The sequence below is a fragment of the Triticum aestivum genome, chromosome 6A (assembly GCF_018294505.1).
Source record: "Triticum aestivum cultivar Chinese Spring chromosome 6A, IWGSC CS RefSeq v2.1, whole genome shotgun sequence".
NCBI classification, from domain to species: Eukaryota; Viridiplantae; Streptophyta; class Magnoliopsida; order Poales; family Poaceae; genus Triticum; species Triticum aestivum.
The window spans coordinates 525,556,427-525,700,605 of NC_057809.1; positions in this window are offsets into that span (position 1 = coordinate 525,556,427).

Here is a 144,179-nt window from a genome sequence, read left to right on the forward strand (position 1 = left end):
GCAGGGACATCTGCAGTCAACAGCTAATAGAGCTGGCCTGTACATGATCAATAGACTTTCAATTAGTAGCGACAATACAACACCGTAATTTCCAGCCAGTTCCACTTTCCGATTTATATATCCTGGTTATGGTGTACCCCTTTTATGTAGACTACGACCTGCCTAGTTGTTGTGTGCTCTTGTTATCATGGTTTGGCAATAAACTCTTTATACAGTATATTATGAACCTGTCATCTGCCAACTATCCTTACTTCTGGAGCCTATTTTTTGTGTACTTGTGCTAGATTATATTAATGCACGCACCATATTACAAGACACATGGGCTCTCTCATCAGAATCCAGTGATAGCACACAAGGGTTTACAGGGGCACCCCTATATTAGAATATCCTCTACATTACAAAGATAATCTCACTACTATTTTATGTTTTCATGCTTCTCAGATATTATACGTAATCACAGTGAATATTAGAATCCGCGCATCAGAAGAATATTGTGGAACACTACAACGACTTACAAAATTGGCACCAAGGCATTGAGTGCTATTCTAGATGCAATGAAACTCATACGCTCCCCACCTGTAGATTCTTGTTCAGAATATGATCCTAGTGACTATTCTGACCTTGAGGAGTCAAAGGAAGATGGCCTGTCCTGTTCACCCATCAAGGTGCCTGTTCTAATTTGGCAAGGTTTTATTGATTGCGCGTATCTTGCATAAGTTGTCTTGCATTTCTTCTACTTTGTAGCACCGCCATTTTCTTAGTTTACTCATCATATATGTCAAGATGCCATGCCCATCCATTATCAATACATATTCCATCTGTCATCATACCATGTTTTTCCACTCAAATGTTGTTCTTGTGCATCAGACATCAGAAAGGAAGAGGGTGATTGCCGAACCTGAAGGAGCACCAGCAAAGTCCTTGAAAAATGTGGTGGTGCCGGAGAAATCATACATCACCCCACTTATATTGGCTCTACAACCAGTGACACAAAACGTAGGACCGACTCCGGCACACTATACCCATACTTCACTGGCCACACAACTAGCCCCACCACACAGGACCTGGACTCCAGCAAAAGGTATGCCGATTTCAGTTGCCATAGCACCAGTTGTACCATAGAAAAATCCCACTCCAGCAAAAAGTACAGCAAGTCCACCGGCCGAAGACCTATCCCAACTGCAGAGACGGCCAATTCCTGCAGATTGGAACCCCATTCCAGTTATTCCTAGTTTAAAAGACAATGCTTTCAATGTTGTTAGGGACTACGTGCATATATTCCCATCATGGAAAGATTATAGTGAAGACAAACACCATTTCACATCTTCCTGGCCCACTTACGTGTAAGTGCTATTATTCATGGTAATTATTTTCCTGTTTTCTGCTGATTGAACACATCAATGATTTACATTACATTGTTGTAAGTAGGTGAGGGTCAATCTGGATAGTCATGACGAGCAAAGCTTGCTTGCGCTTTTCAAGGAAGCATTGCAACAGTATCAATGTTACCTGAGGAAATCACACTTTGATGACAAGTCTATAAATGAATTTCCGGTGAAGTTTCCTGTGCTAAATTTAGAAGACATTGAATGGAAAAGCCTTGCTATGCACTGGTCTCGATCCCAGGATGAGGTACTGTCTATGATATCACATGACAATTTGAACTTCTACTTTTCCGCATGTGCCTTACGGATCTTTTTTGCAGGAAATCTGCTCAAAGAAGAATTCCGGTTTGAAAAGGACGACAGGATATCGCAAATATGTTGCCCGCTGCTTTGCTCTTGTTAGTACCTATTGTCATCTATAACTGTACTTGCATACATACCTGGCTCATTATGTGACAGCTTCTTATCAATTGTTCGCTCCAAATTATCCGATCTGTATGAATGGTTACATTAGTGTAGAATATATCCAATGCCAATGAATTTTTTTAGCTCTGCAAGTACACTTTGAATTCTTCAGTCCAGCACCCCTCTTGAGTTTCAAGTGCAAGGAGCAGGCGTGCTCCTGAGGTCGGGCCACATGCGAGAGCTCCTGAGGTTGGTGGTGGGGGGGAGCTCTTCCTGAGGCGGCATAGGCTCTGCAGCCGGAGGGGACGCTGAAGGTTTAAAGAGCCGCTCCTCGAACACGCTAGGTTCCTGCGGCTGTCACCTTGACGCCCTCTTGGCGATATCACCATCTTCCTTGTTTGTGCCGTGGGGCACATGCTGCAGTTCTAGGCTCAAGAATTGCTCCTCCATTTTGCATACCTCCCCGAGGTATGCCTCCATGTGCTCGTCCTTTGGCTCGTACACCTTGTTGGAGAAGTTGACGAGGAGCTGAGAGTCGCCCTTGATGGTGAGGCACTTCACTCCCAAGGCCGCCGCAGCCTTGAGGCCGGCGATCAAACCTTCGTACTCCGCGATGTTCTTGGAGACCTTCTCACCTCGCTGGAAGCAGAGCTGCACAGCATAGTAGAGCTTGTCCTGGGTGGGCGAGATGAGTACGGCTCCAGCCCCCACGCCCTGGCGTGCGAAGGCGCCACTGAAGTACATGACCCAGCCGTCCGGTGCTTCGCTTCCTAGCGAGAGAGACCGATCCTCGCATGCTTCGGGCCCTGGAGCGTTAGTCCATTCCGCCACGAAGTCACCGAGCGTGGCTCTCTTGATGACCCTGGTTGTGCTGAACTCCAGCTGGAAGGCTTGCAACTCAATGTTCCACTCGACGACCCTCCTCGTTGTGTTAGGGCTTCGGAGCACCCTTTCCAGTGGGTAAGCTGAGGCGACCTTGATGGGGTGGCCTTGGAAGTAGTGGTGCAGTTTGCGCGAGGCCACGAGCAGCATGACCAGAAGCTTCTGCGGCATGGGGTAGTGGGCCCGTGCGTCTTGCAACACCGTGCTGACGGAGTACACAGGGTGTTTGACGAGGACGAGAGTGTCGGTGGAGTCCGAGATCTCCTGAGGCATGGACAACTCTTGAGTCTGGGGGACCTCAGGAGCTTCATTACCCACCAGGACCGCCGCAGCCTTCGGAACGCCGTCTTGGTATCGTACCATTTAAGCCGAACATGCAGCGTCGTGTGGCAGGCTCTTGGCCTGGCACTCTTCTCGGACAGCCACCAGCGCTGCGCTAGCGGAATGAGGTGTGGCAGCCAGGTAAAGCACCAGGGGCTCGAGAGGGTGAGGCGTCACCATCACCGGTGGGCTGGTCGGGTATCTCTTGAGGTCTTGAAACGCCATGTCGGCCTCCGGAGTCCACTCAAACGGGCCCTTCTTCTTCATCAGTTTGAAGAACGGGAGGGCGCGCTCCCCCAGCTTGGAGATGAAGCTCCCTAGTGAGGTTACGCAGCCCGCGAGTTTTTGCATTTCCTTGAGAGTCTGTGGCGGGCTCATGTCTTCTATTGCTTTGACCTTCTCTGGGTCCGCCTCGATCCCCCTGTGTGACACGAGGAAACCCAACAGCTTGCCAGAGGGGACGCCAAACACGCATTTCTCCGGGTTGAGCCTCAGATCTACTTTGTGTAGGCTAGAAAAAGTCTCCTCCAAATCCCGAATGAGGGTCCTGGCCTCCTGAGATTTTACAACAATGTCGTCGACATATGCCTCAGCGTTCCTTCCGAGCTATCGGCCTAGGGCGATGTGCATAAGCCGCTGGAAGGTCTCCCCAGTGTTGCACAGTCTGAACGGCATGCAAGTGTAGCAATATACCCCGCACGGGATCAAGAAGGCCATCTTCTCTACATCCTCCACCGCCATCTTGATCTGGTGGTAACCTGAGAAGGCATCTAGGAAGAATAACAGGTCGCACTCAGCGATGGAGTCAACGATCTGATCAAAGTGCGGGAGCGGGAACGGGTCCTAAGGGCAGGCCTTGTTGAGGTTGGCGAAGTCGACGCACATGAATTCTTTCCCACCCTTCTTGGGCACGACGACGGGGTTCTCCAACCACTCCGGGTATCGAACTTCGTGGATGACACCAGCTTCTTGTAGCTTGCGGGTCTCTTGGACGATGAAGGACTGCTTCTCCATAGACCGCAGTCGCGCCTTCTGTTTTACTGGGTATACGTTGGGGCACACATTCAGGTGATGCTCGATCACCCCCCTTGGGACTCCAGCCAGGTCCTTGGGCTCCCATGCGAACACCTCCTTGTTCGCGCGCTGGAAATCGACCAGTGCCTTCTCTTGGTCCGGGGCGAGGTTGGCACCTATGGTAAAGGTAGTTCCTGATGCCCCATCTTGGTCGACCGGCACCTGCTTCGTCTTGGCCTGATCTTGCGAGAATAACTGCTTCTTCTTCACGGGTGCAGTCCCTTGGGTCTCGGGGGCTGCCTCGCCAGCAAGGCGCGCCGTCGCCGCGGCCCTGAAGATGAGCTTGAGGGTCGTCAGGGCCTCCTTGGTGTCTCCAACCACGGCGAGGACGCCGTTGCTCCCCGGCATCTTCATGAGGTTGTATGCAGGGTGTGTCTCTGCCATGAACTGAGCCAGGGCAGGGTACCCGAGGATGGCATTGTACGGGAGGCCGATGCGGGTGATGTCGAAGTTGATAAGCTCGGTGTGGTAATTGTCATGGGTGCCGAAGGTGACGGGGAGGCGGATCTGCCCCAGGGGGCTGATGGAACCGTCACCGACTCCGGAGAAAGGCCTGGTGTGGCGGAGCCAGCCGAGCGCCACATGGAGTAGGCTGAAGGCTTCCACGGAGAGCACGTTGAGATCGGCTCCTCCGTCGATGAGGGTCTTAGTGATTGGTACGTTGCAGATGGTGGGCGTGCAGAGCATCGTGAGCGCGCCCGAGCCCATGGTGATTGCTGGGTGGTCCTCCAAGCTGAAGGTGAGATCGGCTTGGGGCGCTGCCCATCCCGGGGAGCCCCCTGCTGCACGCGGACAGCGCCCATCTGGCGGACGAACTGCTTGACGTGGCGATCCTAGGGTGGCGCCCGCGAACTGCCAAGGAGGGCTACTATGGCGGGGGGCGCCTGTGTTGCAAAGCGCGTGACAAAGATACCGCGCTGCTCCTCCCAGGAGGCTACCGAGGACCCCGACAGGTTGAGCAGCCAGGCGCGGGGCACACCGACCAGGGCCATGGGGAACCAGTTGGCGTTGACTTGGTCATCGCCTCCGGCTTCAAGAGCGGCCTCCTCATACGCTAGCAGGAAGGCCACTGGATCTGCCGCACCGTCGTAGCGGGGAAACATCTCTGGCTTGAACGTGCGTGGCCACTGCACTAGCCGCAAGGCGGGGGTGAAGGCCCGGATGCCCGTGGCACCTCCGCGGGTGCCCGCTGACCCAATTAGAGGAGTGGCGTCTACCATGGGAGTAGGAGAAGCAGGCGGAGAGGCAAAGCTTCGGCGCACCCCTACATGGCGTGCCAAATGTCGGATCGTGGGTTCCGGCTAACCCTTGAGGTTCAAACTTTGGGGTACTGTCACAGCCCTAGCTTTGGCCTTTGCTTGTCATTGCAAATGCATCCATGCATCATCTTAAATTCAAGGAAATTGAATTGAGGGAATTCTCAAGCCTCAGAAATCTTTTAAAAATGATGAACACTAAAATATTTCAAATGAGCCCAACAAAATGTTCCTGCTAATCTCTAAAAATATTGGCAAGGGTTATAACTCAAACCAATATTTTTGGAATCACAGAAATAATTATTCTTGGGCCTTTGAATTAAATCACTAGCTATTTGATTTGGGTTTAGATTTACTATAAAATAGATATAAGCCCAATAATTTTGAAAATTTGCATGTGGCTCTGAACTAGTTTCCTAAGTCCACATAATAATTTTCAGAAGCATAAAAATTGGTTTGTTTGAAAACCAAACTCAAAACAAACTACAAAAAAATAGAAAACAGAAACAAACAGAAAATAGAAAAGACAGAGCACTTACCTGCACAGCCCACCACTATAGCAACCCAACTGGGCAAAGCCAGGTGGCCCATCCCACGTTGCCGGTCGTCTCCCACCTCGCGCTAGAAGGACGCGAGGCGTGTGTTCGCCGCTGATACGTCTCCAACGTATCTATAATTTTTTATTGCTCCATGCTATATTATCTACTATTTTGGACTATATTCGGATTTATTTTCCACTTTTATATTATTTTTGGGACTAACCTATTAACCAGAGGCCCAGCTCAGAATTCATATTTTTTGCCTATTTCAGTGTTTCAGATAAACGGAATATCAAACGGAGTCCAAACGGAATAAAATCTTCGGGAACGTGACTTTCTCACCGAACGTGATCCAGGAGACTTGGACCCTACTCCGAGGAACAAAAGAGGCGATCATGAGGGTGGGGGTGCGCCCCTTGCCTCATGGGCCCCTCGTTGCTCCTCCGGCGTACTTCTTCCTCCTATATATACACACGTACCCCCAAACAATCAGAACAGGAGCCAAAAACCTTATTCCACCGCCGCAACTTTTTGTATCCACGAGATCCCATCTTGGGGCCTGTTCCAGAGCTCCACCGGAAGAGGGCCGTCATCACGGAGGGCTTTTACATCATCATAGCCTCTCCGATGAAGTGTGAGTAGTTTACCTCAAACCTTCGGGTCCATAGTTAGTAGCTAGATGGCTTCTTCTCTCTCTTTGAATCTCAATACAAAGTTCTCCCCCTCTCTTCTGGAGATCTATTCGATGTAATCTTATTTTTGCGGTGTGTTTGTTGAGACCGATGAATTGTGGGTTTATGATCAAGTCTATCTATGAATAATATTTGAATCTTCTCTGAATTCTTTTATGTATGATTGGTTATCTTTGCAAGTCTCTTCGAATTATCCGTTTGGTTTGGCCAACTAGATTGGTAGTTCTTGCCATGGGAGAAGTGCTTAGCTTTGGGTTCCATCTTGCGGTGTCCTTACCCAGTGACAGAAGGGGCAGCAAGGCACGTATTGTATCGTTGCCATCGAGGATAACAAGATGGGGTTTATTTCATATTGCATGAATTTATCTCTCTACATCATGTCATCTTGCTTAAGGCGTTACTCTGTTTTTAACTTAATACTCTAGATGCATGCTAGATAGCGGTCGATGAGTGGAGTAATAGTAGTAGATGCAGAATCGGTTTGATCTACTTGTCACGGACGTGATGCCTATATACATGATCATGCCTAGATATTCTCATAACTATGCTCAATTCTATCAATTACTCAACAGTAATTTGTTCACCCACCGTAGAATACTTATGCTCTTGAGAGAAGCCACTAGTGAAACCTATGGCCCTCGGGTCTATTCTCATCATATCAATCTCCATTACTTTAATCTTTCTTTGCTTTTTTACTTTGCCTTTACTTTTTACTTTGCATCTTTATACCAAAAATACCAAAAATATTATATCTATCAGATCTCACTCTCGTAAGTGACCGTGAAGGGTTGACAATCCCTAATCGCGTTGGTTGCGAGTAGCTATCGCTTTGTGCAGGTACGAGGGACTTGAGCGTGGGCTCCTACTGGATTGATACCTTGGTTCTCAAAACTGAGGGAAATACTTACGCTACTCTGCTGCATCATCCCTTCCTCTTTAGGGAAAACCAACGCAAGCTCAAGATGTAGCAAGAAGGATTTCTGGTGCCGTGGCCGGGGAGCCTACGCAAAAAGTCAACATACCAAGTACCCATCACAATCCCTATCTCTCGCATTACATTATTTGCCATTTGCCTCTCATTTTCCTCTCCCCCCAATTCACCCTTGCTGTTTTATTTGCCCTCTCTCTTCCTATCCTCCCTCTCTATTTGCCTCTTTTTGCCTGTTTGCTTTGTTTGCTCGTGTGTTAGATTGCTTGTTTGTCGCGATGGCTCAAGATACTACTAAATTGTGTGACTTCACCAATACCAACAATAATGATTTCCTTGATACTCCAGTTTCTCCTCTTACCGACGCTGAATCTTGTGAAATTAATATTGCTTTGTTGAATCTTGTTATGAAAGATCAATTCGCCGGCCTTCCTAGTGAGGATTCCGCTACTCATCTGAATAGCTTCGTTGATTTATGTGATATGCAAAAGAAAAAAGATGTCAATAATGATGTCGTTAAATTGAAGCTATTTCCTTTTTCGCTTAGAGATCGTGCTAAAGCTTGGTTTTCGTCTTTGCCTAAGAATAGTATTGATTCATGGAACAAGTGCAAAGATGCTTTTATCTCTAAATATTTTCCTCCCGCTAAGATCATCTCTCTTAGAAACGATATTATGAACTTTAAACAACTTGATCATGAACATGTTGCACAAGCTTGGGAGAGAATGAAATTAATGATACATAATTGCCCTACTCATGGTTTGAATTTGTGGATGATTATACAAAAAATTTATGCCGGATTGAATTTTGCTTCTAGAAATCTTTTAGATTCGGCCGCGGGAGGCACTTTTATGGAAATCACTTTAGGAGATGCTACTAAACTCCTAAATAATATTATGGTTAATTATTCTCAATGGCATACTGAAAGATCTTCTAATAAAAAAGTGCATGTGATAGAAGAAATTAATGTGTTGAGTGGAAAGATGGATGAACTTATGCAATTATTTGCTACTAAGAGTGTTTCTTCTGATCCTAATGATATGACTTTGTATACTTTGATTGAGAATAACAATGAATCTATGGATGTGAATTTTGCTGGTAGGAATAATTTTGGTAACAACGCTTATAGAGGGAATTTTAATCCTAGGCCATATCCTAGTAATCCTTCTAATAATTATGGGAATTTCTACAATAACCCTTATGGAAATTATAATAAGATAGCCTCTGATTTTGAATCTAATATTAAAGAATTTATTTCTTCGCAAAAGAATTTTAATGCTATGATTGAAGAAAAATTGCTTAAGATTGATGATTTGGCTAGGAACGTTGATAGAATTGCTCTTGATGTTGATTATTTGACACTTAGATCTATTCCACCTAAGCATGATATCAATGAGTCTCTAAAAGCCATGAGAATTTCAATTGATGAGTGTAAGGAAAGAACCGCTAGGATGCATGCTTCCAAAGATGCCTTTATTAAAGCATGTTCTTCCAATACCTATGAAAATGAATATGAAGATCTAAAAGTTATTGATGTGTCTCCTATTAAATCTCTGTTTTGCAATATGAATCTTTATGAAACTGAATATGATCTTCCTTTACCTAGAAGGCGTTCTAAAAATTCGGAGTGTTTAGATCTTAATGATGAAATTGATGAAAGTGGGATTGAAAGAAATAAAAATCTAGATGTTGCTAAACCCACTATATTTGATTTCAAGGAATTTAATTATGAAAGTTGCTCTTTAATTGATTGTATTTCCTTGTTGCAATCCGTGCTAAATTCTCCACATGCTTATAGTCAAAATAAAGCCTTCACCGAATATATTGTTGATGCCTTGATGCAATCTTATGAAGAAAAACTTGAGTTGAAAGTTTCTATCCCTAGAAAACTCTATGATGAGTGGGAAACAACTATTAAAATTAAAATTAAAGATCATGAGTTTTATGCTTTGTGTGATCTGGGTGCTAGTGTCTCTACTATTCCCAAGACTTTGTGTGATTTACTAGATTTCCGTAATTTTGATGATTGCTCTCTAAACTTGCATCTTGCGGATTCCACTATTAAGAAACCTATGGGAAGTATTAATGATGTTCTTATTGTTGCAAATAGGAATTATGTGCCCGTAGATTTCATTGTTCCTGATATAGATTGCAATCCTTCTTGCCCTATTATTCTTGGTAGACCTTTCCTTAGAACGGTTGGTGCGATTATTGATATGAAGGAAGGGAATATTATATTTCAATTTCCATTAAAAAAGGCAATGGAACACTTTACAAGAAAGAAAATAAAATTACCATATGAAACTATCATGAGAGCCACTTATGGATTGCCTACCAAAGATGGCAATACCTAGATCTATCCTCGCTTTTATGCCTAGCTAGGGGCGTTAAACGATAGCGCTTGTTGGGAGGCAACCCAAATTTATTTTTATTACTTGCCTTTTGCTCCTGTTTAGTAATAAATAAATTATTTAGCCTATGTTTTGGTTTTTTTGTGTCTTTAATTAGTGTTTGTTCCAAGTAGAACCGTTGGGAAGACTTGGGGAAAGTCTCGTTGAACTTGCTGCAAAAAACAGAAACTTTAGCGCTCACGAGAACTGCTCTCAGTTTTATTTGAAGAGTGATATTTAGTTAATTCTTTTTGAAGATGATTAATAGATAAATTCCTCACGTCCAGAAATTTATTTTAGAATTTTTGGGGTTCCAGATCTTGCGCTAGCTACAGATTACTACAGACTGTTCTGTTTTTGACAGATTCTGTTTTTCGTGTGTTGTTTGCTTATTTTGATGAATCTATGGCTAGTAAAATAGTTTATAATCCATAGATAAGTTGGAATACAGTAGGTTTAACACCAATATAAATAAAGAATGAGTTCATTACAGTACCTTGAAGTGGTCTTTTGTTTTCTTTCGCTAACGGATCTCACGAGTTTTCTATTTTGAGTTTTGTGTTGTGAAGTTTTCAAGTTTTGGGTGAATTCTTTTAATGGATCATGGAACAAGGAGTGGCAAGAGCCTAAGCTTGGGTATGCCCATGGCACCCCCAAGATAATCAAAGGACACCAAGAAGTCAAAGCTTGGGGATGCCCCAGAAGGCATCCCCTCTTTCGTCCACTTCCATCGGTAATTTACTTGGAACTATATTTTTATTCACCAACATGATATGTGTTTTGCTTGGAGCGTCTTGTATTATTTGGGTCTTTGTGTCTTAGTATGCCACAATCATCCTTGCTGTACACACCTTTTGAGAGAGCCATACATGAATTAAAATTTGATAGAATACTCTATGTGCTTCACTTATATCTTTTGAGCTATGTAGTTTTGCTCTATGTGCTTCACTTATATCTTTTGAGCGTTATAATTTTGCTCTATGTGCTTCACTTAGATCTTTTAGAGCACGGTGGTAGATTCATTTTAAAGAAACTATTAATCTCTCATGCTTCACTTAAATTATTTTGAGTGTCTCTTACTAGCATGGTAATTTGCTTAATAATAATATGCTTGGTATTCAAGATTTGTGAAACTTTCTTTTGAGTGTGTTGAATACTAAGAAAAGATTGAAGCATGATAATTGTTTTGAGATATGGAGGTGATAATATTAAAGTTATGCTAGTTGAGTAGTTGTGAATTTAAAGAATACTTGTGTTAAAGTTTGTGATTCCCGTAGCATGCACGTATGGTGAACCGTTATGTGATGAAGTTGGAGCATGATTTATTTATTGATTGTCTTCCTTATGTGGCGGTCGGGGACGAGCGATGGTCTCTTCCTACCAAAGTATCCCCCTACGAGCATGCGCGTAATACTTTGCTTTGATAACTTCTAGATTTTTCCAATAAGTATATGAGTTCTTTATGACTAATGTTGAGTCCATGGATTATACGCACTCTCACCCTTCCACCTTTGCTAGCCTCTCTAATACCACGCACCTTTCGCCGGTATCATACACCTACCATATACCTTCCTCAAAACAGCCACCATACCTACCTATTATGGCATTTCCATAGCCATTCCGAGATATAATGCCATGCAACTTTCCACCGTTCCGTTCATGACACACTCCACCATTGTCATATTGCATATCCCGGTACACCGCCGGATGCATTCACATAGAGTCATATTTTGTTCTAAGTATCGAGTTGTAATTGTTGAGTTATAAGAAAAATAAAAGTGTGATGATCATCATTATTAGAGCATTGTCCCAGTGAGGAAAGAATGATGGACACTATGATTCCCCCATAAGTCAGGATGAGACTCCAGACAAAAAATAAATAAATAAAAGAGGCCAAAGAAGCCCAAATAAAAAGAGGCCATAAGAAAGAGAAAAGGCCCAAACAAAAAAAAGAGAAAAAGAGAGAAGGGACAATGTTACTATAATTTTACCACACTTGTGCTTCAAAGTAGCACCATGATCTTCATAGTAGAGAGTCTCTCATGTTATCACTTTCATATACTAGTGGGAATTTTTCATTATAAGAACTTGGCTTGTATATTCCAATGATGGGCTTCCTCAAAAATTGCCCTAGGTCTTCATGAGCAAGCAAGTTGGATGCACACCCACTTAGTTTCTTTTTGAGCTTTCATATACTTATAGCACTAGTGCATCCGTTGCATGGCAATCCCTACTCACTCACATTGATATCTATTGATGGGTATCTCCATAGCTCGTTGAAACGCCTAGTTGATGTGGGACCTTCTTCTCCTTTTTGTCTTCTCCACAACCACCATTCTATTCCACCTATAGTGCTATATCCATGGCTCACACTCATGTATTGCGTGAAAATTGAAAAAGTTTTGAAAAAGTTAGAGTATGAAACAATTGCTTGGCTTGTCATCGGGGTTGTGCATGATTTAAATACTCTGTGTGGTGAAGATGGAGCATAGCCAGACTATATGATTTTGTAGGGATAACTTTCTTTGGCCATGTTATTTTGAGAAGACATAATTTCTTTATTAGTATGCTTGAAGTATTACTTTTTATGTCAATATAAACTTTTGTCTTGAATCTTTCTAATCTGAATATTCATACCACAATTAAGAAGATTTACATTGAAACTATGCCAAGTAGCACTCCGCATAAAAAATTCTCTTTTTATCGTTTACCCACTCGAGGACGAGAATGAATTAAGCTTGGGGATGCCTGATACGTCTCCAACGTATCTATAATTTTTGATTGCTCCATGCTATATTATTTACTGTTTTGGACTATATTGGGCTTTATTTTCCACTTTTATATTATTTTTGGGACTGACCTATTAACCGGAGGCCCAGCCCAGAATTGCTATTTTTGCCTATTTCAGTGTTTTAGATAAACGGAATATCAAAAGGAGTCCAAACGGAATAAAATCTTCGGGAACGTGATTTTCTCACCGAACGTGATCCAGGAGACTTAGACCCTGCTCCAAGGAACAAAAGAGGCGGTCACGAGGGTGGGGGGCGCCCCCCCTAGGGCGTGCCCCTGCCTCGTGGGCCTCTCGTTGCTCCTTCGGCGTACTTCTTCCTCCTATATATACACGCGTACCCCCAAACGATCAGAACATGAGCCAAAAACCTAATTCCACCGCCGCAACTTTCTGTATCCACGAGATCCCATCTTGGGGCATGTTCTGGAGCTCCGCCGGAAGAGGGTCGTCATCATAGAGGGCTTCTACATCATCATAGCCTCTCCGATGAAGTGTGAGTAGTTTACCTCAGACCTTCGGGTCCATAGTTAGTAGCTAGATGGCTTCTTCTCTCTCTTTGAATCTCAATACAAAGTTCTCCCCCTCTCTTGTGGAGATCTATTCGATGTAATCTTCTTTTTGCGGTGTGTTTGTTGAGACCAATGAATTGTGGGTTTATGATCAAGTCTATCTATGAATAATATTTGAATCTTCTCTGAATTCTTTTATGTATGATTGGTTATCTTTGCAAGTCTCTTTGAATTACCCGTTTGGTTTGGCCAACTAGATTGGTAGTTCTTGCCATGGGAGAAGTGCTTAGCTTTGGATTCGATCTTGCGGTGTCTTTACCCAGTGACAGAAGGGGCAGCAAGGCACGTATTGTATCGTTTCCATCGAGGATAACAAGATGGGGTTTATTTCATATTGCATGAATTTATCTCTCTACATCATGTCATCTTGCTTAAGGCGTTACTCTGTTTTTAACTTAATACTCTAGATGCATGCTGGATAGCGGTTGATGAGTGGAGTAATAGTAGTAGATGCAGAATCGTTTTGATCTACTTGTCACGGATGTGATGCCTATATACATGATCATGCCTAGATATTCTCATAACTATGCTCAATTCTGTCAATTGCTCAATAGTAATTTGTTCACCCACCGTAGAATACTTATGCTCTTGAGAGAAGCCACTAGTGAAACATATGGCCCCCGGGTCTATTCTCATCATATCAATCTCCATTACTTTAATCTTGCTTTGCTTTTTTACTTTGCCTTTACTTTTTACTTGGCATCTTTATACCAAAAAATACCAAAAATATTATATCTATCAGATCTCACTCTCGTAAGTGACCGTGAAGGGCTTGACAACCCCTAATCGCGTTGGTTGCGAGTAGCTATCGCTTTGTGCAGGTACGAGGGACTTGAGCATGGGCTCCTAATGGATTGATACCTTGGTTCTCAAAAACTGAGGGAAATACTTACGCTACTATGTTGCATCACACCTTCCTCTTCGGGGGAAACCAACGCAAGCTCAAGACGTAGCAGCCGCACGCCGGCACATGCCTGTGCCACCTCCTGCCTGACTGCCTGCATCCCCGACGCCCTGGACGCCTCCAACGCTGCCACGCAGACCCCCTGGCCCCTCCCTCACTCTCCCTGTGTCCATCCCCCTCCTCTGCTCTCTCTGCGCAGCACCACCGAATGCCACCATCACCACCGCTCGCCGCTGCCGCGGCCACATCCATCTCCTCACCCCTCTGTCGTGTCCACCAGCACCGTCGTTGAGCTCCGCCTTCCCAAGCCGAAGGAATCGAGCCCGGACGCCCTGCATCGCCTCCACGCCATCGTCTTCAACGTCGGGTTGACCGAGATCGGCGTCACCCATACGTCGCCATTAGGCCGCCCTCGAGCTCACTATCTCCTTCATCCGAACCGCCGTGAGCCGCTGCCTCTTTCCCCTCTCTCCCGTGCTCTTTTCCTCAACATAGCCGCCGCTTCGCCGACAACCGAATCGCGCTGCCGCGCGCCTGAGCCCCTCGCCGCCGTGGCCACAGTCACCGTAGCCCCCAACCGAGCACACCCACGTGCTCACCGCACCACGCAGAGGCTGTAGGTGCTACGCCCGCATCGCCACGCCCATTGCAGCTTCGAACTCGAGCTCGCCCGAGCTCTGGCCACCGCTAAAGCTCGTCGCCGGCCACTTTCCGGCCACCCCAGCACCACCTGCCACCACCACTAGAAGCGCTGCAATGCCAGGAACCTGTAGAGCCCTTCTACGTGTTGTGTGGCCGCCCGTAGCTCAAACCCGAGTCGCGCCGCCGTCGTTTTGGTCGCCGCCGGCCGAACTCCGGCGATGTCGACGTGGCCCATCATTAGCACTAATGACCCCGCTAATCACCCCCACACTACTCACTTACATGTGGGCCCCTGTGCCTGTTTAGGTTAGTTTAATTCCTGTTTAGTTTAGTACTAATCTTGCGGACCCCACATGTCAGGTTTGACCTTCCCAGTCAGCATTGACCTGGCCCCATTGGTCAGCCTCTGTTCCAGCCCAGAGACACTGACGTGTGGGTCCCAGCCATCAGGTTTGACCTGGGCTGGCACCGTTAACCTGCTGACGTCAGAATGACGTCAGGCTGACGCAATAAATACTTTCTGGAATTTTGAAATAAATCAGAAATGATTTATTATTTTCAGAAAATACCCAAAACTTCTAAGATCATATTAATTCAACCGTAGCTCAGAATGAAATAATTTATATATGAAAAATGATCATAAAAATATGAAGAATCTGCGTATGGTACTTTCATGCATGTTTGAACTAGTTAACCTCACTAAATAGGATAAATCATGATTAGGGCAATTTATGAATTAGCATTTGGAGTTGGAGTTTAACCCTGTTTGAATTGCACTTCAATTAACTTGGCTTACTGCTGCATTAGGTTAATTCAGTTCCTTAACATGACATGTCATTCATTTGATTGTGCATTGCGGTGAATGTTGTTTCTTTTGTGTTTTCCGGTGGTTGTTCCCTCTTAGTAGACGATGTTTCCGACGATGTGATCGATGACACCGATGAAGAACTATACTATCTTTAGAAGTGCCAGGCAAGCAAAACCCCCTTGTTCATTCCGATACAATCCCACTCTCCCACTCCTGCTCTCTTTTATTGCATTAGGACAACAACGATTCAACTGTTACATGTTGCGGTAGTTGAACCCCTTTCCTCTGCATGACCTGTCATTGCCACAGTAAATAGATGAAACCCACTAGCATGAGTAGGAGTTGTTTGACCCCTGATTTGCCTACTCATTCATGCTTGTTTGTCAGGCCTGCTACTGCTTAGAGTTGGGTTAGGTCCGATTCATCGGGGATGAATTGGAATGTGGTGAACATGTCCTACTGTTGAGAGCTAAGTGTGTGAACACGATTTGGTAAAGGTAGCAGCGAGAGGCCATGTAGGAGTACATGGTGGGTTGTCTCATTGCAGCCATCCTCAGGAACTGAGTTTTGTGTTTGTGATCCATGAACAGTTACTACCACACATTGGGCTCAGGGCGCTCCAAGCTCTCTCGACTTATTAATCAACCTGATCTCTGTCCAGGAGTTGCAACTAGTTTCTGGTGTTTGTAGGTAGTGCTAGTAGTCTACTAAGTGGCACCCGGTATAGGTAGGCTTGGGACAGAATAGGCACAGTGGCACGGTGTACCAAGTGGCACCCGGATGGTGGGCTTGGGAACCCTGCTCACATCGTTTGGGGCCGTGAGCGACACCTCGGCTGGATCTCCTTGCGGATGGAACCCGAATAGGCGATAAACCTAGACTAGAGACTTGTTGGTTAGTCAGGTCGTGGCTGACTCCCTCACCAGGCCTCCGCTTGAAGGTTGCCGAGATACACGACGTGTACATGGTGGTAAGTGGCGAGAGTGTGTGGGAAGAAGTACACCCCTGTAGGGTTATCATTATCTATTCGAATAGCCGGATTCCTCGGATATGGAAACTTGGACCCCTTGCATAGTTCATAGACAAGTGAAAGTGGATACTCTAAAATGCGCAAGATAAGCGTGAGTGCTATGGTTGGCGTTCTCGTAGGGAGACGGGAGCGGATCCATAGTGGTGTATTGTTATGGTGAATATGTGGACTCGTGTGCGCCACCTCAAAAGAGTTGCTTGCAGTCGTAGTTCAGGATAGCCACCGAGTCAAAGCTGGCTTGCTGCAGTTAAACTCCACCACCCCTTTCTTGATACTGATGCACATGTAGCTAGTTCTGATGTAAGTCTTGTTGGGTACATTTGTACTCACGTTTGCTTAGTTTATGTTTTGCAGAGAGACGTCAGTCTCGCTAGTAGTTTCGTGTGGACTTCGACGTTTAGCTTGTTACCTCAGCTACGATCTTGTGCCCTCGGCAGGGTCTTGTAGATAGTCAGGCTTCTCAGCCTTCTTCATTTGTAGTTGTCTGTACTCAGACAAGTTAAGCTTCTGCATGTGCTTGTTGCTTGTATGCTATGTATGTTGGGTCATGAGACCCATGTTTGTAATATCTCGCTCCCCGGAGCCTAATGAATAAATACTTTGAGTGGTAGAGTTTTGTTGTGATGCCATGTTGTATTTACACATATTGAGCATATTGTGTGTATGATTGAAATGCTTGGTATGTGTGGGATCCGACAACCTAGTTGTTTATCCTAGGTAGCCTCTCTTATGGGGAAATGTAGTCTTGTGCTTCCATGAGCCATAGTAGTCCGCTACAGCCTGGTTCACCGGAGTCCTGCTAGCCCAGCACTACTGCTCCGGAGCACTTGACTGGTCGGCATGTGATTCACTTCATTCTGGTGTCTGTCCCTTTGGGGAAATGTCACGCGGTGACATCCGGAGTCCTACCTAGCCTGCTACAGCCCGGGTTCCCGGAGTCCTGATAGCCCAGTGCTACAGCCCGGATTCACACGCTGCTGACCGACATGCTCGATATTGATTCATGTATGCCTGTCCCCGTATGTTAGTGCCACTTTGGGTTCACGACTAGTCATGTCGGCCCGGGTTCTCTGTCATATGGATGCAAGTGACACTATCATATACGTGAGCCAAAAGGCGCAAACGGTCTCGGGCCATGGTAAGGCGACACCCATGGGAATACCGTGCGTGAGGCCGCAAAGTGATATGAGGTGTTACAGGCTAGATCGGTGTGACTTAGAATCGGGGTCCTGATAGGTACGCACGAAGAACACTCTCTCCCTAGCTCACTCGCTCGCTCAATGATCTCACGACCTAGCTCGACGAACCCAAGGAACAAGAGACACAAGGATTTATACTAGTTCGGGCCACCTTGCGGTGTAATACCCTACTCCAGTGTGATGTTGGTGGATTGCCTCACGGGCTAAGTATGAACTAGTACAAAGGGTGAACAGCCTCCAGAGGAGAGGTGTTCTTGAGCTCAGTGAGCTGGTGGGTGGAATGGATCCAGTCCAAGATGAGTCGATCCCAAGATGAGTCTCTGATCCGTCCCTTTTTTCCCCGGTGGTGGCTAGTCCTATTTATAGAGGCCCTGGTCCTCTTCCCAAATGTTAGGCAGGAATCCCACAACGGCCAAGTTTGAAGAGAGACAACTAGTACAAGCTGCCCTGACAAAGGTGGTGTTTGCCTACCAAACGCTCGGGTGGTGACGCTGCTGTGGGCTCCGTGGGTACCTATGTCCTGCCAATCTTGGTCTTGTTGCACCGATATGGAAACCTTTGCCTGATGCCTTGGACTCCTCACCTGCGACCGCCTCTTTAGCATGAAAGAGGAAACTAGTACACTATGCCTGCTGGCGCCCGCCTGGCCTTGGTCGTCATGGCTCATGTCACATGAACCTTGCAAGGTGCCCCTTGCATAGAGATCTCCACTCCTCGGGAGCCAGCCTAGCGAGGCTGCCCCTAGGGAGGTCTTGGAATCATCCCCCTCACGAGGCTTGGCCCCTCGCGAGGGTCTTGAGTGGTTGCTGCTGAAGATGGGTCGTACCAAGCCATTGGTGGAGCCACGCACAAGCCTGCAGGCAAGCAAGTCTGGGCACCCCCGAGCCCAGAATGCCGACAAAGATGAACTGTGCGAGCGATGTCAGAGACATCAAGCACGAATCTGATTAGAGTTGCGTCTATGATATGTGGCATACAGTTGATCCATCTGAGTTGTTTGTGATGGAATAAGCCGTGTGTGTTGTGGGCAAACGCTTGCTAGTAAATAACCTTAAATTTAAACAACAAAATGTTAATGCATGTTACAAAAATTATATAACTGGAAACTATGTTCCAATACGAATCCAACGATATAATCTTTGGCGACATGCATTCGTATTTTATTAGTTAAGTCCTACTTATAAACTAGGACGGGGGTATAGTAGGTAATTAAATAGCAAACGTTTTTTATTAAACCGTATGTTTACGTGTCCTTTCATGCTCCTCTTGCACGTCCTGTCACCCCGCTACCGCAGATGGCTTTGAGCGCAAGCTTGAGCAGCACGCAGGGGCGTTATTTTGTGAAGGAATATGCCCTAGAGGCAACAATAAAGTTTATATTTATATTTCCTTATATCATGATAAATGTTTATTAATCATGCTAGAATTGTATTAACTGGAAACTTAGTACATGTGTGAATACATACACAATCTGAATGTCCCTAGTGTGCCTCTACTAGACTAGCTCGTTAATCAAAGATGGTTAAGTTTCCTAACCATAGACATGTGTTGTCATTTGATCAACAGGATCACATCATTAGAGAATGATGTGATGGAAAAGACCCATCCGTTAGCTTAGCATTATGATCGTTTAGTTTAATTGTTATTGCTTTCTTCATAACTTTTACATGTTCCTCTAACTATGAGATTATGCAACTCCCAAATACCGGAGGAACACCTTGTGTGCTATCAAACGTCACAACATAAATGGGTGATTATAAAGATGCTCTACAGGTGTCTCCGAAGGTGTTTGTTGGATTGGCATAGATTGAGATTAGGATTTGTCACTCCGTGTATCGGAGAGTATCTCTGGGCCCTCTCGGTAATGCACATCACTATAAGCCTTGCAAGCAATGTGACTAATGAGTTTGTTATCGGATGATGCATTATAGAACGAGTAATTAAAGAGACTTTCCAGTAACGAGATTGAACTAGGCATGAAGATACGGACGATCGAATCTCGGGCAAGTAACATACTGATGACAAAGGGAATAACGTATGTTGTTATGCGGTTTGACTGATAAAGATCTTCGAAGAATACGTAGGAGCCAATATGAGAATCAGGTTCCGCTATTGGTTATTGACCGGAGATGTGCCTTGGTCATGTCTACATAGTTCTCGAACCCGTAGGGTCCGCACACTTAACATTCAATGACGATTTGTATTATGAGTTATGTGATTTGATGACTGAAGTTTGTTCCAATTCCTGGATGAGATCAGAAACATGACGAGGAGTCTCGAAATGGTCGAGAGATAAAGATTGATATATTGGACGAAGGTATTCGGACACCGGAAAGGTTTTGGGACATTTCAGATATTTATCGGGGAACCGAGGGGTTACCGGAACCCCCCAGGGAAGTTATGGACCCTAATGGGCCATAAGGGAGTAGGAGAGAGAAGGCCACAAGGTGGCGCCCCCAAGGGCAGTCCAAATTGGACTAGGGGGAGGGCGCGCGGCCCCCTACCTTTCCATCTCCCTCTCCTTCCCTCCTTCCCCTTCTTGAAGTAGGAAAGGGGGGCAAACCCTACTAGGAACGGAGTCCTAGTAGGACTCCCCCCATGGCGCGCCCCCATTGAAGGAAATATGCCCTAGAGGAAATAATAAAGTTATTATTTATTTCCATATATCATGATAAATATTTATTTTTCATGCTAGAATTGTATTAACCGGAAACATGATACATGTGTGAATACATAGACAAAACAGAGTGTCACTAGTATGCCTCTACTTGACTAGCTCATTGAATCAAAGATGGTTATGTTTCCTAACCATAGGCAAAGAGTTGTCATTTGATTAATGGGATCACATCATTAGGAGAATGATGTGATTGATTTGACCCATTCCGTTAGCTTAGCACTTGATCGTTTAGTTTGTTGCTATTGCTTTCTTCATGAATTATACATGTTCCTGTGACTATGAGATTATGCAACTCCCGTTTACCGGAGGAACACTTTGTGTGCTACCAAACGTCACAACGTAACTGGGTGATTATAAAGGTGCTCTACAGGTGTCTCCAAAGGTACTCGTTGGGTTAGCATATTTCAAGATTAGGATTTGTCACTCCGATTGTTGGAGAGGTATCTCTGGGCCCACTCGGTAATACACATCACTCAAGCCTTGCAAGCATAGTAACTAATGAGTTAGTTGCGGGATGATGTATTACACAACGAGTAAAGAGACCTGTCGGTAACGAGATTGAACTAGGTATTGAGATACCGACGATCGAATCTCGGGAAAGTAACATACCGATGACATAGGGAACAACGTATGTTGTTATGCGGTTTGACCGATAAAGATCTTCATAGAATATGTAGGAGCCAATATGATCATCCAGGTTCCGCTATTGGTTATTGACTGAAGACGTGTCTCGGTCATGTCTACATAGTTCTTGAACCCATAGGGTCTGCACGCTTAAAGTTTGATGACGGTTATATTATGAGTTTATGTGTTTTGATGTACCGAAGGTAGTTCGGAGTCCCGGGTGTGATCACGGACATGACGAGGAGTCTCGAAATGGTCAAGACATGAAGATTGATATATTGGGCGACTATATTCGGACACCGGAATGGTTCCGGGGGTTATCGGATATATACCGGAGTACCGGGGGGTTACCGGAACCCCCCCGGGGGTTATTGGGCCTCAATGGCCCAAGTAGTGGAAGAGGAGAGGCAGCAGGAGGTGGCGCGCGGCCCCCTTGCCTAATCCGAATTGGGAAAGGGATGGGGACGGCGGCCCCCCTTCTCCTTCCTTCTCTCCACCTCCTCCTCCCCCCATCTCCTAGTTGGAATAGGAAAGGGGGGCAAAACCTACTTGGAGTAGGATTGCCCCCCCTTGGGCGCGCCTCCTCCCCTTGGCCGGCCCCCTCCTCCTTCCACCCTTTATATACGAAGGAGGGGGCACCCCATAGACACAACAATTGATCTCTTGGTTCTTTTAGCCGTGTGCGGTGCCCCCCTCCACCATAATCCACCTCGGTCATATCGTAGCGGTGCTTAAGCGAAGCCCTGCGTCGGTAGAACATCAACATCGTTACCACGCCATCATGCTGATGGAACTCTCCATCAAAGCTCGACTGGATCGGAGTTCGAGGGACATCATCGAGTTGAACGTGTGCAGAACTCGGAGGTGTCGTGCGTTCAGTGCTTGATCGGTCGGATCGTGAAGACGTACGACTACATCAAACGCGTTGTGCTAATGCTTCCGCTTTTGGTCGATGAGGGTACACGGACACACTCTCCCCTCTCGTTGCTATGCATCACCATGATCTTGCATGTGCGTAGGATTTTTTTTGAAATTACTACATTCCGCAACAGTGGCATCTGAGCCAGGTTTTATGCGTTGATGTTATATGCACGAGTAGAACACAAGTGAGTTGTGGGCGGTACAAGTCATACTGCTTACCAGCATGTCATACTTTGGTTCGGCGGTATTGTTGGATGAAGCGGCCCGGACCGATATTACACGTACGCTTACGCGAGACTGGTTCTACCGACGTGCTTTGCACACATGTGGCTTGCGGGTGTCAGTTTCTCCAACTTTAGTTGAACCGAGTGTGGCTACGCCCGGTCCTTGAGAAGGTTAAAACAACACTAACTTGACAAACTATCGTTGTGGTTTTGATGCGTAGGTAAGAATGGTTCTTGCTCACCCCGTAGCAGCCACGTAAAACTTGCAACAACAAAGTAGAGGACATCTAAGTTGTTTTTTCAGGGCATGTTGTGATGTGATATGGTCAAGGCATGATGCTATATTTTATTGTATGAGATGATCATGTTTTGTAACCGAGTTATCGGCAACTGGCAGGAGCCATATGGTTGTCGCTTTATTGTATGCAATGCAATCGCCCTGTAATGCTTTACCTTATCACTAAGCCGTAGCGATAGTCGTAGAAGCATAAGTTGGCGAGACGACAACGTCGCTACGATGGAGATCAAAAGTGTCGTGCCGGTCACAATGGTGATCATGACGGTGCTTCGGAGATGAAGATCACAAGCACAAGATGATGGTGTCCATATCATATCACTTATATTGATTGCATGTGATGCTTATCTTTTATGCATCTTATCTTGCTTTCATTGATGGTAGCATTATAAGATGATCTCTCACTAAATTATCAAGGTATAAGTGTTCTCCCTGAGTATGCACCTTTACGAAAGTTCTTTGTGCTGAGACACCATGTGATGATCGGGAGTGATAGGCTCTACGTTCAAATACAATGGATGCAAAACAGTTGCACACGCGGAATACTCAGGTTAAACTTGACGAGCCTAGCATATATCGATATGTCCTCAGAACACTGAGACTGAAAGGTCGAGCGTGAATCATATAGTAGATATGATCAACATAGTGATGTTCACCATTGAAATTACTCCATCTCACGTGATGATTGGACATGGTTTAGTTGATTTGGATCATGTGATCACTTAGAGGATTAGAGGGATGTCTATCTAACTGGGAGTTCTTAAGTAATATGATTAATTGAACCTAAATTTATCATGAACTTAGTACCTGATAGTTTTTTGCTTGTCTATGTTGATTGTAGATAGATGGCTCGTGCTGTTGTTCCGTTGAATTTTAATGTGTTCCTTGAGAAAGCAAAGTTGAAAGATGATGGTAGCAATTACATGAACTGGGTCCGTAACTTGAGGATCATCCTCATTGCTGCACAGAAAAATTACGTCCTGGAAGCACTGCTGGGTGCCAGGCCTACTGCAGATGCTGCTGACAACGTTAAGAACATTTGGTAGAGTAAAGTTGTTGACTACTCGATAGTTCAGTGTGCCATGCTTTACGGCGTAGAACCGGGATTTCAGCGACATTTTGAACGTCATGGTGCATATGAGATGTTCCAGGAGTTGAAGTAATATTTCAAGCAAATGCCCGGATTGAGAGATATGAAGTCTCCAATAAGTTCTATAGCTGCAAGATGGAGGAGAATAGTTCTGTCAATGAACATATACTCAAAATGTCTGGGTATCATAATCACTTGACTCAACTGGGAGTTAATCTTCCTGTTGATAGTGTCATTGATAGAGTTCTTCAGTCACTGCCACCAAGCTACAAAAGCTTCGTGATGAACTATAATATGCAAGGGATGGATAAGACAATTCCCGAGCTCTTCGCAATGCTAATGGCTGCGGAGGTAGAAATCAAAAAGGAGCATAAAGTGCTGATGGTCAACAAGACCACTAGTTTCAAGAAAAAGGGTAAAGGGAAGAAGAAGGGGAACTTCAAGAAGAATGGCAAACAAGTTGCTGCTCAAGAGAAGAAACCCAAGTCTGGTCCTAAGCCTGAAACTGAGTGCTTCTACTGCAAACAGACTGGTCACTAGAAGCGGAACTGCCCTAAGTATTTGGCGGATAAGAAGGATGGCAAGGTGAACAGAGGTATATGTGATATATATGTTATTGATGTGTACCTTACTAATGCTCGCAGTAGCACCTGGGTATTTGATACTGGTCATGTTGCTAATATTTGCAACTCGAAACAGGGACTACGGATTAAGCGAAGATTGGCTAAGGACGAGGTGATGATGCGCATGGGAAATGGTTCCAAAGTCGATGTGATCGCAGTTGGCACGCCACCTCTACATCTACCTTCGGGATTAGTTTTAGACCTGAATAATTGTTATTTGGTGCCAGTGTTGAGCATGAACATTATATCTGGATGTTGTTTGATGCAAGACGGTTATTCATTTAAATCAGATAATAATGGTTGTTCTATTTATATGAGTAATATCTTTTATGGCCATGCACCCTTGAAGAGTGGTCTATTCTTATTGAATCTCGATAGTAGTGATACACATATTCATAATATTGAAGCCAAAAGATGCAGAGTTGATAATGATAGTGCAACATATTTGTGGCACTGCTGTTTAGGTCATATTGGTGTAGAGCGCATGAAGAAACTCCATACTGACGGACTTTTGGAACCACTTAATTATGAATCACTTGGTACTTGTGAACCATACCTCATGGGCAAGATGACTAAAACGCTGTTCTCCAGAACTATGGAGCGAGCAACAGATTTGTTGGAAATCATACATATAGATGTATGTGGTCCAATGAATGTTGAGGCTCGCGACGGGTACCGTTATTTTCTCACCTTCACAAATGATTTAAGCAGATATGGGTATATCTACTTAATGAAACATAAATCTGAAACATTTGAAAAGTTCAAAGAATTTCAGAGTGAAGTTGAAAATCATCATAACAAGAAAATAAAGTTTCTACGATCTGATCATGGAGGAGAATATTTGAGTTACGAGTTTGGTCTTTATTTGAAACAATGCGGAATAGTTTCGCAAGTCACGCCACCTGAAACACCATAGCGTAATGGTGTGTCCGAACGTTGTAATCGTACTTTACTAGATATGGTACGATATATGATGTCTCTTACTGATTTACCGCTATCATTTTGGGGTTATGCTTTAGAGACGGCTGCATTCATGTTAAATAGGGCACCATCGAAATCCGTTGAGACGACGCCTTACGAACTGTGGTTTGGCAAGAAACCAAAGTTGTCGTTTCTTAAAGTCTGGAGCTACGATGCTTATGTGAAAAAACTTCAACCTGATAAGCTCGAACCCAAATCGGAGAAATGTGTCCTCATACGATACCCAAAGGAAACTGTTGATTACACCATCTATCACAGATCTGAAGGCAAAATGTTTGTTGCTAAATTTGGATCCTTTCTAGAGAAGGAGTTTCTCTCGAAAGAAGTGAGTGGGAGGAAATTAGAACTTGATGAGGTAACTGTACCTGCTCCCTTATTGGAAAGTAGTTCATCACAGAAACCGGTTCCTGTGACACCTACACCAATTAGTGAGGAAGTTAATGATGATGATCATGAAACTTCAGATCAAGTTGTTACTGAACCTCATAGATCAACCAAAGTGAGATACGCACCAGAGTGGTACGGTAGTTCTGTTCTGGAGGTTATGTTGCTAGACCATGACGAACCAACAAACAATGAAGAAGCGATGGTCAGCCCAGATTCCGCAAAATGGCTTGAGGCCATGAAATCTAAGATGGGATCCATGTATGAGAACAAAGTGTGGACTTTGGTTGACTTGCCAGATGATCGGCAAGCCATTGAAAATAAATGGATCTTCAAGAAGAAGACCGACGCTGACGGTAATGTTACTGTCTATAAAGCTTGACTTGTTGCAAAAGGTTTTCGACAAGTTCAAGGGATTGACTACGATGAGACTTTCTCACCCGTAGCGATGCTTAAGTCTGTCTGAATCATGTTAGCAATTGTTGCATTTAATGATTATGAAATTTGGCAAATGGATGTCAAAACTGTATTCCTGAATGGATTTAAGGAAGAAGAGTTGTATATGATGCAACCGGAAGGTTTTGTTGATCCAAAGGGAGCTAACAAAGTGTGCAAGCTCCAGCGATCCATTTATGGACTGGTGCAAGCCTCTCGAAGTTGGAATAAACGTTTTGATAGTGTCATCAAAGCATACAGTTTTACACAGACTTTTGGAGAAGCCTGTATTTACAAGAAAGTGAGTGGGAGCTCTGTAGCATTTCTGATATTATATGTGGATGACATATTGTTGATTGGAAATGATATATAATTTCTGGATAGCATAAAAGGGTATTTGAATAAGAGTTTTTCAATGAAAGACCTCGGTGAAGCTGCTTATATATTGGGCATCAAGATCTATAGAGATAGATCGTGACACTTAATTGGACTTTCACAAAGCACATACCTTGACAAAGTTTTGAAGAAGTTCAAAATGGATCAAGCAAAGAAAGGGTTCTTGCCTGTGTTACAAGGTGTGAAGTTGAGTAAGACTCAATGCCCGACCACTGCAGAAGATAGAGAGAAAATGAAAGATGTTCCCTATGCTTCAGCCATAGGCTCTATCATGTATGCAATGCTGTGTACCAGACCTGATGTGTGCCTTGCTATTAGTTTAGCAGGGAGGTACCAAAGTAATCCAGGAGTGGATCACTGGACAACAGTCAAGAACATCCTGAAATACCTGAAAAGGACGAAGGATATGTTTCTCGTTTATGGAGGCGACAAAGAGCTCGTCGTAAATGGTTATGTCGATGCAAGCTTTGACATTGATTCGGACGATTCTAAATCGCAAACCAGATATGTGTTTTTATTAAACGGTGGAGCTGTTAGTTGGTGCACTTCTAAACAAAGCATCATAGCGGGATCTACATGTGAAGCGGAGTACATAGCTGCTTCAGAAGCAGCAAATGAAGGAGTTCATATCCGATCTAGGTGTCATACCTAGTGCATCGGGTCCAATGAAAATCTTTTGTGACAATACTGGTGCAATTGCTTTAGCAAAGGAATCCAAATTTCACAAGAGAACCAAGCACATCAAGAGATGCTTCAACTCCATTCGGGATCTAGTCCAGGTGGGACATAGAGATTTGCAAGATAAATACGGATATGAATGTTGCAGACCTGTTGACTAAGCCTCTTCCACGAGCAAAACATGATCAGCACCAAGGCTCCATCGGTGTTACAATCATTACTGTGTAATCTAGATTATTGACTCTAGTGCAAGTGGGATACTGAAGGAAATATTCCCTAGAGGCAATAATAAAGTTATTATTTATTTCCTTATATCATGATAAATGTTTATTATTAATGCTAGAATTGTATTAACCGGAAACATGATACATGTGTGAATACATAGACAAAACAGAGTGTCACTAGTATGCCTGTACTTGACTAGCTCGTTGAATCAAAGATGGTTATCTTTCCTAACCATAGACAAAGAGTTGTCATTTGATTAACGGGATCACATCATTAGGAGAATGATGTGATTGACTTGACCCATTCTGTTAGCTTAGCACTTGATCGTTTAGTTTGTTGCTATTGCTTTCTTCATGACTTATACATGTTCCTATGACTATGAGATTATGCAACTCCCGTTTACCGGACGAACACTTTGTGTGCTACCAAACATCACAACGTAACTGGGTGATTATAAAGGTGCTCTACTGGTGTCTCCAAAGGTACTTGTTGGGTTGGCGTATTTCAAGATTAGTATTTGTCACTCCGATTGTCGAAGAGGTATCTCTGGGCCCACTCGGTAATACACATCACTCAAGCCTTGCAAGCATAGTAACTAATGAGTTAGTTCCGGGATGATGTATTACGGAACGAGTAAAGAGACCCATCGGTAACGAGATTGAACTAGGTATTGAGATACCGATGATCGAATCTCGGGAAAGTAACATACCGATGACAAAGGGAATAACATATGTTGTTATGCGGTTTGTCCGATAAAGATCTTCGTAGAATATGTAGGAGCCAATATGAGCATTCGGGTTCCGCTATTGGTTATTGACCGGAGACGTGTCTCAGTCATGTCTACATAGTTCTCGAACCCGTAGGGTCCGCACGCTTAAAGTTCGATGACGGTTATATTATGAATTTATGTGTTTTGATGTACCGAAGGTAGTTCGGAGTCCCGGATGTAACCACAGACTTGACTAGGAGTCTTGAAATGGTCGAGACACGAAGATTGATATATTGGATGACTATATTCGAACACCGGAATGTTTTCGGGGGTTATCGGATATATAGCGGAGTACCGGGGGGTAACCGGAACCCCCCGGGTGTTATTGGGCCTCATGGGCCCAAGTAGTCGAAGAGGAGAGGCAGCAGGAGGTGGTGCGTGGCCCCCCTTGCCCCAATCCGAATTGGGAAAGGGAAGGGGGCGGCGGCCCCCCTTCTCCTTCGTTCTCTCCACCTCCTCCTTCCCCCTTCTCCTAGTTGGAATAGGAAAGGGGGGAAAACCTACTTGGAGTAGGATTGCCCCCCCTTGGGCGCGCCTCCTCCCCTTGGCCGGCCCCCTCCTCCTGCCCCCCTTTATATATGGAGGAGGAGGGAACCCCATAGACACAACAATTGATCTCTTGGATCTTTTAGCCATGTGTGGTGCCCCCTCCACCATAATCCATCTCGGTCATATCGAAGCGGGGCTTAAGAGAAGCCCTGCGTCGATAGAACATCATCATCTTCACGATGCCATCATGCTGACGGAACTCTCCCTCAAAGCTCGACTGGATCGGAGTTCGAGGGACGTCATCGAGTTGAACGTGTGCAGAACTCGGAGGTGTCGTGTGTTTGGTGCTTGATCGGTTGGATCGTGAAGACGTACGACTACATCAACCATGTTGTCCTAACGCTTCCGCTTTCGGTCTATGAGGGTACGTGGACACACTCTCCCCTCTCGTTGCTATGCATCACCATGATCTTGCATGTGTGTAGGATTTTTTTTTGAAATTACTACGTTCCCCAACAGCCCTTGGCCGGCCACCTCCTCCTCCCCCTTTATATACGAAGGCGGGGGGCACCCCAAAGGCACAACAGACAATCTCTTAGCTGTGTGCGGTGCCCCCCTCCACAGTTTAACACACTCATATCGTCGGAGTGCTAAGGCGAAGCCCTGCGCCGGTAACTTCATCATCACCGTCGCCACACCATCGTGCTGACAGAACTCTCCCTCGTCCTCAACTGGATCAAGAGCTCGAGGGACATCATCGTGCTGAACGTGTGCTGAACACGGAGGTGTCGAACGTTCGGTACTTGGATCGGTTGGATCATGAAGACGTTCGACTACATTAACCGTGTTACTAAACGCTTCTGCTTTTGGTCTACGAGGGTATGTGGACACACTCTCCCGTCTCATTGCTATGCTTCTCCTAGATATATCTTACGTGATCGTAGGAGTTTTTTTTGAATTACAACGTTCCCCAACAGTGGCATCCGAGCCAGGTCTATGCGTAGATGTTATATGCACGAGTAGAACACAAAGAGTTGTGGGCGATAATAGTCATACTGCTTACCACCAACGTCTTACTTTGATTCAGCGGTATTGTTGGATGAAGCGGCCCAGACTGACATTACATGACCGCGTTCATAAGACTGGTTCTACCGACGTGCTTCGCACACAGGTGGCTAGCGGGTGTCTATTTCTCCAACTTTAGTTGAATCGAGTTTGACTAAGGCCGGTCCTTGTTGAAGGTTAAAACATCACACTTGATGAAAAATCGTTGTGGTTTTGATGCGTAGGTAAGAACGGTTCTTGCTAGAAGCCCGTAGCAGCCACGTAAAACTTGCAACAACAAAGTAGAGGACGTCTAACTTGTTTTTGCAGGGCATGTTGTGATGTGATATGGTCAAGACGTGATGAGATATAAATTGTTGTTTGAGATGATAATGTTTTGTAAAAGTTATCAGCAACTGGCAGGAGCCTTATGGTTGTCGCTTTATTGTATGAAATGCAATCGCCATGTAATTGCTTTACTTTATCACTAAGCGGTAGCGATAGTCATAGAAGAAATAGTTGGCGAGACGACAATGATGCTACGATGGAGATCAAGGTGTCAAGCCGGTGACGATGGATATCATGACGGTGCTTTGGAGATGGAGATGAAGGGCACAAGATGATGATGGCCATATCATGTCACATATTTTGATTGCATGTGATGCTTATCCTTTATGCATCTTATTTTTCTTAGTATGACGATAGCATTATAAGATGATCTCTCACGAAATTTCAAGGTATTAGTATTCTCCCTGAGTATGCGCCGTTGCTACAGTTCGTTGTGCCAAGACACCACGTGATGATCGGGTGTGATAAGCTCTATGTTCACATGCAACAGGTGCAAGCCAGTTTTGCACATGAAAAATACTTGGGTTAAACTTGAAGAGCCTAGCATATGCAGATATGGCCTTGGAACACCGAGACTGAAAGGTCGAACATGAGTCATATAGTAGATATGATCAACATAGTGATGTTCACCACTCAAAACTACTCCATCTCACGTGATGATCGGACATCGTTTAGTTGATATGGATCACGTGATCATTTAGATTACTAGAGGGATGTCTATCTAAGTGGGAGTTCTTTATTAATATGATTAATTGAACTTTAATTTATCATGAACTTAGTACCTGATAGTATTTGCATGTCTATGTTGTTGTAGATCAATGGCCTGTGCTACCGTTCCCTTGAATTTTAATGCATTCCTAGAGAAAGCTAAGTTGAAAGATGATGGTAGCAACTACACGGACTGCGTCCGTAACTTGAGGATTATCCTCATTGCTGCACAGAAGAATTACGTCCTGGAAGCATTGCTAGGTGCAAGACCCGCTGCGGGAGCAACTCCAGACGTTATGAACATCTGGCAGAGCAAAGCTGATGACTACTCGATAGTTCCGTGTGCCATGCTTTATGGCTTAGAATCGAGACTTCAAAGACATTTTGAACATCATGGAGCATATGGGATGTTCCGGGAATTGAAGTTAATATTTCAAGCAAATGCCTGAGTTGAGAGATATAAAGTCTCCAAAAAGTTCTACAATTGCAAAATGGAGGAGAATAGTTCTGTTAGTGAACACATACTCAGAATGTCTGGGTACCACAACCACTTGACTCAACTGGCACTGGTGCGTGTTGGTGCTATACAAACGGTTTTTAACACCTTTTCCGTGACAACATTTGGAACCGTCGCCAAGTGAGTGTGGGCGATAGGGGGGGGGTCCTTCCCACACGACCCAGAAATCGTCGGGGATAGGCCCTCGTGGAACACAGGCTGGGGCCGTGTGCGATCGGGCGAGGCATCAAAACCCAATCATTTCCGTAGGTATGTACATCCCACACGGTGAATCCCAGAAAAGCATTTCCGTAGGTATGTACATCCCACACGGTGAATCCTAGAAAAACATTTCTGTAGGTATGTACACCCCACACGGTGAATCCAAGAAAAGCATTTCCGTAGGTATGTATATCACACACAATCAATCCAAGGAATACGTTTTTGTTCTTATGTACATCCCACACAGTCAATCCAGGGAGAACGTTTCCGTTCGTATGTATATTACACACAGTCAATCCAGGGAAAACGTTTTCGTTCATACGTACACCCCACACAGTTTTATGTGTAGGCTCGTGTGTGAAAGGTGTAACTATCACACACGCTCTGCCTTGGTTAACTGTTTGCTTTTATCAACTTCATCACACACGATTTGATGAAGAAAACCGTGTGGCGTTTGGCTATCCATCATAAGCACTTTTACTGCTAGAACCGTTTGCCAAGTTCCATGATACATTTACCAGGTTTATTAGTTTACAATTAATAATTCCAGTATTACACAAATTCACATTTCACATCGAACAGCTATTTGCCAATTTCATATCAGGCACATAAATATATTATAACATCACAGTATGATAGCTAAATGAAAACAACACAGTACAAGATATAGCTAGTTCAACTTCATAAGAACAATATTAGAACAATATATTCATTTACCTAATCGAGATTATCCAGGCTCGTCTTATCCACCTCTGCTTTCAGTTCAGTAAGAACCTGTTCTGCACGGGCCAACTGGGAAAGTGCCTCCTCCTTCGCCAACAACATCTTAGCAAAGTCTGATTTAAAAAATCTGAGCTCATTCTCCACCTTCCACTTTTTATCCCGCATCTTCAAATATTCTTCAGCATTGACAACAATTTCTCTAAGCCTACGTCTGTTCTATTCCTCATACATGCTCTAGAGCTTCGCTAGGCACATCTTCAAAGACTGTGGCCACTCTTCATCAACCCACTCCAAGTAAGAACACTTCCGTTCATCCAATGGGTTTATAGAAACATAGGAAATGGGTAATATTGTAGGGGAAATGGGTAACAATTGTAGGGGAAATGGGTTTATAGCAACATAGGAAATCACCAATGCTTATATTGAAAAACAGAAGAAACATGTTAATTATGACATATCTTCTCAAAAAGATCAATGTGCAAATGAATTAATTGCTACTGGACAACAACCAAATTCTGGAACATCAGAAGCTATAATTAACTACAACAACACTACAAGTTCTTACTCATGTACAATAAATAACAAATTAAACATTTTATGAGGAAGGTAAATATAACTGCAACAGCATAACAACAGTGTTTGGATGACAGCAAATTGATACTAACAGGTGTGTACATGCACAAATTTAGTAACATAGAACTAATAGCACTAAGGTCGTCCACTATGTATGCCTAAACTGGGGTAAAGACAACTATTGCTACATCTCGCACCGGTGCCCTGCACTGGCGAGCCGACGCAGCAGAAAAAAATCAGGGACCCGGACTCCAGAGCAAGTAGTTGCTCTGATGCCGAGTTCCTTCGTGCCATAAAGATTTAGTATTTTACTTCTTGGCTGCTCGGATGTGTGGACCAAAGTTGGCTGCACAAACTACTGAAGTGATGCCAAATAATTTTCTAATGGCACCTCAAATGAGATGGCAACAATTTAAGATACTAGGTACAAACTGTGACACTATCTTTGGATGCGTTTGGTTGAAGGTGTGGTATGAATGGGTTGGGACCATGATAGTGTCTGAATCACATCTAACAAATGATTTGTAACAATGAAATAGGGTTTAACCTTCTCTGCACATGCCAGAAACTTCCTCCCATTGTCCACAGATTCAAACGCAACTAGCTTCACGCATGGAGATTGATGGTGACAACGAGCAAAAAGATCTTCAGCCACCCCGCTCCATTCGTTGCCACTAATGGTCCTAGGGAGCTACAAGAGGAAGAAATGACTCAAATCGACCGCCGGGTATAAATCCTTCATTGCAAGTCATAGCCCGAGAGAGGGAAGAGAGGCATACCTGGGTGGTGAAGGAGTCGTCGCCGGAGGAGGAACCACTGGAGAGATCTTTGAAGAAGACCATGGTGACCCCGGCAGTAGGATGTGAGACGACGAGAGCGAGGAAGCGGCTATAGCTTAGGAAGGAAGGAATGAAGGAGGAAACAGGGGAAATCTGACTTGTGGTCGGGGAGAAAAGGGGGCGGGGAGGGGGGAGGGGTAGGGGTTGTAGATATTTTGGCGGTACCCCAAAATTTTGGAAATGTGGAGGGAAACTTTGAGCGCGGTGCCACCAGACCATTCACTTTGAACGATTGTGTGCATTGCAAACGATTCTTCTGCTTTACGCACATGGGATGAGTTTGATAATTCAAATTTTGGTGGAAATTTCCCCAGGTATGTCATTGCATAATTTAACATTGCTTGCTAATTTGGGCACACAAAAGAGTGTACAAGAGAGAGACCACACTTACTGAATCAAGCAATTTTAGTAATTAAATAGAGCAAGTTGACCTAAACGATGCTCTAACAAAAGACCAACATTAAAGACAAAGCCTAAGTACGCATAATTTTAACAAATCCATCACCGCGCCGGCCTATGCATCGCCGATGTGAGATGAGATGTCGATGACTTCTCCTGGCGACATACCGGCGTTGGTGGACTCCGCGTCCCCCCTGCTGAAGTCGACCGCGTCCTCGTCCTCGTCCTTGGTGCCGCCCTCAAGGTTGTAGTACTCGTAGTAGTGGTTACGCCAGAGCTCACGTTGGTACTCCACCGCTGATTCCTCGACGGATAGACTCTTCTCTACCTTGACCTCGGGCAAGCGCAACTCCTCCTCCCGACGCTCCTTGATCTCCACCGCTTCCTGCATCTCCTGCTCCCGCTCGGCGACCTCATGAGGAAGCAGGTGCTCCATGGCCACCGCCGCCTTTTCGGGCGTGGGTCGCATGCTGGAGTCCGAGGCGGCCTGGAATATATTGGCGTGTGCATCCTCAATCTTGGTGTGGATGGCCTCGACCCGGGCCAGGGGGACATCGGCAGCAAGGAAGGCAGCTCGAGCGCTCTTGGCGTTTGCAGCCACCGTCACAGCAGTAGTTGCAGCCGTCTTGGCTGCTGCAGCTGCCCTGTCGGTTGCCGCAGACGTCCACTCGGCAGAAGCAGCCGCGCTCAATGTGGATGTGGCAACACTCTCGGCGTAGGCGGCCACACTCTCGGCGCAGACGGCGGCGCTCGGGGGGACGCGCCCATCACACGGGCCTTCACGAAGCATTTCCACGGCGTCATCTTTTCAAAAAGGGGGGGTGCGGGAATGGGGATCGAGATTTGTGGATTCGGGGGTTGCCGACACTGGAGCAGATGAGCCGGCAAAGCTTTAGGAGGGATATTTAAATAGACCCAGATATTTTCATCGCAAACGGTTTCTAGAAAATAACTGTGTGTGATGTTGTAGATATTTTTTATTAGCTATGAAAGACGAATTTGGAGTAAAGTAGCAACGGATGGTGTTTTAAATGTATGAGAAATTTTGTAGTACTAATACAATTGTCATGTCAAATTTTCGAAAATTTCAGGGGTCATTTGACATTTTAAGACATTTGAGTGATTTTCTAGCCATTTAATGACCATAATTGAAATTTGAACTACATGTATCTGCAACAGCTAACCATAACGGTTTAAAAACTCATATTTTGTGTACTTGTGTGCGATTTAATTCCATGTCCAGGAAATTGGAAGGAATTTTCAAACATATTGGTCTAACGGCTATTACACAAATAAGCATGGAGTGACATGGAATTTTAATTCCAAAAAGTTAAAAAATATCAGAAACACATGAAACCTTGGTTGATGTAATGTCATGCCACAAAGATGATGTGGTAAAAAAATTGGCATGTTTAACGAAAGTTTGGACACACACCCCTCACAAACCGGAGCAACTCACCAGAAGGCTCGTGGTTCCGAGAGGGAACAATGCATGTTTGACGATGAACGGGAGATAGCTTCCTCTTACGGCCTTCAATTTTTTTCTATGTTTAATAAGCACTACTACAACTGTAATGTGAAATTTCGGAAAATTCTAGGGGTCATTCGTGGCACCCTGGTTCAGAGCGACCGGTTTAGCTTGCATTGCCAATCTAGAGAGGATGTCTTCTGGAAACACACAACATCTTGGTACAGAACTCACCGCTTTATTGAAACTAGCGGAAGCATAGTGTGACATTACATCAAGTTGCGAGGCCAAGCGACGCACTCGGTGCGGCTGAACAATATGTACATTATTTAGTGAACATAAAAGGGGCCTCGAGCATGACATCTACACGGCAGTGCGACAACGACGTAGCGGGACTCCATAGCACAGGGGCACCAATGTGGACACGGTCTAGACACGGCAGCACTCCGATCCAATTAGACTTTCCTGAAATCTGGCATAACATGCCAGGTCAGTACATTGAATGTACTTGCAAGCTGACAGCAAACAGAACCATAATGACAAACGCTATCATGACATTTAATCAAGTTAAATGCAAATCACAACATGCTACTCATGAAGTGAAACCAAACTTGTGCATCAAGTCACTCGGACTCTCTTACCAACAGGTTGCCTCACAACCGAACAGTGCTCACGACGAATCACGAACGGAACCATACTCGGTTCAACTGGTTACCTACGTAAGCAAACAGTGATCACTCCCGGATCACAAGTGATACCACAACAGTTAGTCTCACTGACATCATCATGATCCAACCAGTGCAATGCAAATAACTTAGTGTGCATGATTTATTTATGAAAGTTGATCCATGGTGTGACTTACTTATGAACTGGGCCCTTATCCGCGGGCGGCTATCTATAGATTATTACACTCTGTAGAGGTAGCACACTTTACCCACACCACGGAACCCATGGCCTCGCACTCGCATTCGGGTGGACCAACAACATTAGACCAGAATTCTCCCATTGCCATGACATTCCTTCGGCCACTCCGACCAACTCCCCACTAGGCTTATCCTGGGTGACCGAGCCTGCCAAAGGCAAAACAACCACCGTCGTGGCAAATAAACAGTCCCAAACGGGGACAAGGTACCATAACAACGAAAGGTCCACAATGTTATGTCTGCTTACCGGGCCAGGGTAACGCACGCCCATAACCTTCCCTCATTGGAGGCACCGACAAAAGGCATGACAACAGGACGACTAACGACCTTCCCATACTAAGGCAAATGTGGTTGCACTTGTCAGCCCGATTCAGTGGCATCATTACCCAACCAACTTTATGTTCACGTTCAATTATCATTAGGTTTAACTTGAAATAAAATGCCCGAGTCACTATATGCCATGCTTATGCAACCATATATCATGCATCACATATCACTTAGGAAAAATAGATCAACCTGATCATCCAAAGTTCTACTTGCACAAACTCATCTTTCAACATATCTAGTCCTTACTTACTGGTCATCTAGGTTAATCACTTTTTAGTTGGCATTTATCATACGAAACTCATCATGCATATAAGGAAAATAATACTGATGCTCATATTACCATAGTCATGACAAACTCACTTAGTTCAACTACTCAAGCTATATCTCACTAGTTCAAGAATTCATTTCTGTTAACTAATCATTTTGCTTATGACAAACTAAATAACACAAGCATTATTCATTTTTAATACTATATGCAATGAATATCACATATTCAAGTGGAAAATCATGGATATTGCAAAGACACCATGAAAATGTTGTTGTGGCTTGCCTTAGTGCAAAGGAGCTTCACACTCATCCTGGATTCCTTCAAGACAAGCTTCACCTTCTAAAAATAAATCAAATGACAAAAAGAAAATATCAAGAACACTTCTAAAAATTACCAGAAATTCTAGGCAGCAAAGAGAAATTCTATCTTGGTTGTGCTGCTAGGATTTTCCAGTAAGAATAGAATGCAAAAAGAATCAACTCATTTGAACCTGTAGAATAAAAGTTACAGCTAGTCAAAGCTCTGGTCAAATTTGAACTAAACTTGAATTAAAAGAAAAACCAGAGGGGGGTGACGTCGAAGGCGTAAACCGCCGGGCGCCACCACTCATACCGCTTCGGTCGCGGCCAGAGTGGCTGACAGCGGGCCCCAGCGGTCAGGTCGAAGGGGGAGGGGAATAAAAGCAGAGGCGGGAGGCACGCGACGACGACGCTTTCTCCGGCGAGGAGTGCCCGGCAATGAGATCTAAGAGGATAGGGTTGTAGAGGAGATCGAGGCACACCTTCCCATACCCGTAGCGTGGCTAGGGGTGGCCGGACAGGGTCGGAACTGAGCTCTCCAGCGGCGATAGCAGGCGGAGTTCATTGGAGATGGTGGTTCCAGCGAATCAGGGCCAGTCCAGCAGCTCCAACGGCACCAACACGCACCAGTGGACCACCACGAACACGCCGGAGTGGTCAGTGGAGCTCGAGCGGCTCTAGAGAGGGAGGGGGCAGAGGACGGGGATCACCACGAGCTCGAGGCGAGGACGGTGGCCAAAGGCCTGCCCGGCCGGGCTGTGGCTTCCTACGGTGGTGTGGAGGTGTGCCGAGTGTGTGTGCGGAGAGAAATGAGCTCAGGGGAGCTCTATTTATAGGCGAGGCCGAGGCGGGGATTGAGAGCTCGCCGGAGCTCTCTAGAGTGTCGCTCGGCGATGAATGGCGTCAGTGAGAGGGGGAGAAGACGTCGGAGATCACGCGAGGGCTGTAGACGAGCTGCGACAAGCACAGGAGTACAGGGGCACGGGGCACAACGAGCACAGGGGCATGGGCGCACTGTTGCCCTGTCCGCGCCATGCCCATGCTCATTGCAGCGAGCTCCAGCATCGGCGAGCGCCAGGGTGGAGTTATGGAGGTGCAAACGAGGATGAGGGCACGGTTTGGCAAGGTGCAGCAGCTGGGGCAGTGAGCACATGTGAAACAGATACACTAGCGCACTGCAGAGCACATCGGCCGTATGGGAACCCCCTTGGACGCTCGTAGTCACCGTGTGAACTTTGGCATCAGGCTGTGCTAAGCGCAAACACCATGTATGGAAGTTAGTCCTTAGTGGTTTTGGTTGTTTTGCACGGTTGGCTGGGTCATAGGTAAACTGTGGGAGTGGCTTTCTTCCTGGCAAGTTTCTGGACAGAAACTTGTGAGCTTCACTAAGAAAAATTTAGTGAGAACTAAAGGCTGTGCTTTGGGGTTTAACAATCTCTTAGGGGGGTAATCAAGCTCAGAGAAGACCAGCCCCAAAAGATCAAGCAAAAATATATTTGATGTGCAAAGTGATCATCCTGTTCAGAACAGAAATGATTTATGTACTAAAAATATTACAAAAAGTTATGCAATATTTTTGCTCAAGAAGGTGCCCTAGGGTTCAAAGAATATTTGTGAATTTATTCAGGATTTTTGGAGCAAGAAATCTAGGGGTTGCTTTGGAGCATACTTCTTTGAAGTGATTTTCAGGGAAAAAATTAATATTTTTCTTTGATGAAAAATATTCCTTGGGATTTTGTTGGAGTTTTTCAGAGAAGGAAAGGTGAGTTAGAGGTGGATGGGTCACTTGGGTGAAAAACAAGGGTAGGCACAAGTGTTCAAGTCCATTTGAATTGATTCAAAACTCCAAATCCAAAGCAAATGCAAATGAAAGTCCGGAGAAAGAGAGAAGGCAAATCCAGGCTGTCACAATCCTCCCCCACTTAAGATGAATCTCATCCTCGAGATTCGGTTGCTTGGGAAAACAGTTCTGGGTAGGTTGTCTTTAAAAATTCTTCTCTTTTCCAGGTTGTTTCTTCTTCGGTGTGATGCTGCCACTTGACCTTTTAAAATTTGATCGCTTTGCTGTGTGTGACCCTTTCTGCCTCATCCAAGATTCTAAATGGTCTCTCCTCATAAGTTAAATCTTTGGCAAGCTCAATTTCTGACATATCAGTCCTCTTCTTGGGTGGTGAAATACACCTGCTCAGCTATGATACATGGAATACATTGTGTACTTCCGACAATTCTGGTGGCAATTCCAACTGATAAGCAACTGTGCCAACTCGTGTCATGACCGGGAACGGACCAATATACCTTGGTGCCAATTTGCCTCGGGTCTGAAATCTCTTGACTCCCTTCATGGGTGTGACTGGGAGATACACATGTTCACCGGTTTCAAAACTGACTTGCCAATGTTTGGCATCATAATAACTCTTCTGTTGTTACTTAGCCAGTTGTAGTCTATCTCGAATTTCCTTGACTTGTTTCTCTGCCTCTAATATCAGACCAGTACCGAAGATACGGCTGTCTCCGGTTTGGAACCAATTGAATGGACTGCAGCACTTACAGCCGTATAAAGCTTCAACGCATGACATTTTCAGACTGGTTTGAAAACTGTTATTGTATGAGAATTCCGCATATGGCAGACAATCTTCCCATTTGGGCCCATGGGCTAAGGCACATGCTCGAAGCATATCTTCAAGGATTTGATTTACCCGCTCAGTCTGACCGTTTATCTGTGGATGATAGGCGATGCTATATTTGAGTGCGGTCCCCAAAGCTTGATGGAGTCGGGACCAGAATGCGGATGTAAACAATGAACCTCGGTCCAAAGTGATTGTTTTTGGCACTCCATGAAAACTGACAATCCGGGATACATATAATTGTGCAAGCTAATCAGCGTGAAAGGTGGCGCGGATGGGAATAAAGTGAGCCACTTTAGTCAGCGTGTCCACTATGACCCATATAGCATCATTGCCTTGGTGAGTCCTGGGTAGACCAGTGATAAAGTCCATGCAAACATCGTCCCATTTCCATTGCCAGATGGGTAGAGGTTGGAGAAGTCTGGCGGGTTTTTGGTGTTCCGCATTTACTTTGTTGCAGATGTCACAACAAGCGACAAAATATGCAATGTCCCTTTTCATTCCATCCCACCAAAATATCGGTCGAAGGTCTTCGTACATTTTAGTGCCGCCTGGGTGTATTGAATATGAGGATTCGTGTGCTTCTGCCAAAATTGTCTTCCTCAAATCTACCTGCTCAGGTACGCATATCCTTCCTCGGAACCTGAGTGTACCCAGTGCGTCCCTTGAGAAATCCTGAGTCTTGCCTTCATGTAGACGTTTGAGATATACTTGCAGAATCTTGTCGTCAGCCTGTGCTATGTGAATCTCCTCTTCTAGAGTAGGAGTTACCTCCAAAATATTCGCAAGACTGGCATTTATAATTACCAAGTTGAGCTAAGCGATCTCTTGCTGGAGTTCTGGAGGCAAAGACTCCATCATGGCATTTAAGTTGGCAGGCTTGCAACTGAGGGCATCAACAACCACGTTGGCTTTTCTCGGATGGTAATTTATTTCTAGATCATAGTCTTTGACCAATGATACGTCTCCATCATATCTACTTTTCCAAACACTTTTGCCCTTGTTTTGGACTCTAACTTGCATGATTTGAATGGAACTAACCCGGACTGACGCTGTTTTCAACAGAATTGCCATGGTGTTATTTTTGTGCAGAAATAAAAGTTCTCGGAATGACCTGAAAATCAACGGAGAATATTTTTGGAATATATAAAAAATACTTGTGAAAGAATCAAGGCCAGGGGCCCACACCCTGCCCACGAGGGTGGGGGGGCGTGCCTACCCCCTGGGAACGCCCCTGCCTCGTGGGGCCCCTGGTGCTCCACCGACCTCAACTCCAACTCTATATATTCATGTTCGGGGAGAAACAAAATTAGAGAGAAGGATCCATCGCATTTTACGATAGGGAGCCGCCGCCAAGCCCTAATCTCTCTCGGGAGGGCCGATCCAGAGTCCGTTCAGGGCTCCCGAGAGGGGAATCCGTCGCCATTGTCATCATCAACCTTTCTCCATCACCAATTTCATGATGCTCCCCGCCGTGCGTGAGTAATTCCATCGTAGGCTTGCTAGACGGTGATGGGTTGGATGAGACTTATCATGTAATCGAGTTTCTTTTGTTAGGGTTTGATCCCTAGTATCCATGATGTTCTGAGATTGATGTTGCTATGACTTTGCTATGCTTAATGCTTGTCACTAGGGCCCGAGTGCCATGATTTTAGATCTGAATCTATTATGTTTTCATGAATATATGTGAGTTCTTGATCCTATCTTGCAAGTCTATAGCCACCTATTATGTGTTATGATCTGTTAACCCCGATGTGACAATAATCAGGATACTTACCGGTAATGACCGTAGTTTGAGGAGTTCATGTATTCACTAAGTGTTAATGCTTTGGTCCGATACTCTATTGAAAGGAGACCTTAATATCCCTTAGTTTCCAATAGGACCCCGCTGCCACGAGAGGGTAGGATAAAAGATGTCATGCAAGTTCTTTTCCATAAGCACGTATAACTATATTCAGAATACATGCCTACATTACATTGATGAACTGGAGCTAGTTCTGTGTCACTCTATGTTATAACTATTGCATGAGGAATTGCATCCGACATAATTATCCATCACTGATCCATTGCCTACGAGCTTTTAGCATATTGATCTTTGCTTAGTTACTTTTCTGTTGCCACTGTTACAATCACTACAAAACCAATACTGTTACTTTTGCCACCGTTACCGTTACTTCCATATTACTTTGCTACTAAATACTTTGCTGCAGATATTAAGTTTTCCAAGTGTGGTTGAATTGACAACTCAGCGCTAATACTTGAGAATATTCTTTGGCTCCCCTTGTGTAGAATCAATAAATTTGGGTTAAATACTCTACCCTCGAAAACTGTTACGATCCCCTATAATTGTGGGTTATCAACCAACTCGATCCATCTTCGTTGTCGAAGGTTTAAGTCTGGCTGGGTGAATATATATTTGAGACTCTTGTGGCCGGTAAATATTTGACATCTCATTCCAATGAGGTAACGTATCCAAATCTTTAGAGAGTGCACAACAGCGGCCAGTTCGAAATCATGTGTAGGATAGTTTCCTTCATGAGGTCATAGCTGGCGAGATGCATAAGCTACCACCTTGCCGTCTTGCATAAGTACGCACCCAATGCCCTTTATGGATGCGTCGCAATACACATCGAAGCTGCGGTAAATGTCTGGGAGAGCCAGTACTGGTGTTGATGTCAATCTGGTTTTTAGCTTGTTAAAGCTCTGCTCGCAATCCTCGGTCCATTCAAACTTCTTGTCTTTCTTGAGGAGTTCTGTCATTGGCTTGACAATTTTGGAGAATCCTTCGATGAACCAACGGTAATACCCGGCTAATCCAAGAAAACTCTGGACTTCGGATACCGTCGTGGGTGCTACCCAATCAAGCACATCTTTCACTTTGCTAGGATCCACTGCTATATCTTCTGCTGAAAGAACATGCCCTAGAAATCCGACTTGTTTGAGCCAAAACTCACACTTGCTGAATTTTGCATACAGCTGATGGTCACGGAGTCTCTGTAAGACTGCTCAGAGGTGTTCCGTGTGTTCTTCGTCACTTTTAGAGTATATGATAATATCATAAATGAAAACCACCACAAACTTATCCAAGAATTCCATGAAAACCTTATTCATCATATGCATGAAAAAGGCGGGGGCATTTGTAAGCCCGAAGGACATCACCGTATATTCATAGAGACCGTAATGGGTAGTGAACACGGTCTTAGGAATATCTTCCTTCTTGATCTTCAGTTGATGATATCCGGTCCCTAAATCAATCTTGGAAAATAGTTTTGCACCACTGAGCTGATCGAACAAGTCATCAATCCTTGGTAGCAGGTATTTGTTGTTGATTGTGCCATCGTTCAACTGACGGTAGTCAACACACATTGTGAGACCACCGTCTTTCTTGTCTACAAATATTGCAGGCGATCCCCATGGTGACGAGCTTGGGCGGATATATCCTTTCTGCAGCATCTCATCCAACTACTTCTTTAATTCCACGAGTTTGGAAGTAGGCATTCGATAATACTTTTTGTACAACGGTGCAGTCCTAGGTACAAGATCAATTGCAAACTCAAGCTCTCTGTCTGGGGGCATTCTGGGTAATTCCTCAGGGAATACATTGGGAAATTCACTGACCACATGAATCAGATCCAATTCTTCAGCTACTGCATTGAAGACCATCTCCCTTTTGGGCATACCTTTGCGGGCATAAAATTTTATGGCTCGCCCTTCCTGATTTGTTAGGGTGACTTCTCGGGTCGCACAGTTTATGCATACTTGATATTGAGTCAACCAGTTCATTCCCAAAATAATATCCAACTTGGCAGACTCGATGACTATCAAAACGGTTGGAAAGCGGACCCCCTTACTATCAATTTCAAAATTCTGGCAGACCAAATTGCTTTCGAGCACAGATCCCGAGGACTGAACCATCATACTTTTTCCAAAAGCGAGCAAGGAAATTTGTTTCGGGCAACGAAACTCCAAGAAACAAAAGAGTGGGAAGCCCCAGAGTCAAATAAAATTATTGCGGGTATGCTATTAACAAAAAACATACCAATGACGACTTCGGGGTTTTCCTGAGCCTCATCTCTGGAGAGATGATGAACTTAACCTTGGACGATCTTCTGGGTATGATATGGCCCCATGTGATCGACTTGCGGCCGGAATGGGGCATTTGACTTCTTGGGACACTGCCTGGCATAATGTCCGGTCTGTTCACAATTAAAGCAGGCGTTGTTGCACTGACGCTCCTCGTGTACTAGACTGGTCACGGCATTCTTGACTTCAGTAGTGGTCTTGTTCACATTCTGTTGCCAATTGGGTTTGTACTACACTTGAGTCGATTGCCAGGTATGGGCCTTCTGTATGGGTTGTCCGTCCTTTTTCGTCTCAAATTTACGCTTGTGGTCATTGTTTGCCGGTCGATTGTCTTGCACAGGCTTGTACTCTCTTTCTGCGACGAGGGCCTTGTTTACTAGAGACTGAAAATCTGGAAAATCGAGCATGCAAAGAGCACTCCTGAGGTGTTGATTTAATCCTCTAAGGAACCTGTCAATCTTCCTTTCTTCCGTGGCCACATAATAAAGGGAATAACGGGCCAGATGGTTAAACTTGTGTAAATATTCACTTACTGACAGACTTCCTTGAGTGAGACCAAGAAATTTGCGTTGCTTGACCTTCATGATACCAGCTGGAATATGATGATACCAGCTGGAATATGATGATACCAGCTGGAATATGATACTTGAGAAATTGGTCCTTGAAATTAGTCCACGTAATTTCTTCTCCCGCAGGCCATAGAGCTTTAGCATTATCCCACCATATAGCAGCGGCTCCTTCAAGATAGTGGGTAGCGAACGGAACCTTGTTAGCTTCTTTAGTGCAAGCAATTTCATGTTTATTCTCAATGGTTCGTAACCAATCGTCTCCTTCCAAAGGGTCAACCACTTGACTGAAATTGGGAGGCTTAGTCCTCTGAAAATCTGACAGCTTGGAGTGATGGCCATTTTGATTCCCATTTTGCCCAACCATAGCTTGCACACTTTTTAACAGCTCAATCAGATCACTGTTCCTTCATTCCTCAAACATGTGCATAATTTGTTCAGTGGCGGGTGGATTTGGCGGTGGAGGCGATGGCTGTGGATACGGCTCGGGGGAGTGTCCTGCCTGTCTTGCTGAGCTATGAACAGGGACATCCTCACAAGCCTGTGCGCTGCTGCCTCCCCGCGTCATCCTACTATTTATTTTTTCCAATAAGAGAAACCGCGGTGAGCAACATCCAAACATGGGAAGAAAAGACAGTGACAAACCCGAAAGAGCGAAATGAACGAACTAAGAAATATAGCGGTCGAATAAAAAGTTCCAACATAATTATACATAAACTCATACATGAAAGATAGACATCATGACTAGTGTGACTACTTGCATACATGCAACGATACACCATGGCTCATACAACTACATCCGTGCATCACATGAACACTGCGGATACTCAGACGCTCCAGGACTCTGTCGGTGCTACCGGATCCTCTCCTGAGTCAGACCCAGATCCTGAACTGACAATGCCAACCGAGAGCTCTGGGTTAAAGGTAACACGACGACGCTGCCTCAAGGGCTCTCCCTCATGGGTAGGCGCGGGATGAGAAGGGATCATGGGAGCTGTGGGGGTAGCAAGAAGAGATGCCCACTCAGCAGGAGCACTGTGTGGGTTCACTGTCGAGGTGCCCGAGCTACTCGGGGGAGTAACTGGAGAAATAGGCGAGCTAGAACTAGTCATAATATAAGGATTAAATCCCATAGAAGGTGGAGTAGGGTAGGATCTAGCGGCGGCTAAAGCAGAACGAGCACGATTCAGCTCTGGAGCCAACTCGTGAATCAGAAGATAACTGGCAGTGATATGTCGAGTGTCAATATCAGACACCAGATCAATGGAAGGAAAGCGAACACGACCATCATCGTGCAAAGATGGGTAAAAGCAAAAACCTAGGTGGTTCTGCATCCGAGCCTCAGCATAGCGTAACTCAACAAGAATCTTGAATGCAGCATACTAGACGGCCTGAGCGGCGGTGGATGCATAACCGCTCCGAGAGGAACGAGTGTAAGAACCCGCGGACGAACTGGTGCGCAGAGTAACCAGCGTGATACTCATACACGGAGTCGGCTAGACGCTCCCGATACACCCGATATGCTAGGTCATCACCGTGAGGGTATAGTCGACGCCACATGCTACGAAGGAGATGCGGAGAAGTGTAGGGCATCAACTGCAACTGGCATGGATATAGCACCGGAGCCATCTACACTCACAACCATTAACCGGTTATAAATAACAATAAGTCTAATGCATGCAATGCAGCATCCAGATGCAAATACTAACGGCACTCAATTAGCAAACTAACTAACGTTTAGTTCGCGTGTCAGGGTCTAGCGTGTCCTACAGTCAGCGCGGCTCTGATACCAAGCGTTGCGGCACCCCGGCTCAGAGCGATTGGTTTACCTTGCATTGTGAACCCAGAGATCATGTATTCTGGCAACACTCAACATCTTGGTACAGCAATCGCCGCTTTATTGAAACTAGCGAAAGCATAGTGTGACATTACATCAAGTTGTGAGGACAAGCGGCACACTCGATGCGGCTGAACAATATGTTCATTATTTAGTGAACATAAAATGGGCCTCGAGCACAACATCTACACGGTAGCGGAACAACGATGTAGCGGGACTCCATAGCACAGGGACACTTATGTGGACACGGTCTAGACACGGCAGCACTCTGATCAAGTTAGACTTTCCTGATATTTGGCATAACACGCCACGTCAATACATTGAATGTACTTGCAATCTCACAGCAAACAAAACCATAACGGCAAACAATATCATGCCATTTAATCAAGTCAAATGCAAACAACAACATGCTACTCATGCAGTGAAACCAAACTTGTGCATCGAGTCACTTGGACTCTCTTACCAACAGGTTGCCACGCAACTGACCAGTGCTCACGATAAATCATGAACGGAACCATACTTGGTTCAACTGGTTACCTCGTAACCAAACTGTGATCACTCCCGGATCACAAGTGATACCACAATAGTCAGTCTCACTGACATCATCATGATCCAACCAGTGCAATGCAAATAACTTAGTGTGCAAGATTTATTTATGAAAGTTGATCCATGGTGTGACTTACTAACAAACTGGGCCCTTATCCGCGGGCGCGGCTATCGATAGATTATTACACTCCACAGAGGTAGCGTACTTTACCCACACCACAGAACCCATGGCCTCGCATTCCCATTCGGGTGGACCAACGACATTTCGACAGAATTCTTTGACACTCTTTCGGCCACTCCAACCAACTCCCCACTGGGCTTAGTCCTGGGTGACCGAGCCTACCAAAGCTAAAACAACCACTGTCGTGGCAAATACACAGTCCCAAACGGGGACAAGGTACCATAAGAACAACAGGTCCACAAGGTTATGTCTGCTTACCGAGCCAGGGTAACGCACGCCCATAACCTTCCCTCGTTGGAGGCACCGACAAAAGGCATGACAACAGGACGACTAACGACCTTCCCATACTAAGGCAAATGTGGTTGCACTTGTCAGCCCGATTCAGTGGCACCATGACCCGACCAACTTTATGTTCAAGTTCAATTATCATCAGGTTTAACTTGAAATAAAATGCTCGTGTCACTATATGCCATGCTTATGCAACCATATATCATGCATCACATATCACTTTGGAACAATCGATCAACCTCATTCAAAGTTCTACTTGCACAAACTCATCTTTCAACATTTCTGGTCCTTACTTACTGGTCATCTAGATTAATCACTTTTTAGTTGGCATTTATCATACGAAACTCATCATGCATATAAGGAATATAATACCGATGCTCATATTACCATAGTCACGACAAGCTCACTTAGTTCAACTACTCAAGCTATATCTCACTAGTTCAAGCATTCATTTCTGTTAACTAACCATTTTGATCATGACAAACTAAATAACACAAGCATTATTCATTTTTAACACTATATGCAATGAATATCATATATTCAAGTGGAAAATCATGGATATTGCAAAGACACCATGAAAATGTTGTTGTGGCTTGCCTTAGTGCATAGGAGCTTCACACTCCTCCTGGATGTCTTCAAGACAAGCTTCACCTTCTGAAAATAAAACAAATGACAAAAATAAAATATCAAGAACACTTCTGAAAATTACCAGAAATTCTAGGAAGCAAATAAAAATGCCATCTTGGTTGTGTTGCTAGGATTTTCCAGTAAGAATAGAATGCAAAAAGAATCAACTCATTTGGACTTGTAGAATAAAAGTTATAGCTAGTCAAACTTCTGGTCAAATTTGAACTAAATTTGAATTAAAAGAAAAACCAGAGGGGGTGACGTCGAAGGCGTAAACCGCCTGGGCGCCACCACTCATACCGCTTCGGCCGGGGCCTGAGTGGCTGATAGCAGGCCCCAGCGGTTAGGTCAGAGGGGGAGGGTAAGAGAAGCAGAGGCGGGCGGCACGGAGACAACACTTTCTCCGGCGAGGAGAGCCCGACGACGAGATCTAAGATGATAGGGTTGTAGAGGAGATCAAGGCGCACCTGCCCTTACCCGTAACATGGCTAGGGGTGGCCGGACAGGGTCGAAACAGAGCTCTCTAGCGGCGGTAGCGGGCGGAGCTCGTCGGAGGTGGTGGTTCCGGCGAAGCAGGGCCAGTTCAATAGAACCAACAAGACCAACACGCACCAACGGACCACCATGAACACACCGGACTGGTTAGTGGAGCTCGAGCGGCTCTAGAGAGGGAGGGTGAGAGGACGGGGATCACCGGCGAGCTCGGGGCGGGGACGACGGCCAAAGGCCTGCCCGGACGGGCTGTGGCTTCCTACGATGGTGTGGAGGTGTGCTGAGTGTGTGTGCGGAGAGAAACGAGCTCGGGGGAGCTCTATTTATAGGCGAGGCCGAGGCGGGGATCGAGAGCTTGCCGGAGCTCTCTAGAGTGTCGCCCAGCGACGAATGGCGTTAGTGAGATGGGGAGAAGACGTCGGAGATCATGCGGGGGATATAGACGAGGTGCGACGAGCATAGGAGCACGGTACACGACAAGCATAGGGGCACGAGCGCACTATTTCCTTGGCCGTGCCATGCCCGTGCACGCTGCAGCGAGCTCCGGTGTTGGCGAGCACCAGGGTGGAGTTATGGAGGTGCAATTGAGGATGGGGGCATGGTTTGGCAAGGTGCGGTGGACGGAGCAATGAGCACGCGCGAAACAGAGATGCTGGTGCACTGTAGAGCGCGTCGGCCGCATGCCAAGCCCCTTGGATGCTCGTGGTCATGGCGTGAACTTTGGCATCAGGCTGAGCTAAGCACAAACACCATGTTTGGCAGTTAGTCCTTAGTGGTTTTGGTTGTTTTGCATGGTTGGCTGGGTCACAGTTGAACTGTGGGAGTGGCTCTTCCTGGCGAGTTTCTGGACAAAAACTTGTGAGCTAAAAATTTAGTGAGAACTAAAGGTTGTGCTTTGGGGTGTAGCAATCTCTTAGGAGGGTAATCGAGCTCAGAAAAGATCAGCCCCAAAAGATCAAGCAAAAATATACTTGTTGCGCAAAGTGATCATTATGTCCAGAACAGAAATGATTTTCTGTAGCAAAAATATTACAAAAATTTATGCAATATTTTTGCTCAAGAATGTGCCCTAGGGTTCAAAGAATATTTGTGAATTTATTCAGGATTTTTGGAGCAAGAAATCTAGGGCCTGCTTTGGAGCATAGTTATCTGAAGTGATTTTCAGGGAAGAAAATGAACATTTTTCTTTGAAGAAAAATATTCCTTAGGCATTTTGGAGTTTTTCAGACAAGGAAGGTGAGTTAGAGGTGGATGGGTCACTTGGGTGAAAATCAAGGGTAGGCCCAAGTGTTCAAGTCCATTTGAATTGATTCAGAACTCCAAATCCAAAGCAAATGCAAATGAAAGTTCGGAGAAAGAGAGAAGGCAAATCTAGTCTGTCACATCATTTGACCTTTTAAAGACATTTAAGTGATTCTCTATCCATTTAATGACCGGAATTCAAATTTGAACTACATCTACATGCAATGGCTAACCATAACGATTTGAAAAATCATATTTGTGTACTTGTCTGCGAGTTAATTCCATGTGCAGTAAATTAGAAGGAATTTTCAAACATATTTGTCTCATGACATGGACACATGCATATGCATGCATGGAGTGACATGAAATTTTAATTACAAAAAGATAAAAAATGATCAGAAACACATGAAACCTTGGTTGGTGTAATGTCATGCCACCAAGATGATGTGGTAAATTTTTTGGCATGTTTCACGAAAATTTGGACACACACCCCTCACAAAACGGAGCAACTCACTAGAAGGTTCGTGGTTCCGAGAGGGAACAATGCATGTTTGATGACGAACGGGAGATAGCTTCCTCTTACAGCCTTCAATTTTTTTTCTACATTTAACATGCACTAGTGCAACTGTCATGTGAAAATTTGGAAAATTCGAGGGGTCATTTGAACTTTTAAAGACATTTAAGTGATTTTCTAGCCATTTGATGACCGTAATTCAAATTTGAACTACATCTACATGCAACGGCTAACCATAACGGTTTGAAAAATCATTTTTGTGTACTTGTGTGCGACTTAATTCCATGTGCAGTAAATTAGAAGGAATTCTGAAACATATTTGTCTCAAGACATGGACAGGTCCATATGTATGCATGGAGTGATATGGCATTTTAATTCCAAAAAATAAGAAAATGATCAGAAACACATGAAACCTTGGTTGATGTAATGTCATGCCACCAAGATGATGTGGTAAAGAATTTGGCATGTTTGATGAAAGTTTGGCCACACACCCCTCACAAACCGGAGCAATGCACTAGAAGGCTCGTGGTTCTGAGAGGGAACAATGCATGTTTGACGATGAACATGAGATAGCTTCGTCTTACGGCCTTCAATTTTTTTCTACGTTTAACGTGCACTACTACAACTGTCATGTGAAAATTTGGAAAATTCCAGAGGTCATTTGACCTTTTAAAGACGTTTAAGTGATTTTCTAGTCATTTAATGACCGTAATTCAAATTTGAACTACATCCACATGCAACAGCTAACCATAACAGTTTGAAAAATCATATTTGTGTACTTGTGTGCGAGTTAGTTCCATGTGTAGTAAATTAGAAGGAATTTTCAAACATATTTGTCTCACGACATGGACACATGCATATGTATGCATGGAGTGACATGGCATTTTAATTCCAAAAAAATTAAAAATGATCATAAACACATGAAACCTTGGTTGCCATAATGTCATGCCACCAAGATGATGTGATAAAAAAATTGGAATGTTTGACGAAGGTTTGGACACACACCCCTCACAAACCGGAGCAACTCACTAGAAGGCTCGTGGTTTCGAGAGGGAACAATGCATGTTTGACAACGAACATGAGATAGCTTCCTCTTATGGCCTTCAATTTTTTCTACGTTTAACGTGCACTACTACAACTGTCATGTGAAAATTTGGAAAATTCTTGGGGTCATTTGACCTTTAAAAGACATTTAAGTGATTTTCTAGTCATTTAATGAACATAATTCAAATTTGAACGACATCTACATGCAACCGCTAACCATAACAGTTTGAAAAATCATATTTGTGTACTTGTGTGCGAGTTAGTTCCATGTGCAGTAAATTAGAAGGAATTTTCAAACATATTTGTCTCACGACATGGACACATGCATATGTATGCATGGAGTGACATGGCATTTTAATTCCAAAAAAATTAAAAAAGGATCAGAAACACATGAAACCTTGGTTGATGTAATGTCATGCCACCAAGATGATGTGGTAAAAAAAATTGGCATGTTTGAAAAAAGTTTGGACACACAACCCTCACAAACCGGAGCAACTCACTAGAAGGCTCGTGGTTCCGAGAGGGAACAATGCATGTTTGACGACGAACAGGAGATAGCTTCCTCTTACGACCTTCAATTTTTTCTACGTTTAACATGCAGTACTACAACTATCATGTGAAAATTTGGAAAATTCTAGGAGTCTTTTGACCTTTTAAAGACGTTTAAGTGATTTTCTAGTCATTTAATGACCGTAATTCTAATTTGAACTACATCTACATGCAACGGCTAACCATAACAGTTTGAAAACTCATATTTGTGTACTTGTGTGCGAGTTAATTCCATGTGAAGTAAATTAGAAGGAATTTTCAAACATATTTGTCTCACGACATGGACACATGCATATGTATGCATGGAGTGACATGTTCCAAAAAATTAAAAAATGATCAGAAAAACATGAAACCTTGGTTGTTGTGATGTCATGCCACTAAGATGATGTTGTAAATTGTTTAGCATGTTTGAAAAAAGTTTGGACACACACCCCTCACAAAACCGGAGCAACTCACTAGAAGGCTCGTTGTTCCAAGAGGGAACAATGCATGTTTGACAACGAACGGGAGATAGCTTCCTGTTACGGCCTTCAATTTTTTTTCTATGTTTAACATGCACTACTACAACTGTCATGTGAAAATTTGGAAATTCTAGAGGTCATTTGACCTTTCAAAGACATTTAAGTGTTTTTCTAGCCATTTAATGGCCGTAATTCAAATTTTAACTACATCTACATGCAACACCTAACCATAACGGTATGAAAGATCATATTAGTGTACTTGTGTGCGAGTTTATTCCATGTGCAGTAAATTAGAAGAAATTTTCAAACATATTTGCCTCATGACATGGACACATGCATATGTATGCATGGAGTGACATGGCATTTTGATTCCAAAAAATTAAAAAATGATCAGAAACACATGAAACCTTGGTTGATATAATGTCATGCCACCAAGATGATGTGGTAAAATTTTGGGCATGTTTGACGAAATTATGTACACACACCCCTCACAGCCGGAGCAACTCACTAGATTGTAGTGATACACATATTCATAATATTGAAGGCAAAAGATGCAAAGTTAATAATGATAGTGCAACTTATTTGTGGCACTGCCATTTAGGTCATATTGGTGTAAAGCGCATGAAGAAACTTAATGCTGATGGGCTTTTGGAATCACTTGATACTTGCGAACCATGCCTCATGGGCAAGATGACTAAGACTCCGTTCTACGGAACAATGGAGCAAGCAGCTGACTTGTTGGAAATAATACATACTGATGTATGTGGTCCGATGAGTGTTGAGGCTCGTGACGGGTATCGTTATTTTCTGACCTTCACAGATGATTTGAGCAGATATGGGTATATCTACTTAATGAAACATAAGTCTGAAACATTTAAAAAGTTCAAAGAATTTCAGAGTGAAGTGGAAAATCATCGTAACAAGAAAATAAAGTTTCGACGATCTGATCGTGGAGGAGAATATTTGAGTTATGGGTTTAGTCTTCATTTGAAACAATGTGGAATAGTTCACAACTCACACCACCTGGAACACCACAGCGTAATGGTTTGTCCGAATGTCGTAACCGTACTTTATTAGATATGGTGCGATCTATGATGTCTCTTACCGATTTATTGCTATCGTTTTGGGGTTATGCTTTAGAGACGGCTGCATTCACGTTAAATAGGGCACCATCTAAATCCGTTGAGACGACACCATATGAACTGTGGTTTGGCAAGAAACCTAAGCTATCATTTCTTAAAGTTTAGGGCTGCTATGCTTATGTGAAAAAGCTTCAACCTGATAAGCTCGAACCCAAATTGGATAAATGTGTCTTCATAGGATACCCAAAGGAAACTATTGGGTACACCTTCCATCACAGATCCGAAGGCAAGATATTCGTTGCTAAGAATGGATCCTTTCTAGAGAAGGAGTTTCTCTCGAAAGAAGTGAGTGGGAGGAAAGTAGAACTTGATGAGGTAATTGTCCCTTCTCCCGAATTGGAAAGTAGTTCATCACAAAAATCAGTTCCAGTTATTCCTACACCAATCAGTGAGGAAGCTAATGATGATGATCATGAAACTTCATATCAAGTTGCTACCGAACCTCGTAGGTCAACCAGAGTACGATCCACACCAGAGTGGTATGGTAATCTTGTTCTAGAAGTCATGTTACTTGACCATGATGAACCTACGAACTAGGAGGAAGCGATGATGAGCCCAGATTCGGCAAAATGGCTTGAGGCCATGAAATCTTAGATGGGTTCCATGTATGAGAACAAAGTGTGGACTTTGGTTGACTTGCCCGATGATCGGCAAGCCATAGAGAATAAATGGATCTTCAACAAGAAGACCGACACTAACGGTAATGTTGCTGTCAACAAAGCTCGACTTGTTGCGAAAGGTTTTCAACAAGTTCAAGGAGTTGACTATGATGAGACCTTCTCACCCATAGCGATGCTTAAGTCTGTCCGAATCATGTTAGCAATTGCTGCATTTTATGATTATGAAATTTGGCAAATGGATGTCAAAACTGTATTCCTTAATGGATATTTTAAAGAAGAGTTGTATATGATGCAACCAGAAGGTTTTGTCGATCCTAAAGGTACTAACAAAGTGTGCAAGCTACAACGATCCATTTATGGACTAGTGCAAGCCTCTCGGAGTTGGAATATATGCTTTGATAGTGTGATCAAAGCATATGGTTTTATACAGACTTTTGGAGAAGTCTGTATTTACAAGAAAGTGAGTGGGAGCTCTATAGCATTTCTAATATTATATGTGGATGACATATTGTTGATTGGAAATGATACATTATTTCTAGATAGCAGAAAGGGATAGTTGAATAATAATTTTTCAATGAAAGACCTCGGTGAAGCTGCTTATATATTGGGCATCAAGATCTATAGAGATAGAACAATATGCTTAATTGGACTTTCACAAAGCACATACCTTGATAAAGTTTTGAAGAAGTTCAAAATGGATCAGTTAAAGAAAGGGTTCTTGCCTGTGTTACAAGGTGTGAAGTTGAGTCAGACTCAATGCCCGCCACTTCAGAAGATAGAGAGAAAATGAAAGTCATTCCCTATGCCTCAGCCATAGGTTCTATCATGTATGCAATGTTATGTACCAGACGTGATGTGAGCCTTGCTATAAGTATAGCAGGGAGGTACCAAAGTAATCCGGGAGTGGATCACCAGACAGCGGTCAAGAACATCCTGAAATACCTGAAAAGACTAAGGATATGTTTCTCGTTTATGCAGGTGACAAAGAGCTAGTCGTAAATGGTTACGTAGATGCAAGCTTTGACACTGAGCCAGATGACTCAAAGTCGCAAACCGGATACATATTTATATTGAATGGTGGAGCTATAAGTTGGTGCATTTCCAAGCAGAGCGTCGTGACGGGATCTACGTGTGAAGCGGAGTACATAGCTGCTTCGGATGCAGCAAATGAAGGAGTCTGGATGAAGGAGTTCATATCCGGTCTAGGTGTAATACCTAGTGTATCGGTGTAACACCCCAGATGTAACTTTCCATATTTTTAACTCCAACTCTTGCCATTTCCGGCTATGCGATATGATATTTCCTTCGTGGTTGGGCTTTTGTCTTTCGTTTTGCATTTTGTTCATGTCATGCATTTAATCTCATGTCATCTTGTGCATCTCACTTGCATTACTGTTCGTCTCATGTATCCGGTCATTTTCCCTGTTGTCCCTTTCGCAATCCGACACTCCCACATGCACCCATTGCACCCTCGAATCTTGTTTCATGAGCGGGAGAAAAACGTTCTCATAATGGGTCGAGACTTGTCGAGTACATCACCGGTAGTCCGTGTTGGGGAACGTAGCAGAAATTCCAAAATTTTCCTACGAATCACCAAGATCTATCTATGGAGAGACCAGCAACAAGTAGAAAGGGAGAGAGAGTTTGCATCTACATACCCTTGTAGATCGCTAAGCGGAAGCGTTCAAGTGAACGGGGTTGATGGAGTCGTACTCGTCGTGATTCAGATCACCGATGATCAAGTGCCGAACGGACGGCACCTCCGCGTTCAACACACGTGCAGCCCGGTGACGTCTCCCACGCCTTGATCCAGCAAGGAGAGAGGGAGAGGTTGAGGAAGACTCCATCCAACAGCAGCACAACGGCGTGGTGGTGGTGGAGGAGCGTGGCAATCCTGCAGGGCTTCGCCGAGCACCTACGGGAGAGGAGATGTGTCACGGGAGGGAGAGGGAGGCAACCAAAGGCCTTAGGTCTGATTGCTCCTCCTTTTCCCCACTATATATAGGGCCAAGGGAGAGGGGGAGGGTGCAGCCTTGCCCCTTCCTCCAAGGAAGGGTGCGGCTAAGGGTGGGGAGGAGTCCATCCTCCCCAAGGCACCTCGGAGGTGCCTTCCCCCTTTAGGACTCTTCCCTTTTTCCTTTATCTTGGCGCATGGGCCTCTAGGGGCTGGTGTCCTTGGCCCATGTAGGCCAAGGCGCACCCCCTACAGCCCATGTGGCCCCCCGGGGCAGGTGGCCCCACCCGGTGGGCCCCCGGGACCCTTCCGGTGGTCCCGGTACAATACCGATGACCCCGAAACTTGTCCCGATTGCCGAAACAGGACTTCCTATATATAAATCTTTACCTCCGGACCATTCCGGAACTCCTCGTGACGTCCGGGATCTCATCCGGGACTCTGAACAACATTCGGTAACCACATACAAGCTTCCTTTATAACCCTAGCGTCATCGAACCTTAAGTGTGTAGACCCTACGGGTTCGGGAGACATGCAGACATGACCGAGATGTTCTCCGGTCAATAACCAACAGCGGGATCTGGATACCCATGATGGCTCCCACATGTTCCACGATGATCTCATCGGATGAAACACGATGTCAAGGACTTAATCAATCCCGTATTCAATTCCCTTTGTCTAGCGGTATTTTACTTGCCCGAGATTCGATCGTCGGTATACCGATACCTTGTTCAATCTCGTTACCGGCAAGTCTCTTTACTCGTTCCGTAACACATCATCCCGTGATCAACTCCTTGGTCACATTTGCACAAATGATGATGTCCTACCGAGTGGGCCCAGAGATACCTCTCCGTTTACACGGAGTGACAAATTCCAGTCTCGATCCGAATAAAACAATAGATACTTTCGGAGATACCTGTAGTGCACCTTTATAGTCACCCAGTTACGTTGTGACGTTTGATACACCCAAAGCACTCCTACGGTATCCAGGAGTTACACGATCTCATGGTCAAAGGAAGAGATACTTGACATTGGCAAAGCTCTAGCAAACGAACTACACGATCTTTGTGCTAGTCTTAGGATTGGGTCTTGTCCATCACATCATTCTCCTAATGATGTGATCCCGTTATCAACGACATCCAATGTCCATAGCCAGGAAACCATGACTATCTGTTGATCACAACGAGCTAGTCAACTAGAGGCTCACTAGGGACATATTGTGGTCTATGTATTCACACGTGTATTACGATTTCCGGATAATACAGTTATAGCATGAATAAAAGACAATTATCATGAACAAGGAAATATAATAATAATACTTTTATTATTGCCTCTAGGGCATATTTCCAACAGTCTCCCACTTGCACTAGAGTCAATAATCTAGTTCACATCGCCATGTGATTAACACTCACAGGTCACATCGCCATGTGACTAATACCCAAGAGTTTACTAGAGTCAGTAGTCTAGTTCACATCACTATGTGATTAACACTCAATGAGTTTTATGTTTGATCATGTTGCTTGTGAGAGAGGTTTTAGTCAACGGGTCTGAACCTTTCAGATCCGTGTGTGCTTTACAAATCTCTATGTCATCTCCTAGATGTAGCTACCACGTTCTATTTGGAGCTAATCCAAATAACTGTTCTACTTGGAGCTATTCTAAATTATTGCTCCATTATATGTATCCGGTCTCTCTACTCAGAGCTATCCGGATAGGTGTTAAGCTTGCATCGTCGTAACCTTTACGACGAACTCTTTTACCACCTCCATAATCGAGAAAATTCCTTAGTCCACTAGTTACTAAGGATAACTTTGACCGCTGTCCTGTGAGCCATTCTTGGATCACTCTTGTACCCCTTGACTGACTCATGGCAAGGCACACTTCAGGTGCGGTACACAGCATAGCATACTGAAGAGCCTATGTCTTAAGCATAGGGGACGACCTTCGTCCTTTCTCTCTATTCTGCCGTGGTCGAGCTTTAAGTCTTAACTTCGTACCTTACAACTCAGGCAAGAACTCCTTCTTTGACTGGTCCATCTTGAACACCTTCAAGATCATGTCAAGGTATGTGCTCATTTGAAAGTATTATTAAGCATTTTGATCTATCCTTATAGATCTCGATGCTCAATGTTCAAGTAGCTTAATCCAGGTTTTCTATTGAAAAACACCTTTCAAATAACCCTATATGCTTTCTAGAAATTCTACATCATTTCTGATCAAACATATACTCATCAGAAATTCTATAGTGCTCCCACTCACTTCTTTGGAAATACAAGTTTCTCATAAACTTTGTACAAACCCAAAATCTTTGATCATCATCAAAGCATTCATTCCAACTCCGAGATGCTCACTCCAGTCCTTAAAAGGATCGATGGAGCTAGCATACCTTTTAGCATCCTTAGGATCGACAAAACTTTTCTGATTGTATTGCATACAACCTTTCCTTACGAAAACTAGTAAGGAAACTTGTCTTGACATCCATCTGCCAGATTTCATAAATGCAGCTAATGCTAACATGATTCCGACGGACTTTAAGCATCGCTACGGATGAGAAAACTCATCGTAGTCAACTCCTTGAACTTGTGAAAAACTTTTCGCCACAAGTCGAGCTTCATGGATGGTGACATTACCATCCGCGTCTGTCTTCTTCTTAAAAGATCCATTTATCTCAATGGATTGCCGATCATCGGGCAAGTCCATCAAAGTCCATGCTTTGTTCTGATATATGGATACTATCTCGGATTTCATGGCTTCTAACCATTTGTCGGAATTCGGGCCCACCATCGCTTCTCCATAGCTCGTAGGTTCATTGTTGTCTAGCAACATGACCTTCAAGACAGGATCACCTTACCACTCCGAAGTAGTACGTGTTCTTGTCATCCTACGAGGTTTGGTAGTGACTTGATCCGAAGTTTCATGATCAATATCATAAGCTTCCACTTCAATTGGTGTAGGTGCCACAGGAACAATCTTCCTGTGCCCTGCCACACACTAGTTGAAGAGACGGTTCAATAACCTCATCAAATTTCCACCATCCTCCCACTCAATTCTTTCGAGAGAAACTTTTCCTCGAGAAAGGACCCGATTCTAGAAACAATCCATATTGCTTTCGGATCTGAATTAGGAGGTATACCCAACTGTTTTGGGTTTCCTATGAAGATGCATTTTATCCGCTTTGGGTTCGAGCTTATCAACCTGAAACTTTTTCATATAAGCGTCGCAGCCCCAAACTTTTAAGAAACGACAACTTAGGTTTCTCTAAACCATAATTCATACGGTGTCATCTCATCGGAATTACGTGGTGCCCTATTTAAAGTGAATGTGGTTGTCTCTAATGCCTAACCCATGAACGATAGTGGTAATTCGATAAGAGACATCATGGTACGCACCATATCCAATAGGGTGCAACTATGATGTTCGGACACACCATCACACTATGGTGTTCCAGGCGGTATTAATTGTGAAACAATTTCCACAATGTCTTAATTGTGTGCCAAAACTCGTAACTCAGATATTCATCTCTATGATCATATCATAGACATTTTATCCTCTTGTCACAATGATCTTCTACTTCACTCTGAAATTACTTGAACCATTCAATAATTCAGACTTGTGTTTCATCAAGTAAATATTCTCAACATCTACTCGAATCATCTGTGAAGTAAGACATAACGATATTCACTGCATGCCTCAGCACTCATTGGACTGCACACATCAAAATGTGTTACTTCCAACAAGTTGCTATCTTGTTCCATCTTACTGAAAACGAGGCTTTTCAGTCATCTTGCCCATGTGGTATGATTTGCATATCTCAAGTGATTCAAATCAAGTGAGTCCGAACGATCCATTTGCATGGAGTTTCTTCATGCATATACACCAATAGACATGGTTCGCATGTCTCAAACTTTTCAAAACCGAGTGAGTCCAAAGATCCATCAACATGGAGCTTCTTCATGCGTTTTATACCAATATGACTTACACAGCAGTGCCACAAGTAAGTGGTACTATCATTACTATCTTATATCTTTTGGCATGAAAATGTGTATCACTACGATCGAGATTCAATGAACCATTCATTTTAGGTGCAAGACCATTGAAGGCATTATTCAAATAAATAGAGTAACCATTATTCTCTTTAAATGAATAACCGTATTGCGATAGACATAATCCAATCATGTCTATGCTCAACGCAAACACCAATCTCGGTGGTAGAGGGAGCGTGCGATGCTTGATCACATCAACCTTGGAAACACTTCCAACATATATCGTCAGCTCACCTTTAGCTAGTCTCCGTTTATTCCGTAGCTTTTATTTCGAGTTACTAACACTTAGCAACCGAACCGGTATCCAATACCCTGGTGCTACTAGGAGTACTAGTAAAGTACACATTAACATAATGTATATCCAATATACTTCTATCGACTTTGCCAGCCTTCTCATCTACCAAGTATCTAGGGTAATTCTGCTCCAGTGGTTGTTCCCATTATTACAGAAGCACTAAGTCTCGGGTTTGGGTTCAACCTCGGGTTTCTTCATTGGTGCAGCAGCTGATTTGCCGTTTCATGAAGTATCCCTTTGTTCCCTTGCCCTTCTTGAAACTAGTGGTTTCACCAACCATCAACAATTGATGCTCCTTCTTGATTTCTACTTTCGCGATGTCAAACAACGCGAATACCTTAAGGATCATCATCTCTATCCTTGATATGTTATAGTTCATCACGAAGCTCTAGCAGCTTGGTGGTAATGACTTCGGAGAAACTATCACTATTTCATCTGGAAGATCAACTCCCACTTGATTCAAGTGATTGTTGTACTCAGACAATCTGAGCACAAGCTCAACGATTGAGCTTTTTTCCCTTAGTTTGCAGGCTAAGAAAATCGTCGGAGGTCTCATACCTCTTGACATGGGCACGAGCCTGAAATGTTAATTTCAGCCCTCGAAACATCTCATATGTTCCGCGACATTTCGAAAACGTCTTTGGTGCCTATACTCTAAACCATTTAACTGAACTATCACGTAGTTATCAAAACGTGTATGTTCGATGTTCGAAACATCCACAAACGACGTTTGGGGTTCAGCACATTGAGCGGTGCATTAAGGACATGAGCTTTCTACTGATCGCATAATCGCTACTATCAACTTTCAACTATATTTTCTCTAGGAACATATCTAAACAGTAGAACTATAGCGTGAGCTACGACATAATTTGCAAAAGGTCTTTTGACTATGTTCAGGATAATTAAGTTCATCTTATGAACTCCCACTCAGATAGACATCCCTCTGGTCATCTAAGTGATTACATGATCCGAGTCAACTAGGCCGTGTCCGATCATCACGTGAGACGGACTAGTTAACATCGGTGAACATCTTCATGTTGATCGTATCTACTATACGACTCATGCTCGACCTTTCGGTCTCCGTGTTCCGAGGCCATGTCTGTACATGCTAGGCTCGTCAAGTTAACCCTAAGTGTTTTTGCTGTGTAAAACTGTCTTACACCCGTTGTATGTGAACGTAAGAATCTATCACACCCGATCATCACGTGGTGCTTCGAAACGATGAACTGTAGCAACGGTGCACAGTTAGGGGAGAACACTTCTTGAAATTTTAATGAGGGATCATCTTATTTACTACCGTCGTTCTAAGCAAACAAGATGCATAAACATGATAAACATCACATGCAATCAAATAGAGTAGTGACATGATATGGCCAATATCATATAGCTCCTTTGATCTTCATCTTCGGGGCTCCATGATCATCTTGTCACCGGCATGACACCATGATCTCCATCATCATGATCTCCATCATCGTGTCTTCATGAAGTTGTCACGCCAACGACTACTTCTACTTCTATGACTAACGCGTTTAGCAATAAAGTAAAGTAGTTTACATGGCGTTCTTCAATGACACGCAGGTCATACAAAAATAAAGACAACTCCTATGGCTCCTGCCGGTTGTCATACTCATCGACATGCAAGTCGTGAATCCTATTACAAGAACATGATCAATCTCATACATCACATATATCATTCATCACATCCTTTGGCCATATCACATCACATAGCATACCCTGCAAAAACAAGTTAGACGTCCTCTAATTGTTGTTGCATGTTTTACGTGGCTGCTATGGGTTTCTAGCAAGAACGTTTCTTACCTACGCATGAACCACAACGTGATATGCCAATTGCTATTTACCCTTCATAAGGACCCTTTTCATCGAATCCGATCCGACTAAAGTGGGAGAGACAGACACCCGCCAGCCACCTTATGCAACTAGTGCATGTTTGTCGGTGGAACCGGTCTCACGTAAGCGTACGTGTAAGGTTGGTCCGGGCCGCTTCATCCCACGATGCCGCCGAATCAAGATAAGACTAGTAACGGCAAGCATATTGAACAATATCGACGCCCACAACTACTTTGTGTTCTACTCGTGCAAAGAATCTACGCAATAGACCTAGCTCATGATGCCACTGTTGGGGAACGTAGCAGAAATTCAAAAATTTTCCTACGAATCACCAAGATCTATCTATGGAGAGACCAGCAACGAGTAGAAAGGGAGAGAGAGTTTGCATCTACATACCCTTGTAGATCGCTAAGCGGAAGCGTTCAAGTGAACGGGGTTGATGGAGTCGTACTCGTCGTGATTCAGATCACCGATGATCAAGTGCCGAACGGACGGCACCTCCGCGTTCAACACACGTGCAGCCCGGTGACGTCTCCCACGCCTTGATCCAGCAAGGAGAGAGGGAGAGGTTGAGGAAGACTCCATCCAACAGCAGCACAACGGCGTGGTGGTGGTGGAGGAGCGTGGCAATCCTGCAGGGCTTCGCCGAGCACCTACGGGAGAGGAGATGTGTCACGGGAGGGAGAGGGAGGCAACCAAAGGCCTTAGGTCTGATTGCTCCTCCTTTTCCCCACTATATATAGGGCCAAGGGAGAGGGGGAGGGCGCAGCCTTGCCCCTTCCTCCAAGGAAGGGGTGCGGCTAAGGGTGGGGAGGAGTCCATCCTCCCCAAGGCACCTCGGAGGTGCCTTCCCCCTTTAGGACTCTTCCCTTTTTCCTTTATCTTGGCGCATGGGCCTATAGGGGCTGGTGTCCTTGGCCCATGTAGGCCAAGGCGCGCCCCCTACAGCCCATGTGCCCCCCCGGGGCAGGTGGCCCCACCCGGTGGGCCCCCGGGACCCTTCCGGTGGTCCCGGTACAATACCGATGACCCCGAAACTTGTCCCGATTGCCGAAACAGGACTTCCTATATATAAATCTTTACCTCCGGACCATTCCGGAACTCCTCGTGACGTCCGGGATCTCATCCGGGACTCCGAACAACATTCGGTAACCACATACAAGCTTCCTTTATAACCCTAGCGTCATCGAACCTTAAGTGTGTAGACCCTACGGGTTCGGGAGACATGCAGACATGACCGAGATGTTCTCCGGTCAATAACCAACAGCGGGATCTGGATACCCATGATGGCTCCCACATGTTCCACGATGATCTCATCGGATGAAACACGATGTCAAGGACTTAATCAATCCCGTATTCAATTCCCTTTGTCTAGCGGTATTTTACTTGCCCGAGATTCGATCGTCGGTATACCGATACCTTGTTCAATCTCGTTACTGGCAAATCTCTTTACTCGTTCCGTAACACATCATCCCGTGATCAACTCCTTGGTCACATTTGCGCAAATGATGATGTCCTACCGAGTGGGCCCAGAGATACCTCTCCGTTTACACGGAGTGACAAATCCCAGTCTCGATCCGCATAAAACAATAGATACTTTCGGAGATACCTGTAGTGCACCTTTATAGTCACCCAGTTACGTTGTGACGTTTGATACACCCAAAGCACTCCTACGGTATCCAGGAGTTACACGATCTCATGGTCAAAGGAAGAGATACTTGACATTGGCAAAGCTCTAGCAAACGAACTACACGATCTTTGTGCTAGTCTTAGGATTGGGTCTTGTCCATCACATCATTCTCCTAATGATGTGATCCCGTTATCAACGACATCCAATGTCCATAGCCAGGAAACCATGACTATCTGTTGATCACAACGAGCTAGTCAACTAGAGGCTCACTAGGGACATATTGTGGTCTATGTATTCACACGTGTATTACGATTTCCGGATAATACAGTTATAGCATGAATAAAAGACAATTATCATGAACAAGGAAATATAATAATAATACTTTTATTATTGCCTCTAGGGCATATTTCCAACAGTCCGCCTGTCAAATCCCATTCCATTTGGAGGTTGTTTGAGGCCCCAACAGTTAACCGGGTAACCGTAAAAGCCTCTCTCTCTTTGCAGCCCAGCACCCCTCCAAGTCAACCCACTAACCCATCTAAACCCCCTCCATTTTCTCCATCATTGGATCACGATTGTGTGGGCGAAAACCGCACCTCATTTGGACACTCCTAGCTCCCCCTACCTATAAATATGCACCCCCCTTCCAAATTTCGTACAAAACCCTAGCTCCACCTCTCCCCACGCCGCCGGACATGTCCGGGCAACGCCGGACGCGTCCTCCACCGCCTCCGCACCACTCCCGTGCCGCCAAGTGGCATCGCTGCCGCCCATCACCGCCGCGGCCTGCTCGGCCTCCATCTGGCCCCCTCCGCCCATCGCCGCGCGCCTCCCCGAACCCTAGCCCCGCCCGCTCGCGGCCGGATCCCATATGCACCGCCGCTCGACGCCTCTCACCCCCATGTCGGAACCCTTCGCCGGCCGCCGCCCTTCACCGCCCGGGCCGGAGCTCTCCTCGCCGCCCGTGCGCGCCCACGGCCGCGTCACGCCGCCTCTCCCCTTCGACACCAGATCCGACCGGCCCTCGCCGACGACCTCCTCCTCGACCCCAAGTCCGGCGACCCCCGCAGCTCCGGCTCCGCCTCCTCATCTTCTCTGGCAATGACTCCGGCCATCCTCGAAAACCGTGCAAACCCTATATCTGAGATCTGAGAGGGGTATATTTTTGCGAAGTCCCGAAATTTTCAACATTATGTGCCCCTGTTCATCATGCCATATCTCCATGCTCATAAATCCGTTTTGCCTGCATGATATATCAAAATGTTCATCTCATGATATATCAAAATGTTAGTGTCATTTGCATTAATGTTACTCTCCATATTGATGCCTTAATCCTCGTTGCAAAAGTGCTATATGATGTTGTCTGCTAGAATTTATCATAACTTGATGATTTATCATTTTCATTACATTTTGTCATTTATCATAACTTCATTTCATTATATTGGTTTTTTATGAGCTCCATCATGCCATCTTTACAGAGGTGCAAACCTTGTATTTTGTGATCTATGTGGTGACTATCACAAGCATGCAAAGTACGCTATGTGATGTTGCTGATTTCAGACACTTAGTAATTTTGCTAAGTCATTTCCTGTTACATTATGATGCTATGTTGTCTTGTTGCTACCAATAGATCCATGCCCATTTTGAGGTAGTTCAGTAAGAGTGTATTAATAGGCTATATTTTTCTATCCACTCATGCCTCTGGTTGTATTAATGGAGTACTCTAGCTTGTCATTTCCATGCTCTACTTTTGCTAAATTTTGTTCCTGGCAGATTGTTAACATGAAGTTCAATTTTGCCATGGGTGTTGCTAGTTATACATGCACCCTATGAACTTTCTCTTGCCATGTTTAGCTTAATGAATATGTCTACTTACTGGTGGTTACCTTGTGATGCCATGAAATGCTTTGTGGTGAGTGGCATGAGCTTGCAAAGTTGTTATCATGAATCTGTTCCTGCCATTCTCTATTTTTCTACTAAGTCCGAAACTAATCATATCATTTGCCATGTTTGCATTGAAGCTACCATCTTATCCATGCATTTTTGGCTAAAGTTAAGTAAGGGAGTTTTGTTCTATGTCTTTAGTACTAGCATGCCATGCCTTTGTTTGCCATGATATGTTCCTGTAGCATGTTGTTTGCTAGCTCTAAACATTGCTACCTGATGTTGTTTTGACATGTTTAGTATTTTCTCTAAGTCTGTGAAGCTGATATCATTTACATTTTTGCCATGCTATTTTAGGCTTGTTATAGTGAGTTCTAGCAGGAGCTCAGTGTTCATGATTTGTAGAGCTTCATGTGTAATTTAATGCCATGTGCTTTGTTGCTATGTTGGAGTGTTGTAGCATAGTTTCCTCTTGCGTCCTAAGTGCTATGATGCTATTAAGCGCATATTTGCATCCTTGTTTTGCTTGTCTTTTGCAAACCGTGCATCCGTTTCCGGTGATCCTTATGTCGATTTCAACCGAAATCACCTCATCTTTCTAGCGGCATACTTGGTTTGCCAAGTTGATGCTTTGATCATCTTTTCCCTTCTGGAGTACCCATATGCATTGCACATCATAACTTGCATCCCGTTCCATGTCTTGCATCATGTTGCTTGTGCATTGCGCCTAATTGATTGTTGTTCCATTTCTTGTGTTCTTTCTTTGGGTAGAGCCGTGAGACGAGTACGAAAACGAGGAACCGGTTAAGTACGCTAATGAGGAGCAAGCTTTCGACAACTCTGAGAACTTTGCAAGCAAGATGACCATTACCCTCGACATCACTTCTATCTTTGCTTCCTAGTTTTTCGTTCTATCACTATGTCGCGCTACCTACCACTTGTTTATCATGCCTCCCATATTGCCATGTCAAGCCTCTAACCCACCTTCCTAGCAAACCGTTGTTTGGCTATGTTACCGCTTTTGCTCAGCCCCTCTTATAGCGTTGCTGGTTGCAGGTGCCTTGCAGGTTGTTCCATGTTGGAACATGGTTATGTTGGGATATCACAATATCTCTTATCTTAATTAATGCATCTATATACTTGGCAAAGGGTTGAAGGCTTGGCCTTTTGCTTGGTGTTTTGTTCCACTCTTGCCGCCTTAGTTTGTGTCATACCGGTGTTATGTTCCTTGATTTTGCATTCCTTACGCGGTTGGGGTTATGGGACCTCCTTGACAGTTCGCTTTGAATAAAACTCCTCCAGCAAGGCCCAACCTTGGTTTTAACATTTTCCTAACAATCTAAACTTTTCCCTAGGGAGTTGCAAACCCAAGGGTCATCTTTATTTACCCCCCCCCCCCCGAGGCCAGTGCTCCTCTGAGTGTTGGTCTGAAATGGGTAGCCTGCGGGGCCACCTCAGGGAAACTTGAGAGCTGGTTTTACTCGTAGCTTGTCACATCCGGTGTGCCCTGAGAACGAGATACGTGCGACTCCTATCGGGATTTGTCGGCACAACGGGCGGTCTTGCTAATCCTGTTTTACCATTGTCGAAATGTCTTGTAACCGGGATTCTGTGATTGATCAGGTCTTTCCGGGAGAAGGAATATCCTTCGTTGATCGTGAGAGCTTGTGATGGGCTAAGTTGGGATACCCCTGCAGGGTATAAACTTTCGAGAGCCGTGCCCGCGGTTATGTGGCAGATGAGAATTTGTTAATATCCGGTTGTAGAGAACTTGACACTTGACTTAATTAAAATGCATCAACTGCATGTGTAGTCGTGATGGTCTCTTTTCGGCGGAGTCTGAGAAGTGAACATAGTTTGAGTTATGTTTGAACGTAAGTAGTTCAATATCACTTCTTGATCACTTATAGCTTCACGACCGTTGCGTAGCTTCTCATCTTACTCTTATTTTCGTATGTTAGCCACCATAATTACTTAGCGCTTGCTGCAACTCCACCTCATTACCTTATCCTACCCATAAGCTTAAATAGTCTTGTCTTGTGGGTTTTTAGATTGTTGAGCCCTCATGACTCACAGATACTAACAAAACCGTTGCAGGTGCCGATGATACTAGTGCAGGTGATGCTACCGAACTCAAGTGGGAGTTCGACGAGGAACTTGGTCATTACTATGTGTCCTTTCCTGATGATCAATAGTGGAGCCTAGTTGGGACGATTAGGGATCTAACATTTGGGCTTATCTTCTTTTCATTTGGTTTTGACCGTAGTCGGTCTATGTGTGTACTTTGGATGATGTATGAATTATTTGATATTGCTGTGATGTGGCGGTTGTAAGCCAACTCTATTTATCCCTTTCTTGTTCATTACATGGGATTGTGTGAAGATGACCCTTCTTGCGACAAAACCACAATGCGGTTATGCCTCTAAGTCATGCCTCTACACATGGGAGATATAGCCGCATCGTGGGCATTACAATCGGGTCAAATGAAAATCTTTTGTGACAATACTGGAGCAATTGCCTTGGCGAAGGAATCCAGATTTCACAAGAGAACCAAACACATCAAGAGACGCTTCAATTCCATCTGCGATCTAGTCAAGGAGGGAGACATAGAGATTTGCAAGATAGATATGGATCTGATTGTTGCAGACCCATTGACTAAGCCTCTTCCACGAGAAAAACATGATCAGCACGAAGACTCCATGGGTGTTAGAATCATTACTATGTAATCTAGATTATTGACTCTAGTGCAAGTGGGAGACTGAAGGAAATATGCCCTAGAGAGAATAATAAAGTTGTTATTTATATTTCCTTATATCATTATAAATGTTTATTCCTCATGCTAGAATTGTATTAACCAGAAACTTATTATATGTGTGAATACATAGACAAACTGATTGTCCCTAGTGTGCCTCTACTAGACTAGCTCATTAATCAAAGATTGTTAAGTTTCCTGACCATAGACATTTGTTGTCATTTGATCAACGGGCACATCATTAGAGAATGATGTGATGGACAAGACTCATCTGTTAGCTTAGCATTATGATTGTTTAGTTTTATTGTTATTGCTTTCAACATGACTTATACATGTTCCTCTCACTATGAGATTATGCAACTCCCGAATACCGGAGGAACACCTTGTATGCTATCAAACGTCACAATGTAAATGGGTGATTATAAAGATGCTCTACAGGTTTCTCCGAAAGTGTTTGTTGGGTTGGCATAGGTCGAGATTAGGATGTCACTCCATGTATCGGAGAGGTATCTCTGGGCCCTCTCGGTAATGCACATCACTATAAGCCTTGCAAGCAATGTGACTAATGAGTTTCTTACGGGACGATGCATTACGGAACGAGTAAAGAGACTTGCCGGTAACGAGATTGAACTAGGTCTGAAGATACCGACGATCGAATCTCGGGCAAGTAACATATTGATGACAAAGGGAATAGCGTATGTTGTTTGATACGTCTCCAACGTATCTATAGTTTTTGATTGTTCCGTGCTATATTATATTCTGTTTTGGACATTATTGGGCTTTATTATACACTTTTATATTATTTTTGGGACTAACCTATTAACTAGAGGCCCAGCCCAGAATTGTTGTTTTTGCCTATTTTAGGGTTTCGCAGAAAAAGAATATCAAACGGAGTCCAAACGGAATGAAACCTTCGGGAACGTGATTTTCGAACAAACATGATCCAAAGGACTTGGACCCTACATCAAGACATCAACCAGGAGGCCACGAGGTAGGGGGCGCACCTACCCCCCAGGCGCGCCATCCACCCTCGTGGGCCCCCTGTTGCTCCATCGACGTACTCCTTCCTCCTATATATACCTACATACCCCCCCCCCAACTACCAGATACGGAGCCAAAACCCTAATTCCACCGACGTAACTTTCTGTATACATGAGATCCCATCTTGGGGCCTGTTCCAGAGCTCCGCGGAGGGGGCATCGATCACGGAGGGCTTCTACATCAACACCATAGCCCTTCCGATGAAGTGTGAGTAGTTTACCTCAGACCTACGGGTCCATAGTTATTAGCTAGATGGCTTCTTCTCTCTTTTTGGATCTCAATTAAAAGTTCTCCCCCTCTCTTGTGGAGATCTATTCGATGTAATCTTATTTTGCGGTGTGTTTGTTGAGACCGATGAATTGTGGGTTTATGATCAAGTTTATCTATGAACAATATTTGAATCTTCTCTGAATTCTTTTATGTATGATTGGTTATCTTTGCAAGTCTCTTCGAATTATCAGTTTGGTTTGGCTACTAGATTGATATTTCTTGCAATGGGAGAAGTGCTTAGCTTTGGGTTCAATCTTGCGGTGTCCTTTCCCAGTGACAGTAGGGGGAGAAAGGCACGTATTGTATTGTTTCCATCGAGGATAACAAGATGGGGTTTATATCATATTGCATGAGTTTATCCCTCTACATCATGTCATCTTGCTTAAAGTGTTAATCTATTCTCTTGAACTTAATACTCTAGATGCATGCTGGATAGCGGTCGATGTGTGGAGTAACAGTAGTAGATGTAGGCAGGAGTCGGTCTACTTGTCTCGGACGTGATGCCTATATACATGATCATACCTAGATATTCTCATAACTATGCTCAATTCTGTCAATTGCCCAACAGTAATTTGTTTACCCACCGTGGATACTTATGCTCTTGAGAGAAGCCACTAGTGAAACCTATGGCCCCCGGGTCTATCTTCCATCATATTAATCTTCCCATACTTAGTTATTTTCATTGCCTTTTATTTTACTTTGCATCTTTATCATAAAAATACCAAAAATATTATCTTATCATATCTATCAGATCTCACTCTCGTAAGTGACCGTGTAGGGATTGACAACCCCTTATCGCGTTGGTTGCGAGGATTTATTTGTTTGTGTAGGTGCGAGGGACTCGTGCGTGGCCTCCTACTGGATTAATACCTTGGTTCTCAAAAACTAAGGGAAATACTTACGCTACTTTGCTGCATCACCCTTTCCTCTTCAAGGGAAAACTAACGCAAGTGCTCAAGAGGTAGCATTGTTATGCGGTTTGACCGATAAAGATCTTCGTAGAATATGTAGGAGCCAATATGAGCATCCAGGTTCCGCTATTGGTTATTGACCGGAGATGTGTCTCGTTCATGTCTACATAATTCTCGAACCCATAGGGTCCGCACGCTTAACGTTCGATGACGATTTGTATTATGAGTTATGTGATTTGATGACTAAAGTTTGTTCGGAGTCCCAGATGAGATCACGGACGTGGCGAGGAGTCTCGAAATGGTCGAGAGGTTGGACGAAGGTATTCGGACACCGGAAAGGTTTCAGGACGTTTCAGATATTTATCGGGGAACCGAGGGGTTACCGGAACCCCCCGGCGAAGTTATGGGCCCTAATGGGCCATAAGGGAGTAGGAGAGGAAGGCTACAAGGTGGCGCGCGCCCCTCCAAGGGCAGTCCGAATTGGACTAGGGGGAGGGGGCGCGGCCCCCCTTCCTTTCCCTCTCCCTCTCCTTCCCTCCTTCCCCTTCTTGGAATAGGAAATGGGGGGGCCAATCCTACTAGGAACGGAGTCCTAGTAGGACTCCACCCCCATGGCGCGCCCCCCGTGGTCGGCCACCTCCTCCTCCCCCCTTTATATACGAAGGTGAGGGGCACCACAAAGGCAGAATGGACAATCTCTTTGCCGTGTGCGGTGCCCCCTCTAGGTTTAACACCTCAGTCATATCGTCAAAGTGCTAAGTCGAAGCCCTGCGCTGGTAACTTCATCATCACCGTTGCCATGCCATCGTGCTGATGGAACTCTCCCTCATCCTCAACTGGATCAAGAGATCGAGGGACATCATCATGCTGAATGTGTGCTGAACACGGAGGTGCCGTGCGTTCGGTACTTGGATCGGTTGGATCGTGAAGACGTTTGACTACATCAACCACGTTACTAAACGCTTCTGCTTCCGGTCGACGAGGGTACGTGGACACACTCTCCCGTCTCGTTGCTATGCTTCTCCTAGATAGATCTTGCGTGATCGTAGGAAAATTTTGGAATTACTATGTTCCCCAACATTTTGGCCAAACGGTGGTGATCCGTTCTCGCGCAACGGTGCAGGTTCCTGCGCAAGCTTCCCGCCTGACTCAGTGAAATCCCCCAAAATCCCAATGCTTGTCATCTTACTATATAAACCCTCATGGCCGGCGAGTCCAGCGTCGCATGTTGCCCTCTGTCGGTGTCAAAACCGGCGGATCTCGGGTAGGGGGTCCCGAACTGTGCATCTAGGACGGATGGTAAGAGGAGGCAAGGGACACAAAGTTTTACCCAGGTTCGGGCCCTCTTGATGGAGGTAAAACCCTACGTCCTGCTTGATTAATATTGATGATATGGGTAGTACAAGAGTAGATCTACCACAAGATCGGAGAGGCTAAACCCTAGAAGCTAGCCTATGGTATGATTGTTGTTCTGTATGTTGGCCTACGAACTGAAACCCTCCGGTTTATATAGACACCAGAGAGGGTTAGGGTTACACAAAGTCGGTTACAATGGTAGGAGATCTACATATCCGCATCGCCAAGCTTGCCTTCCATGCCAAGGAAAGTCCCTTCCGGACACGGGACAAAGTCTTCAATCTTGTATCTTGATAGTCCAGGAGTCCGGTTAAAGGTATAGTCCGGCCATCCGGACACCCCCTAATCCAGGACTCCCTCAGTAGCCCCTGAACCAGGCTTCAATGACGACGAGTCCGACGCGTAGATTGTCTTTGGCATTGCAAGGCGGGTTCCTCCTCCAAGTACTTCATAGAAGATTTTGAACACAAAGATAGTGTCGAGCTCAGCAAAATAAGTTTCCACATATTGCCATAGAGAGAATAATATTTACACAAATCTAATCTGCTGACGTATTCCATAGTGTGACGCACCACGACCAAGCCTTATTCGAATCGTTTTATTATCCCACCTCAGCGTGTCATGCGAGGCGGTTTCCTTGGCACGTCTCGTCGAAGCAGAGATCGTGTCCCCTTATTCCGGGATTCTCATCAATACGGGCATGGGTAACCCAACCGCACCATTGATTACGGCGCTTGGGGATAAGCGAGTTTTACCAGGCTGGTGGGGACACATAGTTGCGTCCACCCATATAAGGGGATAAGGATCCACCTTTTAACCTATGCCTTCTTCCTCCTTTGCCTATCCATTTTCGTGCACTCGAGCTCCAGCGCCCAAGTCCGCACTCCCCACCTCAACCTTCTCTGGCCATGTCCGGAGCGGGAGGCAAGTGGATGGTCTCCTCCGTCACGGAGGGACACATCAAAAAACTGAGGAAGGCTGGATACTTGTCTAACGACATTGCGCACCGGCTTCCCGAAGAGGGGCAGATCCTTCCCACCCCAAGGCCCCATGAGAGGGTAGTGTTCCTTCCTCACTTCCTCCGCAGACTGGGCTTTCCTATCCACCCATTCGTCCGGGGACTCATGTTCTACTACGGCCTGGATTTCCATGATCTGGCCCCGAATTTCATCCTCAACATCTCGGCGTTTATCGTCATGTGCGAGGCTTTCCTTTGCATCCGCCCCCATTTCGGCCTATGGCTCAAGACTTTCAATGTCAAGCCGTAGGTGGTGCGCGGCAACCAGGCGGAGTGCGGAGGCGCCATGGTGGGAAAGATGCCCAACATCTTATGGCTCGAGGGCTCCTTTGTGGAGACCCTGAAGGGGTGGCAATCGGGGTGGTTTTACATCACCGAGCCGTGCGACCCTGAGTGGGTCGCAGCCCCCGCGTTCCGGTCCGGACCCCCAACGCGGCTCACGTCCTGGAAAGAGACAGTCCTGTCGTGGGGCAGCAAAGGAGAGGTGACTCGACTGCAAACATGCATCCAAACCCTAGTGGACAAGCAGCTCAGGCTTGTCAACGTAGTCCAGGTCATGCTCATCCGCCGGATCCTCCCTGTCAACAACGGACCTTCAATATGTGGGAGTTCAACCCGGAGTAGCACCGAATTCTGAACAGGCTCTTCGACACGATGTATGAAGACGTCTGGAAGGTGCTTTTCAAGGGCGCCGAGGCTCCCGCATCTGCTACCGAGGATCGCGGATTTAGCGCATAGCGTCACGCTAGCGCGGTAAGTTGTTTGTGCCTTTTACGGGGTATTAGTTTTTCATAGTTTAACTCTATGCGGGATCTAAGCTCCCTTACCTTTGACAGGTTTGGCAGGCGAAGTCCGGACAGATCGACTGTCCGGCTCCTTTGCCTGAAGACCCAGCCGATGCCCGCTTGGCGAAGCTGCTAGTTCCGGCACCCTATGTGGTGCCAGAAAAGAAGGCCACGAAGAGGGCCACGGGGACTCGAAAAAGTGCTCGGCGCCAGGAGGTGTCGGTTTCATCATCCGACGGATCCAAGGTGCAGTCCTCCCGTGAAGACGAGGAGGAGGAAGAAGAGACCTCTCCCCCTCCAGCGGGGGGAGAGAAGAAAAGGAAGGCCGCCCTCACTGAGGACGCGGAAGGGTCCAAGAAGGGGAAAACCCTTCCTTCGGACTACTCCACCGACGCCGACGCCGGCGGGAAGGAGTGGCCGCTCAGGGCCAAGCCCCTGGCGAAATCGTAAGTATCCGGATTCCGGAGTAATTCATAGTATTCCTTTATTGCACAGCTTTTCCCTTATGTCGAATATGTTTATGCAGCCCACCCAAAGACCAGCTCGACGCGTCGTCGAGCGGTTCACTGGACTCGTCGGATGTGAATTCGCTTCCGACGGCTTCCTCTCCCCGCCCTACGGACGACGCCGAAGTGTTGTCCCAACAGGTTCCAAGACGGCAGGAGGTGGTCCTAGAGGCGCCGCAAGGCGACCTCCCAGACTCCAGGAGTAAAGGGGATAAAACCCCCCAGGGCTCCCAGTCCGGCTCTAGGCCGGACACCGCTCCGGAACCTTCAAAGGTTCCAGAGTCCAGCGGGCGACCTCCTTCCAAGAGGAGCAAGCCCACCGTGCCGGTGACCCCCGTCCAACCGGAGGCACCGGACAATCTGTTGGAGGTGCTCAAAGGCGCCTCCATCAACGAGGAGCACCGCACTATTATGAGTGCGGTGGCCCAGAAGGTTCAGTCCGCCAAGAGCGGACTGACTGAAGCTTGTACTAGCCTTTTTAACAAGCTTTGAGGTAAGTAAAGAGTGTGTAAATAACATTACCGCATAGACAGTAGCCCCTGATGCTCTGTTTGGCGTTCGGGAAGAAAAGCCGAATAGAGGATCAAATTAAATTCGCAGGAGTCTAACAAAAAAGAGTCAATATGCATATGCAGGCTTCGCTGCTGGCGTCCGCCGTACTGACTGCAGAAGTGGACACGCTAAAGCAGAACCTCGAGCAGTCCGAGCAAGAGCTCGGGCGTGCCAAGAAGCAGCTCGAGGACAAGGAAGGTAAGAAATACCTTGTTTAAATATATATATATATATATATAAGTGTGCAATTGCAAAAAATGACAGGATTATCGTGGCTATTGTAGGGGCCACGTCTGAGGTGGCGACCCTTAAGCAAGTGCTGCTCGAGGCCGAGAAGAGGGCGGCCACGGAGCGCACCAAGCGGGAAAAGTATGAGCCCAGGTTGGCAAGGTGCAGCAAGAGCTCCAGGTTCTCATGAAAAAACATGAGAGTTTGGAGCTTGACTCAAAGACGCGAGCGTCCGAGCTCGCGGCGGCTATTGAAAATGCCAAGTCTGCCAAGGCCGAATCCCAGAAGACCCTCCAGGAGTTGGATGCGGTGAAAAAGATAGCGGCGGGTAAGGCATTCTTTATGCAAAGCAAACACATAAATGTGAGTTACTTGTTACTTACCCGAATCCGGAGCTCTCCAGGAGCGTTCGCAGATCTTCCCCGTAGCATGTCCGATGCCGCCGCATTCTATCGAGCCAAGGAGGGCAGCTCGACAGAGAAGGTGTTCTGGTCTCAGTATGCTGAGGCCGGACACCCCGTGCCCCTGAGCGACCAGCTGAAGCAACTGGTCGAGCTCCACAAGGCGGCCGAACAGGCCATGAAGGGCCTCATACTTCGGCTGTGGCCTAGAGAGGCTCTGCCTGGGAGCTATTTCGGGCTGGTGCGGCGGCTGGTGGGGGCCTGTCCAAGGCTCGAAGTCATCAAGCACTCCGTCTGCATTGAAGGTGCCCGTAGGGCACTTGCCCGTGCTAAGGTGCACTGGGGCAAGCTGGATGCTGAGAAGCTTGCGAAGGACGGGCCACCGCCGGGGAAGGAGCATCGCAAGCCCGAGAATTATTATACGGATGTTCTAAAGGGTGTCCGCCTTGTGGCGGATGAATGTTCCAGGGATGTAATTATTGAGTAAAACTCGCTCGTTTTGTCCTGTGCGCTGAAAACTTGTTCATATGCGCTAAGCAATGCTGTTGGAATTTAAAATATTACCTTCTGTGCGGCTGTTTATCGGTTCTGAGAGATGGCGAGTCATCGGCTTCTGCCCCCGTGTCGCTAGTGCTGGGGTGTTTGGGGATAAACCTGAGCGCTCTTTTTCCCATGTTTGGGTCCTTCGAGGGAGGCGCTCAGCACAACGAACAAGGCAATCGGACTATAATGCGTGAACACTCTCACTTAGCCATAGAATTCTATAATTTTAAATTTCGGCAAAGCCCCTGGTATTCAGAAGACCGAGTTCGGGGCTCTATCCACGCCTTGGCCGGACGAAGCCGACTCCTCGCTCTAAGCGGCATAAGTCTTTAGGGACTCAAAAAACCTCTCGAATAGCGACCAGCTCTCGCTTCATCATGACAGTCAGTTTTAGCTTTCTCTACTGAGGTGCTCGACCCAGCTCAACTGGGGCACAATCGCAGTAGTTCTCCTAGTGCCACCTTAGCCGATATAGCGGAACGTAAGGCACCAAAACATAGGAGCCGGGCAAACCCAACTATTGACCCATGACATGATTCGGAGCCGATGCATATAATGCTATAAGTTCGGGGTGCCGCACTTGTTAAAGTGTTCAGACTTCTCACACCATATTGAGGGGTACTAAAGCCCCTGGCGTATTTTGGCCGTACCAAAGTGTACGGGTGCAGCATGTCGTTAAGGAACATATATTTGTAAAAAAAGAGTAATGCAAAAATAGAAAAAAGCTATGCATTGTTTATTGAAAAGGGCGGCGATCAAACCAGAACGATACAAAATAATGCGATAAGCAAAAGGTTGGACTATTTAACATGTCCGCTCCAGGGGCAGGTTGCGGGATGGTATGCGAAACAGGTATACTGCTTGTGATAGAGACCACCTGGGAGTTCCGTAATGCGGCATGGCTTGTCTGATTCCCTGGTTCTTGCATCGTTTATGCAGCAATTGAACTGCCGAACAGGGCTTCCGAAGAATGGAGTCCTGAAAGTAAGAGAAAATTAAAAAATCGGCAGCCCCTGGTGCGGTTTAAGTCATGTTTCGAGCATGCCGTGATGGTGCCCCTCTCCTTGTACCGATGGTATTTCTAGAACGTAGTTATGTACGCGAAGCACTGGTGTCGCATTTTTGTGAGGGCTGGGGTTGGGGCCGCATTGCTACGCCTGCTCGGAACGTGCCAGGTGGTCTTGTTGTAGGTTACTCCGGGCACGCCTGACGGTGTCCGAACGTTTAATGGCCGGACTGGAGAACTGCCTGGAGAGGCTGCTTTGTACTTCCGCTGCAAGGGCCGCCATGTGCTCCTCCGTTCGGAGGGAGCGTTCGGTGTTTCCATTGACCATAATTACTCCTCGAGGGCCTGGCATCTTAAGCTTAAGGTATGCATAGTGCGGTACTGCATTGAACTTGGCGAATGCGGTTCGCCCGAGCAGTGCGTGATAGCCACTGCGGAATGGGACTATGTCAAAGATTAACTCCTCGCTTCGGAAATTATCCGGATATCCGAAGACCACTTCAAGTGTGACTGAGCCTGTACAGTTGGCCTCTACACCTGGTGTTACGCCTTTAAAGCTCGTTTTGGTGGGCATAATCCTCGAGGGATCTATGCCCATTTTCCGCACTGTATCCTGGTAAAGCAGGTTCAGGCTGCTGCCGCCGTCCATAAGGACTCTAGTGAGATGAAATCCGTCAATAATTGGGTCTAGAACCAATGCGGCGAATCCGCCATGATGGGTGCTAGTGGGATGGTCCCTTCGATCAAAGGTGATCGGGCAGGAGGACCATGGGTTGAACTTTGGGGCGACTGGCTCTACCGCATATACGTCCCTTAACGCGCGCTTCCGCTCCCTCTTGGGGATATGGGTTGCGTATATCATGTTCACCGTCCGCACTTGTGGGGGAAAACCCTTCTATCCACTGTTGTTTGGCGGCCGGGGCTCTTCATCGTCATCGCTATGCAGCCCCTTGTCAGTATTTTCGGCATTTAACTTGCCTGCCTGCTTGAACACCCAACAATCCCTGTTGGTGTGATTGGCCGGCTTTTCGGGGGTGCCGTGTATCTGGCACAAGCGGTCGAGTATTCGGTCCAAACTGGACGGGCCCCTAGGATTTGTTTTGAATGGCTTTTTCCGCTGACCGGATTTATAGCCTCTGAATCCGGCATTAACTGTTGTATCCTCAGCATTGTCGCCATTAATGCGGCGCTTCTGCTTGTTGCGACGCAACCTGCCACAACTGTCCCTGGTACCCGAATTACCAGGGTTCTTGGTCATATTGTTGCTACGAGCAAGCCAGCTATCTTCTCCCGCGCAAAAGCGAGTCATGAGTGTCGTGAGTGCTGCCATAGATTTCGGCTTTTCCTGTCCAAGGTGCCGGGCAAGCCACTGTCACAGATATTGTGCTTGAAGGCTGCTAGGGCCTCTGCATTCGGACAGTCGACTATTTGATTTTTCTTTGTTAGGAACCGTGTCCAGAATTGCCTGGCCGATTCATCTGGCTGCTGAATTACTTGGCTTAGGTCATCTGCGTTTGGGGGTCGCACATAAGTGCCCTAGAAATTGTCGAGGAATGCGGCTTCCAGGTCCTCCCAACGACTGATTGATCCTGCTGGCAAGCTGTTAAGCCAATGCTGAGCTGGTCCTTTAAGCTTGAGTGGGAGGTATTTGATGGCCTGGAGATCATCGCCGCGGGCCATATGGATATGAAGGAGATAATCCCCGATCCATACCGCAGGATCTGTTGTGCCATCATATGATTTGATGTTTACGGGTTTGAAACCCTCAGGGATTTGATGACCCATTACTTCGTCTGTGAAGCATAGTGGGTGTGCGGCACCTCTGTACTGGGCTATATCACGACGTAGCTCCAATGAGCTTTGTCTACTGTGTTCGGCCCTGCCGGATTTGTGTCCGGCGTGACGGTTACCGTATCGAGTCGTGGGGCGCCCACGCGATCCATAGATCGATCTTGTTTGCCTTGCCTTGTCCTCCAGCATATGTCGTAGGTCAGGCGCATTTTCCCGTGCCTTGGTACGGGGTGCGGCTTGAGTGGAGGGCCGAGAGGCCTCTCTGTCGCCGCCACGAGGTGGCCGGTCAGCCGTATCAAGTGCTGCTGATGTAGGTTTAAGTGCTCCCTCCTCTAATCGGGGTAGCAACCTGCACTTTGGGTAGCTCTTGGAGGGGCGTTCGAGTTTATGCTCTTCGGCCACAAGGACTTCAGTCCATCTGTCGACTAGCAAATCTTGATCAGCTCTAAGTTGTTGCTGTTTTTTCTTGAGGCTTCTTGCCGTGGCCATAAGCCTGCGTTGAAAACGCTCTTGCTCGACGGGATCCTCTGGCACGACGAATTCGTCGTCGTCGAGGCTTGCCTTGTCTTCGGAGGGAGGCGTATAATTATCGTCCTCGACCTCTCTGCCTGACGCTCTCTCATGAGGGCTGCCTTCTCCATCCTCCTGTGCTGAATCTTGCTGGAGGGGGTTTTCTTTGGCACTCTCAGGAGTATTATTATCTCCTGTGCCGGAATCTCCGTGTTTGCTTTGGCGGGATTTTGAGCGGCGCCGCTGACGCCGGCGCTTAGGCTGTTTCTTGGAGGGGTCATCCTCCGCTGTTCCGTTGCCATCTCCTTCTTTTGGGGTGTCCACCATGTATACGTCATACGACGAGGTGGCTTTCCAGGGCCCAATAGGCGCTGGTTCTTCATCATCTCCTCCATCAGTGTCCATACCGTCGATGTCTTCGGAGTCGCAGTCGAGCATGTCGGTTAAATTGTCAACAGTGGCTACAAAGTGGGTGGTGGGTGGGGTTTGAATTTCTTCATCGCCCGCATCCCAACCTTGCTGACCGTAGTCCGTCCAGGGCTCTCCTGATAAAGGGAGAGACTTTAGTGTTTTCAGAATATCGCCGAAAGGTGAGTGCTGAAAGATGTCCGCGGCAGTAAACTCCATGATTGGCGCCCAATTGGATTCGATCGGCAGGGGCGCGGAGGGTTCGGAGTCCGGAGAGGAGTCCGGCTCCTTGGAGTCACGAGTCTCGTGGAGTGCAGGGCTGGTGTTCGGCTCGATCGCCGTTGGGATCGCAGCCCCTGAGGCAGCGTCCAACCACCCATCCTCGATCGGCGTAGTTGGCTCCAAATTGCAGGTCGAAGCCGTTGCGGGTACGGCCTCCAGGGCACTGTTCGGCGGCAGAGCTAGATCATGCTCGTCGTGACAGTGCAGCGCGCTCGGTAGTGGCTCGAATCCGTCGAGGATCAACTCCCCGCGGATGTCAGCCGTGTAGTTTAAACTTCCAAATCTGACCTGACGGCCAGGGGCATAGCTTTCGATCTGCTCCAGATGGCCAAGTGAGTTGGCCCGCAGTGCGAAGCCGCCGAAGACGAAGATCTGTCCGGGGAGGAAGGTCTCACCCTGGACTGCATCGCTATTGATGATCGTAGGAGCCATCAAGCCTAACGGCGACGACATAGAGGAACTCTCAATGGAAGCACCAATGTCGGTGTCAAAACCGGCGGATCTCGGGTAGGGGGTCCCGAACTGTGCGTCTAGGCCGGATGGTAACAGGAGGCAAGGGACACGAAGTTTTACCCAGGTTCGAGCCCTCTTGATGGAGGTAAAACCCTATGTCCTGCTTGATTAATATTGATGATATGGGTAGTACAAGAGTAGATCTACCACGAGATTGGAGAGGCTAAACCCTAGAAGCTAGCCTATGGTATGATTGTAGTTCTATATGTTGTCCTACGGACTAAAACCCTCCGGTTTATATAGACACCAGAGAGGTTTAGGGTTACACAAAGTCGGTTACAATGGTAGGAGATCTGCATATCCGTATCGCCAAGCTTGCCTTCCACGCCAAGGAAAGTCCCTTCCGGACACGGGACGAAGTCTTCAATCTTGTATCTTCATAGTCTAGGAGTCTGGTTGAAGGTATAGTCCGGCCATCCGGACACCCCCTAATCTAGGACTCCCTCACCCTCCCTCCCTACATCTGATCTCATCTACTTCTCCCACAATCGCCAATGGAACCGGTCTGTCGTCATTGCTCAGCCACTCTGCCGTCATTAGAGGACAGCTCCAACTAGGAGGCTACACCACGGTGGCGGCGCACTCCTCGGTGTAGTGTAGTGCGCATGGCGTCCCTTGTGGGTGTGCGCGGAACACCCACCACACGTCAGCCGCCACTGCCCATCGGCAGTTGTTGCTGGCCGTCGTTGCCGCCACACCACCGTCGAAAGCCAGGGCCATCGCCCGCTCCGCTGCCACGGTCCAAAGGCGGGAGGTGGCTGTCATGGCCGCCACCCCACTGTCGGCCACCGTGGCCATCACCCGCTCCGCCACCATAGCCCAAAAGCATAGGTCAGTCCATTATAGAAGATATCAAGTATTTTATTTTTCTTAAGAGGATGATCAGGCAAAGCATTAAGTAATTGGCAAAGCCTTCCCCAAGCTTCTGGGAGACTCTCTTCTTTAATTTGCACAAAGTTAAATATTTCCTGCAAGGCAACTTGTTTCTTATGAGCAGAAAAATATCTTTTAAAGAAGTTATAAATCATATCCTCGGGGACTACGCACACAATCAGGAGCAAGTGTATTGTACCAAGCTTTAGCATCACCCTTTAATGAGAATGGAAATAATTTGAGAATAAAGTAATAGCGAGTCTTCTCATCATGAGTAAAAAGGGTGGCTATGTCATTCAACTTAGTAAGATGTGCCACAACAGTTTCAGTTTCATAACCATGGATAGGATCAGATTCAACCAAAGTAATTAACTCTGGTTTGACAGAGAATTCATGATCCTTATCATCAATAAAGATAGGTGAAGTAGAAAACTTAGGATCATATTTCATTCTAGCATCCGGAGATTTTTCTTTATACTTGCATAGTAATTTCTCTAGATCATCTCTATCCCTACAAGCAAGAATGTCTTTAGTTGTCTCTTCATTCATAACATAGCCTTCCGGTCCCTTAGGCAATTCATATCTAGGAGGGCTAGTTCTAGCAGGTGTTTCGGGAGTTTTAGTTTCAAGCTCATCATCAAATTCAACAACATCATGTTGCATTACTCTAGCAATTTGTTCGTCAAGAAAATCACCAAGTGGCACATCATTATCATCAAGCAAGGTACTAGCATCATCATAAGTATCATTCGTAGCAGAAGTAGCATCATCAATAACTTGCAACATATCAGGATTAATAGCATGTGGTGGTGTTGCAAGTTTACTTATAACAGAAGGTGAATCTAAAGTAGAACTAGATGGCAGTTCCTTACCTCCCCTCGTACAGGAGGGAAATATCTTAGTCTTAGCATCCTTCAGATTCTTCATAGTGATAAATTTATAATAATCCCAAGTGACTCAACAAATATAGCTATGCTCCCCGGCAACGGCGCCAGAAAAAGGCTTGATAACCCACAAGTATAGGGGATCGCAACAATTTTCGAGGGTAGAGTATTCAACCCAAATTTATAGATATGACACAAGGGGAGCCAAAGAATATTTGCAGGTATTAGCAGCTGAGTTGTCAATTCAACCACTCCTGGAGATTAATTATCTGCAGCAAAGTGATCAGTAGCACAGTAATATGATAGTTTTGATAATAGTGATAGCAGCAATGGTAACAGTAACAGTGATAGCAGTGTTACTGTAGGAAGTTCAACAGTAACAGTAGCAGTAGTAACTCAGCAGAAACAATATAAGATAAATTCATAGGCATTGGAGTGGTAATTTGTTGGATGATATGCATCATGTGACAATCATAACCTAGGGTGATACGACACTACCTCTAGTTCATAAATATAATGTAGGCATGTATTCCATAAATAGTCATATGTGCTTATGGAAAGAACTTGCATGACATATTTTGTCCTACCCTCCCATGGCAGTGGGGTCCTATTGGAAACTAAGGGATATTAAGGCCTCCTTTTAATAGAGAATCGGAACAAAGCATTAATACACGGTGAATACATGAACTCCTCGAACCACGGTCATCACCGGGAGTGGTCCCGACTATTGCCCTCTAGGGTTGCCGGATCATAACACGTAGTAGGTGACTATAACTTGCAAGATCGGATCTAGAACATGGATATAATGGTGATAACATAAACGGTTCAAATCTGGAATCATGGCACCCGGGCCCAAAGTAACAAGCATTAAGCATGGCAAAGTCATAGCAACATCAATCTCAGAACATAGTGGATACTAGGGATCAGGCCCTAACAAAACTAACTCGATTACATGATGAATCTTGTCCAACTCCTCACCGACCAGCGAGCCTACGAAGGAATTACTCACTCCCGCTGGGGAGCATCATGGAATTGGCGATGGAGAAGGGTTGGTGATGACGAAGAACGAAGATCCCCCTCTCCGAAGCCCCAAACGGACTCCAAATCTGGCCTCCCCATGAAGAACAGGAGGTGACGGCGGCTCCGTCTCGTGGATCACGATAATTCTTTCTCTTTGATTTTTTCTAGAAAAATAGGATTTTATAGCATAGGTTTCAGGGTCTGCGGGGCCACCAGGTGGGGACAACCAACCAGGGTGCGCCTTCCCAGGCGCGCCCAGGTGGGTTCTGCCCACCCAGGTGCCCCCCTCCGGTGGCTCTTGGCTCTAGAAATTCTCTTTATTGATATAAAAAATCCTCGCAAAGTTTCGTTCCATTCCGAGAACCTTTACTTCTGCACAAAAACAACACCATGGTAGCTCTGCTGAAAACAACGTCAGTACGGGGTTAGTTTCATTCAAATCATGCAAATTAGATTCCAAAACAAGAGGAAAAGCATTAGGAAAAGTACATATGTTGGAGACGTATCAGGAACACGAACACGGAGGGGTTCATCATCCTCATGGGTGCTCCTCTAATGCTGCGTGAGAATTTCACCATAAACCTACGGGTCTGTAGGTAGTAGCTAGATGGATTTTCTCTCTTTTTGATTCTCAATACAATGTTCTCCTCGATGCTCTTGGAGATCTATTTGATGCAATGACTTTTTGCGGCATGTTTGTTGGGATCCGATGAAGTTCGAGTTTATGATTAGATCTATCCATGAATATTATTTGAGTTTTCTTTGATATCTTATATGCATGATTGTTATAGCCTAGTATTTCTTCTTTGAATCTTTGGTTTAGTTAGGCCAACTAGATTGAATTTTCTTGCAATGGGAAGAGGTGCTTTGTGATGGGTTCAATCTAGCGGTGTCCTCATCCAATGACAAAAGGGGTAGCGAGGCACGCATGTATCATTACTATTAAGGATAAAAAGATGAGGTATATTCCTACATGAATAGATCTTGTCTACATCATGTCATCGTTCTTATTGCATTACTCCGTTTCTCCATGAACTTAATAGACTAGATGCATGCTGGATAGCGGTCGATGTGTGGAGTAATAGTAGTAGATGCAGAATCGTTTCGGTCTACTAATTTTGGACATGATGCCTATATACACGATCATTGCCTTGGATATCATCATAATTATTTGTTCTTCTCTCAATTGCCCAACAGTAATTTGTTTACCCACCGTATGATATTTTCTGAGATAAGCCACTAGTGAAATCTACGGCCCTCGGGTCTATCTTTTATCATATTGTTTTCAGATCTATTATTCCAAAAACACCAAAATACCTATTTATCCAGACTCATATAATTTAATCTATCTTTTTATCATGGAGGGATTGACAACCCCTCTTATGCGTTGGGTTGCAAGTATTTGTTCTTTGTGTGCATGTATCGTTTACATAGTGTTGCTTGGTTCTGCTACTGGATTGATAACCTTGGTTTCATAACTGAGGGAAATACTTGTCGTAGATGTGCTACATCATCCCTTCCTATTTGGGCAAATACTAACACAGATCTAAGCCACATCAACAACCTAGCATAAATACTTCTTATCTGTTGTTTCAAACTATTGACATACTTATGCAAGATAGATATATTGATATGCAGTTTGCACCAAGGTAGTCAGAATCCCGACTCGACTCCTAGAATCCTACGACTTCACGACCCTACGAAACCATGTCGATCCAAGTCCCACTATGAATCCGGATCAGGTAGAATCCATGTTGAGTCATGATCCAAATCATAGAATCATGTACGAAACTATAGAATCCCGACTATGCTATGGACTTTGTCTGATTCTACTAATTTATTTAAGCCATTTGTTTAGTTGTATCAGAATAGTATGCCATCATCCAAACCATTTTGACATGCCTCATGGCCCTTTCTTCCCCTACCAAGCCCAAATGCTCAGCCACCGACACCTTTGATCAGGCTCACAAAACCTAGATCAAAATTGAGGATGAGACTTGTCGACAAATGGAATTAGCATGGGAAGGAGGATGCGTCAAGATTGATTAGAGAAGGAGAGCAAGACCCTTCAAGGTTCAGCACTGCAGGGGCAGATATACACGTGATCGGCTATTCACATATTCTAAAAACCCATAAGTAAATTTCGTGCGTCAAAGATTTCAATGTTCTATATATTTTCATCTCATATATGTTCCATACATCCAAGGTAATAGTAGGTTAGCCATAAAAAGAAGTGGAATAGAACGAGCATTGATGTGTATGTCTTTGCTCTATATTTAGTATCAAAACTCTATAGAACCCATATAAATTTCTTCCGTGGATACAAAATATCTTATTTAAGTAAATCTGGTAGAATCCCTATTCCACGACTCGATACTACGACTCGATTCTGTCTAAGGAAAATCGATCCAACTCCGAATCCTGGCTCTGACTACCTTGGTTTGCACACTAGTTATGGGCGCAATTAGACTTGGATATTTTCGGCCAGAGAATGAATAGTTCAAGTAGGTACAGTCCATGTTAGTAGTCCTTGTCCACCATGTTGTATTTTGTGTTTTTTGGGTGCTTACATCATCTAGTTGTTTATGATCTAGAAGTACTTCGGATCATTAGCTAGTTTCAAAGTGCATGTAGCTTCATATTTCTCAAGTTATGTTGATTTCCGGAGTGCGTGTGCCTTCGTATATAGTCAGAGTTTCATAGGCCTGTAAGCTAAGAGAGCAGTAAAAGGATATCCAGACATCATCGTAACAGTGCACATGGGAGTGTATGTGGATACCTAGTTCGGGCCAGTGTTTGGGCATGCTTGCTTAGAGTGAGGGTCACTTCAGAGTCGTTGAGGGTGATGTTGTGGCGTTGGCTGGCCGTGTACGCATGTAGATCTTGGCTGTTTCGTTGGATTTTTGTTTTTTATGCAATGTTTCCCATCACCTTTTCCAGTTTCCTAGGCAGGCTTGCACGACGAACAAATTCGGTCCCAGAGGCCAGAACCTAAGCTCTTGTGTGGGGTTCCAAGCCACCCACATAATCCTTGAAGAACGCAACCTAGCTAAACATCTTGCAGGTATTGGCTTTCGCAAGCGCTGGCCATAGCGTACGGTCGTTGATCATCGGATCCGCTTCGTCCATAATGAGATCATCAAACTCTTATCACTCTAGGTCAAGCTGACTAAAGAAGTCATCAAGGTCGTTGGTGGGACGTCCGTCTCGAGCGCCGCCGCTGGCCGTGAAGTGGGCATCTGAGGGGGAGGCCATCACGATGGTTACAAAAAGGCTGGGGGTTGCCCAAGGATGGCGAGACTCAAGGGCGACCATGATCACTTGAGGATACCTAACCATAGTCGCTACTAGGCACAAAACAACCCATGAATCCAAAGGTATTGAATCCTGGGAATCCTTAAATTAACAACATGACATAAGGGCGACAATTAGATCATTCTAGGAAGCAAGATCTGGACGCTATGCAGTGCACTACCTGTGGCCACTAGGACATTCAATAAAGTAGAAAGAATGCATACGTTGGGCCCGCATTGGATGGCAAAACATGTCTGGACCACGAGGTCTGGATGGATGCAGGTCGTTTGAGGGTCCGCTTTGAAGATGCCCTTAGTCGTATATAAAATAAGGTTAACCATGACCTAGATGTCTATGGATGTTGTACACCGCACATTGCGGTTTCTCTTGGTTCGGGTACAAAAGAGATTGTAAAACATTGTACGGCTGACTTTCCACCAAGCTTAGGGCATCTCCAATGCCAACCCTCAAACCACCCGCAACCATCCAGACCACGTGGGAAAGAACATGCGGTGCCCCCATGTTTGGTTTTGGTAATTGATGACAATCTCTGTGGACTAATGGTTGCCTTGAGTTATATTTGAAGGTTTTGTCCATAGGCTTTTCTTAGAGTACATTTGTTGGTTTCAAGGAGAGTTTGGGATGACCAAGGTGCTATTCAAGGAATTACCTAAAGATTGGTCTTGTGAGAGGTTGATCAAGACTGAGTAAAAGAGTGAATCAAGTTGATCAACACACAAAGCGTAGAAGATGTACCGAGAGGGATCAAGCAATCCCATGGTATGGTAAGCATTGTCAATTACGCTTTGTGTACTAACCCATGATCTTCGTGAGAGTTCTTTGTGGGCATAGGTTGTGGTGTGCAAATTCAAGTGAAGCATCACGAAGAGATCAAATGCTTGAAGCTTGCCATCCATTGTGGTGACAATGGACTTGTGAAGATGTGCGGAAGAGTTGCTCACCCATAGTGGAGTATGGGGGAGCAATCAACTAGTCTTCATCGAGCCAACGCAATCAAGAAAGGTGGTCCAACTTAAAGGAGTCAAGATCATCATCATCTAGCTCAAGTGGTCCATGTTCAAGGCAAAGGTTTTCCCTTTATAGGTTTTCTATTTTACCGGTCTCATGATGGTAGTTGGGAGACTGGGTTATAGGATCGATTGCCGTACTATCAAGGGGGGCTCTCGATGAGTAGCTTGATCGTATCTTTCGTAGAGAGCTCAAACCATTGCATCCTTGCATCATCCTTCTTGGTTCTTGTTTGGTTCTCTTTGTGAGTCTTAGAGCTTATGGTCATCTTGGTGACAAGCTTGAGTTCATCAAAAATGGAGTTTGCATGCATCTTCTATGATGTTTTCGGTGTTGGAGGTTTTACTGGTCTTATCCGAGGAAGGGTTCTCACCATTTTCTTATGATACTTTTCTCATTTGCTTCTTATTGATACTACTATCAAGATTGTGTTAGCCCATGTCATTAGCTTTCCAACAAACTTGGTTTCGTTGCATTCAGAGTCCGTTTGCAGAAGTTGTGGTTGTTTTGGTAAAGGCTGCAGTGGTACTACCATGGCTTGAGCGGATGTAAACTTTTGCTACCGCTCTAGATCTATAACACCCACAATGCGGCTATATCTCCCACGTGTCAGGGCACGACTTAGAGGCATAGCCGCATGGTAGGCATGTCGCGAGAGGGGTAATCTTTACACATCCCATGTACTGAATAAGAAAGGGATAAAGAGTCGGCTTACAATCGCCACTTCATAAAATACATAAATAGTCATACATCATCCAAGGTACAAACAAAGGTCCGACTACGAAACCAAAATAAAGAAAGACAACCCCAAATTCTAGATCCCAGATCGTCCCAACTGGGCTCCTCTACTGATCATCCGGAAAAGAGACATAGTAACAGCCCGAATCCTCGTCGAACTCCCACTTGAGTTCGGTAGCGTCCCCTGCAACGGCATCATCGGCACCTGCATCTGTTTGGAAGTATCTGTGAGTCACAGGGACTTAGCAATCTCACACCCTCCCAATCAAGACTATTTGAACTTAAAGGTAGGAAAGGGGTAGTGAGGTGGAGCTGCAGCAAGCACTAGCATATAAAGTGGCTAACTTATGCAAAAGAGAGAGAGAGAGAGAGAGAGAGAGAGAGAGAGAAGAGAAGAAAAGCACGGTCGAGAAGCTATAATATGATCAAGAAGTGATCCTGAAACTACTTACGTTCAAGAATAACATGAGACCGTGTTCTCTTCCCGGACCCCACCGAAAAGAGACCATCACAGCTACACACGCGGTTGATTCATTTTAATTAAGTTAAGTGTCAAGTTCTCTACAACCACATATTAACAAATTCCCATCTGCCCATAACTGCGGGCATGGATTTCGAAAGTTCAAAACCCTACATGAGTGTCCCAACTTAGCCCATCACAAGCTCTCACGGTGAACAAAGGATATTCCTTCTCGCGGGAAGACCCGATCAGTCTCGGAATCCCGGTTACAAGACATTTCGACAATGGTAAAACAATACCAGCAAAGCCGCTCGATGTGCCGACAAATCCTGATAGGAGTCGCACGTATCTCATTCTCAGGGAACACCGGATGAGCACTTTGTACAACTAAAACCAACCCTCGAGTTTCCCCGAGGTGGCGCTGCAAAGGACTCTAGTTCGGACCAACACTCAGAGGAGCACTGGCCTGGGGGGTATAAAATAAAGATGACCCTTGAGTCTGCAGAACCCAAGGGAAGGTATATGGTGGTAGGTAGGCAAATGGTAAAACCAAGGTTGGGCCTTGCTGGAGGAGTTTTATTCAAAGCAAACTGTCAAGGGGTTCCCATAACACCCAACGGCATAAGGAACGCAAAATCAAGGAACATAACACCGGTATGATGGAAACTAGGGCGGCAAGAGTGGAACAAAACACCAGGCATAAGGTCGGGCCTTCCACCATTTACCAAGTATATAGATTCATTAAAGTAAATAAGAGATAATAATGATATCCCAACAATATCCATGTTCCAACACGGAACAAACTTCATCTTCACCTGCAGCTAGCAACACTATAAGAGGGGCTGAGCAAAGCGGTAACATAGCCAAACAACGGTTTGCTAGGAAAGATGGGTTAGAGGCTTAACATGGCAATATGGGAGGCATGATATAGCAAGTGGTAGGTATCGCGGCATAGCAATAGAGCGAACAACTAGCAAGCAAAGATAGAAGTGATTTCGAGGGTATGGTCATCTTGCCTGCAAAGTTCTCAGAGTTGACGAATGCTTGATCCTTGTTAGCATACTCAACAGGTTCCTCGATCATGTACTTGTCTCCCGGCTCTACCCAAAGCAAGAACACAAGCAAAGCACCAACAATCAATCACGGTGCAATGCACAAACAACATAATGCAAAACATGGCATGACATGCGGGATGTGATATGCAATGCATATGCGTGCTCCGGAAGGAAAAGAATGATCAAGGCATCAACTTGGCAAACCTAGTATGCCGCTGGAAAGATGAGATGATTTCGGTCAAAATTGATATAAAGATCACCGGAATCGGATGCACGGTTTGGAAATGGCAAGCAAAACAAGAATGGCACAATTGTGCGATTAACAGCACAATGCCATCTAGAATGCAACAAGAAACTAAGCTATTACAGTCCAACATAACAACAAACTATATGGCAGTGATGTACTCAAGATGCTTGACAAAATATGAACACTGAGCTACGGCTAAATCACACAAGAGCAGGTTCAAACAAGCATTGCAAAAGTGCAAAAGATATCAGCTTCACAGACAGTGAAAATAATAACATGCCAGGAATAACATCAGGAAGCCATCTTTAGAGAAACCAAACAATAAGCTACGGGAACATATCATAGCAAACAAAGGCATGGCATGAATCTAATGAATGCATAGAACAAAAGTCTCTTACTGATAATGAGCCAAAAAGGCACAGAAGACATGATGGCACCCATGTAAACATAGCAAGTTTTATTAACATTTTTAGACTTGGCAGAAAACAGAGCATGGCATAAATAGAATTATGAAGGCATCTTTGCGAGCTCAAATCACTCACCATAAAGCATTGCATGACAAGATAAACATATAATCAGCAAGAAGACATGTTCATGAAGCTAACCAAGGCAAGAGCAAGTTCATAGCATGCATGGATCCACTACAACAACCATGCCAAAATTGATTAACATGTAAATAATCTGCCAGGAACATTTTATAGCAAAAGTAGGGCAAGATTAAGACATGGTAGGGCACTCCATAATTGCAAACAGGGGCATGGATGGATAGAGCAGAACCATATGTCCAAAACACCCTTACTGAAGATACTCAAAAAAATCACGGATCTCATTGTAGCATCATGTTTACATAGCATACAAATAACAGCAGACAAAAGACTTACAAAATCCTAAGACCCTAAAATCAGCAATATCACGAAGGCTACTTTGCATGCCTGTGCTAGTCACCACATTGATCACAAAAATACATGGCAAGCACCCCTGTAAAGATGGCATGTCATAGTTCAAAACACATGTAAATCTCATGCCCATATGATGCACACATCAAATGTGACAAAAATGACAAATCACCCTAAACTGATAAGTAACAGCACCTAACAATTTATAGCACTCTTGCATCAATGATTGGGGCATCAAGATGAACTCAAAAAAGCATCCTACGATGGAATTAAATGAAGAGCATCTCCAAATGAACATTTTGATATATCATGCGCATGAAACGGAGCTATGGTCATGGAGTTATGGCATGATGAACAGAGGCATAATATGTTGCAGAAAAAGGACTTAGAGGAAAAAACGACCTCCGAAACTCCCAGATCTAGGGTTCTTCGAGCTCGTGGATCGAGGTTCATCGGAGATGATGCGGGTGGTGGCCGGAGTTGGGGAGTTCCCCGGATCTGGGGCTCACCGGAGATGAGGGGTGGAGGAGGCGGCGATGCGGCGAGGTGGTGGCACGCGGGTGAGGTGGTGGCAACGCGCGGGCGAGGTGGAGGTGGCCGGCGATGGCGGAGCGGCGGCCAGTGGCGAGGTGAGCGGCATGGGGCGGTGGTGTTCGGCGACCGAGGCGGGGGCGCAGTCGCAGGGAGGAGCCGGGCTGTGGAGGAGACCCGCGGGGGGCGGCGCGCGGATGGGCCCGCAGGGGCCAGACGCGGGCCTGGCGGGCCGGCGGTGCGGAGGCGGGTCGGGGGCCACGTGGCGCTGCACCAGTGGCTGCGGGGCGGCAGCGACCTCGTCCGGTGGCGGCCGGACGTGTCCGGTGACGGCGGGGGCGATTTTTAGGGTTTCGAGACCCGGATTTGGAGGAGGGTGCACATATTTATAGGTAGGAGGAGGTAGGAGTATCCAAATGGAGTGTAGTTTTCGACCACGCGATCGTGATCCGACGGCGGAGGACATGGAGAAGGTTTGGATGGGTTATTGGGCCGTTTTGGAGGGGTGTTGGGCTGCAACACACAAGAGGCTTTCTCGGTTAACCGTTGGAGTATCAAACGGACTCCAAATAGCATAAAATTTGGCAGGCGCTCTACCGGTGGTGTACCAAGGACGCTTGACAACTCTCGGTCCATTCCGAGAATGTTTAACGCCCGCTCATGAAAAGAGACAAAAAGGGGTACGCCTGTGCACGTAGGAGTGTCGGAATGCAAAACGGACAACGAGAAAAAAGCTCGGATGCATGAGATGAACACGTATGCAAATGCGATGCACATGATGACATGATATGAAATGCATGACATGAGCAAAATCCAAAACAAAGACAAAAACCCAACCACAAAGGGAATCTCATAATATGGAAAGTTACATCCGAGGTGTTACAACACTCCACCACTACGAAAGGATCTCGTCCCGAGATCTATGACTGAAAGAACTCCGGATATTCGGAACGAAGGTGGTCCTCGCGTTCCCAGGTGGCTTCTCGGACGGAATGGTGTGACCACTTCACTTTCAGGAATTTGATAGATTTGTTGTGAGTCTTGTGCTCAGTTTCTTCAAGAATAGCAATGGGATGCTCATGATAAGACAGGTCTTCTTGGAGATCAATCTCTTCGAAGTTGATGGTGCGCTCAGGAGTCTTGAAGCACTTGCGAAGCTGTGACACGTGAAACACATCATGCACATTTGGGAAGTTGGACGGAAGCTCAAGTTGATAGGCGAGATTGCCTATTTTGCCAATGATCTTGAAAGGACCCACGTATCTAGGGCAAGCTTCCCTTTAATACCGAAGCAACGAGTACCTTTCATTGGAGAGACGCGGAGGTAGACATGGTCTCCGATCTCGAAAGCCAAGTCATGGTGCTTGCTATCATAGTAACTCTTCTGGCGCGATTGTGCGGCTTTGAGATTTTCACGGATGACTTTACACATTTCTTCAGCCTCTGTGATTAAGTCATTGCCAAGAAGTTGGCATTCACAAGTCTCTGACCAATTAAGAGGAGTACGACACTTTCTGCCATAGAGAATTTTGAATGGGGCCTTGCCTGAACTCGCTTGGAAACTGTTGTTGTAGGAGAACTCGGCATATGGAGGACAATCTTCCCACTTCATACTGAAATAAATGACACAAGCCCTGAGCATATCTTCAAGGATTTGATTGACTCGCTCGACTTGGCCACTAGTTTGAGGATGGAAGGCTATGCTGAAGCGAATGTTGGTGCCCATGGCCTTCTGGAAGGAGTCCCATAACTTAGAAGTGAAGATTCTTCCACGATCTGAAGGTATCAATTGCGGAATGCCGTGCAAAGAGACAATCATGGAGGTGTATAGCTCTGCCAACTGAGCTGTTGTGATAGATTCTTTGATTGGAAGGAAATGAGCCACTTTTGTAAGCTTGTCGATGACAACAAAGATAGCATCATTTCCACATTTGGACTTGGTAAATCCAGTCACTAAGTCCACCTCAATATGGTCAAACTTCCATTCTGGAATGGCAAGAGGTTGGAGGAGACCAGCTGGTCGTTGGTGTTCTACTTTCACCCTTCTGCAGACATCACATTCATTCACGAATTGAGCAATTTCTCGCTTCATTCGAGTCCACCAATATGACTGCTTGAGGTCATGGTACATCTTTGTACTTCCAGGATGAATGGATAGAAGGGAATTGTGCGCCTCATTCATAATGACTTTCCTTAGATTGCCTTTAGGAACCACAATTTGATCCTCGAAGAAAAGAGTGTCTTTGTCATCAATGCGATAGCACTTGTATTTGGGTTGGCTCTTGGCAATCCCATTTTTCACCTTCTTCACCATGGCATCAAGAAGTTGTGCCTCACGAATTTGATCTTCCAAAGTAGGAGAGACTTGGAGGTTGGCAAGAAAGCCTTGAGGAACAACTTGGAGGTTCAGTTTGCAGAAAGCTTCACAAAGGTCCGGTTGGAAGGGCTTAAGAATTAAGCTATTGCAGTAAGCCCTCCTGCTCAAAGCATCTGCAATGACATTGGCCTTGCCTGGAGTATATTCAATTCTCGGATTGTATTCTTGAACCATTTTGACCCAACGAGTCTGCCTGAGGTTGAGGTTGGGTTGAGTGAAGATGTACTTGAGGCTCTTATGATCCGTGAAGATGTCGACTTTCCTTCCCAACAAGAGATATCTCCACGTTAATAGAGCATGGAAAACTGCCGCCAACTCAAGGTCATGAGTGGGGTAGTTCTTTTCGTTGGGATTCAACTGGCGAGAGGTATAAGCCACAACTTTATTCTCTTGCATTAACACAGCACCGAGACCTTGCAGGGAAGCATCACAGAAAACTTCAAAAGGTTTGGATTCATCAGGAGGAGTCAAGACAGGAGCTGTGACTAACTTTTGTTTCAGGGTGTTGAAAGCAACGTCACATTCAGGCGTCCAGACATACTTGACATGCTTCTGGAGGAGGTTGGAAAGGAGCTTTGCAATCTTAGAAAAATTCTCAACGAATCTTCGACAATAGCTTGCAAGCCCAAGAAAACTTCGGAGCTGCTTGACATTCTAAGGCGGTTCCCAATTCACAATTGCAGACACCTTCTCAGGATTAACAGTGATGCCTTTGGCGGAGATGATATGACCAAGGTAAAGAACCTCATCAAGCCAGAACTCACACTTGGAAAACTTCGCATAGAATTGATGCTCTCTGAGTTTGTCGAGTACCAATCTCAAATGCTTGGCATGATCATCCTTATTCTTGGAAAAGACCAAAATATCATCGAGATACACCAGGATGAAATCATTTGTGTAAGGGTTGAAGATGAAGTTCATCATGCGAGAGAACGTTGGAGGAGCATTGACAAGGCCGAAAGGCATGACAGTATATTCATAAGAACCATAGCTTGTTCTGAATGTTGTCTTGGGAATATCTTGTTCACGAATGTGAATCTGATGATAACCCATGCGGAGGTCAAGCTTGGAGAATACTTGAGCACCCTTAAGTTGCTCGAATAGCTCATTGGTGTTGGGAAGTGGGTACTTGTTCTTTATTGTCTTCTTGTTCAATGGACGGTAGTCGACGCAGAGTCGTTTCGTTCCATCCTTACTCTTGACAAAAAGAACACCACAACCCCATGGAGATGAACTCGGTCTGATCAGACCCATACGCTCTTTTTCATCGAGTTGTTTCTTCAACTCCTTCAACTCTTTTAGTCCAAGCTTGTAAGGACGTTTGCAAACAGGTTCCGTGCCAGGCTCAAGATCGATAACGAATTCAACTGGCCGGTGAGGAGGTATTCCTGGAAGCTCTTCTGGAAAGACGTCTTGATATTCACAAACGACTGGAATCTGAGAGATGACATTCAACTCGCCCTTCTCATTGAGAGAAAATAGCTGAATGGTTTCGTCACGAGCGGCATAGATGATCACAACCTCAGAAGAGTCTGTCAATTGAATCTGCCTGGCAGCACAATCAAGCTAAGCCTTGTGCTTAGAAAGCCAGTCCATCCACTACTAGAAATACCACTACTAATGGCGCACCTGATATGGCCATTAATGGCGCATCACTGGTGCGCCACTGACAGCACGCCATTAGTAATTTTTACTAATGGCGCACCAGCTGGTGCGCCATTAGTATCTGGTATACTAATGGCGCACCTCCCGGTGCGCCATTAGTATATGCGAGGGTGCGCCATTAGTATGCCTCCCAGTTGGCATGTACACCCAGGTGCTTTGGCATACTAATGGCGCACCACCTCTGGATGCGCCATTAGTAACCGCAGCATACTAATGGCGCACTACCGGTGATGCGCCATTAGTATGCACTGTCATACTAATGGCGCACTGTCGTGTGATGCGCCATTAGTATGAATATTAGGTTTTTTTTATTTTTTTATTTTCTGTTTTTTGCACAGGTTACAAAATGTATAATTTGACAAAATATAGACAGCACACATCAACAATAGATTCATCAAATACAATAGAAGATTAGTCTTTGAATACAATTCATCATATTAGTCTCCGAATACAATTCATCATATTAGTCTCCGAATTAAAAAGACCGAACAAAGATAGAACATTATATTACAAGTCTCGAGACCGCGAGTAGCGAGTTTGTCTTCGCATTACAAGTCGATATCGATCATCTAAACTACCATCACATAGAAGAGAGCTGCGGTCATCACGATGAGCATCATCACGATGAAACTCGTCTTCATCCGGTTCCTCCAACGCTCCCTCCCCTCTCCCGCTAGATAGCGGGCGTATCTAGATTCGGCCTCGGCCCTAGTGGTGTACCCTTTGTAACTGTTACCGCTGAATCGGTGAACCTGTCTCCGACACTCCTCCCAGTCATCGTAGACTCCGGGAACCTTACCCTTGTACACGACATACGTCGGCATCACTATGCACTAGCCAAACGAAACGTTAGTACCAATTCACAGACAATACATAAGCAATATATAATTATGCAACAGAACGATCGGAAGAGAAAAGCAAGACATTAATAGCATCGATTACATCTAAGTTGAACGACTCTCAAAACCAAAGAGACATACTACAAGTTCATTAAAGTTTAATTACAACATGAGCCAATCGATGTTTCAGAACTAGACAACTCGACTCAAGGGACCGGAGCGTGGATGAAGCCGCCGTCTATCGTGGGAGTCATGAAAGAACGGGCGTTGTCATCCTGCATTTGTAGCATTGTGTCGATGTCACTGTTGGACGGTTGATTTCTGAGGTAGAACTGCCCCGAGGTACGAAGGACATCTTGATGGATGATTTCCGCAAACTCCGACTGGATGCGAAAGAATTCTTGTCGGAGGTCCGCGTCCTGGATTGCCGACACGCTCGCGGCCCAATCTTGGAGTTTACTCGGTAGCAGAAGTTGATGATGGTCCCGTACGATCGCCCGCATGTGATGGATGGCGTAGTAGGCACCCTTCTGACCGCCAGGCGGCTGCTTGACGCAGCAGAACGTCGTATTGTGGGAGAACACGTGCTTGCCGTACTTACGAATAGGCCTGGTGAAGGTGCCTCCAGATTGGGCGTAGCCGGGGAGAACATCATCAAGAACCTTCTTGACATTTGTGTAGTCTACGTTCGACTGACGGTCCGGGTCGAAATACGTGGCCATGGAATATTTGGGGCTTAGGAGGATGAGCGTGCAACGTGTGTCACTGCAGAAAACACGGAATGTTAAAAGAAAAACGATCGAAAAGTAAGAATTCATATGTTACGGGCCGGTTGAGGGGAGGACTTACTCGGGAAAGTAAGGCACGAGGAAGTTATCCTTATCTTGGTTTGCCAGAATGACGCCTTCGAGGTAAGAACTCGCGACTTGCCGGTCCCCAGCGCTGCCCAAGATCTTGGCACGCATGTAGAAGGGGTCGACTATCACGATGTCCGGGGTCTTGTCGCGAATGATCCGCATCTCCATACTCAGCGAAAATAGCCGAACGAAGGTGTAGTGCAGCGGATGAAGGTTAAACATAGCAAAGATGTCATCAAACCGCAGGACGATCGTACCCCCGATGTCGCCATCCACAAAGCCCTTGCCCTCTGGCACCTTGGCCACGAAAACCGGGTATGCCACATCCTTCTCTCTGAGACGCCGCTTCTCCAAAGAAAGAACACTGTCGTGCAGACTCCGCATAGCACCGGTTGCAGCATTGAGCATATTTGGTGGTAGCATCGCCCTACCCGCCACATGCACCCTCCTCGAGATATCCTGCGGTGAAGGTGGCCCGTCCTGAGCACGGATCGTACTCGGTGCCGGCTGGCTCGCACCCTTCTTAGTCTTTCTTTTGCGTGCCTTCTTCTTCTCCTGTAATGGGACCGAGTTCTGCTCACAGACCGCCTTCTTGAGTGTGTTGGGGCTGATAATATTTCGCACCTCGCCTATCTGAGGCTCGGTGAAGTCGGCAGCTGGAGGCGTCTCCTGAGAGCTGAACGCCAGACGGCGCCTGTTGCAACTTGGCTTCTCCGCGGTACGAGCTAGATCGCACACGTCTTTTGTTGGGTTTGGTTCTTGAGAAGGAGGCCCCATGAAGTCGCCATCGTACCCATGCTCGGCAAAGTACTGATCGACGTTGCCAAATGTATCATCGTCGTCGTCGTCGTCGTTCTGATCCTGTGCCATATGCATGTTTGGATCCAGTGGCATAGGGATGTCCGGCACCGTTACGGCGGTCTTGCCATGGGGCCGACTTGGCGCCGGCACGACTGGCGGTGTTGTCTTTGGGGTGGTGTCCCCCGCCCCCAAACGAATCTGGCTCTTCGGCCAAAGCAGGGGCCAGCTCAGGCAGGCGCTGAGGGTCATCACGTCATCATCGTCGGCCCCGACGGGTCGAATCGGAGGTAACAAGTCGTCGCAGCCTGGCAGCACCCGAACCAGTTGAACCCTAAACAAGTTGGGTGGCATCTGGGTACCGTGGAACAAGGGGTTGCCCGGTTGAACGATTTTGCCCTTGGCGACATCGACCAACTCGTTGTTCACGAAGTGGAGGAGAGTGCACGGAACGTCGGCGGCGCCCTGCGAAAACATGTAGGGCGTCAGGGATGCCCAGTCAAAGGCAAGGAGATGAAGTCCTCGGCCGAGAGAGGCTTAATTAGTTACCGTGATGATGGCGTCGAGCTCGGCTAATGTCGAGGCACCGCCAACGGCGGGCGTGCAGTTGACGGAGCGGCCGCTTGCTGAAGAGGTGCCGGCCGGCGTACACCCGGGTGCATTAAGCTCCCGTGCCGGCGTCGGAGACACCAATGCCGCCTCCGCCGGAGGCACCAATGGCCCCGCCATCGCATTATGCGAGTTGCTGGCCGTGAAGCTAGGAATCGGGGGCGGCCCTTGTTGGCCGCCCGCAATCCACGCACTCAACCCCGAGATCAAGGTAGGCACAAGGGCGGTGATCGTCTCTCCGAGTCGTTGTTCCACTTGCTCTTGGACAATCTCCGGAATCCGCGCCACCTGTGCCTTGAGTTCCTGAACCTCTCGCGCCTGGCTTTCCGAGCTGGTCTTTTTCTCCTTCCGCACACCAGCGGTATAGTATGACCCCCATTTTGTCGACAAGCCTTTGCCGGCCACACGACCAGCTGACATCGGCTTACTGAGCTTATCCTTGTTCTTCATTATATTTAACCCCCTATTTAGAGTGGTGTCCCAAGGGTTGCTCTGAGTCGACCCCACGCTACTGCTTTCAGTCGCCTGCGGAAGGAATGTGAACCATTTAGAAATTCGGCTTCATTAATTAGAATGCAACCATATGGAGCTAATTACGCGGGGGTGTATTCCTTACCAGAACAAGCTCAAGCTGCCTGGTCTTCGGATCCGTGGTAAGCTCCTTTGTTTTTGGGTCCTTCTTGTACCGGGCCCTGACAAAGTTCCTGGTCTGCTTGTCACCGTATTTATCGAAGAGGGGCGGTAGGCCTTCCTCGGCACGGTCCGCCTCCTCCTTGTCCCATATAGGCTCCGCCACTCTGTAACCGCCGGGACCGAGTGTGTGTTCCCCTATGTTCAGCTCCCGCATTTGTTTCCCCCACTCACTTGATTGGGAGCTTGCGGTGCTCGAGCAATTGATCTTGAAGTCGTTGTAGTCATCTTCGGTGATCGAAGGATTTTTCTCCTTGATCTTCTCATAACTCTCACCTTTCTCGATCATTCTCTTCACATTGCTTTTCCAAGTAGACAGGGCCTTGCTCATCTTCGTGAGGGCAGCATTGTTCACTTTATTCCCTTTGAGGCTTGTGTTTTCGAATTCAGCGGGGAACTTGTATCGTTCGTGCAGCTTCGTGAAGAGGAGGTGGCGCAAATTCCCCCGGTCAGGATGCCTCAGGTTCTCGGTGTTGATCGAGACGGTGCTCCGGACAATGCACCCGAGCTGAAGCGAGTACCCCTTGACTATTCGTTCGGGCGCCGTTGGATTCCTGTTGGAGTCCACTTCAGTAACTTCCTCCTTGAGGGTGCGGAGCACGATCGGGCGCCGGTCCTTCCGTTGCCTCTTCGGCTGGCTGCTATCTGTGCGTGCGCCGCCATCATCAGTGGTGGCATCCTCGGCGGCACCATCAGTGGTGGCATCAGTGTGGTCATCCTCGGCGGCACCATCCGTGGTCTCAGGATCGGTGGGGAAGGCGGCGGCCTCATACAAGTGAGGTTGTTCCTCCATCTCCTGGGACAGCTCCCAGAATGCCTTGCCGCCCGAACCCCCGGCCTCATCGTTGTGGGCCATGTTTCTCTCTAAATAGAAACAAAGTTTGGTCAAAAAGTTGGTTATTGTCAAGGAACAAGATCATGGTCTCATCATTTAGGGTTTGTCGACACCGAGGCATCCTAAAATCTAAGCTTTTATCATTGAGGGTTTTTCGACGCCAAGGCACCCTAAAAGCCTAACTTTTCATCATTTCGGTTTTTATCGACACTGAGGCACCCTAAAAGCCATGCATTAGTCACAAGTACGCCGGGGCACTTGATCCTATTTAATTAACTACTAAGATACCCCGGCCCATGCATTAGTCACAAGTACCCCATATGTCCTATTTTTAGCAAAGTCATGCTAAAATTCACGGAAAATTTCAGCATGACCTTTGCTGAAAATAGGACATATGGAGTACCCGAATTTGCTGGAACGGAAGTTAATCGACATTCCAGCAAACTCAAGGGCCTCTCGGGTGGACAAGGCAAAAAAGGCCTCCATCACAACATGGAAAATACATTGGCATGTGGACTGGAATGTGGCTTCATTTAACAACAATAGTTTCACACAGAAAACAGAGCTGAATTCATTGAGATATTTGCATTGCTAGCTACATTTCAGTGCCAAATTTCACCAATTTAAGCAAAACTACCATTTAGCTAGCTACAGTTCAGTGCCATATTTCACTGGATTAAAATAAGCACATACACATAACTGACAGCACACATACACATCACTGATTTAACGAAATTTGCACACAACTCAGTAGCACTTCATCATCATATAAAGTATATTAGCAGCAGTACAAATAAAGAGACATGATCAAAGTACTTCATAATAAACCCAAGCAACTTCATAATAAATCAATGTCCTCAGCTGTAAACTGAACTATTGTCAGGTCATGTTGTCAGGTCTCTTTAGCTAGCTACTGTTTCATGTCCTCTAGTGCTCCTCCCTGAAAAGAGAAAACATTTCACTTGTCTAGATGTGTCGGTGATCCAAAGCATAGTGAGACTGGATTTGGATATTACTTCATGTCATCATGTGTCTACTAGTACTTGATTTGCCAGGAGGTTTACAGGCAGCAAAGTAAGTAACATGCTCTGTAGTATGTTGCTCTATGACTCATAAGCGCAAGGTGCTTACTTTTCTTCCCATGATGTGACCATTACATCAGCTGATTACCTCCCACTAGACTACATTTCTTCCACATAGAAGATAAGAAGAAAAAACTACTACCTCCGTTCCTAAATATAAGTCTTTCTAGAGATTACACTATGGACTACATGTGGATCAAAATGAGTGAATCTAGACTCTAAAATGTGTCTATATACATCTGTATATAGTTTGTAGTGGAATATCTAAAAAGATTTATATTTAGGAACGGAGGGAGTAGACTTCATTTCCTCTGCACCGGTTCTTGTCTGTGTTTGATACTACTTGCTCCACTCACTCGCTCACTCAGTAACCGGCTGGAACTTACACTGACTTGGTTGCAGTCATGGATCTCTGTTATCCATAGCGGGAGACAAGTAGCAGAGAGGCCAGTTGTGCACAAACCTACAGGGAAAGAAAAAAGGAGCTTCCAAACAGTTCAGATCTTCAAGTATGAGTGTATGTGAATTCATTGCTGCTACTAACTGGGTTGTCAATGATCACAAAGGCCGGCCTTTTCTCAGCGGTGCTCTGCTCACTTCTTTTCCTACAGTTCACTACTGCTTTTTGAATATGATAATCCGTGATTGCAGCTGCACGCGTGCTCTGCTAACACATGACTACAGTGGATATTGAGTATACTCTGCATGTGCAGCTGCATAGAACAAGAGAGTAATGCCATGGGAGGTGGCCAAAGTGTCAAGCCAGCTTTGACATTATTACTCCACAACATTGTCCTCTCTGTGGATGAACTAGTGCAAAGAAGAAGACAGTAGGCAATCTAACCTTGGCCACTACTAGTTGGTAACCTTAGTGCCATCATTCGGGCCTTGTGTTAAATTATAGGGGGAGAGGAGGAGGGGGAGCTCACGGGGGCGACGAGGTCCGGGTGGTGGTGTGGGTGCTCCGGAGACGGTGGTGTGGACGGGGCGGCGTCCGGGCCATCGGCGACGAGGGCGGCGGGGCGATGGCGAGTCGGCCTGGCCACCGGAGTCGGCCGGGCGAGGTCAACGGCGAGCGCCCCCTCTTCCTCCTCCTTCTCCGTGGGGAAAGCGGCGGGGCGGTAGCGTCGGGAGAGGAGAGGGCGGCGTCGCGGCGTCTCACGGCGTCGGGGCGGCGTCGCGGCGTCGGGGCGGCGTTGAGGCGGCGGGGCAGCGGCGTCGGGAGAGGAGAGGAGAGGGGAAGGGGATCGAGGGCGAGGGCGAGAAGGGGATCGAGGGCCGGGGAGGAAAAATATGGATGGGGGCACAATACTAATGGCGCACCACCCCCCGGTGCGCCATAAGTATATCCACACTAATGGCGCACCTCACCCTGGTGCGCCATTAGTACTTTTTTTTTATTTCTGCTCGAGCCAACAGGTTATCTCCCACCTGACCTGATCCACACCAAGTCCCCTCTACTAGCTCGACTGGTCAGTAGCGAGTTCTCACACCAGGAGGTCCTGGGTTCGAATCCCAGGCTCCACAAATTTTTTTTATCATTTAAAAAGTTGTTTGATACTTATTTATGTTTAAATATGTTCAAACTTGTTTAAACAATAACAGTAATATTTTTTTATAAGACAGTAGCATTTAAAAAGCTGTTTGATACTTATTTTTTTTATAAGACGGTGCGCGGGGTGCGGGGGGTCGGCGGCGGCAGTTGGGTAGGGGAATCGAGGGTGCGGTGGGTCGGCGGCGGCGGCCGGTGGACTTGGGGGGTGCTCGGCGCCGAGGGGGACCGGATCTGGCGAGGTGGGATAGCGGTCGAGATGGAGGGGGATCAAGGTGGGCTCCACAAATTTTTTTTTATCATTTAAAAAGTTGTTTGATACTTATTTATGTTTAAATATGTTCAAACTTGTTTAAATAATAACAGTAATATTTTTTTATAAGACAGTAGCATTTAAAAAGCTGTTTGATACTTATTTTTTTTATAAGACGGTGCGCGGGGTGCGGGGGGTCGGCGGCGGCGGTTGGGTAGGGGAATCGAGGGTGAGGGGGGTCGGCGGCGGCGGCCGGTGGACTGGGGGGTGCTCGGCGGCGAGGGGGCCGGATCTGGCAAGGTGGGATAGCGATCGAGATGGAGGGGGATCGAGATCGAGTGTCCATGAAATTTAAAAATATTCATGATAGTTCAAAAAGTACCCATGAAATACAATCGAGAAATGAAGGCTACGATTTAAATACAATCGATCTTAGCTAGCTATCTGTTCACAATCTTCTTGCCCTTCTTTTTCGCAAATGGAGTTCTTCTGTGGAACGGACGTCCTTTAGGTAGGGTGGTCCTGCTTCTTCTTGTGGTGTATGCTGCTACTTCATCATCGTCGTCATGTTCGATCCTCGGGTCGCCGTACTTGTCGAAGTCTTGCTCATTGGCTACTCCATCCATTCCGATGATCTTCCTTTTGCCTCTCCTCACGACAACACGACTGGGCTTTGGCGGGTCGGTAATGAAGAAGCATTGGTCCACTTGGGAAGCCAGTACCCATGGCTCATTTTTCGCGGTGACGTTTGCGCCCGCGGTCTTGGATTTGGCTTCGGGTATAACCATGGTGGTGAAATACCGGTCTTCTTTTATGACATTCTTGGCCCATCTGACACGGAACATCGGGACCTTCTCTCCAGCGTAGCTCAGCTCCCAGATCTCCTCGATCCTTCCGTAGTATCTGTCCTTGTCGTTACCGGTGTAGGATTCCATCGTTACCCCGGAGTTCTGATAACCATCGCTCTTCATGTCCTTGGCCTCGGTGTAGAATGTGTAGCCGTTGATATCGTACGCCTCATAGGTCATCAGGTTGTGCTCGGCGCCCTGTGACAAGGCGAATATGAGTTGTTCTTCCGCGGAAGAATCCTCATGTAAAGGGTACGACAGAAGCTTATGCTTGAACCAACGCGTGAAACATGAGTTGTGCTCTTTGAGTATATCTCCGTCCGTCCTCTGTTGGCCTCGGTCATTGTACGTCTTTTTAATAAAGGTTTTGTGCTCTACCAACCAAGGATCGACCACGTCTATGTGTTGTAGCGCGACTAGGTTTGCTCTTTCAAAGTCGGCGAGTCGACCCTCGAAGTCGACATGCATTTCGCGGCGACCCTCACGGTGACCCCATCCAGCGAGCCTGCCGAGGTGCCTGTTGACGGGCAGACCAACGGGGTTCTCGATGCCTAGATAATTCGTGCAGTAGGAGATGCACTCTTCGGTCAGAAAGCCCCTGGCTATGCTTCCTTCTGGACGTGACATGTTGCGAACGTATCCTTTGATGACACCATTCATCCTTTCGAACGGCATCATGTTGTGCAGGAACGTCGGCCCTATCCGCGTGCCAACGTAGGAGCTTTGCTACCTTAGGATCCGCGAAATACCGCTGCAGACGAGGAGTGATCGGAAAGTACCACACCACTTTTCGAGGAGCTTTCTTCCTCTTCTTGTATCGAGTGACACCGCACACCGGACATATTGTAGACTCCGCGTGCTCGTCCCGATAAATGATGCAATTGTTCATGCACACATGGTATTTCACGTGCGGTAAATCCAGAGGACACACGATTTTCTTCGCCTCCTCCAAACTGGTCGGGCACTTGTTCCCCTTGGGAAGACGTTCGTGCCAGAATGACATGTTCTCGTCGAAGCATGCGTCGGTCATTTTGTGTTTTACCTTCATCTCCAGGGCCATGAGCGTTACTTTCAGGCGGGTATCCTCGGGCCTGCATCCTTCATACAATGGAGTAACCGCGTCTAACTCAAGTTGATCCATCTTGGCTTTCTCTCGGGCGGCAGCTCTTGCGTTATCCGTCTGCTTGAGAAGCAGCTCTTGAATATGAGGGTCCTGCACCCAGCCCATCGATGGTCCAGCGTCGTCTGCTCCGCCGGCATCATCATCTTCATGATCATGCCCATCGCCTGCTCCGGCATCTTCCTCATCATCATGTCCTGCATCTTCTACATGATGACTGTGTACAGCATCACAGTCGTGATCATCTCCTGGGGATTCTTCGTCTTCTCGCCCGCCCGAGCCGCGGTGGTTGTCTTGCTGCCCTTCCTCATTTCTTGCCCAGCCTGCATGGACGACTTCGTAGTCATCTTCATCACCTTGCCACCGATAGCCATCCATGAAACCACGCAACAGCAGGTGGTCCCGCACCTGCCCGGAATCCGGGTCCGCAATAAGGCTCTTCAGCTTGCATCTTCGACACGGACATCTTATCTCCGTCTCGTTCTTTTGAAGCATCTCGGCCTTCGCGGACCTCAAAAACCTATTCACGATGCCTTCGGTCATCGTGCGGACCATGGTCGCCTGCGGGGTAGAGCAAAACGATATTTTAGAACCAAACAAAAATTTGGCATGACCTTCCCTAAAAATAGGACCAAAAAGAATGCTTAATGCCAAAATTCTCGCCGAAACGGAAATGAATCAACATTCCGGCAAAATATTGGCAACTATCGCATATCAAATACCGGTACACCTCCAAACACAAACACATATGCAACACCACAAACATATGCAACACCACGAACATACATAGATCTAGCTAGGCCGTAAAAAGTGCATGTGCACATTGTTGTAAGGAGAACAACCTAAATATAGCTTCCCCCCTTACTTACCTATTAAAACAAGGTAATTTAACCACTTAATTTGAATGAATCTATGGTGGAAATGAGGTGAAAAAGAGGAGGCACCCGAGACAAGGAGGAGGTGGAGAGAATGAAGTGGGGAGAAAGTGAGTGTGTGGGTAGGAGAGGCTGTCCCAAATATCTTGTTGCTGCCCACTTACTAATGGCGCACCTCTTGCATGGTGCGCCATTAGTACTTACAACTACTAATGGCGCACTTGGGCAGGATACGCCATTAGTATGTTTGGATAGGCGCACTAGTTCAAAAAAAATCCTATACTAATGGCGCACCCACTGCCAGGTGCGCCATTAGTAGTTACAACTACTAATGGCGCACTTGGGCAGGATGCGCCATTAGTATGTTTGGATAGGCGCACTAGTTCAAAAAAAAGTTTCTATACTAATGGCGCACCTGCTGCCTAGTGCGCCATTAGTAGTTACAACTACTAATGGCGAACTTTGCCGGGATGCGCCATTAGCATGTTTGGACAGGCGCACTAGTTAAAAAAAAATTTGATACTAATGGCGCACCCGTAGCATGGTGCGCCATTAGTTGTTTAAACTCTAATGGCGCATCATATAGTGGTGCGCCATTAGTATATACTAATGGCGCACCATCTTTCTGGTGCGCCATTAGTGTCAATCCCATCTATAGCCATTTTCCTAGTAGTGATCCCTAGAATTAGATCAATATCCGAGTTGCCAAGAACAATTGGAGAAGCCAGAAATTTGTAGTCGCCCATCTCGATAGAAAAATCCGAGACACAATTATTAGCTGACATTTGCTTACCCAAGGACACAATTGATAAAGTTCTAGGCAATTCTTGATAACCCCACTCATACTTTGATGCAAAAGGTTTTGAAATGAAACAATGTGATGCACCAGTATCAAAAAGAACTTTAGTAGGAATGGAGTTAACTGGAAGGTTACCCATGATCACTTCTAAAGAATCCTCTGTCTGAGCTGCATTCATCATGTTGACCTTAGCATGCCTGGGATTATACTTGACCACTGCATTGCTTGCAGATCTCATAGGAGGAGGAGGCGGAAGGCACCTTTGGTTGAAGCATTTGTTTGCATAGTGCCATTTCTGCTGACACTTGTTGCAAGTAACCTCTAAGAGCGGACGGTGATAAGGAGTGAGGGAGTCCTGGATTAGGGGGTGTTCGGGTAGCCGGACTATACCTTCAGCCGGACTCCAGGACTATGAAGATACAAGATTGAAGACTTCGTCCCGTGTCCGGATGGGACTTTCCTTGGCGTGGAAGGCAAGCTTGGCGATGCGGATATTCAAGATCTCCTACCATTGTAACTGACTTTGTGTAACCCTAACCCTCTCCGGTGTCTATATAAACTGGATGGTTTTAGTCCGTAGGACAACTTCATCATACAACAATCATACCATAGGCTAGCTTTTCGGGTTTAGCCTCCTTGATCTCGTGGTAGATCTACTCTTGTACTACCCATATCATCAATATTAATCAAGCAGGACGTAGGGTTTTACCTCCATCAAGAGGGCCCGAACCTGGGTAAAACATCGTGTTCCTTGCCTCCTGTTACCGGCGCATTCTACCGAGCCGAGACATCGTGTTCCTTGCCTCCTGTTACCATCCGGCCTAGACGCACAGTTCGGGACCCCCTACCCAAGATCCGCCGGTTTTGACACCGACAGTCATGTTACCGCCGGAACCACAGCTCTCCAGGGGCATTCGCAGATCTTCCCCGCAGCGTATCCGATGCCGCCGCATTCTACCGAGCCGAGGAAGGCAGCTCGACAGAGAAGGTGTTCTGGTCTTAGTACGCTGAGGCCGGACACCCTGTGCCCTTGAGCGACCAGCTGAAGTAGCTGGTCGAGCTCCACAAGGCGGCCGAACAGGCCCTGAAGGGCTTCATAGTTCGGCTGTGGCCTAGAGAGGCCCTGCCTGGGAGCTACTTCGGACTGGTGCGGCAGCTGGTGGAGGCTTGTCCAAGGCTCGAGGTCATCAAGCGCTCCGTCTGCATCGAAGGTGCCCGTAGGGCCCTTGCCCGTGCAAATGTGCACTGGGGTAAGCTTTACGGTGAGAAGCTTGTGAGGGACGGGCCACCGCCAGGGAAGGAGCATCGCAAGCCCGAGAACTATTACAAGGATGTTCTGGCCGGTGCCCGCCTTATGGCGGATGAATGCACCAAGGATGTAATTTTTGAATGAACTCGCTCGTTTTATCCTGTGCGCTGAAAACTTGTTCATATGCGCTAAGCAATGCTTGAATTTAAAATATTACTTTCTGTGCGGCCGTTTATCAAAAAATTGAGAGATGGCCAGTCGTCGGCTTCTGCCCCCATGCCACTAGTGCTAGGGTGTTCGGGATAAACCTGAGCGCTCTTTTTCCCATGATTGGGTCCGTCGAGGGAGGCGCTCAGCACAACAAACAAGGCAATCGGACTATAATGCTTGAACACTCTCACTTAGCCATAGAACTCTATAATGTTAAATTTCGGTGAAGCCCCTAGTATTCGGAAGACCGAGTTCAGGGCGCTATCCACGCCTTGGCCGGACAAAGCCAGTTCCTCGCTCGAAGCGGCATAAGTCTTTAAGGACTCGAAAAACCTCTCGAACAGCGACCGGTCTCTCGCCTCATCATGACAGTCAGTTTTAGCTTTCTCTACTGAGGTGCTCAACCCAGCTCAACTGGGGCACAATCGCAGTAGTTCTCCTAGTGCTACCTTAGCCGATATAGCGGAACGTAAGGCACCAAAACATAGGAGCCGGGCAAACCAAACTATTGACCCAAATCATGATTCGGAGCCGATGCATATAGTGCTATAAGTTCGGGGTGCCACACTTGTGAAAGTGTACGGACTTCTCACACCATATTGATGGGTACTGAAGCCCCTGGCGTATTTTTGTCGTACCACAGTGTACGGATGCAGCATGTTATTGATAAACATATATATAAAAAGAGGATAGTGCAAAAAATAGACAAAAAGCTATGCATTGTTTATAGAAAGGCTGCTATGAAAGCGGAACGATACAAATAGTGCGATAAGCCAAAGAAATTGGACTATTTAACATGTCCTGGCCAGGGGCAGGCCGCGAAATTGTATTAAAAACAGGTATACTGCTCGCAGTAGAGACCACCTGGGAGTTCCATAATGTGGTGTGGCTTGTCTGCTTTCCTGGATCTTGCATCGTTTGTGCGGCTGTTGAATTGCCGAACGGGTCATCTGAAGTATGGAGTCCCGAGAGTAAGAGAGAAAAAAAGGAATCCAGCAGCCCCTGGTGCGGTTTAAGCCGTATTTCGGGCGTGCCATGATAGTTCCCCTTCCCCTGTGCCCATGGTATTTCCAGAGCGTAGTTATGTACGCGAATCACTGGTTTCGCTATATCGCGAGGGCTAGGGTTGGGGCCGCATTGCTACGCTAGCTCAGAACGTGCCAGGCAGTCTTGTTGTACGGTACTCCGGGCGCGCTTGATAGTGTCCGGCTTTTTGAAGGCCGATCTAGAGAACTGCCTGGAGAGGCTGCTTTGTACTTCTGCTGCGAGCGCTACCGTGTGCTCCTCCGTTCGAAGGGAGCGTTCAGTGTTCCCATTGACCGTGATTACTCCTCTAGGGCCTGGCATCTTGAGCTTGAGGTATCCATAGTGCGGTACTGCATTGAATTTTGCGAATGCGGTTCACCCGAGCAGTGCGTGATAGCCACTATGGAACGGGACTATGTCGAAGATTAACTCCTCATTTCAGAAGTTATCCGGAGATCCGAAGACCACTTCCAGTGTGACTGAGCCTGTACAGTTGGCTTCTACACCTGGTATGACGCCTTTAAAGGTCGTTTTGGTGGGCTTGATCCTCGAGGGATCTATGCCCATTTTTCACACTGTATCCTGGTAAAGTAGGTTCAGGCTGTTGCCGCCGTCCATGAGAACTCTTGTGAGATGAAATCCGTCAATGATTGGGTCTAGAACCAATGCGGCGAAGCCGCCATGACGGATGCTAGTGGGGTGGTCCCTTCGATCAAAGGTGATCGGGCAGGAGGACCATGGGTTGAACTTTGGGGCGACTGGCTCCATCGCATATACGTCCCGTAACGCACGCTTCCGCTCCCTCTTGGGGATGTGGGTTGCGTATATCATGTTCACCATCCGCACTTGCGGGGGAAATCCCTGCTGTCCACCGTTGTTCGGCGGCCTGGGCTCCTCCTCGTTGTCGCTATATAGCCCCTTGTCTTTGTTTTCGGCTCTTAACTTGCCTGCCTGCTTGAACACCCAACAATCCCTGCTGGTGTGATTGGCTGGCTTTTCGGGGGTGCCATGTATCTGGCACAAGCGGTCGAGTATTCGGTTCAAATTGGACGGGCCCTGAGTATTTCTTTTGAATGGCTTTTTCCGTTGACCGGATTTGTAGCCTCAGAATCCGGCATTAACTGTCGTATCCTCGTTGCTGTTGCTGTTAACGCGACGCTTTTGTTTGTTCCGACGCGACCTGTCGCTTTTGTCCTTGGTATTTGAATTACCATGGTTCTTGGTTAAATTGTTGCTGCGAGCTAGCCAACTATCTTCTCCCACGCAAAAGTGGGTCATGAGTGTTGTGAGGGCTGCCATAGATTTCAGCTTTTCCTGTCCCAGGTGCCAGGCAAGCCACTCGTCACGGATATTATGCTTGATGGCCGCTAAGGCCTCTGCGTCCGGACAGTCGACTATCTGGTTTTTCTTTGTTAGGAACCGTGTCCAGAATTGCCTAGCCGATTCCTCTAGCTGCTGAATTATGTGGCTTAGGTCATCGGCGTCCGGTGGTCGCACATAAGTGCCCTAGAAGTTGTTAAGGAATGCGGCTTCCAGGTCCTCCCAAGAACCGATTGAGTCTGCTGGCAAGCTGTTAAGCCAATGCCGGGCCGGTCCCTTAAGTTTGAGTGGGAGGTATTTGATGGCGTGTAGATCATGACCGCGGGCCATGTGGATATGAAGGAGATAATCCTTGATCCATACCGCAGGATCTGTTGTGCCATCGTACGATTCGATGTTTACGGGTTTGAAGCCCTCAGGGATTTTATGATCCATTACTTCATCTGGGAAGCATAGTGGGTGTGCGGCGCCTCTGTGTTGGGCTATATCGCGACGCAGCTCGAAGGAGCTTTGTCTTTTGAGTTCGGCCTGGCCGGATTTATTGAATCCGGAGTGACGATCACTGTCACATGCCGTGGGGTGCCTGCGTGATCCGTAGATCGATCTTGTTTGCCTTGCCTTGTCCTCCAGTATGTCGCGCAGGTCGGGCGCATTTTCCCGTGCCTTAGTATGCTTGGCGCGGCGTCGGGGCATGGCTTGAGTGGAGGGCCAAGAGGCCTCTCTGTCACGGCCACGAGGTGGCCGGTCGTCCATGTCATGCACTGGTGATGTAGGTGCTTCCTCCTCTAGTCGGGGTAGCACCCTGCGCTTTGGGTAACTCTTGGAGGGGCGTTCGAGTTCGTACTCTTCGGCCGCAAGGACTTCAGTCCATCTGTCAGCTAGCAAATCCTGATCAGCTCTAATATGTTGCTGCTTTTTCTTGAGGCTGCTTGCCGTGGCCATAAGCCTGTGTTTAAAACGCTCTTGTTCGGCGAGATCCTCTGGCATGACAAACTCGTCGTCGTCGAGGCTTGCCTCGTCTTCGGAGGGAGGCGTATAATTATCATCCTTAACCTCTTGGTCCGCCGCCCTCTCGTGAGGGCTGGCTTCTCTGTCCTCCTGTGCTGAATCTTGCTGGAGGGGGTGTTCTTCGGCGCTATCCGGAGTAGTATTATCTCCCGTGCCGGAATCACCGTTTTTGCTTTGGCGGGATTTAGAGCGGCGCCGCTGACGCCGGCGCTTGGGCTGTTTCTTAGAGGTATCGTCCCCTGCTATTCCATCGCCATCTCCATCCTTTGGAGTGTCCACCATATATATGTCATATGACGAGGTGGCCTTCCAGCGCCCTACAAGTGCTGGTTCTTATTCGTCTCCTGCATCGTCATCCATGCCGTCGATGTCTTCGGAGTTGAAGTCAAGCATGTCGGTTAAGTCGTCGACAGTGGCTACAAAGTGGGTGGTGGGCGGGTTTTGAATTTCTTCATCGTCCGTATCCCAACCTTGCTGACCTTAGTCCGGCCACGGCTCTCCTTATAAAGAGAGAGATTTTAGAGAATTCAGGATGTCGCCGACGGGCGAGCGCTGAAACATGTCTGCGGCGGTGAACTCCATTATCGGCACCCAATCGGATTCGATCGGCAGGGGCGCGGGGGGCACGGAGTTCGGAAAGGAATCCGGCTCCTCAGAGTCACGGGCCATGCGGAGTGCGGGGCTGGAGTTCGGCTCGATCGCCTCTGAGATCGCAGCCCCTGAGGCAGCATCCAACCGCTGATCCTCGATCGGTGCAGTAGGATCCGAATCAATGGTCAGAACCGATGCATGTGCGGCCTCCAAGGTGTTGTTCAGCGGCAGAGCTATATCATGCCCATCGAGACAGTACGGCGCGCTTGGCTGTGGCTTGAATCTGTCGAAGATCAAGTCCCCGCGGATGTCAGCCGTGTAGTTTAGGCTTCCAAACCTGAACTGATGGCCAGGGGCGTAGCTTTCGATCTGCTCAAGGTGGCCAAGCGAATTGGCCCGCAGTGTGAAGCCGCCGAAGACGAAGATCTGTCCGGGGAGAAAAGTCTCACCCTGGACTGCATTGTTGTTGATGATCGAAGGAGCCATCGGGCCTAAAAGCGATGACACAGAGGAACTTTCAACGAAAGCACCAATGTCGGTGTCAAAACCAGCGGATCTTGGGTAGGGGGTCCCGAACTGTGCGTCTAGGCCGGATGGTAACAGGAGGCAAGGAACACGATGTTTTACCCAGGTTCGGGCCCTCTTGATGGAGGTAAAACCCTACGTCCTGCTTGATTAATATTGATGATATGGGTAGTACAAGAGTAGATCTACCACGAGATCAAGGAGGCTAAACCCTAAAAGCTAGCCTATGGTATGATTGTTCTATGATGAAGTTGTCCTACGGACTAAACCCTCCGGTTTATATAGACACCGGAGAGGGTTAGGGTTACACAAAGTCGGTTACAATGGTAGGAGATCTTGAATATCTGCATCGCCAAGCTTGCCTTCCACGCCAAGGAAAGTCCCATCCGGACACGGGACGAAATCTTCAATCTTGTATCTTCATAGTCCTGGAGTCCGGCTGAAGGTATAGTCCAACTACCCGAACACCCCCTAATCCAGGACTCCCTCAATGACCTTTTGTCTTGTTTACTTGTTTACAGGCCAAATCTGACTTCTGGAAAGCCAAGTATGACCATGAAGCCGCCAAGAAGGCTAGAGCCGCCGCCATGACCGCCAAGAAGACGACCCTGAGGTCTAAAAAGAAAAAGAAGAGCACCGCTGAGGACCTGTTAAAGCTTGACGATGATACTTCTGAGTCGGAGGTAGCCCTTAACTCCCTTGGCCAGTTTTTTAACAACCTTATTGACACTGATTATTGCCAGGACGACACGGGGGCCAGTCAGGCCGGAGAAGAAGAGGTAATTATTTCCTCTGACTCAGACCATTTTCCGAGACAGAAACTTTGACTGGTAACCCGAAAAGTAAGGTTTTCGCACCCTTTGGCTTATTTGGACCCTCATTTTCTTTTGGAAAAGCAGCAACACGAGAGCCGTCGTCAAGCCCGGAACAATGATGAGCCGCCTTTTGTTCTACAACAAACTCCTCAAAAACGCGAAAATGAGGTCTCTTTTATATTCCTCTTTGGTTTTCATTAATGAATCTATTATCTTGTGTTACTGACGTTATTTGCCCTTTGAAGGAGGTTTGTCGCTCTTCTGGCGACTCATCTCAGACGCAATTTCCGGCCTTCAAGACTGCCCCTGGGTAAGGAAAAAATCATCTTTCCTCTTTGTCTTTAAAAATTGCACCGTTGCACTAATTGTCTTATAAAATCTTTCTTAGTGGCCAAGCCAAATCCAAGAAGGCCAAAGTGCTTAAACCGGTGGAAGACCCGTCAGTTCTTGCACCTGAACCGGCTATGCCAACTTCTCCCCCTCAAACTAAAGCACCAGAAGATCCGGTTGTGATGGCTCAATCGGACCCTCCTGAACCGTCAGCTGATGAGACCACTCTCAACCCCGCTATAACTGAACCATCTAGTTCAACTAACCCACCGACAACCTCTGAAACTGACGTCTTGATTACTGGTAGCCGGTTTGTTGAGCCAGGGAACCCCACCATATTAGCTCGACACACTACTAAACAAGAAGCCTTAGAGAAGCAGAATGTGTAGTTTGATGTCTCCCATTACACCCATCTCAATGTCAATGACGTGCTGTCCAGCTATCTCAGCCATGTGCACTCCAGCTGTGACTCGGAAATCAAGATGGTCAAGCAAATGCATATGAAGTATGAGGTATGCTCTTCCGGCTTACTTATATTCTGCCAGCCCCCAAGTCTTTAGATTATGATAAAACCTGAATGATCTGTAGACTTATGATATAGGCTAAAGCTTTACCTTTAGATTTTTCTGTAAGTCCAATAAAGTAGTATAAACTTCACCTGTAGTCCCCAAGGGCTAGTTCACTTGATCATAAATGGGCCGGTACTTAATTTCATAATTGTCTTGTGCCGAACCCAACAAATATTGTAATCCGGCTTAATCTTGAGAGACTTTCTGAATATCATGCATTAGCCCCCAAGTACCAAGTGTTGTTACTTTGTAAGGTACTTGGGACTTGAAATATATTAGAGTCATAAGAAATTGTTTTGGCATACATTAGCCCCCAAGTGTCAAGTGGTTTTGCAGTGCAAAGTACTTGAGACTTGAATCTTGAACTTTTAGTTTAAACCTTGACACACCTGTGTATGTTTTGTAGAACGCCTTATCTGAATTGTGTTCCCTATTAACTAACGCCAAGACCCGGCTGGCGGATCAAGAGGCAGAAATCAAGTCTGCTGACTCTAAACTTCAATAAAGTCTTGCTGAGACAGAAAAACTAAAAACCAGCTTGACTGCGAAAAAGAAATCCTGGGATGAAGAAAAGACGCTGCTGACACAACGCGCCGAAAAAGCTAATGCGGCTCTTGAGGAGGTTACCACAGAGCTGACCAGTTTAAAGAACCGGGTGTCTCAAATGGTTTCCACCATCTTTGGTAAGCCATCTGTGCTGATCCTTTATACCTTCTTTTGACCCGGAATATAAACCGCCAGCTGACCCCTTGTTTACAAAATATATGCAGGCCCGCAAAGCAAGAATCTGAGCCAAGATAATGTGACTAAACTGAAGGCGGTCTATACCTTAGAGGAGTAGTTGTACACTGGCGCTCAACGAGCACTTGCTGCTATCTCTCCTGCCAATCAAGGATCCAACCGGCTCAGTGATGTCTTGAAAAAGTTGTCAATCTTACCTGCCAGGTTCCAAGAAGTCAAACGATCCTATGCCAGAGCCGGAGCCTTGACTGCCCTGAGCCGCTCCAAAGCCTGGGTGCCAGATCTAGACCCGGCGGATGTAGCCAGGGGGTATCCTACCATGAAGGAAGACGGGACTCTAATTGAGCAGGATGACTTTGTTGCTTGTGTGAGGGGAGTTCGACCTCAGGCTACCATTCTTGGAGATGAAACCAATATTGACAAATATCAGCCGAGTTTTGATTTGGAGAATAAGAAGATGGCAACTCCCTCTTACAAGGTGACAGATCTAATCCCGTCGGTTCATCAACATAAATTTGCTCCAGAAGTTGATCCGGCTGGCCTAATTGATGAAGAAGCAGAATTCATTGTCGTGAACGGTTTTGACTGGTTAAAACCCAGCTTCCAATCAGCAGAAGGAGGTGAACCGACAAGGGAAGAGTGAGAACCATCTTCCTTGGCTCTTTAGAGCCCTGTAATAGATTTAGCTTGAAACAACCGCATACTTTGCCTATGCCATCGTGCATAAGATGCCGTGTGTGACTCTTTGCTTCCTGATGTCAATATGTGCGTCACATTTATGGTTATCTCTGTAATATTTTGGCTCTGTTCCTGTAGAAAAGGAAAACACTGGCTTGGCAGCTTAGCACCAAATGGGTCAGGACACCCGGTATATAACCAATGGTTTATCATAGTAGAAGAAACAGAAACAGATGTGAAAATAGACAAGGTTGAAACAACCTTTGATTAACACAGAAGCAATTGTTCATAAATAACAGTCATACCTGTATTTTGTACCTCTGGACCACCGGTTTATATGACCCGAGTGATGAGGTTGATGATCCAATCCATTTTTGAGAAGTCAATGCTTCTTCATGCCTGATGATCATCATGCCTGGGCGGCTTATTGTCAAATAGTCAAGCCGGTGAAAAGACTGTGCTGGTCGTTTAAAATTGAGACAATAAAAGACCGGTAAGGCAAAATAGTAGTTTTCAATATAAATTAACTTTGTAACTGAAAGTTGGGGGTTTCTGATTCGAATACGATCAATAAACCGGACCAAAGGGGTTAAGCTAAGATTCGAATACGATCATATAGCCCCCAGTGGCTTTGGTGTTGCGCCGATCAAGAGGGTACCGACAGCTATGTTCTCTTTGGTTCGAATACGACCTATGTTTGAACAGGAAACCCCCAAATGACCTTGAGAGATTTTTAACGACCCTGATTCGAATACGATCCAAGTCGGACCCAAAAGGGGTTAAGCTATGGTTCGGATACGATCAAGAAGCCCCCTAGTGAGTTTGGCTTTGAGTCGATCAAGAGGGTTACGACAGCTATGTTCTCTTTGGTTCGAATACAACCTATGTTTGAACAGGAAGCCCCCAAGTGATCATGAGGTTTACAGCTAGATTCGAATACGATCATAAGCCGGACCAAAAAGGTTAGACTTGATTCAGATATGATCAGCTCCTTAATAGTAATTTTTTTAAAAAAGAGTAAAGATATATAATATTTGAAAGGGAAAAGGACAGAGGTCATGCTTTATTACTTATCATAGTATATACAACGTCAAAGTATGTACATGACGAGAGCCGGTGGCTCAGGTGTAGTATGGCCGAAGTTGAGCAATGTTCCACGGCCGGCGGGTCTCCTCCTCTGACTTACGTGAGTCTTTGAGTTCTTGGATATCAATGAGGTAATATGATCCATTGTTTAAATTCTTGCTGACCATAAAGGGTCCTTCCCAAGGCGGGGATAGCTTGTGTGCATCTGACAGATCCTGGATGAGCCGGAGCACCAGGTCACCTTCTTGAAAAGTCCTAGACTTAACCCGGTGGCTGTGATAACGGCGCAGGTCCTGTTGATAAATTGCTGATCGAGCCACTGCTAAGTCTCTCTCCTCATCTAACAAGTCAAGTGCATCCTGTTGGGCTTGTTCATTATTAGCTTCAAAGTAAGCCGCCACACGAGGCGAGTCATGATGGATGTCGCAAGGCAGCACCGCTTCCGCTCCATAAACCATGAAGAAAGGTGTTTAACCTGTTGACCTGTTACGGGTGGTGTTGATACTCCACAGCACTGAGGGTAACTCCTCTACCCAACAACCCAGCATCCGTTGCAAGGGAACCATAAGCCGGGGCTTGAGACCTTTTAAGATTTCCTGATTTGCTCTCTCAGCCTGACCATTGGATTGGGGGTGAGCTACAGAAGAAACATCAAGCCAGATATGCTCACGTTGACAAAACTCCTCCATAGCCCCTTGGGACAAATTAGTTCCATTGTCAGTGATAATGCTATGTGGGAAACCAAAGCGAAAGATCGCCTTTTTCATGAACTGAACCGCCGTGGCTGCATCACACTTACTCACTGGCTCTGCCTCCACCCATTTTGTGAATTTGTCAACTGCCACTAAAAGATGTGTCTTTTTATCCTTGGACCTTTTGAAAGGTACAACCATGTCAAACCCCCAGACTGCAAATGGCCAAGTTATTGGAATCATCCACAATTCCTGAGCCGGCACATGCGCTCGTCGTGCAAATTTTTGACATCCATCACATCTACTGACCAGATCTTCTGCATCAGTGTGAGCCGTCAACCAGTAAAAACCATGACGAAAAGCCTTGGCCACAAGAGATTTTGACCCGATGTGATGACCAAAATCCCCTTCATGGATCTCACGAAGTATTTCTTAGCCTTCTTCAGGAGAAACACACCGTTGAAACGCTCCAGTGGCACTGCGATGGTATAACTCTCCATCAGAAATCGTCATTGACTTGGACCGCCAGGTTATCTGTCGGGCCAGGGTCTCATCCTCTGGCAACTCGCCTCGGGTCATGTAAGCCAAGAACAGTATTCTCCAATCTGGGATGACGTGGAGAGCCACCACAAACTGTGCCTCCGGGTCAGGAACGGCCAAATCTTCCTCTGTAGGTAACTTAACAGACGGGTTATGCAAAACATCCAAAAAGGTGTTAGGTGGCACTGGCTTCCGCTGAGACCCCAACCGGCTTAAGGCATCAGCCGCTTCATTCTTTCTACGGTCAATGTGTTCCACTTGATAACCTTTAAAATGTCCAGCAACAGCGTCGACCTCACGGCGATAAGCCGCCATGAGAGGGTCCTTGGAATCCCACTTGCCTGATACCTGTTGAGCCACCAAATATGAATCGCCAAGGCACCGGACCCGGCTTAGACTCATTTCTTTAGCCATTCGAAAACCATGGAGCAAGGATTCATATTCTGCTGCGTTGTTAGTACAAGGAAACATCAATCGCAACACATAACAAAATTTGTCACCCCGAGGGGAAGTTAATAGAACTCCAGCCCCCAAGCCTTCCAACTGTATGGACCCATCAAAGTGAATTGTCCAATATGTGTTGTCTGGTTTCTCCTCTGGCATTTGCATCTCTGTCCGGTCATTAATAAAGTCAACCAGCGCTTGAGATTTGATCGAAGTACGTGGCACATACTTCAACCCATGAGACCCAAGTTCAATGGCCCACTTGGCGACTCGTCCAGTAGCTTCTCTATTTTGAATGATGTCTCCCAAAGGAGCAGAGCTAACCACAGTGATTCGGTGACCCTGAAAGTAATGTTTGAGCTTCCGGCTTGCCATGAACACCCCATAAACGAGCTTCTGCCAATGTGGATATCTTTGTTTGGATTCAATCAACACCTCACTGACGTAGTAAACCGGTCGTTGGACCGGATGTTCCTTGCCAGCCTCCTTGTGTTCCACCACAATCGCCACACTAACAACTCATGAGTTAGCGGCTACAAATAACAATAGCGGCTCTTTCTCAACCGGAGCAGCAAGAACCGGCGGTTCAGCAAGCTGTTTCTTCAGATCCTCAAAGGCAGAATTTGCAGCTTGACTCCAAACAAAGTCATCTATCCTTTTCATCATCTGATACAAAGGCATCGCCTTCTCCCCTAACCGGCTTATGAACCGGCTCAGAGCAGCAACATGACCCGCCAGCCGTTGAATGTCATTGATGCATGTTGGTTTGGCCAGGGATGTGATTGCCTTAATTTTCTCCGGGTTAGCTTCAATACCTCGGTTGGACACCAAAAAACCCAAGAGTTTGCCAGCTGGGACTCCAAAAACACACTTGACCGGGTTAAGCATCATCTTGTAGACCCGGAGATTATCAAAGGTCTCCTTCAGATCTGTTACCAAGGTTTCCTCTTTTCTGGAATTCACCACTATATCATCCACATAAGCATGAACATTACGCCCAATCTGATTGTGAAGGAAATTCTGCACACACCGTTGATAAGTCGCCTGGGCACTCTTAAGCCCAAAAGGCATAGACACATAGCAGAAGGCTCCAAACAGAGTGATGAAAGTTGTCTTGTCCTGGTCCTTGACTGCCATCTTGATCTGATGATAACCTGAATAAGCATCCAGAAAACTCAAACGCTCACAACCCGCCGTAGCATCAATGATTTGATCAATACGAGGGAGAGTAAAAGGGTCAGCTGGACAAGCTTTGTTTAAATCGGTGTAATCCACACACATACGCCAGGTGCCGTTCTTCTTGAGTACAAGCACCGGGTTAGCCAACCACTCTGTGTGAAAGACTTCAATGATCAACCCGGCCGCCGAGAGCCAGGCCACCTCTTCTCCAATGGCCTTGCGCCTTTCCTCGTTAAACCATCAGAGAAACTGCCTGACCAACTTAAACTTCGGATCAATATTAAGAGTGTGCTCAGCGAGTTCTCTCGGGACACCCGGCATGTCAGAAAGTTTCCATGCAAAGATGTCTCGGTTCTCACGGATGAACTCGATGAGCGCGCTTTCCTATTTTGGATCCAAGTTGGCACTGATGATGAACTAAATGGATGAGTCGTCTGGCACAAAACCAACCGTCTTGGTGTCGTCAGCTAACTTGAACTTCAACACCGGTTCATGCTCCGTTGTTGGCTTCTTTAAAGACGTCATGTCTGCCGGGTCAACATTATCCTTATAAAACTTTAACTCCTCTATTGCACAAACAGACTCAGCGTAAGCGGCATCTCCTTCTTCACACTCCAGGGCTATTTTCCGGCTTCCATGTACTGTAATGGTGCCTTTATAACCCAGCATCTTGAGTTGCAGATACTTATAACATGGTTGAGCCATGAACTTGGCGTAAGCTGGCCGTCCAAACAGAGCATGATATGGGCTTTTGATCTTAACCACCTCAAAAGTTAACTTCTCAGCCCTGGAATCATATTCATCCCCAAAGGCTACATCCAGCTCAACCTTTACAACTGGGTATGCCGACTTGCCAGGCACAACACCGTGAAAAACAGTATTGGATTGCTTAAGACTCTTATCAGCCAATCCCATCCGACGGAACGTCTCATAGTAGAGGATGTTGATGCTACTGCCTCCATCCATGAGCACTTTAGTGAATTTATATCCACCAACCTGAGGTGCCACTACCAAGGCTAGGTGACCCGGATTATCAACCCGGGGAGGATGATCTTCTCTGCTCCACACAATAGGTTGTTCAGACCACCTCAAATAACGTGGAATCACCGGCTCAACGGCATTGACAGCCCTCTTATGATGCTTCTGGTCCCTCTTGCATAAACTAGTGGTAAATACATGGTATTGCCCACTATTCAACTATTTTATGCTGCTCTGATATTCGGACTATTGATGTTGATTACCTTGGCTGGGTTGTGGATTATAACCTCCCTGGTTACCCAGCTGGCCCTGACCGTGAAAACCGCCTCCACCTGAACCGGCGCCCAGGCCATGAAAGCCGCCTTCGCCTGAACCGCCGCCAGGCCCGTGACTTCCATCAAATGTGTTTGAATTTTTAAATGCCTTCATGATTGTACAACCCTTCCACAGATGGGTGGCTGGCTTCTCCCGGGTGCTGTGTCTTGGGCAAGGTTCATTCAATAGTTGCTCGAGGGTTGGACCTGACCCGCCTGACCGAGGGGGTTGCCTACCCTTGCGCCGTTGATTGTTTCCCTGTGCATTGGTGTTAGCCACAAATTCGTCAGCCTTACATTTATTACCTCCTTGATTTGTCGGGTTATGCTGGTGACCCTTGCTGTTGCCGTTCTCTTTCCCTTCCCTATTTTTTCTTCATCAGACACGGGATCCTTGGTACTGTCAGAATCAGCATACTTGACCAGAGCTGCCATCAACTGGCCCATGTCATTACAGTCACGCTTGAGCTGCCCCAGCTTCTGCTTCAGAGGTTCAAAACGGCAATTTTTCTCCAACATTAAGACTGCCGAGCCAGCATCCATCTTATCAGATGAATGTATTATCTCCTTGACCCGGCGCACCCAATGGGTTGTGAACTCCCCTTCCTCTTGCTTACAATTAGTCAGGTCCATGGTTAACATAGGTTGCTTACATGTGTCTTTGAAGTTCTGAATGAACGGGGCCTTCAACTCTGCCCATGAGCCGATGGAATTGGGTGGCAACCCTTTCAACCAAGTGCGAGCCGTTCCATCTAACATCATGGTGAAGTACTTAGCCATTGCTGCATCGCTGACCTCCAACAGCTCCATTGCCATCTCATAACTCTCAATCCATGCCCCAGGCTGCAAATCGGCCGTGTAGTTAGGCACTTTGCGAGGCCCCTTGAAGTCTTTTGGTAAGCGCTCATTACGTATAGCCAACACCAGGCAAGGAACACCTCTGTTCTTGTGGCTACTCCTACCTCAACAGAGGTTGCTGGATAAGCCGGAAAAGTTTGATGAGCCACCTGCTCAGCTGCCAGTTGAACCGCCCGCTCAGCCTCTTGTTGGATCCTCTCCTGATCCGCTAAGTAAAGGGTTCCAGCCTGCACTGGCTCATGCCTGCGCGGTTGGTTACGGCGTTGAGCTTTGCTTGACATATCAGCTGAGTCCATATGCCTGCTATAGCTCGGGCTCCGGCTCGGGCGAGGGGTTGAATGGATTCTGTCTCGACTGTAAGAGTACGCATCCTGCTATGCCAGAGCCGTCTGAAGAAGTTCTCTCACCCTTCGTGTTTCGATTGCTGCCGGAGAGTCGCCTTCCATCGGGAGAGCCGCCAAACGAGCCGACGCAGCAATGAGGTTTTCCAAAGGATTGGAGAAGTGACCTAGTGGTGTTGGCGCATAATGAGGTGGAGCGGTATACATACGAAGTGGTTCCATGGCCCGTGGCTGAACCGGTGCTTCGGGTGTCGTGATCCGATTTGCCTCTGGCGGGTTATTTGGACCAGCCCCAGGTGTATGGAAAAGGTTCCTAGGATCGAGCGTCAGAGATAGACGTGAATGAGTTTTCTGATGCCTTCTTCTCATGACCTCGTTTGATGCGTTCAGATCCACCGAGAGCCGGAAAGTCTCTGCTTGAAGCTGCTAAGCACGAGCGTCCAAAGCTGCCCGCTCCGCGACCATCCTGACCTCTTTTGTTGCTAAATTTTCCTTGGCCTATGCCATCTCTTCGCGTACCCGTGCCACCTCCGCGTCATGCTGAGCTTTATCCACCGGCTCTACCACGGTAGTCAACAGAGTCGTCAGCTTATCCATGAGGTCCATTAGCATCTGAGCCGGGGTGCGCGCGGGGTCTCCTGGTCCGGCCGCTGCCCACCCGGTGGTTGTTGCTGCTGCAGCCATGGCGTTCTGCCCGGGCTGAGTGTCTGCCATGAAGACTCCAGCTCACTTCGGCGGCTCAAAGGGGTCCAGAATACTGCTGCCATCGGAACAGCCCCCAAGCATGCCATCCTGCAGCTGATACAAAGAATCCATCTCGCCTGTTGATGACGTAGCGTCAGAACAGATGGCCGTCTCACCGCCATCCACTGATCCTTTAGAGTATTCACTGCCGTGGACACAACCCACGAAGGCATGCCTCACGGCAGGTTGAACCCGGGCGAATCTCGCGTGCTGAGCCGTCTCGACGAGGTTGGTGTGGACGTCCGGCTCCGGGCCCGATTCGCCGATACGGCCGATGAAGACATGAATTCCGCCGAAGGGGACCTGGTACCCGTAGTCAATTGAGCCGGCCTCAAGGCCCCAGCCTTCGTTGTCGATGTAGAGCTTGCCGTGACGACTCTTGGTCATCCGGCCCATAACATATCCCTTGAGCCCTTCGAAGTTGCCCTTCAAGAACTCAAATCCATCGTGCGCTGGCCCCACGGTGGGCGCCAACTGTCGTGGAATTTTCACGGCAGATGTCCTAGCGAAAGGACTTAGTCGTAGGGCCATTGCAACTAGGAAGCTTAAAGGGTTTAATCGGACAAAGGACATGAGAGGTTTTATACTAGTTTGGCCCCTTACGATGAAGGTAAAAACCTACGTCTAGTTGTGTTTGGAATTGCTAGGGTTTCGAAGACCAGGGAGCGGATATGTCTGCCCTAGCTTCGAGTTGTTGTCTCTTGTTTCTTGCCCTAAGCCATCGCTGGGTCATCCCCTTATATACACGGGTTGACGCCTGGCGACCTATAGAGTCTCGGCCGGCTCATAAAACGTGTCCGGCTCAGTGACTTCTTTTATATGCCTTTCCTTACATACGGCGGTTTACAATATTGGGCCTTAAGCCGCCTCTGGGCATAGGCCTTCTATAAACCTCAATAAACTATCACCTTGAATGTTACTGAGCTTCCTTTGTGACCCGCCATTGGGGCTGACCCGGCCCCTCCTGGGCGGGTCATACCTGGTAGCTATATCCCCAACAACTCTTCTGCTAATAAGGCTGACGAAACGGAGGAGGAGGAGGCAACCAGAACTTTTATTGCTTAGCTGCCACTTGAGTTAAAGAAGAAGATTGAATTGCATCCCTGACTCTCTTCTTAGAAGCATCACACTTAATCTGAGCGGCTTCTTGCTTTAGTGCCATGTTGTAGAATTCATCATACTTAGTCGGCTCAAGAAGCACGAGAGCTAATTGCAGCTCTTCTCTGAGGCCACCTTTGAACTGATAAATCATACTCTTTTCATCAGGGACGTCTTGTTTAGCGAAGCGAGCGAGTTTATGAAACTAGATATGGTATTGATACACGGGCATGCCGCCTTGCTTGAGATTGCGGAACTCCTCACGCTTACTCTCAGGAACACTTTGTGGAATGTGATGAGCTTTGAAGTCTCGGCAGAAATCATCCCAAGTAATCACACGACCTCCTCTGGAATCTCTGTATTGTTGATACCACTCAGTAGCTTGGTCTTTGAGCTGAAACGAAGCAAACTTGACAAAGTCCTCAGGCCTGACATTGCTACACTCAAATGTTTCCAGATATCCACGAGCCAGTCGTCGGCGTCTGTGGCCTCGACACAGTTGCTGAAGGACTTCGGCTGGTTTGCGAGGAACTAATTGAGGGTAGAAAACTAAGGCTGCTTGTTGCCTTGGCCTTGCCCTTGGTTGCGCTCTTGCAAGAGTTGCAAAAGCATCTGAGTGTTGGCATTGGTGGCTGCTACGATAGCTTGCCATGCCTCCGGAGGTGGAGGTGGTGGTGGAGGGTTCGGATTCCGACGCGTTGGAGCCATCCTGAAGAGGTTGACATCCGTTAGCATCTTGAAAGACATATATTCAAGCTGAATCAATGAATCGAAATTGCAACATATAGCCTTAACATTCGAACAAGGATGAACGAATGAATTCCAAAGTAAATCATCACGCGTCCATAAAGTTGAGAAGCCACTTAGGTAAAGGTAGATGAAATAAAGCAACAAGGTACGGATATGAACAAATAAGTGGTAAGGATTACCCAATCGCAAACCAAATATCTGCGGGAAGAAATACTAGAGCTACATGAATTCCCACCTATAAAACTCCCGAAACTTTCTGGTTATGCAATCAGGTGTTGGGGATACAGGGGAAGCATAATATCTCACCCAAAACTAGCAAATCCTACATCCAACTGTATCCATCCTTCAACACATAACCAAGAAACCTTCGGAAATCATTTACCTCAATGTTCGAAAAGCATCCGTTATACAAGTTATGGCAATACTCCTGAACTCCCACCCCAGTACTGGGTGGCGTCAAGGTTATCTCACCAACAACTGCATAAAAGAGTTTTCGATGTCGGCGAACTCAGGTATACTAGAACTGCAATGATAAAATTGTGACGACAACACCTCGGAGCTCAATTCCCTGGGACACTGCCACAACCCCTAAATGTCAGGAGGCACCAAGAACAATGTTCTTGTCACAAAACCATCGAAACGATTCCAAGATACCCGCGTGATCCTAAAAAAATCGTGAAATTTGAGGAGAGAAGAGTCAAAACTCTATGTCAGGAGGCCTCACTAGAGCGACGAAGGGACTAAGGAGTAAAAAGAATCCTACTTTCCGATATATATATAATCTTAAGACTCAAACCATTTTGTTCTAGACTCAACAATGCCAGCGATTCGATCAAGCAGGGGGCTCCTAAGTCGGGGAAGGCTCTGATTACCAACTTGGAACACCCACAATGCGGCTATATCTCCCATGTGTCGGGGCACAACTTAGAGGCATAGCCGCATGGTAGGCATGTAGCAAGAGGGGTAATATTTACACATCCCATGTACTGAATAAGAAAGGGATAAAGAGTCGGTTAACAATCGCCACTTCACACAATACATAAATAGTCATACATCATCCAAGGTACAAACAAAGGTCCGATTACGGAACCAAAATAAAGAAAGACAACCCCAAATGCTAGATCCCCGATCGTCCCAACTGGTCTCCTCTACTGATCATCCAGAAAAGAAACATAGTAACGGCCCGAATCCTCGTCGAACTCCCACTTGAGTTTGGTAGCGTCCCCTACACTGGCATCATCGGCACCTGCATCTATTTGGAAGTATATGTGAGTCACGGGGACTCGGCAATCTCACACCCTCGTGATCAAGACTATTTAAACTTAAAGGTAGGAAAGGGGTAGTGAGGTGGAGCTGCAGCAAGCACTAGCATATAAGGTGGCTAACTTACGCAAAAGAGAGCGAGAAGAGAAGCAAAGCATGGTCGAGAAGCTATAATATGATCAAGAAGTGATCCTAAAACTACTTACGTTCAAGCATAACACGAGACCGTGTTCTCTTCCTGGACCCCGCCGAAAAGAGACCATCATGGCTACACACGCAGTTGATTCATTTTAATTAAGTTAAGTGTCAAGTTCTCTACAACCGGATATTAACAAATTCCCATCTGCCCATAACCGCGGACACGGCTTTCGAAAGTTTAAAACCCTGCAGGGGTGTCCCAACTTAGCCCATCACAAGCTCTCACGGTCAACGAAGGATATTCCTTCTCGCGGGAAGACCCGATCAGTCTTGGAATCCCGGTTACAAGACATTTCTACAATGGTAAAACAAGACCAGCAAAGCCGCCCGATGTGCCGACAAATCCCGATAGGAGTCGCATGTATCTCGTTCTCATGGCACACCGGATGAGCACTCCGTACAACTAAAACCAACCCTCGAGTTTCCCCGAAGTGGCGCTACAAAGGACTCTAGTTCGGACCAACACTTAGAGGAGCACTGGCCCGGGGGTATAAAATAAAGATGACCCTTGAGTCTGCAGAACCCAAGGGAAGGTATATAGTGGTGGGTAGGCAAATGGTAAAACCAAGGTTGGGCCTTGCTAGAGGAGTTTTATTCAAAGCGAACTGTCAAGCGGTTCCCATAACACCCAACCGCGTAAGGAACGCAAAATCAAGGAACATAACACCGGTATGACGGAAACTAGGGCGGCAAGAGTGGAACAAAACACTAGGCATAAGGCCGAGACTTCCACCCTTTACCAAGTATATATATGCATTAAATTAAATAAGAGATAATAATGATGTCCCAACAATATCCACGTTCCAACACGGAACAAACTTCATCTTCACCTGCAACTAGCAACGCTATATGAGGGGCTGAGCAAAGCGGTAACATAGCCAAACAACGGTTTGCTAGGAATGGTGGGTTAGAGGCTTGACATGGCAATATGGGAGGCATGATATAGCAAGTGGTAGGTATCGCGGCATAGCAACGAACAACTAGCAAGCAAAGATAGAAGTGATTTCGAGGGTATGGTCATCTTGCCTACAAAGTTCTCAGAGTTGACGAAAGCTTGATCCTCGTTAGCGTATTCAACAGGTTCCTCGATCACGTACTCGTCTCCTGGCTCTACCCAAATCAATAACACAAGCAAAAGACCAACAATCAATCATGGTGCAATGCACAAACAACATGATGCAAAACATGGCATGACATGCGGGGTGTGATATGCAATGCATATGCGTGCTCTAGAAGGAAAAGAATGATCAAGGCATACACATTGCAAACCAAGTGTGCCGTTGGAAAGATGAGATGATTTTGGTCGAAATCGATATAAAGATCACCGGAATCGGATGCACGGTTTGCAAATGGCAAGCAAAACAAGAATGGCACAATTCTGCGATTAACAGCATGATGCCATCTAGAATGCAACGAGAAACTAAGCTAATGCACTCCAACATAACAACAAAGTATACGGCAGTGATGTACTAAAGATGCTTGACAAAACATGAACACTGAGATACGGCTAAATCACACAAGAGCAGGTTCAAACAAGCATCGCAAAAGTGCAAAAGATATCAGCTTCACAGACAGTGAAAATACTAACATTCCAGGAATAACATCAGGAAGTCATCTTTAGAGAAAGAAAATAACAAGCTACAGGAACATATCATAGCAAAAAAAGGCATGGCATGAATCTACTGAATGCATAGAACAAAAGTCTCTTACTGATCATGAGCCAAAAAGGCACAGAAGATATGATGGCACCCATATAAACATAGCAAGTTTTATTAACAGTTTCAGACTTGGCAGAAAACAGAGCATGGCATAAACAGAATTATGAAGGCATATTTGCAAGCTCAAATCACTCACCACAAAGCATTACATGATAAGATAAACATAGCATCAGCAATAAGACATGTTCAGGAAGCTAACCAAGGCAAGAGCAAGTTCATAGCATGCATGGATCCACTACAACAACCATGGAAAAATTGATTAACATGTAAACAATCTGCCAGGAACATTTTATAGCAAAAGTAGAGCAAGATTAAGAAATTCTAGGGCACTCCATAATTGCAAACAGGGGCACGGATGGATAGATCATAACCATATGTCCAAAACACCCTTACTGAAGGTACTCAAAACAAGCATGGATCTCACTGTAGCATCATGTTTACATGGCATAAAAATAACAGCAGACAAAAGACTTAGCAAAATCCTAAGACCCTAAAATCAGCAATATCACGAAGGCTACTTCGCATGCTTGTGCTAGTCACCACATTGATCACAAAAATACATGTCAAGCACCCATGTAAAGATGGAATGGCATAGTTCAAAACACATGTAGAGCTCATGCCCATATGATGCACACATCAAATGTGATAAAAATGACAAATCACCCTAAACTGATAAGTAACAACACCTAACAATTTATAGCACTCTTGCATCAATGATTTTGGAATCAAGATGAACTCAAACAAGCATTCCACAATGGAATGAAATGAATAGCATCTCCCAATGAACATTTTGCTATATCATGCGCATGAAACGGAGCTACGGTCATAGAGTTATGGCATGATGAACAGAGGCATAATATGTTGCAGAAAAAGGACTCAAAGGAAAAAATGACCTCCGAAACTCCCAGATCTAGGGATCTTCAAGCTCGCGGATCGAGGTTTGCCGGAGATGGTGTGGGAGGCGGCCGGAGTTGGGGGGTTCGCCGGATCTGGGGCTCACCGGAGACGAGGGGTGTTGGAGGCGGCGACGCGGCAAGGTGGCGACGCGTGGGCGAGGTGGTGGCGACGCGCGGGCGAGGTGGCGGTGGCCGGCGATGGCGGAGCGGTGGCCGGTGATGGCGGAGCGGTAGCCGGCGGCGAGGTGAGCGGCAAGGGGCGGCGGCGTTTGGCGACCGAGGCGGCGGGGCGCGGTCGCGGGGAGGATCCGGGCTGCGGCTGCGCGCGGATGGGCCCGCGGGGGCCAGACGCGGGCATGGCGGGCCGGCGGCGTGGGGGCGGGACGGGGGCCACATGGCGCGACGCAGTGGCTATGGGGCGGCTGCGACCTCGTCCATTGGCGGCTGGACATGTCCGGTGGCGGCGGGGGCGATTTTTAGGGTTTCGGGACCCGGATTTGGAGGAGGGGAGCACATATTTATATGTAGGAGGAGGTAGGAGTGTCCAAATGGAGTGTAGTTTTTGACCACGCAATCGTGATCCGACGGCGGAGGACATGGAGATGGTTTGGATGGGTTATTGGGCCGTTTTGGAGGGGTGTTGTGCTGCAACACACAAAGAGGCTTTCCCGGTTACCCGGTTAACCGTTGGAGTATCAAACGGACTCCAAATGGCACGAAATTTGACAGGCGGTCTACTAGTGGTGTACCAAGGCTGCTTGACAACTCTCGGTCCGTTCCGAGAATAGTTAACACTCGCTCACGAAAAGAGACAAAAGGGAGTACGCTGATATGTCTCCAACGTATCTATAATTTTTTATTGCTCCATGCTATATTATCTATTGTTTTGGACATTATTGGGCTTTATTATCCACTTTTATATTATTTTTGGGACTAACCTATTAACCGGAGGCCCAGCCCAGAATTGATGATTTTTGCCTGTTTTAGGGTTTCGAAGAAAAGGAATATCAAATGGAGTCCAAACGGAATGAACCCTTTGGAAACGTGAATTTATCAACGAACAAGACCCGGGAGACTTGGACCCTATGTCAAGAAAGAAAAGAGGAGGCCACGAGGTAGGAGGCGCGCCTACCCCCCCCCCCCCAGGCGCCCCCTCCACCCTCGTGGCCCCCTGTTGCTCCACCGACGTACTCCTTCCTCCTATATATACCTACATACCCCCAAACGATCAGATATGGAGCCAAAACCCTAATTCCACCGCCGTAACTTTCTGTATCCATGAGACCCATCTTGAGGCATGTTCCGGAGCTCCGCCGGAGGGGGCATCGATCACGGAGGGCTTCTACATCAACACCATAGCCCCTCCGATGAAGTGTGAGTAGTTTACCTCAGACCTACGGGTCCATAGTTAGTAGCTAGATGGCTTCTTCTCTCTTTTTGGATCTCAACACAATGTTCTCCCCCTCTCTTGTGGAGATCTATTCGATGTAATCTTCTTTTTGCGGTGTGTTTGTTGAGACCGATGAATTGTGGGTTTATGATCAAGTCTATCTATGAATAATATTTGAATCTTCTCTGAATTCTTTTATGTATGATTGGTTATCTTTGCAAGTCTCTTTGAATTATCAGTTTGGTTTGGCCGACTAGATTGATCTTTCTTGCAATGGGAGAAGTGCTTAGCTTTGGGTTCAATCTTGTAGTGTCCTTTCCCAGTGACAGTAGGGGCAGCAAGGCATGTATTATATTGTTGCAATCGAGGATAACAAGATGGGGTTTTCTTCGTATTGCATGAGTCTATCCCTCTACATCATGTCATCTTGCTTAAGGTGTTACTCTGTTTTTAACTTAATACTCTAGATGCATGCTGGATAGCAGTCGATGAGTGGAGTAATAGTAGTAGATGCAGGCACGAGTCGGTCTACTTGTCTCGGACCTGATGCCTATATACATGATCATACCTAGATATTCTCATAACTATGCTCAATTCTGTCAATTGCTCAACAGTAATTTGTCACCCATCGTAGAATACTTATGCTCTCGGGAGAAGCCACTAGTGAAACCTATGGCCCCCAGGTCTATCTTCATCATACTAATCTCCTACTACTTAGTTATTTCCTTTGCTATTTACTTTGCCTTTATTTTACTTTGCATCTTTATCACAAAAATACCAAAAATATTACATTATCATATCTATCATATCTCACTCTCGTAAGTGGCCTTATAGGGATTAACAACCCCTATTTGCGTTGGTTGCGAGGATTTATTTGTTTTGTGCAGGTACGAGGGACTCGCGCGTAGCCTCCTACTGGATTGATACCTTGGTTCTCAAAAACTGAGGGGAATACTTACGCTACTTTGCTGCATCATCCCTTCCTCTTCGGGGAAAACCAACATAGTGCTCAAGAGGTAGCATACGCCGGTTCACGTAGGAGTGTCGGAATACAAAACGGGCAACGGGGAAAATCTCGGATGCATGAGACGAACACGTATGCAAATGCGATGCACATGATGACATGATATGAAATGCATGACATGAACAAAATGCAAAATGAAGACAAAAACCCAACCACGAAGGGAACCTCATAACTTAAAGTCGAGAATGGCAAGAGTCGGAGTTACAAATATGGCAAGTTACATCTGGGGTGTTATAAGAGCGGTACTACCGCGGATCCTGAGCAGTAGTACCGCTCCACAGCTGTACTACCGCGGCTCCTGAGCGGTAGTACCTCTCCGGACCAAAATCTTGTGTTTTGCTCAGCGGAGGTAGGCACAGAAGTATTTTTTTAGTACCGCTCGCAAGCAGTAGTACCGCTACCATTTGCGGTAGTACCGCTATCCCTAGCGGTAGTGCCGTGAGGTCGAGCGGTAGTACCGTGAGGACGATCGGTAGTACCGCTCAGGCGGTTCTACTGGCCTTTTGCCTCCTCGCTGTTGTTTTTCAAAGGGGTACTACCGCCCTAGCGGTAGTACCGCTCCTTGGAGCGGTAGTACCGCTCTGTGCGGGCTATGAGCATAATGGTTGGATTTTTCCCACCTATAAAAGGGGGTCTTCTTCCCCCAATGAAACTTATCTCTTTAGCTCATGTTCTTCCCCCATTGTTGACCTTCTTCGAGCTTGCTAACTCTCAATCCCTCCAATGATTCTTGCTAGTTCTTGAGGCAAAAGAGAGAGGAGATATAGATCCACGTTTCCACCAATCACTTTCTCCTCTAATTGAGGGGAACCCCTTGGGTCTAGATCTTGGAGTTCTTGGTGTTCTCCTTCTTGTTCTTCCTCTCATATTCCTCCCTAGCATTAGTTGCTTCGGTGTGATTTGAGAGAGAAGGACTTGGGCACTCCATGTGCCCTTGCCATTGCATTTGGTGCATCGGTTTGAGTTCTCCATGGTGATACATGGAAGTTACAAGATGAGAAGCTTATTACTCTTGGGTGCTTGGTACCCTTGAGCTTGTTCCTCTTGGGTGCTTGGGTGCCCTAGATGGTTGGTGGTGTTCGGAGCTCAATCATTGTGGTGAAAAGCTCCGGGAAAGCGTCGGGGTCTCCAATTAGGTTGTGGAGATCACCCTAAGCAATTTGGCGGGTTTCGGTGACTGCCCCCAAGGGTTACCAAACTGTACGGGTTCGGTGACCGCCCCCAAGGGTTGCCATTTGTACGGGTTCGGTGACCGTCCTCAAGGGTCCCTTAGTGGAATCATGGCATCTTGCATTGTGCGAGGGCGTGAGAAGATTACGGTGGCCCTAGTGGCTTCTTGGGGAGCATTGTGCCTCCACACCACTCCAAATGGAGATTATCATCCGCAAGGGTGTGAACTTCGGGATACATCATCGTCTCCGCGTGCCTCGGTTATCTCTTACCCAAGCCCTTTACTTATGCACTTTACTTTGTGATAGCCATATCGTTTCTTGTCATATATCTTGCTATCACATAGTTATTTATCTTGATTAGCATAAGTTGTTGGTGCACATAGGTGAGCCTAGTTGTTTTAGGTTTTGTGCTTGACAAATTAACCGCTAGGTTTATTCCGCATTTGTTCAAGCCTAACCGTAATTATTTTAAAACGCCTATTCACCCCCCCCCCTCTAGGCGACATCCACGATCTTTCAATTGGTATCAGAGCCTCGTCTCTCCTTTTAGGGCTTAACCGCCTAGAGAGTAAGTATGTCTACTAGGGGTTTAGGATTCTCTGACACTCTTAGTTTCGATGGCACAAATTTTGATGTTTGGGTAATTCGCATGCTTAATCTCTTTAGGGTCATGGACCCATATTTAGAGAGAATTGTATATATGGGTTTTTCTCCTCCAAAGGATCCCCAAATATTATCTTTAGAGGATGAGAAAAACTCTGATCTCAATGCTCATGCTTCTAATGTGTTTTTCGATGCTTTGAGAAATGTAGTTATATTTCAACTCATGTCGTTCCGGGATGTTCATGAGTTGTGGACAAAGCTTCAAGATAAATATGGTGTGTCCAAGATTTGTGGGGATGATTGTTCTCCTTCCACCTCCGGTCGTGTTGCCTTCTCAACTTCTTCTACTTCACCTACATGTGGTTTGCCACAAGGTAATGACATGGCGAGTAGTGGTGTACATTGCAATGATGATAGTGGGCTTATTGTTGATAATCCTTCATCACTTTATTATTGCAATGCTTCATCTTTGGACTTTAGCACTCCGAGCACTCCAAATGTTTCACATGCTTGTGTTGATAGTCCTTGCATATCATGTAGAAATTGCTTTGACTAAATCTCATGATGATATGTTTACTATGTCTTGTTGCCATGATAAAAATGCATATATTTCCTCGAATTGTTGTGCTAACAATGTAGATGAATCCCAACACCCCATGGAACAAGATGTGGTCTTCAATGGTGCTTCAACGGATCCTACATCATCATCTATTGCATTTTTCCTCATGGCCAAGGCTTCAAAGGTATCTCCCACTTTGAACCCCAATATATCTTGTGATGATATTGATGATGGCAAGAGTGATGATGATGTTGATTATGATGAAGAGAATGATGATGTTGCCTCCTTAAAAATTAAGGGGGAAATTATTTTTAAAGCTCTTCTTAAGAATAAAATTGCTCATTCCAACTTCATGGAAATCATGTCTATTGCTATTGAGGGCAAGAAATATATTGATGAGTTGGAATCTCGCCTTGGGGAGCATGAGGCCACCATTGATAAAATGGAAGGTCATGAGCGTGATTACGCTAATGAGATTGCGGACCTCTCTCAAGCTCTTGAACTTGAACAAACCACCAAGGAATCTCTTGAGGAGACTTTTGCTCTAGAATTATCTAGAGTGAGGGAATCTCGTGATAGAGCTCTTGAGGTGGCCAATGATTTTGAAAATAAAAATGACGAGCTTGAAGTTGCGCATGCTAAACTCCTTGAGGGATTTGAGCACCTCGAAAATGACTCAAGGGTCATTAAGAATGAGCTCATCAAACTCACCGAGTCTCATGCTCAACTTAAAGTTTTGTATTCAAAAGAGCTTGCCAAGTTGTCTTCGCCTCTTGTTGTTAATGATGATGCTTGTGCTACTAACTTTATCTCTTGTGAAGCATCCATATTGAAGGCGAATGTTGAGCTAAGGGCTCAACTTGAGTTGCTATCTAGCAATTATGGGATGTTGGAAGAAAATCATGTAAAGCTCACAAGATCTCATGATGATCTTCTAGTATCCCATAATGTGCTAAAGATAGCTCATGAGGCCATGTTTGCTAAGGTAACATCTAGTGAGCCTCATGTGGATACTAGCACTACTTTTAGTCAAAATGCTATATTGATGTGTGCTAGTCCTCGCAATTCATCCATGCATAACATTGGTACATCTAGTGATGAATTGCTTTCCTTGCCTTGTTTCTTTAATGATGAAGCTTATACTTCCTCTAGTGTCTGTGGTGAGACTAACCATGTAGAGGAAATCAACGAGCTCAAGGCCCAAGTCACTTCTTTAAAGAATGATTTGGAAAAGTGTCATGAAGGGAAGGCCACACTCAATAATATCTTGAGTGTACAAAAATCCCCCAATGACAAAGGTGGACTTGGATTCAACTCTAATAAGAAGAAGAAGTCCAAGAGAAACAACAAGAAGGGCAAAAAACAAGTCAAGAATTCGGCCAAGATCATTTGCTTCAAGTGCAAAATTGAAGGGCATCATGTTAGATCTTGCCCTTTGAAGAAGAAGGCCATTAGTGACAAGCAACAAGGGAAGCGGCCACAAGTTCACTCTCATTCTCAACCTCAAGTTGAAGAAAGGCCTCTTCCCAAGAAAACTCAAGCTAATGCTTCTCAAGTTGAGAAATCAAGTGAGAAGAAAGTAAAGAGTAGACGTTGCTACCTATGTCGTGAAAAAGGTCACGTTGCTTCTTCATGCACAAATGGTACCTTATCCAACCCTATTCGAATTGATGATATCTATTCTCTTGGGAAGGATAAGGTTGGCAATGTGTTTGCCAAATTTGTTGGTGCTCAAAGTGGTGTCAAGAAAAGAACCATGTGGGTAGCTAAGCCTATTGTGACTAACCTCTTAGGACCCAACTTGGTTGGGGACCAACTAGCTCATACTTGATCAATAGGTGTTGTTGGAGGTCATTTGAGACTTGGCTACATTATGAAGAATTAAGGGGACTTCATCATTCTTATTATCTCAAGCCAAGTCTTTCGGATTATCAAATTTCTATCATATATCCAATGTTCCTCCTTGCGGTAACTCATGCTTAAAGTGTCTACATTGATAGTTACTTGCCCCTTTGCATGTTTGGTTTCGTTCCTTGCATGTGTTTGTATATGTTGTGCTTCCAACTTGATTATCTTGAGCAATCAAGTATGTGTGTCTTGGTTTGCACATCATGTATGTGTGTGTCATTCGTTGAGCCTTTTGCATCTTGTTTTTTTCTTAGTTGGCTCTTGTGAGAGATTAATGGAATATCCCATTATGGGGGAGTGATGTTCTTTGTGCACCTCATAATCCTATAAATGTGTTTACATGAGGAATACCATCTATTAGTGATATTACAAGATTATCTAGTCGCTATGTGGTATGTCTTCTCATGAGAAATTCAAATTCTAAATAGTCCATTAGTTATCTCTTGTTGGATCCTTTTATTTGCCTCTTGTTTATCCTTAATTGGTATCACATTATGGGGGAGTAATATGCTATGTGTATATTACTAGCCTAGAAAATATGTACATTTGAGATATTTTCACCTAGAGTTGATATTGTAAATTATCTTGTTCCTAGGTGGCATGTTAGCTCTACAAGTTGCAATTTGCTTTTTGTTTGGTGTGAAGATGACGTCGGATATCCTTGCTATCTACCACCGGGAATTATTTCCATTTACTTCTTGTCTTTTGACAATTGGTACTCACTTGCATGGTAGAATTTATTTATCATCTTTACATTGCCTTTTGCTTTTATTTGCCTTTTCTCTTGCCAAGGAATGTATCAACTCCCTTTGTCTTCCATACCACTTGTGGATCTTGTTTATTTCTTGATCTTGTCTAGTGTTTTCTAGATATAGTGAAAGTGGTGATCCCACCTTGTGCATTTTGTATCCAAATGCAATTTCTCTATAATGCACTAGTCTTGGGGGAGCTATCCTATTTTCTATAAAACACTCATCTTACGATCCTTATCAAGTGTGTGTTGGTGGAAGGCAAGCCGTTTTTGTTTTGGTACTTTTTGCCATCATGAAACTTTGTAGAGAGCTTGGTTTGTTTGGAACCATCCTCTCTTTTGGGAGTTTGATATCTTTTATTTTGAGTGTATCAATGGATATCTCGTTCCTTGATGTATCTTTCAGTTAATATCCTCCAAGTGATGATTTATTCTTTTGGTATATTTTCTTCACTTGGTTTTTCTTTGTCAATTGGTATCAGTTCTTGAAAGTCTTAAGCATGCATTTTAACTTCATGTAGTTTCTTTGGCATGCTTTCTTTCTTTGACCCAATATATATGGGAAACTCCACCAAGTCTCTAATTGGCTAAGATGTGCATGAAATTCTATTTCATATCTATATGCACATATTTATGTGGAGTTTGTCATATGTATTGTTGGTTTGCTAACTCTTTGGTCCCAATGAGTTTGGGTACCATTTTGTTTGTGGTGTTGTTCTAGGAATAACTAGAGATGCATTGGATGCTCGGCTCATTCAAAAGGAAGGTGGTGTCACCATGTGCTTATTGGAGTCAAGCTAGGACGCTCAATGAACTACTATCGTTTACATTCAATTGGTATCTACTACATCCTTCCAATGTTAACTCGGTAACAAGTATCTTCATATTCTTCATGCACAAATTTCTTGCATCAACCTTGTGTAGGTTGTATCATGGCATGCTATTCATTCATTCTTGTGATACTTGTTCCCTTTCTCAAAGCATCCCAACAATGATCTCTTGTTGCTAGTTGTGATGTCTTTGTTGTCCGTGTGTGGACTTCATTTATATACAATAAGACCATATCTAGCCAAGTGATATGCTTTCAAGCAAATATCTTATTGGTATATTTATGACTTCCTTGTGGATATCTTGTTCTTTCCTTGTAGTAAACATTTCTTGTGTGGTTCCTTCTTTGTGGATTGATATCATCATGATTTTCATCTACCTATAATCTTATACACTTGAGAGAAGTTACATCATTAGTGGATATGCTTATTCTTTCACGTCCACTTGTCTTTCCTTTGTATTTCCTAGGTGGCTCCATGAAAGGATTTGTCTTGAGTGCGGGTCATTTCTCGTTGCATCTTGTTGCACTCTTGTGTGGTGAAGATTACTTTCCTCTTGCTTGTTATGATGAGGCTTTTGCCAATTTAGTTGGTATCCCTCCTCTTAACGGAGCTTCCTTTTATATCTTCACCATGGGTTGTCACAATCATAGGTTCTTTATTTGCTTATGAGTGAGCTTGTGAACCCCTTTTGCTTGGTGTGTGTGTGGGAAGGACATGTCATGCACATTGTATCTCCACTATTCAAGACTATGTTGATGCTTAATGCTCACCCTTATATTAGTCTTCTCAAGTGCTTTGCCACGACTCACACACATCATTTTGGTTGAGCCTACTCTTAAGTTGCATGTTTTATATGTTGCTAAACCACTTGTTTGTTGCAATTGCTAGGCTTTGTTTCCTTCTTGTCCACTTGCACTAGTTGTGAGTCTCTACTGATTTTGGGGGAGTGGTGATCCTATGTTGTGCACTTGGTATCCTAACGCAAATATTCTAAGGAGTGCACAAATCATGGGGAGCTTCTCTAGTTTCTATAGAACACTCCTTTGCTCTTATCATAATATCTTTATTCATGTGGCACATAGATCATTGGTCTAGTTGGTTCAATTGATATCCGTTGATTACTTGCTTCAATTGGTATCTTCTGATTGCTTATGTCTCTCTTTGTTTTGTCTTCGTGACATATCTTTCTGTTGCAATCTTTGGGCCTCAATATAGTTTGTCTTCCTCCAAGTATTGACAGTTGGATATGTGTAGTGCATTCCACTCTCTTGTTGAGAAATATACAATTTATGGAGGACCACAATTTATATTGGCCCTCTAAGCTTTTCGCCCATTTTGGCAATCGATGCCAATGGGGGATAAGTTTCAGAGAGTTTTGTGGAAGTTTCAGAGAGTTTTGTGGAGAAGTCTTCAGAGTTTTCTCCTTGCTTTGGTTTTGTTCCTAAGCATTTGCATCTCATATGCATGCATTATTGGTTGTTGCATTGCATGGTGATGCATAATTCCTTGTATAAACTCTCTTGAAAGTGATTGTCATCAATTACCAAAATGGGGGAGATTGAAAGAACATGCGGTGCCCCCATGTTTGGTTTTGGTAATTGATGACAATCTCTATGGACTAATGGTTGCCTTGAGTTATATTTGAAGGTTTTGTCCATAGGATTTTCTTAGAGTACATTTGTGGGTTTCAAGGAGAGTTTGTGATGACCAAGGTGCTACTCAAGGAATTACCTAAAGATTGGTCTTGTGAGAGGTTGATAAAGACTAAGTAAAAGAGTGAATCAAGTTGATCAACACACGAAGCGTAGAAGATGTACCGAGAGGGATCAAGCGATCCCATGGTATGGTAAGCATTGTCAATTACGCTTTGTGTACTAACCCATGAACTTTGTGACAGTTCTTTGTGGGGATAGGTTGCGGTGTGCAAATTCAAGTGAAGCATCACGAAGAGATCAAATGCTTGAAGCTTGCCATCCATTGTGGTGACAATGGACTTGTGAAGATGTGTGGAAGAGTGGCTCACCCATAGTGGAGTATGGGGGAGCAATCAACTAGTCTTCATCGAGCCAACACAATCAAGAAAGGTGGTCCAACTTGAGGGAGTCAAGATCGTCATCATCTAGCTCAAGTGGACCATGTGCAAGGCAAAGGTTTGCCCTTGATAGGTTTTCTATTTTACCGGTCTCATGATGGTAGTTGGGAGACCGGGTTATAGGATCGATTGTCGTACTATCAAGGGGGGCTCTCGATGAGTAGCTTGATCGTATAATTCATAGAGAGCTCAAACCATTGCATCCTTGCATCACCTTTATTGGTTCTTGTTTGGTTCTCTTTGTGAGTCTTAGAGCTTATGGTCATCTTGGTGACAAGCTTGAGTTCATCGAAAACGGAGTTCGCATGCATCTTCTATGATGTTTTCGGTGTTGGGGGTTTTACCGGTCTTATCCGAGGAAGGGTTCTCACCATTTTCTTATGGTCCTTTTCTCATTTTCTTATTATTGATACTTCCATCAAGATTGTGTTAGCCCATGTCATTAGCTTTCCAACAAACTTGGTTTCATTGAATCCGGAGTCCGTTTGCAGAAGTTGTGGCTGTTTTGGTAAAGGTTGCAGCGGTACTACCGCGGCTTGAGCGGATGTAAATTTTTACTACCGCTCCAGAGCGGTACTACCGTGGCTCCTGAGAAGTATCACCGCTCCAGAGCTATACTAACACGGCTCCTGAGCGGTAGTACCGCTCCGGACCAAAATCTCGTGTTTTGCTCAGCGGAGGTAGGCACTGAAGTATTTTTTAGTACCGCTCGCAAGCAGTGGTACCTCTACCATTTGCGGTAGTACTGCTATCCCTAGCGGTAGTACCATGAGGTCGAGCGGTAGTACCGTGAGGACGAGCGGTAGTACCGCTCCGGCGGTTCTACTGGCCTTTTGCCTCCTCGTTGTTGTTTTTCAAAGGGGTACTACTGCCTGAAAGTGCAACTATCCCTAGGTGGTTTTGGTAATTCCTAACAACATATAGCTCATTGAGCTAATGCTATTCCAAGATGAATATTTCAGGAAAGCTCAATGGTTGGCATGGCATGGATTAGAAAGTGGACCCTTCAGAATGCGAAGGATAAAAGATTGGCTCAAGCTCAAAGCACAAGACTCTACATTTTCTATTTTAGTGATCCAAGATCACATTTAGTCTATAGGAAAAGCCAGTACTATTAAGAAGGGATGAGGTGTTGCTTAATGAGGTGCTTGCTCAAAATGCTTAATGATATGCTCCAAAACCCTCCACTACTTTCTCATATCCACATATGTCCCACACCAAATATCCAACTCGGCCCCACCGATTCTTTCTATCCGGCGCCACCGAGTTCAGTTAACATAGCCATTGCCAGAAACCCTAATCTTTTCGGTCTCACCGATAGGGATCTCGATCTCACCGAGATGGGATTGTAATCTCTCTGTTTCCTTTCGTAACACTTCGGTCCGACTAAGATGAGCGATCAGTCCCACCGAGATTGCAATGTAAACTCTCGGTTTCCCTTTCGTAACACTTCGGTCTAGCCGAGATGAGCGAATCTGTAACGCCCTCGATACGACTATATCTCCCACGTGTCGAGGCACGACTTAGAGGCATAATCGCATTGAAGGCATATGTCGCAAGTTAGGCAATCTTCACAACATCCCATGTAATATAACTCATAAAGGGGAGATAACATAGTTGGCTTACACTCGCCACATCAAACAAGTACATAAATAACATTACATCATCCAAACACTCATGGCCCGACTATGGTGCCAAAATAAAAGAAAACCCAACATGCGACATGGTCCCAATCACCCCCAACTGGGCACCACTACTGATCATCAGGAAAGGAAACATAGTAACATTGAGAGTCTTCGTCGTACTCCCACTTGAGCTCAAACGCGTCTCCTGGAGCGGAATCATCAGGCCCTGCATCTGGTGTAATAGTAATCTGTGAGCCACAGGGACTCAGCAATCTCGCACCCTCGCGACCAAGACTATTTAAGCTTATAGGTAAGGCAAGGTACAAATATATGTGGAGCTGCAGCAAGCGACTGGCAAGTATGGTGGCTAGCTTATACGCAAAAGAGAGCGAGAAGAGGAGGCAAAGCGCGAGCGAGAAACTAGAGAAACAACCTGCGCAAACATTACTCCAACACCGTGTCCACTTCCCGGACTCCGCCGAGAAGAGGCCATCACGGTAACACACTCAGTTGATTCATTTTAATTAAATTAAGGTTCAAGTTATCTACAACCGGACATTAACAAATTCCCATCTGCCCATAACCGCGGGCACGGCTTTCGAAAGTTCAAATCCCTGCAGGGGAGTCCCAACTTAGCCCATGACAAGCTCTCATGGTCAATGAAGGAATAGACCTCCTCCCAAGACGTTCCAATCAGACTCGGTATCTCGGTAATTCAAGACACTTCGACAGGTTAAAACAAGACCAGCAAGACCGCCCGAATGTGCCGACAAATCCCGATAGGAGCTGCACATATCTCTTTCTCAGGGCACACTCAGATTGTCCTAGGTACGGGTAGGCCAGCCCAGAGTTGCCCCTGGTGGCCACCGGTAGCTGACAGGTGGACCAACACTCAGAGGAGCACTGGCCCCGGGGGGGTTAAAATAAGATGACCCTTGAGTCTGCAGAACCCAAAGGAAAGAAAAGGCTAGGTGGAAATTGGTAAAACCAAGGTTGGGCATTGCTGGAAAAGCTTTAATCAAGGCGAACTATCAAGGGGTTCCTATTATAACCCAACCGCATAAGGAACGCAAAATCTGAGAACATAACACCGATATGACGAAAACTAGGGCGACAAGAGTGGAACAAAACACTAGGCGAGAGGCCGAGCCTTCCACCCTTTACCAAGTATATAGATGCATTAAGATAACAATATAACATAATGATATCCCAACAAGTAAATAAATGTTCCAACAAGGAACAACCTCTATTCTTCACCTGCAACTAGCAACGCTATAAGAGGGGCTGAGCAAAAGCGGTAACATAGCCAAACAACGGTTTGCTAGGACATGGTGGGTTAGAGGTTTAACATGGCAATTTGGGAGGCTTGAAAGCAAGTGGTAGGCATCGTAGCATTGGCAAAGCAAAAGATCTAGCAAACTAGCATAGCAAAGATAGTAGTGATTTCGAGGGTATGATCATCTTGCCTGCACAGTTGTCAGAGTTGACTAGATCCTCGAAAGCAAACTCAACAGGCTCCTCGTTAGAGAACTCGTCTCCCGGCTCTACCCAATCAAGACAAACAAGCAACAAGGATACAATCAACCACGTGCAAACTCAAACAACGAAATGCAAAGATGGTATGCTATGCGGGATGCGATGCGGGATGCGAAAAGCAAGATATGACAGGAAATGCATGGACCTGGCCCCAACTTGGAAAACCAAGTGTGCCACTGGAAACTTGAGATGAAATCGCTTGAAAACGATATAAAGAACGCCAGAATCGGAGTTACGGTTTGGAAATGGCAAGCGATTCAAAAATGACACCGGTCTGCGATTTACAACAAGTAGGCATCTAAATACAATGAAATGAAAATGCTACAGCACCCAAACATGACAACAAAATACATGTCAGGGATGCACACAAGATGCTTAACAAAAGTCTAGCACTAAGCTATGGCCAAATCATCCATTAACAGGTTCAAACAAGCATGGCAAAAATGCATATGGCAAACAGATTTCAGACTTAGTGAAATTAACACTTGTCTGGAATTTCAGATCGGGTAGCACTCTTCGGAGCATCAAAACTATATGCTACAGGACCTGAACATGGCAAAGTAAAGAATGTCATGGAGCTACTCAAAGAGCTTAACAAAAGTCCCTTAGTGACCTTGAGCCAAAAGGGATCAGAAAATACAATTGCAAGCATGTGAACATAGCAAAAACATAATCAGTTTTCAGACTTAGTGAAAACTGGCACATGCTGAAATATAACTCAAGTAGGCATGTTTACGAGCTCGATGCACTCACTATGGTGCAAGTCATGGAAATACAAGCATACTCCATCAAGAAGGCACAAAATGCAAGCTAGGCATGGCAAGAACAATAGCATAGAATGCATGGATCAACTACAACATCACCGGCAAAATTGCAAACAAGTTGACAATCTGCCCAGGTTCACAAAGTAGCAAAAGTAGAGCTCAATTGACTCAAGCTAGGGTGCCCCATAATTGCAAACAAAGACATGGATGGATAGAGCACTACAAGATTAACAAAATATCCTTACTGATCATTCTCAAAAGAGGCACTGATCACTAGGAAACAACATGAACATATGGCATCATGAGATAAACAGATCAAGGACTTGGTGGAATTGCTAAGTCCCTGAAAACAGAATTAGCAAGTGCACCACTTTGCAAGCTTGCACTAGTCACCACACACATCACAAAAATACATGGGTTGCACCTCTGGAAAGATGACAAAACCCTTAACAAAACATATGTAGAGCACCAGGGCATATCATGCACACATTAATCATGGCAAAAATGACAAAAACCTAAACGGATTAGCACATCTGACAAATATCTCAAGTAGCCCTCTTCTAACAGCATTTCGGGCATCAAGATGAACTCAAATTAAAATGATGCAATGGAATGAAATGATGCACTCTCTGAGATGAACATTTTGATATGCTACATGCATGAATCAGAGCTACGGATGCAAAGTTACGAGGCCATGAACAGGGGCACTTGGATCTGAGAATTCTGGGACTTAGGAAAAAAACCTCCGGAAAAAGTGGATCTCGCGGATCGGGACGGAGTGGTGCGGGGACGGGCGAGGGCGTTTGGATCGGGGACCGGTGGATCTGGTCCCGATCCGGATCCGGCCGGGATCTCGCTGGAGTTGAGGGAAAGGAGATGGCCGGAGCCTTCCGGCGACGACCGGGGCGACGAGGGGCGGAGGCGGCGGCGGT